Source organism: Bos indicus, chromosome 11 (genome assembly GCF_029378745.1).
Source record: "Bos indicus isolate NIAB-ARS_2022 breed Sahiwal x Tharparkar chromosome 11, NIAB-ARS_B.indTharparkar_mat_pri_1.0, whole genome shotgun sequence".
Taxonomy (NCBI): domain Eukaryota; kingdom Metazoa; phylum Chordata; class Mammalia; order Artiodactyla; family Bovidae; genus Bos; species Bos indicus.
The window spans coordinates 91,994,341-92,134,298 of record NC_091770.1 but is presented as its reverse complement, the minus strand read 5'-3'; the positions used below and the strand labels follow the sequence as shown (position 1 = coordinate 92,134,298).

At 46.3% G+C, this 139,958-nt stretch overlaps 1 protein-coding gene across 4 annotated transcripts; it reads left to right on the top strand.

Annotated features, from left to right (window-relative positions):
* Positions 1–55,591: 55,591 nt before the first annotated feature.
* Positions 55,592–134,452, top strand: GGTA1 (glycoprotein alpha-galactosyltransferase 1 (inactive)). 4 transcript variants are annotated; one of them, XM_019970740.2, is made up of 9 exons: positions 55,595–55,911; positions 65,849–65,943; positions 99,879–99,994; positions 110,681–110,769; positions 117,269–117,304; positions 118,937–119,002; positions 119,562–119,654; positions 127,455–127,592; positions 131,919–134,452. In XM_019970740.2, the coding sequence occupies exons 4-9, from the start codon at positions 110,690–110,692 to the stop codon at positions 132,610–132,612; spliced, it is 1,107 nt and encodes a 368-aa protein (XP_019826299.2). In that variant the 5' UTR covers positions 55,595–55,911; positions 65,849–65,943; positions 99,879–99,994; positions 110,681–110,689; the 3' UTR covers positions 132,613–134,452. The 4 variants fall into 4 exon arrangements, with proteins under 4 accessions (XP_070655285.1, XP_019826299.2, XP_019826301.1 ...); XM_019970742.2 differs by lacking the exon at positions 65,849–65,943 and having other exon boundaries at positions 55,619–55,911; XM_070799184.1 differs by lacking the exons at positions 65,849–65,943; positions 99,879–99,994 and having other exon boundaries at positions 55,592–55,911.
* The last annotated feature ends 5,506 nt before the right edge of the window (positions 134,453–139,958 follow it).

Genomic DNA, 139,958 nt, shown 5'->3' with positions numbered 1-139,958 from the left:
TTTATGTCTCAAACTGTCATGCAAAGAGAAAAAAAGAATGGGGGAAAAATTAAGGAAACAGAATATTCAAAACTAGGAATTCCTTGGTGATCCAGTGGTTAAGACTTGGTATTTTCACTGCCATGGGCCCGTGTTTGATTCCTGGTTGGTGGGGGCTAAGATTCCACAAGCCATGTGGCTCAAAAAAAGAAAAGAAAAGAAAAAACCCAGAAACTGTGGGACAATTACAAAAGGTCAAACACATGTGTAATGAAAATCCCAAAAGGGAAGAAAGAGGCAAAGGAGGAGGAGAGATTTTGGAAGAAAGAATGACTGAGAATTTTCCAAAATTAATGACGGACTCTGTCTGCCACCTGCTTCCAAATTGTGAGCACCTTGAGGACAGGAGTCTGTCAGTTTGCAAATGGTAATAACCAAAAATGTTTAGGATGACATTTATGAAGTGTTTTTTAAAAGTTACGTGTATACACACAGCCTTTCATTTCCAACTTCAACGCATGAAGATCTCAGGAGGTATCATTTCCAGCCTTGCAGGAAGACCAAGCTGAAGAAACTGCAAATCTTAGATCCACCAGAGAACTGAGTTCACAGGGCAAACCCTTCCTGAAAAACTGAACTCCGGGAAAACACAGAATCACAACCTGATAAGCCTCCCCAGGGGAGCCTCCGGAGCCATAATGGGCAGGAACACTTCTGATGGTAACTGATAGATTGCTGGAGGCTCAGTGTGGACCACGTTGAGAGTTAAAAATTCCTAGATAAAATATATGTGGGTTTACCTTCAGGTTTTATTTCTAGGTTCTCACAAAGAAGGCTAGAGAGAAATTCTCTCTCACTTTGAGAAGAAGCAGAGGAAGGGTCATTGCTGTTTAGTCGCTAAGTCCTGTCTGACTTTTTTGGGACCTCATGGACTGTAGCCTGCCAGACTCCTCTGTCCATGGAATTTCCCAGGTAAGAATACTGGAGTGTGTTGCCATTTCCTTCTTCAGGGGATCTTCCCAATCCAAGGATCAAACCCAAGTCTCCTGCATTGCAGGTGGATTCTTTACCAATGAGCAACAAGGGAAGGAACTGACCATTTTTCAAACACACCTAGATCTTTGTCTGTAAGGAAGCCATGTGGTGCCAATGATAAAGATGCCACTGCATCTGCCACTGCATCTCACTGCCACTGTGGGTTCAATCCCAGGGTCAGGAAGATCCCCCAGAGAAGGACATGGCAACCCATTCCAGTGTTCTTGCCTGGAGAATTCCATGGACAGAGGATCTTGGCGGGCTATAGTCCCATGGGGTCTCAAAGAGTCAGACCCGACTGAGCACAGAAGCACAACACATTTGTCTGTAACGAAGGTCTGCCTCCAAGGAAAACTGATTTAGCAGAGTCTTATCTGATCTGGGTAAAGGGCAGACATCCTGCCTCAAATGGGAGTGAGGGAGGGGCTAAGAAGCTCACAGTCCAGGAACTTAGGCAGTGCACGTGTGCTCAGCCATGTCCAACTCTTTGCGATCCCATGGACTGTAGCCCTCCAGGCTCCTCTGTCCATGGGGTTTTCCATGCAAGAATATTGGAGTGGGTTGCCATTTCTTCCTCCAAGGGATCTTCCTGACCCTGGGATCAAAGCTGAGTCTCTTGTGTTTCTTGCATTGGCAGGCAGAATAAAGTCACAGCCCAGCCACTCAGGCACACTACAAAAATGAAACAAACAATTGGGATTTAATTGTAAGGCTACAGAATGCTTCCCTCCCCAGTGCCATAGCACACGTCAACAGGTCAACTATAGTTTAGAGAGCTGCAAGACAAAGATGCTATTTAAGATAGACTTCTTAGGGAGACTCAAAGACAATAGGAGAGAAAACAGCAAGGAACTAGAAGAAACTGAAGCCTCTGGCACCTATGGCTGCAGCAAACCTGAACGACAGCCCTGCTTTTAGCTAGGTTAACATAAAACTTTGCACTAAAAGCCTGGTTACCTCAGTTCCTAGTACTGGATACCTCATGGCCAGCTTTCAACAAAAAATTACAAGTCTTGCCAAAGGACACGAAAAAGCCTGATATGAAGAGACAAAGCAAGCATCACACCAAGACTCAAATATGATCCAAGATTCGGACTTGTCAGATAAAGTATTTAAAGCTATGATTAACATGTTAAGGGGATTCATATGGAAAGAGTAGGCAGCATTTAAGAACAGATAAATAATGTAAGCAGAGGTAGAGATTCTAAGAATCATAAGGAAATGCTAGAAATCGAAATCACTGGAACAAAAATGAAGAATGCCTTTGATAGGCACATCAGTAGACTAGACACAGCCGAAGAAAGCATCAGTGAGTTTCAAAGTATGCCCATAAAAGCATTCCAAATTGAAATGCAAACAGAAAAAATTCTGTCACTTGTATTCAACTTAGTATTAGAAATCCTAGTCACCACAATCAGACAAGAAAAAGAAACAAAAGGAATTCAAATAGGAAGGAAAGAAATAAAACTGCCACTATTTGCAGATGGCATGATACTACACAAAGGATATCCTAAAGATGGGATCAAAATACTGCTAGAGCTCGTCAATGAATTCAGTGAAGTCACGGGATACAGAATTAATATACAGAAATCTATTGCACTTATATATTTATAACAAATGATCAGGAAGAAATTAAGAAAGCAATCCCATTCACAACTGCTTCAAAAAGAGTAAAATACATAGGAATAAATCTAACTAAGGAGGTAAAAGTCAATACACGTATTCAAGGCAATCCCTATCGTAATGGCAAAGGCATTTTTTCACAGAACTAGAACACATAATTCTAAAACTTTAGTATGGAATTACAAAAGGCCCTGAATAGCCAAAATAATCTTGAGGGAAAAGAACAAAGTTGAAAGTATCACATTCCCTGGTTTCAAGCTACACTGTAAACTCACCGTGATCAAAACAGTACCGTATTGGCACAAAAATAGACACATAGGTTGACGGAATAGAATAGAGTCCAGAACTGAACCCATATTTACATGAGCAATTAATCTTTGACAAAGAAGGCAGGAATATACAACGAGGAAAGACAGCCACTTCAATAAGTGGTGTTGGCCAAACTGGACAGCTACACGCCAAAGAATCATCCTACACCATGCACAAAAATAAGTTCATAATGAATTAAAGACTTAAATGTAAGACCTGAAACCATAAAACTTCTAGAAGAAAACAAAGTCAGTGCACTTTTTGACATTGGTCTTAGTAGTATTTTTATATATACATGTGTCGTCAGGCAAGGCAAACACAAGCAAAAATAAACAGATGGGGTTCAGTTCAGTTCAGTCTCTCAGTCATGTCTGACTCTTTGCGACCCCACGAATTGCAGCACGCCAGGCCTCCCTGTCCATCACCAACTCCCAGAGTTCACTCAGACTCACGTCCATCGAGTCAGTGATGCCATCCAGCCATCTCATCCTCTGTCGTCCCCTTCTCCTCCTGCCCCCAAATGCCTCCCAGCATCAGAGTCTTTTCCAATGAGTCAACTCTTCGCATGAGGTGGCCAAAGTACTGGAGTTTCAGCTTTAGCATCATTCCTTCCAAGGAAATCCCAGGGCTGATCTCCTTCAGAATGGACTGGTTGGATCTCCTTGCAGTCCAAGGGACTCTCAAGAGTCTTCTCCAACACCACAGTTCAAAAGCATCAATTCTTTGGCATTCAGCTTTCTTCACAGTCCAACTCTCACATCCATACATGACCACAGGAAAAACCATAGCCTTGACTAGACAGATCTTTGTTGGCAAAGTAATGTCTCTGCTTTTGAATATGCTATCTAGGTTAGTCATAACTTTTCTTCCAAGGAGTAAGCATCTTTTAATTTCATGGCTACAGTCACCATCTGCAGGGGTTTTGGAGCCCCCAAAATAAAGTCTGACACTGTTTCCACTGTTTCCTCATCTATTTCCCATGAAGTGACGAGACCAGATGTCATGGTCTTCGTTTTCTGAATGTTGAGCTTTAAGCCAACTTTTTCACTCTACTTTCACTTTCATCAAGAGGCTTTTGAGTTCCTCTTCACTTTCTGCCATAAGGGTGGTGTCATCTGCATATCTGGGGTTATTGATATTTCTCCCAGCAATCTTGATTCCAGCTTGTGCTTCCTCCAGCCCAGCGTTTCTCACGATGTACTCTGTATATAAGTTAAATAAGCAGGGTGACAATATACAGCCTTGATGTACTCCTTTTCCTATTTGGAACCAGTCTGTTATTCCATGTCCAGTTCTAACTGTTTCTTTTGCATCAAACTAAAAACCTTTTGTACAGCGAAGAGTTTCCCAGATGGTAAAGGATCTGCCTGCCTATGCAGGTAACACAGGAGATGCAAGCTCAATCCCTGGGTTGGGAAGATCCCCTGGAGGAGGAAATGGCATCTGCTCCAGTATTCTCACCTGGAAAATCCCATGGCCAGAGGAGCCTGGCAGGCTACAGTCCATGGGGTCACAAAGAATCAGACACGGCTGAGCAATTGAGCTCATAGGAAAGGAAACTATCAACAAAACAACACCTACTGAATTGGAGAAGATATTTGCAAATGATATATCTGATAAGGGTTTAGTATCTAAAAATACAAAAGTCTCATACAACTCAACATCAAAAAACAAACAACCCAATTAAAAAATGGGCAGATGATCTGAAAAGACATTTTTCCAAAGAAGACATACAGATGGCCAACAGGTACGTGAGAAGATGCTCAGCATCACTAATCATTAGGGAAATGAAGATCAAAACCAAAATGAGATATCACTTCACATTTGTCAGAATGGCTATTACCAAAAAAAGGAAAAAAAAAAGGTGGTGAGGTTGTAGAGAAAAGGGAAATCTGTATGCAGGTCAAGAAGCAACAATTAGAACTGGACATGGAATAACAGACTGGTTCCAAATCGGGAAAGGAGTACGTCTAGGCTGTATATTGTGACCCTGCTTATTTATCTTATATGCAGAGTACGTCAAGCGAAATGCCAGCCTGGACAAAGTACAAGCTGGAATCAAGATTGCCAGGAGAGATATCAATAACCTCACATACACAGATGACACCACCCTTATGGCAGAAAGTGAAGAACTAAAGAGCATCTTGATGAAAGTGAAAGAGGAGAGTGAAAAAGTTGGCTTAAAACTCAGCATTCAGAAAACTAAGATCATGGCATCCAGCCATCACTTCATGTCAAATAGATGGGAAAACAATGGAAACAGTGAGAGACTTTATTTTGTGGGGGCTCCAAAATCACTGCAGATGGTGACTGCAGTCATTAAATTAAAAGACATTTGTTCCTTGGAATAAAAGCTATAACCAACCTAGACAGCATATTAAAAAGTAGAGACATTACTTTGCCAACAAAGGTCCACCTAGTCAAAGCTATGGTTTTTCCAGGAGTCATGTATGGATGTGAGAGTGGGACTATAAAGAAAGCTGAGCACCAAAGAATTGATGCTTTTAAACTGCGGTGTTGGAGAAGACTCGAGAGTCGCTTCAGCTGCAAGGAGATTGACCCACTCCATCCTAAAGGAAATCAGTCCTGAATATTCATTGGAAAGACTGATGCTGAAGCGGAAACTCCAGTACTTTGGCCACCTGATGCATAGAACTGACTCACTGGAAAAGGCCCTGATGCTGGGAAAAGATTGAAGGCAGGAGCAGAAGGGGACAACAGAGGATGAGATGGTTGGATGGCATCACTGACTCAATAGACATGAGTTTGAGCAAGCTCTGGGAGTTGGTGATGGACAGGGAAGCCTGGCGTGCTGCAGTCCATGGGGTCTCAAAGAGTCAGACACGACTCAGCGACTGAACTGAACTGAGAGAAAAGGGAACCTCTGTGCACTATTGGTGGGAATGTAAATGTCTATATCCAGTCAAACTGTTTCCCAAAGTTGCTTTTAGCAACTTCAGCTTTTTTTTCTTCCCCATTGCCTTCTGTGGGGTGATGTTATTTCATTTGTCATACAATTGAGTTCATCTCTTACTGTTGGAAATACTTTGGGGGTTGTCCTTGCACCTAGTTGCTTGTATTAATTAGCTTTAGAGTATGTGGAACGTTGTCAAGTTTCTGTGAGTCAGAGCTACACAAAAAGACAAAGAAATCCCATTGGTCTTTCTCTTCACCACCGTGTGTGTGCTTCCACTTCTTTCTACCTTGTTTGCACCTAACGGCTGTAGACAGCCAATCCCATTAGCCTCTGGTTTATCCTTACCGTATTTCTCCTGCTCAAATGAGTAGACATGTATATTTTCTTATGTCCCTTTAAAAAATATATTTATCTTGAAAACACTTGGTAAACATTTCTATAATGTAGATTCCAAGCCTGAGATTTCTGTGTGTACCGTGTGTGTCTCTTGAATTGCAGATGCTTCTGCCGAGCAGAGCAGGTGCTCAGTGAAATGATGAAGAATGAATGAATTTTTGACTGCAGACTAATGCACTGGGTGACTTAGCGAAAGCCTCTTTGTGTTTCTGCACTTCAGTTATTCCAACTTTGTAGTCCAGGGAATGCTCTTCCAGCTCTGATGCAATAGTGCACTGTGATGAATGCAGCAAAACATACAGATCCACCTTGTGTTATTGCACTTCACAGATAACTGTTTTTTTTTTTTGCACATTGAATGTTTGTCGCAAGCCCACATCCACCAATCTATCAGTGCCATTTTTTTCTAACAGCATTTGCTTGTTTTGTGTCTTTGTGTCACATTTTGGTGATTCTCTCAACTTTTCAGATATTTCCATGATTTTTACATTTGTTATAGTAACCTATGATCAGTGATCTTTTTACTGTATTTGTTCATTTATTTTTGGCTGTGCTGCGTCTTCATTGCCGTGTGGGATTTTCTCTAGTTGCAGCGAGCAGGGACCACTCTCTAGTTGTGGTGTGTGGGCTTCTTGTTGCAGCGGCTTCTCTTGTTGTGGAGCACAAGCTCTAGAACCCTTGGGCTTCACTAGTTGCAGCCCAGGGGCTTGTTGTGGCTTGCAGGCTCTAGAGCTCGGGCTCAGCTGAGGTTGTGACATAGTAGGGGCTTGGTTGCTCTGTAGCCCATGGGATGTCCCCAGACCAGGGATCCAATCCTGTCTCCTGCACTGGCAGGGGATTCTTTACCACTGAGCCACCTGGGAAACCCCTAAACGGCTACTCAACGCACGGGTAAGTCAAAGACTTTCTCCATCACGTCTTCTCAGCTCTGAACTAGGCTCTGACTTTCCACAGAGGCTGCCAAATTGCCTGAGCTTATGTCAGCATGCAACTGTTTTTTTTTTTTTTTTTCTTACAACATTCACTGACATCCTATGTATTAATTCTTTGGACTATTCCTTAACTTATGTCACTCTTGGGTTTTCAGAGGCAGTGTGACCCAAGAGGATCTTTCTTCCTGGGGGCAAAGAGGCTTGCAGCCTGGAGACCACCCATTGACTAAAAGGGTGACTGACAGCGAGGACTTCCAGCCCTGAAATTGCTGTCAGAATTGCAGGTTGGGGCGGCAGGACCTGCCTGGCCTGCTGTGTGTCACACTCGGTCAGTGTTGCTTCCTGTGGCTGGTTTGAGAGCTAAGACCGTCTCCTTCCCCTTTCCACGTGGGCTGAGGGAATTGGTCTTCACTGCCTTTCGTTTGGCTCAAGAGGCCAGTGCTAAAAATGGTTTCGCTTGTGCCTACTATCAGCAAATGTCCCGGGGCTGCAGTACAGGAAATATACAAAGGCCGCAGCACTAAGGAGGCTCTCTCAGGACACATTCTTTTTGATGATGTGCTCCCCGGGCTGCTACCTTAAATGACTCCTGAGGCTCTGTTCATACTGAAAGAACACAAAGCACTAAGGATGCTAGTCTGCTGGTCTCTGTGCTGGTAGAGTTCCCTGAAACCCTGCAGTGCGGGGGCCCTGGTGCTGCCTCCATCCATTTCCTGAGTCAAAAACCCAAGGCTTAGTTCCATTGAAAATGAGGGAAAGGGAGAACTTGAAGAAATCCTGTGCTTTCAAATTCAGGCAGTTCCAACATTTTTCAGAAGGTTTGCGGGAAACTTTGCTGTTGTTCAGTCGCTAAGTCATGGCCAGCTCTTTGTGACCCCATGAACTGCAGCACACCAGGCTTCCCTGTCCTTCACCATCTCCTGGAGTTTGTTCAAACTTATGTCCATTGAGTCGGTGATGCCATACAACCATCTCATCCTCCATTGTCCCCTTCTCCTCCTGCCTTCAGTCTTTCCCAGTATCAGAGTCTTTTCCAATGAATCAGTTCTTCGCACCAGGTAGCCAAAGTAGTGGAGCTTCAACTTTAGCATTAGTCCTTCCAATGAACATTCAGGGTTTATTTCCTTTAGGATTGACAGGTTTGATCTCCTTGCATGAAAGTTAGTTCCAAAAAAATTATTTGAAAAAAAGAGAGAGAGAAATGTCCCAATCAGGTCTTTTCAGAAAATCCCAGGTTTAGTAAAATGCAAGAGTCCTTTGCTACAGGACTTGTCAGAGCCTTTCATATACTGAAGACTCTGTAAATCCAAGAGGAAGAGGTGGACTGTGGCATTTCTTAAATTTATTTCACTATAGAATTTCCTTTCCCTGCCTTTTTTTTGGAAAGTAACGTTTCAGAAAGCATCCTAGGAAACTTCCATGCAAGAATATGTTATTCCCCCCAAGTCAGCTTTCCTCAAGGACAATGCATTAATGAATTGTGAAGTTGCTACAGCACCAGGAACCCATTCTAATCCCTGAGGAACTCTGTGTATGTGGCAGCAATTCTTATGGCTGACAGCCATTCATCCCACAGACATGTTGAGCAGCAAACTCTAGGCCAGATTTCAAGTTTAGGCTGGGGATACCTATCAAGAACTAGGAAAAGTATGAGACTGTGTCCTACTTGTGAGCCAATGTTTCCTGCAGGAAACGCAAGAGTCCTGGGTCAGAGACAAACGACTTTATTACTCAGCATGGCTAGTGAGTATATTAGTATATTTGTATACTGATGAAATGTATGTTTGTATACAAACATACATTTGTATGTTTACATACACAAACATCAGTATATTTGTCTCAGTGAGTCCCACGGGGGTAGGATGCTTGGTTTAGAAAATAAATACAGAGGGCACCTGGTTAAATTTGAATTTTAGATAAATGATAAATGCCTTTCTTTAGTATGTCTCAAATATTGCATGAGACGTATCTATACTAAAAAAGTAGTGACTGGAACTTCCCTGGAAGTCCAGTGGTTAAGACTCTGTGCTTCCACTGCAGGGGGGCGTGGGTTCCATCCCCAACCAAGGAACTGAGATCCTGCATGCCTTCCCATGTAGCAAATAAATACATAAGCAGTCGTTGCTTATTTGAAACTCAACATTACGTGGGCATCCTATAGTTCAATAGGCAAGTCTACACAGGGTTGACACACACAGATCCAGTTGGATACCTCACATGCGGTGGGTTGCAATACAAAAGATGAGCCCTGAGCTTTGAGAACCCCAAACCTTTTCTTTTTTAAAATATTTATTACATTATTTTTGTCTGTGTTGGGTCTTAGTGGTGGCTCATTGGAGTTCTCGGGCTTACTTATCCCCAAGGCACGAGGGATCTTAGTTCCTGACCAGGGCCCCGTTCCCTGCATTGGAAGGCAAATTCCCAAACACCGGACCACCAGGGAAGTCCCAGAGAACCCCAAACTTTAATAGTGGGCAGGAAGCATGCCTGCCTTTTGATTCAGAGAGAAAGACTCTCCATCATCCAAGGCTATTCACCGTGCAAAGGTTCTTGAAAAGATAGTCTGTAACAAACAGCTGTCAGTGTCTCCACTTGCAAGATCTGAGACACCCATGGAGATCTGACTTCCAAAATATCCCAGGTATGGGGAAGAGGGGATGGCTGAGGTCTCTCTCCTCTGGAGTCAGTATAAGTGCTCGTCATTGGGTCTGCATTCTACCCATTTCTCTTACTAACCTCCCTCCCCCACCTCTAGTAACAGTCTGTCTCCTTTGCAGGAGGAAAGGGGATTATATGATAATTCAAGTTCAGTTCTAACGAAATCACAGATGGCTGCAGGAGCTCCCTGGTGGTCCAGTGGTTAGGACTCAGCACTCTCACTGCCAGGGCCAGGGTTCAGTCCCTGATGGGGGAACTAAGATCCCTGCAAGTCACATGGCACTGCCAAAAAAAAAAAGAGAGAGAGTGAAAGATGGATGAGAGTACACGCATGCATGCTGAGTCACTTTAGTCTTGTCTGGCTTTTTGTGCCCCCATGGACTGTAGCCCTCCAGGCTCCTCTGTCCATGGGATTCTCATCAAGAATACTGGAGTGGGTTGCCACCAGTGGATATTCCCAACCCAGGGATTAAAGTCACATCTCTTATGTCTCCTGCATTGGCAGTTGGGTTCTTTACCACTAGTTCCACCTGGGAAGCCCATGCAAGTCCATATTCTCCCCCTTTCAGTTCATCCAGCAAATGTTTGCCCCGTGCCTACCGTGCATGGTCCGTGTGAGCGTGGACACTGGAGCTGCAGTAGGGCAGGAGACTGACCTGATCCCTGCCCACAGGGAGCTCACAGTCTGATGCACTTGTAAAGGGGAGCAAGAGGAAAAATGACCTCTCCTTTCTGTAAGAAAACAGCTCCAGTGGCAAAGACCCTGCTCAGTTCTCTGCCTGGAGGCCTCACTGCAGCCACGTGGGCTACTGTTTGCTGTCCGCCACCTCGAGTGTCTCTATTTCCTCGACTTTGCTTCCACTGCAGCTGCTGCCTGGCAATGCCTCCCCTCCACCCCTTTCCTCCTGCTAATATCCTGTTTCTGTTTGGAAAATTTCAGCTCAAATCCTGCCACCTCCAAGAACCTTCCTCAGAATGATGCTCCTCTCTCTCTTTTTTTTTAATTTAAATTTATTTATTTATTTTTGTGTGTTCCAATAAAACTTTATTTACAAAAGCCCGAGGGTAAGCTGAACTTGGAGGGGCAGGCCATAATTTGCCAGTGGCTGTCCTAAACACTGGAGAGATTTACATAGCCATCTGGAAATAGTGACATATACAGCTTGTGATATATACAACTCAAGACTTGTTGATTTGTTCATTCCATTAATCTTATTTTTTTTTTTATTGAAAGATAATTGTTTTACAGGATTTTTTTGTTTTCTGTAAAACCTCAACATGAATCAGCCATAGGTATACATATATCCCCTCCCTTTTGAAACTCCTTCCCATCTCCCTCATTCTAGGTTGATACAGAGCCCCTGTTTGAGTTTCCTGAGCCATATAGTAGTAAATTCCCTTTGGCTATCTATTTTACATATGGTAATGTAAGTTTCCATGTTACTCTTTCCAATCATCTCACCCTCTCCTCCCCTCACCCCGTGTCCATAAGTCTATTCTCTATGTCTGTTTCTTCATTGCTGCCCTGCAAATTCTTCAGTACTATTTTTTAAGATTCTGTATATATGAGTTAGAATACAATCTTTATCTTTTTGACTTACTTCACTCTGTATAACAGGTTCTAGGTTCATCCACCTCATTAGAACTGACTCAAATGCATTCCTTTTTATGGCTGAGTAATATTCCATTGTGTGTATATACCACAACTTCTTTATCCATTCATCTGTTGATGGACATCCAGGTTGCTTCCATGTTCTAGCTACTGCAAATAGTGCTACAATGAACAATGGGATACATGTGTCTTATTCAGTTTTGGTTTCCTCAGGGTATATGCCTAGGAGTGGGATTGCTGGGTCATATGGTGGTTTTATTCCTAGTTTTTTTTTTTAAATCTCCATACCGTCTTCCATAGTGGCTATATAAATTTACATTCCCACCAACAGTGCAAGAACATTCCCTTTTCTCCACACCCTCTCCAACATTGTTTGTAGACTTTTTGATAAGGGCCATTCTGACAGGTGTGAAGTGATATCTCATTTTAGTTTGCATTTCTCTAATAATGAGTGATGTTGAGCATCTTTTCAATGTGTTTGTTAGAGATCTGTATGTTTTCTTTGGAGAAGTGTCTGTTTAGGTCTTTTCCCTCCTTTTTGATTGGGTTATCTGTTTTTCTGGTATTGAAAAATACCAGAAAAAATACATGAGCTGCTTGTACATTTTGGAAATTAATCCTTTTATATTTTGGAAATATATTATTTTATATTTTGGAAATCCTTGTATATTTTGGAAGTATTTTGGATATTAATATTTCCAAATATTTTGGAAAATAATCCTTTTTCAGTTGTTTCGTTTGCTATTATTTTCTCACCTTCTGAGTGTTGTCTTTTCACCTTGCTTAGAATTTCCTTTGCTGTGCAAAAGCTTTTAGGTTTAATCAGGTCCCACTTCTTTACTTTTGTTTTTATTTCCATTCCTCTATGAGGTAGGTCATAGAGGATCTTGCTTTGATTTTTGTCATTGAGTTTTCTGTCTATGTTTTCCTCTAAAAGTTATATAGTTTCTGGTCTTACATTTAGGTCTTTAGTCCATTGTGAGTTTATCTTTGTGTATGGTATGGGAAGTATTCTAATTCCATTCTTTTACATGTAGCTGCCCAGTTTTCTGAGCACCATTTATTTAAGTGGCTGTCTTTGCCTCATTGTATATTCTTACCTCCTTTGTAAAAAATAGGGTACGCATAGGTGCATGGGTTTATTTCTGGGCTTTCTATCTTGTTCCATTGGTCTATATTTCTGTTTTTGTGCCAGTACCAAACTGTCTTGATGACTGTAGCTTTGTGGTATAATCTGAAGTTAGGAAGATTGATTACTCCAGCTCTGTTCTTTCTCAAAATGACTTTGGTTTCTCAGGGTCTTTTGTGTTTCCATATGATATTTATTTTTAATTGAAGGATAATTAAAAGACACTTACTCCTTGGAAGGAAAGTTATGACCAACCTAGATAGCATATTCAAAAGCAGAGACATTACTTTGCCAACAAAGATCTGTCTAGTCAAGGCTATGGTTTTTCCAGGGTCATGTATGGATGTGAGAGTTGGACTATAAAGAAAGCTAAGTGCTGAAGAATTGATGCTCTTGAACTGTGGTGTTGGAAAAGACTCTTGAGAGTCCCTTGGACTGCAAGGAGATCCAACCAGTCCATCCTAAAGGAGATCAGTCCTGGGTGTTCACTGGAAGGACTGATATTGAAGCTGAAGTGCCAATACTTTGGCCACCTGATGTGAAGAACTGACTCATTGGAAAAGACCCTGATGCTGGGAAAGATTGAGGGCAGGTGGAGAAGGGGACGACAGAGGATGAGATGGTTGGATGGCATCATCAACTCGATGGACATGGGTTTGGGTGGACTTGGGGAGTTGGTGATGGACAGGGAGGCCTGGCATGCTGCATTTCATGGGGTCACAAAGAGTTGGACACGACTGAGTGACTGAACTGAACTGAATTACCATATTGTTGTTTTCTGCCATACATCAACATGAATCAGCCATAAGTATACTTATGTCCACTCCTTCTTGAACCTCCTTCCCACCTCCCACCCCTCTAGGTTGTCACGGAGCACCAGATTTGAGGTCCCTGCTTCATACAGTGAATTTCCACTGGCTATCTAATTGTTGTTGTTCAGTCATGCAGTCATGTCTGACTATTTTCAATCCCATGGACTGCAGCACACCAAGCTTCCCTGTCTCTCTCCATCTCCTGGAGCTTACTCAAACTCACATCCATTGAGTCAGTGATGCCATCCAACCATCTCATCCTCAGTCATCCCCTTCTCCTCCTACCTTCAATCTTTCCCAGCATCAGGGCCTTTTCCAATGAGTCAGTTCCTCGCATCAGGTGGCCAAAGTATTGGCACTTCAGCTTCAGCATCAGTCCTTCCAATGAATATTCAGGACTGATTTCCTTTAGGATGGACTGGTTGGATCTCCTTGCAGTCCAAGGGACTCTCAAGAGTCTTCTCCAACACCACCATTCAAAAGCATAAATTCTTTGGCTCTCAGCCTTCTTTATGGTCCAACTCTCACATCCATACATGACTACTGGAAAAACCATAACTTTGACTATACAGACCTTTGTTGGTAAAGTACTGTCTCTGCTTTTGAATATGCTATCTAGGTTTGTCATAGCTTTTCTTCCAAGGAGGAAGCATCTTTTAATTTCATGGCTGCAGTCACCATCTGCAATGATTTTGGAGCCCAAGAAAATAAAGTCTGTCACTGTTTGCATTGTGTCCCCATCTATTTGCCACAAAGTGATGGGACCAGATGGTATGATCTTCATTTTTCAAATGTTGAGTTTTAAGTCAACTTTTTCACATCCCTCTTTCACTTTCATCAAAAGGCTCTTTAGTTCCTCTTTTTTTTCTGCCAAAAGAGTGGTGTCATCTGCATATGTGAAGTTATTGATATTTCTTCCGGCATTCTTGATTCCAGCTTATATTCATCCAACCTGGCATTTCACATGATGTACTCTGCATTTAAGTTAAATAAGCAAGGTGACAATATACAGCCTTGATATACTCCTTTCCCAATTTGGAACCAGTCCGTTGTTCCATATCTGGTTCTAACTGTTGCTTCTTGACCTGCATACAGGTTTCGCAGGAGGCAGGTAAGGTGGTCTGGTATTGACATCTCTTTAAGAATGTTCCACAGTTTGCTGTGATCCACACAGTCAAAGGCTTTAGCGTAATACATATGTTTCAATGCTACTCTCTCAGTTTATCCGACCCTGTCCTTCCCCCACTGTGTACGTGAGTCTGTTCTCTGTGTCTGCATCTCCATGGCTGCCCTGCAGATAGGTTCATCAATACCATCTTTCCAGATTCCATATTTATGTGGGTTAATATGCAATATCTCTTTTTCTCTTTCTGACTTACTTCACTCTGTATAATAGGCTCAGGGTGCATCCACCTCTTTAGAACTAAGTCAGAATGATGCTCCCTTGCTTCACGCTCCCACCTGGGTTTCAGCCTCTTTTTGAGCACTGTGGATACATAACCTCCTCTGAATCAGAAATACAGGGAGGGGCCCTGAGCCTGGACTCTGAGGTCAGACCTTCTGGGTTCCAGGACAGGCTTGGCCACCTTAAAGCTGAGCCATCCTGTGAAAATCACCCTGGCTCTTTGTCTCTGCTTCTCTCATCTGTCGAGAGGGGTCTCAGTGAGGATTAAATGAGAAAAGTCAGGACAAAGACCCAGCATAGAGCAGATGCTCAGTCATCAAGTGTGAAACTGAAAGCTGGTGAGAAGTTGCTATATAACACAGGGAATTCAGCCTGGCACTCTGTGGTGACCTCGGGGGTGGGGTGGGGGGAGGGGAGGGGGGCTCAAGACCAAGGGGATATACATATAATTATGGCTGATTCACCCTGTGGTATGGCAGAAACCAACACAACATTGTAAAGCAATTTTCCTCCAATTAAAAAATCAATTCAAAAAATAACATTATTTTTTTTTAAATGTCACAGTGAAGATGATTATGACAAACTGCTTTACTTTCAGTTTCTGTTGGTGCCTCACAACAGCCTTAGCTGGCAAGTATTACAACCCCCACTCTACAGATGGGGAAACTGAGGCTTGGAGACCTGAAGTGATTTGCCCAAGCTGTGCTAGTGAGTGCTGGAGCTGGGTCTCAAACCCTGGCTGGCCTGACTCCAGAGTTCATGTTCTTCCAGAAACAGAAAACCTATGGGGCCTGGGGGCCAAGGTGGCCGAGGATAGTGGCCATGGCTTCTGGAAGGTGAGGAACCGTGAACCCAAAAGGTGACGAGTTTCCATCCTAAGCGGCTCCATACGGAACTCTGGTTGGCTCCGTCTAACATCTTTTCTTGCTGTTCTGCAGGCCCAACATGAAAGAAATGGGCCATCTGCAAGATGAGTAGACTCTGTGGACAGCTGAACCTCTGGTTGTCTTGGAAATGCTGTTCCCGACCTCCCACCTCCACCCCTGCCAAGATCTTCCCATAATAAGTCGTTCTGAGCCTTCACAGAACACAGGCAGCTGATTTCCTTTCACTCTGGCTCCGCCTCCCCATCCCGCCCGCTCCTGTGTCCTTGCTCTGGAGCCCCTGGATGAGTGTTGGAGCTGAGCCCTGCTCCAAGGCCTCCTGCTTGCCTGGGACTGGTCTGTTCACTGGAAAGTCAGGACTCTGAGTGTCCTGATGCCAAAGGGCACTGACAGCCATGCTTGGAGCAGTGGTGGGCAGAGGAAAGCGTTTGACTTGGGCTGGTGGATACAGCCTGCCCCTGATCCCCTCAAGGCGTCCCCAGGGACCAATAGCCTCTCTCCTTCTCAGTTCTGCTGACAAATATGACTCCTCAACTCTCTCTGGCAGCAAACCCTATCCCATCTCCCCTCTGCCAGTTCAGTTAACAGCAGCTGCATCCCTTCTCACCCCTCATTGACAGGAAGTCCTGAATCACACTTTTGGGTTTCCAGGGAACTCTAAGGATGCTGTGGGTGTATTGTTGCTGCAGCCAACACACGGCCTCATGGCGCTGCTCAGTCTGTCTGCTTGGGCTGCCCCATGAGGCCTGGTTCTTGTTCAGGCCACCGTGACCCACCCAAGGTGAGGCGCTCCACTGGCAACTTCACCCCAGTGTGGTGAGCTCATCCACTAGGGCATGAGGCCCCAACCCTCGGTGCCACACCCCCAAAGCCCTCTGGGGCAGGCAGAGGGGGACCCAGGCTTCTGCACTTCTTGGCACCCTGTCCCCCAGCCTTCTCTCCAGTCCCAGAAACCCACCCAGAGGGTTGACACCTTCCTTTTCTCCCTTTACAAAGATTAAGGGTGTGTTCTGTCCTGTTTCTCTTCAGGAGACTTATCGCATGGACCAGGGACTTCGAAATGCGCCCAACTTTCAAACTCTCCCTGGACAGGAGGGTGCTCAGGCCTGGCTGAGGGTGCAGCCTCCCCTCATTCCTTCCTGAGCCAAATAACCTCTCCTCCCAGCACTCACAGCCACTCATATCAGATTGGCGAAGGAGGCCTCTGTCCGCCTGCCCCCCTCCTCCCGGCATGGAGAAAACAAAGCTCAAGTTAAGCTCTCCCTATGGACCAGCTCTCCATGCTAATGACAGCATCCACAGCCAGTGACCAGCCCCCACAATCCCCCTAAGAGGTGGGGTTCATGAATCTACTTTAGGGATAGACCAGCCCTTCTGTAATGGACTTCATCATAATCAGAGAGGCTGTCATTTGCAAAGTGCCTATGAAACAGCTCACGTGTGTGATGAATGTCTCAGATGGCACTGACCATGCTGGAGATCTGCTAAAATCAGTCCAATGCTCTCTGCTCTGATTCTTTTTGCTTTATGGCCATGCTGGGTCTTCATTTTTGTGGGGGCTTTCTCTAGCGGCAAGTGGGGGGCTGCTCTTCATTGTGGTGCATGGGCTTCTCATTGCGGCAGCTTCTCTTGTTGTGGAGCACAGACTCTAGGCGCATGGGCTCAGTAGTTGTGGCACATGAGCTTAGTTACTCCTTGGCAGGGTGTTTCTTCCCAGACCAGGAATCGAACCCATGTCCCCTGCATTGGCAGGCCGATTTCTATCTACTGCACTCTCAGGGAAGTCCATACCCCAGCTTTTCACCCTTATTTTATAGTACCTGGAGGTGGAAAGCTTCTGCAAGCTTACTGCTTTGTGTAAGCTAAACTTCTTTAACAATTGACCCAGAATGTAATGACCTCACACAATGGAAGTTTATTTTTCTCTCATGATAAGATCTAAGAGTTTGGTTCCAAGTTGGTAGGGTAGACGTGGGGTGCAGGCTGATGATGGATCTGCCATTGTCAACATAGGGCCCCCAGGGTCATCCCACACACAGAAAGGGGACCAGAAGGGTGGGAGTTTTGGGGGCAGGCCTGGAATGGCACTCATCACATCTTATCATCTGCAACTCCATCATTTGGCCAAACTAACCTCAAGGAGGCTGGGGAATGTAGGAAGCTGTGAGCCCAGGAAGGAGAAGCATGGATGTCACGGACTCAGTGGTCTCTGCCAAACCAAGCTTTCTCAGATCCTTAGCTTTTTCTTCCTTCCTTGTGATCTCTGTTTCGTATTGCCTTGCCTTAAACAGGAAACTTAGTTCTCTCTGACTTACACAAATACACACACCTACACGTACAATCTGTATCAAGCACTGGTGGGACTGGCACATGTTACTGATAATTTGGAGGTAGAGAGGGGATGGTGTTACAAATAGCTTCTGGGAAGAGTGGAAAAGCTTCATTATCCTAAAGCTCTCCTTTGCCCAACCCTGCTTGTCTGGAAGTGGGGCTGGTCCCCCTCCCCATGCTGGCTTTCTCCATTTTGCTGGCTTTCTTCCCTGCTTCTTCCTCTCCCTCCACCTCACTTCTTATTCTTCCTTCAAGAAATCCCAGCCCCAAACAAAGCCTTCCTGCGTCTTATCATACCCAGCCTCTTAAGTCTCTCCAAGAAGTTTATCAAGATGTTTTCCCCAAAGACAGTTCCTAGCCCTTAAGATAAGAGTTTTGTTCACATTCTCAGTAACCCCAGGAGTAGGCATTGTTACCTCAGTTGACACTTTGGACATCAAGAGAAGCAAAGAACTTGCTTAATTAAAGATCCAATATATAATAAACTCCCCACTTGGCCAATAGACTTGAGTCGGGGGCCGCAGGCTGTGGGCTAAGTGTGGCTAAAGAAAGACCCTGACATTTCTTAGGAGCTCTGCATGGTCCTAGGGCTTGATATGTCTTATTTGAGCTGGAATTCCCCCCACCTTCACCCCCACCCCGACTCCTGCCCCCTTTTCACAAAGAAAGTGAGTATCAGAGACAGAGAAGCAACTTGCTTGAAGTCAGCAGCAGGCCGGACCACCCTTCCCTGTTCCAGGTAGTCTCCCCACGTGGGGGCAGAAGCCTGGAGACCTGGGTGTTAGCTCCAGATCTGCTTCTGTTTGCTCTGGGGCCTTGGTTCCATCCCTTCCCAGAGTTAAGCCAATGGGATTGGATGGGGCAGTTTCTCCCAGTGTGGATGCTTAGAAGGCCAGGATTCCACCTCTGTCAACTGTGCTCAAGCTTCTCTAGCCAAGAGAATGTCCTGCCTTTGCAGGCTCTGCAACTCTCAGTTTTGACCCCAGGTTGCAGGCTCATGATGGACTTTGTAGGAAAGGAGTTTGTATTCCCTGTCACCCCCTGGCCCCACATCTCCTCCCACCAGAGTTCCTCGTGTAACCAGCAACCTGAGAACTCTGCTGGCCCCAGAATGCTTTCCAAATAACCCAGAGGGCCAAGTTCCTGAGGAAGGAAGGGACTAGACAAACAAAAAGCCAATCTAAAAACTTTCTTCTTGTTCTGATCTTGGGGAGTACCACACGTTCAGTGCGTCAGGATATCCCCTCTCTAGCTTCCCAGTGCCTCTGCCATCTTCAAACAGCCAGAGCAGGGACTTCCCTGGCAGTCCAGTGGTTAAGACTCTGTATTCCCAATGTAGGGGACCTGGGTTAGATCCCTGCTCAGGGAACTATATCCCACATACTGCAACTAAGACTCAGCACAGCCAAATAAAGAAATAATTTAAAAAAGTAAAACAACCAGAGCACTTTGTCAAGGGTGACCAATTTGTCTCAGTTTACCTGGGACTTGTCTCATTTTTCAATCAGAAAAACTAGCATTCCAAGAACACCTGCTCACTCCTAGGCAAACTGGGAGGTCATTTGCTCTTACCTTTAATATTTTCTTGCTTAAGAATAATATACAATTATTTAAAGTACATATGGACTAAAAAGAAATGTTTTAGAATAGAAAGGTGTATTTTGTCTTTGTTTTTCATATATGCCTTTATTTTATTAGGTTGAAAATGTGCCGTTCAAAACTTATTTAACTTGAGATAGGACTTTTGTGTTTATCCTTTTGATAGTTCATAGGAACTGAACCAGAGTTTTTTTTATTTTTACTCAAACAACTGTAAATCATACAGGATTTCTTTCACATCTGTTGCAAATTTGAAAACTATTCCCAAGCCTACATGCTTACTATTGCATTCAACTTTCCTGATAACTATTGCACAATTATCTTTTTTATATAAAATATTATTATAACAAAGTTGTTTGGATTTTAAAAGCAAATTACCATATAGCCAGAGTTAGGTTTTTTTTTTTTTTTGGTAATGAACTAAATAAATTTAAAAAAAGAAGAAGAAGAATGGTTTGGGCTTCCCTGGTTGTCCAGTAGTTAAGAATCTGCCTGCCAATGTAGGAGTCATGGGATCGATCCCTAATCTGGGAAGATCCCACATGCAGCAGAGCAACTAAGCCCATGCACCAGCTACTGAGCCTGCACTCTGGAGCCCATGACCCAGGAACCCATGTGCAGCAGCTACTGGAGCCCAGGTGCCCTGGAGCCTGTGCTCTGCAACAGGAGAAGGCACCGCAGTGAGAAGTCCACGCACCACAACTAGAATGTGGTCCTGCTCACCACAGCCAGAGAAAGCTGGGGTAGCAACCTGGCCAAAAAAAAAAAAAGATTTTTTTTTAATTATAAAGAAAGAATTGCTTAGTGATTGAGAATGATTAAGAATTCAGTGTCTGGAATCAGATGTACAAGGACTGAGTCTTGCCTCTGCCCCTTATGGGCTGTGCATCACTGGACAAGTCATCACTCCCCCTGGAGTCTTAGTTTCCTCGGCTGTAAAATGGAGATAATACAAGCATTTTGCTTCAAGGGTTGGTGTGAAGATGTACTGAGCTAGTGTTTAGTAATATATAGTCTCCAGGGTCACAGAGATGATACAGATCTAGCCTCACCCGTGAGCATCCAATAGACTGATATGGGTGAAGGAGGCTGGTACTGAGTGTCCCTGGAGCACAAGGAGGGGCTGGTGAAGTTGGCCCAGGGATGACAGGAGACTCTTGAGGGATGGAGAGACATTTGAGTGGGGCTTTAATGATAGACAAATAGGAGTTATTCAAGAGGAGAATGGAGAACATTCCTGGCAAAGGAAACAGGCTGGGGAAGTGCGTGTCTGTTCAGATTCAGCTGAGTTGAAACTAAGTTTCTGGAATCTCCTCTGGGTTGAGGTTGGCCATAAGAAAACTTTGCATGAGGTTTGGGAAGTGGAAGTGAATGTAGCTGTGTTTGTGGTCAGGTGATGAGGAGAGAAACTGTTGCAGCTCATGAAGGCTGGCCAACATCTACTGGCTCTCTCTGTGGGTTTTTTTTTTTTTTTTTTTTTTAATGGTATGATGTAGCAGGCAGGCCCACACCTACTACAGCTCTTTTTCTTCTTCTTTTTTGAGTTCTCATTTATTTTCTTATAAAGTCCTTGAAAGGAAGGTATCAGTCACTTTTGTGATTTTGTTAAGAAACTACTACAAGAGCGTAGAGTGAAATTTTTCTTTTCTTTTCTTTTCTTTTTTTAAACTGAATTATAGTTGTTTACAATGTTGTGTTAATTACTTCTGTACAGCAAAGTGGCTCAGTTATACATATATACACATTCTTTTTTTATTATTTTCCATGATGGTTTATCATGGGTTTGAATATAGTTCTCTGTGTTATACAGAAGGACCTTGTTTTCCTTCAGTTTCTTCTGTATCTTTTGGGTCAGTTTCTTCAATGAAGACTCCACTTCTGCAAGTCAACCATGTGATGGAAGCTAGAGGTGGGGACGCGAGGAGAGACCACGTGGGTTTGTTTGTTCCTGTGAGAACCAGCTTCCCCTCGCTCTCCTCAATTCCTCATCATTTTCCCTCTCTATTGCCTGCCCTGCTGGCCTCTGACGCAGCAGTGACCCTAGCTATGTGTAAACGATTTGTGCACTGTTCCCCTCTCATCAGTGCATCAAGTCAGCTCCCTGGAAGACACGGCCGTTCTCTCTCATGCCTAGTGGTTTTGCTTCTCCCAACGAAACCTGACTGATACCCCGAGTCCTGTGTGGCTGGGAGTTGGAGAACTGGCAACATGGGCAAGGGATGGGAAGGGGGTGATGTAAAATGAGGATAGAGAGGTAGGCTGGGGTCCAGGGACTTGAAAGGTGTGAATGTCTGGGCAGGGGGCTTGCAGTTTATCCTGCTGTTATTGAGGAACCATGGGAAGTTTTTGAGCAGGAAAGTGATGTGGCCAGATGGGCACTCTCTCTATAACATGCTTGATTTCTTTGATTATGTGTTTTTTATGAGCTAAGCCCTGGGTTGCGTCCTGGGAGAGAAAAAGAGAGGGTCAGACATGGGTCTCGCCCCCCTCCCACCCCTCCCACCACATACACCACCCCTCCCCCCCCCCATCCCAGGGGCTTGTAGGCACATATGAGTTCATTCTCTTATGTGCAGAAGGAACTTTAAGGCAGAGAGTGGTCAAAACCACAAGAAGAGTACTGGTAAGTCAGTGTATTTCCTCAGTTAGAATATGACTTTCTTAAACCATATTTCTTTTGTACTTCCCCTTCCAGGGTTGAGTATATAGCCATTGCTTCTTGGATTGACTTGAAAAATGCTAGTTCTCACTTCGTCAGAAGGAGATAAAAAACAAACCCCCCCCCCCAAACTTAGGGATTTACACTAAGCAAACAGAGGTTTCAAAAATTGTCTTCTCTCCCCTTGTCTTCATTTACCTAAAAGTGGAGGTGAATCTGGTTATTAATGAGAGGGTGGGACAAGGAGACCATCAACCCTGTGTCCAGGGGTCCTGGACGGTCAGAGTTGGGATTCAGATGCCTTAGTACATGTGTCCAGTTAGGCGATGTCCTCCACCCAGCCACAGGCTATTGTACCCACTGATTCACGGAGGGCTGAGGCGCTGTCTGGGAGGGACACCCATGTTCAGACATATGTCAAGGTTCAGACACATGCAGGGATGTGTGGCAGAATGTGGTGAAGGAGGGAGGGACTGACTGTCAAGGAAGGGGCAAGGGACTTGGGGACTTCCCTGGTGGTCCAGTGGTTAAGAATCCTCCTACCAATGTAGGGGATAGGGGTTCAATCCCTGGTCTAGGAACCATGATTCCACATGCTGTGGAGAAACTAAGCCTGTACGCAACGACTACTGAGCCTGCGTGCCGAGGGCACATGCTCTGCAACAAGGGAAGTCACTGCAAAGAGAAGCCCACACGCTGCAAACAGAGAGCGGTCCCTTGCACTGCAACTAGGGAAAAGCCGGCACAGCAATGAAGACCCTGCACAGCCAAAAATAAATCAGTAAACATTTAAAGGCCAAGAGACCTGGAGTGGCATAGCAGACTCAGCCCCAAGGCCAAGGAGGGGGACACCAGGGATTAGTGGCCATTGTGGAAAACTGCCATCATCTTCCTGGTCCTCCTGGGAATGCAGGAGCTGTGTCTCTAAACTCCATAACATGTAAGGGTCCAAGAAGCCCTGCTATGGGGTTCCAAGACAGTGTGCAGCCCAGAGAGGAAAGAGCTTTCTCCTTTGCAGCCATAGGACAAACCATGGTGGCACTGTGAGGCCAGAAGTGTGGGTGGCAGTGTTATAGGCTGGATCGTGGTGGCCTTGGAGCCTTGGAGAGGATGGGGGCTTGCCGTATCAGATGATGTCTCCTGCTCAGCTAGCAGCAATGTCACCTTCGACGTTAGTCACTTTCTACTTCTGAGAGCCTTGGCCGTGGCAGTGAACATATATTGGCAGCCAGGACTGACTCCTCAGGGACCACATCACACTCCTTGGAACTGGAGATCCTGTGTTAGCAGGTAGGTTTCCAACTTGCAGAACTGAAAGTCAACTGTTAGTGGGACGTTGGCAAGATCTGGGAAGGTTAGATGATACCAAAATAAGGATGGAGTGGGTAGAAGGATGGTAATCAGATGGGTAGAGAACTGGAAATCTCTTAGGGAGGACGAGAGTGGTAGGATTTTGTGGAGCCTGGCGAGGAAATATAATATGTGGCTCAGATGGTAAAGAGTCTGCCTACAATGCAGGAGACCCAGGTTCAATCTCTGGGTTGGGAAGATCCTCTAGAGAAGGGAATGACTACCCACTCCAGTATTCTTGCCTGGAGAATCCCACGGACAGTGAAGCCTGGAGGGCTACAGTTCGTGGGGCTGCAAAGATTCGGACACACCGATCCACTAACACTTTCCCTTCACTTCAGGGGTGGGGGTGGGCCACAACTCCTTTCAGAGCTCAGGTGGTGGGAGGAGCTGGAACCAATGGGAGAAAGCCACGCAGATGCAGATTCTCCTTCAGCTCAAGGAAGAACTTTCGAGAGCCAGATCCCTTCAGGTAATAGTGAGTACTTGGCCCCACAGGATTCTGGCAGAGGTCGGATGATTCAATGAGGAGGATGCTGAGAACCTGCAGACTCTAAGCTCTGGGTCTCATAAAATAAAAGTCAAATACCAGTTCAACTTTTATTTGAACCAGTCAAATAAAAGTTTAAAAATTATTTTTGGTATCAACACCAGAAAAGGGAGGAAGAACATACACATATGCCTTCCCAAGAGAGGATTTATTTATCATATACCAAGAAAAAATGGAAGAAAATATCATTCATGTATCCAGTTTCTGTTGCCGCAACAGAGTAACATAAAGCAGTGAATATGAAGAAATTACAACTGGAAACCACAGCCCCGATGTGCCTTAGAAACATAATATCAAAGGGGAAAGAAGACTCACAAAAGACCTGCAACATGATACCATGTATATAAAAGTTTCAAAATGAAGCTAAACCAAAGAATATGTTCTTTAGGGGTGGATACATCAGTGAGAAAACTATTTTTGAAAAGTAAAGGCATCAGAAACAGGGCTTTAAGTAGTGGTTACAGGGGGTGGGGAGGAAGCCCCGGGCTGGAGCAGGGAAGCACACAGATGGCCTTGACAGTATCAGCGACTGCTAGCGTCTAATGCACGTGCTTGAAGGACACACACTGGCTTCATTGCAATGCTTTGTGACCTCATAGTGTAACATATATTGGGCTTTCCTGGTGATCCAGTGGTTGAGAATCTGCCTTGCAATGCAGGCGACACAAGCTCCATCCCCTGGTCCAGGAAGATCCCACATGCCTCAGGACAACTAAGCCTGTGTGCCACAATTACTGAGCCTGTGCTCTTAGGCCTGGGAACCACAGCTACTGAGCCCATGTGCAGCAACTACTGAAGTCCAAGTGCCCTAGGACCCATGCTCCACAAGAGAAGCCACTGCAGTGAGAAGCCCGCACACCACCGCTAGAGAGTAGCTCCCACTCTCTGCAACTACAGAAAGCCCCCTAGCAGCAATGAAGACCCAGCACAGTCCAAAATAAATAAATAAATATTTTTTAAAAACAAAAATGTGACATCTATTTTTGTCTGTTTAATATTTGCAAAAAACAAACAAACAAAAAACCCATGGGCTATATTCAGAATTACACAAAATTGTATGTACATGTATATATATATATATTTAAACTTTTTTTTTTTTTTGGTCCTTTCATATTTGGCAGGTTTTTGTAGCAGCGATTGAAAAAAAATGTTTTAGACAGAATTCTTTCCAACTGGGCATCAACGTTGACAGTGACACAGAAACAAAGTTGAATGTCGGACTTGTTCTAGAACTTGAGCTTCAGTCAGTCCTTTTCAGCCATCCAGTGTCATCTGAGTATGTGGAAACCCTTTTGCTCACTTGTGCAAATGCAGGAAATTGAGGAACTGTACCTCTGGCTGGCAGAGCTTGCAGCAGGCAGGCTACAGGGCTGGCTGGGGATGCTGTGCAAGGGGAAAATGGGGACACAATTTGGAATTTGGAAAGAGTGGTGGGGAAAGGGGTGAGGGGAAGGATTGCTGTAAATGAACTTCAGGAAGGTGAGAGTGTGTATCTTTCCTGCTCTTAGGATGGGGGTAGAGTCCCCCCTGTGCTCTGGTTCCCCTCTGACCATACCCTCTTTGTGGGGTGAGGAGTCTCCAGGGCCAAGGGGACATGCTTTCTCAGAGCTTCCATCATCCCTTTCTTGGAACCACATCCCTGGTACCTGGCATTCTCTACCCAGAGGTCCTGGGGCCTGCTTCCTGAGGGCAGACCACACTAGCCCACACTAGACAGCGTGCACAGGCCTAGGACCATGAAGGCCGTGCAGCGAGCAGATGTGGACACAGTTTAGAGCAACTGAGGATGCTTGTGCAGATAGGTGAGGCCCCTGTGGTGGTTGATATGGAGCTGTGAGTGGGGCCAGGAGGAGAGGAAAGGGCTGGGAACCTTCACTGGTATTCTTGTGCAGCTCCACAACTTTTAGGGAGTGGGGAGCTGTCCAAGGCTACTTTCATGTCTAAGATTGTCCCCATGTCTGTGTGCCAGTCCCAATAATGTGAAGACAGGATGTGGGATTGAGAGACCACTCTGGCCAATGTGCCCATGTCAGAGGTTTCAGGGGACAGGGGCAGGGATACTCCACGTGCCTGTGTTATCTCCTGACCACAACATAGGACACTTAGGCATGAACTGCTCTGCAGGTCCCGGCTAGACATGGGTTAAGGGTCCTAAGCTCTAGGCTCTCCCTGGCTTTGCCACCAACCAGCTTGGACAAATCAGCTCCCTTCTCTACATATTGAAGGTGGAAGATACCAGGAGCCTTGGCGGGTATCAAGGCAAGGAGTGTCTCAGTGGAGGAACCACCGTCCACCCAAGTGTTCAGCCCCCTGGAGTCACCTCTCTGTGACTCCGGTCTGCCCTGTCTCTTACCAAGATGACTGCCCCCAGCAAGCTGAGCTTGTTGCCCTCTTCATACCCCATCTCAGCTCCATCCTGAAGAAATATCCCAGCAGCTGCGATATGATAGCTGTGGTAGGCAACCTCTAAGATGAACCCCCCTAGAATTCCCACTTCTAATATCCATTTCCTCACAGAGTCCTCCCTCTGAGTGTGAGCTGAAACTGGGAGCTTGATTCTAACGAGCAGAATATAGAAAAAGTAAAAAGTGATGGATGTCTTGTCCAAGATTAGAGTACAAAACCCCTGTGGCTTCTATCATTCTCTCGGTCTCTCACTTCCTACTCAGAGGGAAATCGGCTGCCGTGTTGTGAGCTGCTCTGTGGAGAGGCCCACGAGACAAGGAGCTGAGGGAGGTGTCCAGTCAACAGGAAGGGAAGAAACAAGACCCTCAGTCCCGTGGCCCATGAGCAATCGAATCCTGCCCGCAAACACTTGGAGGAGCTTAGAAATGGATCTAACAGGCCATCCCCCAGTAGAGATGGCAGCCCCAGATGACATCAAGAGTCCAGCCTTCAGAGAGATCTGGGCCAGAGGCAGCTGGTTAAACTGCTCCTGGCTTTCTCACCCCAGAAACTGTGAGACAATGAATGCTTGTGGTTTTAAGCCACTAAATGCTGGGATGCTTTTATTTAATTTTTTTTTTTTTAACTTTACAATATTGTATTGGTTTTGCCATATATCAACATGAATCTGCCACAGGTATACACGTGTTCCTCATCCTGAACCCTCCTCCCTCCCTGTACCATCCCTCTAGGTCATCCCAGTGCACCAGCCCCAAGCATCAAGTATCGCGCATCGAACCTGGACTGGCGACTCGTTTCATATATGATATTTTACATGTTTCAGTGCCATTCTCCCAAATCATCCCACCCTCTCCCTCTCCCAGAGTCCAAAAGACTGTTCTATGCATCAGTGTCTCTTTTGCTGTCTCGTATACAGGGTTATTGTTACCATCTTTCTAAATTCCATATACATGCATTAGTATACTGTATTTGTGTTTTTATTTCTGGCTTACTTCACTCTGTATAATAGGCTCCAGTTTCATCCACCTCATTAGAACTGACTCAAATGTATTCTTTTTAATGGCTGAGTAATACTCCATTGTGTATATGTACCACAGTTTTCTTATCCATTCATCTGCTGATGGACATCTAGGTTGCTTCCATGTCCTGGCTATTATAAACTGTGCTGCGATGAACATTGGGGTACACGTGTCTCTTTCAATTCTGGTTTCCTCAGTGTGTATGCCCAGCAATGGGATTGCTGGATCATAAGGCAGTTCTATTTCCAGTTTTTTAAGGAATCTCCACACTGTTCTCCATAGTGGCTGTACTAGTTTGCATTCCCACCAACAGTGTAAGAGGGTTCCCTTTTCTCCACACCCTCTCCAGCATTTATTGCTTGTAGACTTTTGGATCACAGCCATTGTGACTGGCATGAAATGGTACCTCATAGTGGTTTTGATTTGCATTTCCTTCCCTTCCCAAACCTGACGGTCTCTGGTCTTCTACGTGCTTTTTTTTTGGCTCCATCCAGTCTTAGTTGCAGTGCATGGGATATTCATTGTGTCATGAGGGATCTTTCCTTGCACTGTGGGCTTCTCTCTGGTTGTGGCACACGGGCTCCAGAGAACACAGGCTCAGTAGTTGCAGTGAGAGGGCCTAGTTGCCCTGCGGCACATGGGATCTTAGTTCCCTGACCAGGGATCTGTTTCTCCTGCCTAGAATCTCTGCAAAAATGGGGCTGTTGCTTCTCCACCACTGCATCTCTGAAAATTCAGGGCAATACCGTGATCAGTATCTACCAGCATTAACAAGCAGTAATGCTGAAGAAGAAGCTGAATGGTTCTATGAACACCTATAAGACCTTCTAGAACTAATACCCCAAAAAGATGTCCTTTTCATTATAGGGAATGGAATGCAAAAGTAAGTCAAGAGATAACTGGAGTAACAGGCAAATTTGGCCCTGGAGTACAAAACAAAGCAGGTCAAAGGCCAACAAAGTTTTGCCAAGAGAATGCACTGGTCATAGCAAACACCCTCTTCCAACAACACAAGAGAAGACTCTACACATGGACATCACCAGATGGTCAATACTGAAATCAGATTGATTGTATTCTTTGCAGCCAAAGATGGAGAAGCTCTAGAGTCAGCAAAAACAAGACTGGGAGCTGACTGTGGCTCAGATTATGAACACCTTATTGTTAAATTCAGACTTAAATTGAAGAAAGTAGGGAAAACCACCAGACCATTCGAGTATGGCCTAAATCAAATCCCTTACGATTATACAATGAAAGTGAGAAATAAATTCAAGGGATTAGATCTGATAGACAGAGTGCCTGAAGAACTATGGATGGAGGTTTGTGACATTGTACAGGAGACAGGGATCAAGACCATCCCCAAGAAAACGAAATGCAAAAAGGCAAAATGGTTGTTTGAGTAGGCCTTACAAATAGCTGAGAAAAGAGGAGAAGTGAAAGGCAAAGAAGAAAAGGAAAGATATACCCATTTGAATTCAGAGTTCCAAAGAATAGCAAGGAGAGATAAGAAAGACTTCCTCAGCTATCAATGCAAAGAAATATAGGGAAACAACAGAATGGGAAAGACTAAAGATCTCTTCAAGAAAATTAGAGATACCAAGGTAACATTTCATGTAAAGATGGGCACCATAAAGGACAGAAATGGTATGGACTTAACAGAAGCAGACAATATTAAGAAGAGGTGGCAAGAATACACAGAAGAACTATACAAAAAAGATGTTCATGACCCAAATAACCACAATGGTGTGATCACGCACCTAGAGCCAGACATCCTGGAATGCAAAGTCAAGTGGACCTTAGGAAGCATCACTACGAACAAAGCTAGAGGAGGAGATGGAATTCTGGTTGAGCTATTTCAAATCCTAAAAGATGATTGCTGTTAAAGTGCTGCCCTCAATATGTCAGCAAATTTGGAAAACTCAGCTACAGGACTGGAAAAGGTCAGTTTTCATTCCAATCCCAAAGAAAGGCAATGCCAAAGAATGCTCAAACTATCACACAATTGCACTCCTTTCACATGCTAGCAAAGTAATGCTCAAAATTCTCCAAGCCAGGCTTCAGTAGTATGTGAACTGTGAACTTCCAGATGTTCAAGCTGGATTTAGAAAAGGCAGAGGAACCAGAGACCATATTGCCAACATCCATTGGATCATCAAAAAAACAAGAGAGTTGCAGAAAAACATCTATTTCTGCTTTATTGACTATGCCTAAGCCTTTTACTGTGTGGATCACAACAAACTGGAAAATTCTTCAAGAAATGGGAATACCGGACCACCTGGCCTGCTTCCTGAGAAATCGGCATGCAGGTCAAGAAACAACAGTTAGAACCGAACATGGAACAGCAGACTGGTTCCAAATTGGGAAAGGAATACATCAAGGCCATATATTGTCACCTTGCTTATTTAACTTATATTCAGGGTACATCTTGCAAAATGCTGGGCTGGATGAAGCACAAGCTGGAATCAAGATTGCCGGGAGATGACAGGCAGATGACACCATCCTTATGTTAGAAAATGAAGAGGAACTAAAGAACCTCTTGAAAGTGAAAGAGAAGAGTGAAAAAGTTGTCTTAAAACTCAGCATTCAGAAAACTAAGATCTTGGCATATGGTCCCATCACTTCATGGCAAATAGATGGGGAAACAATGGAAACAGTGACAGACTTTATGTTTTGAGGCTCCAAAATCACTGCAAATGATGACTTCAGCCATGAAATTAAAAGACGCTTGCTCCTGGAAGAAAAGCTATCACCAACCTAGACAGCGTATTAAAAAGCAGAGACATTACTTTGCCAACAAAGGTACATCTAGTCAAAGCTATGGCTTTTCCAGTAGTCATGTGTGGATGTGAGAGTTGGACTATAAAGAAAGCTGAGTGCCGAAGAATTGATGCTTTTGAACTGTAGTGCTGGAGAAGACTCTTGAGAGTCCCGTGGACTGCAAAGAGATCCAACCAGTCCATCCTAAAGGAAATCAGTCCTGAATATTCATTAGAAGGACTGATGCTGAAGTTGAAACTACAATACTTTGGCCACCTGATGCATAGAACTGAGACTCATTGGAAAAGACTCCAATGTTGGGAAAGATGGAAGGCAGGAGGAGAAGGGGACGACAGAGGATGAGATGGTTGGATGGCATCACCAACTCAATGGACATGAGTTGGTGTAAGCTCCGGGAGTTGGTGATGGACAGGGAAGCTTGGTGTGCTGCAGTTCATGGGTCACAAAGAGTCAGACAGGACTGAGAGACTGAACTGAACCGGTGGGGGACACGGCCCTTATAGGATGCAAGTACTCCTGGGATAGATATATGTCCATTCAGGGACCCTGGAGCAGTGTCTCTTCAAAACCAGAGGCCTCTTTACCCAGTCCTGCCCATGCCTGGGCTGGAGACATAAATTGCCATTGCCTAGCTGGGCTGGACACTGCACAAGCTTACCCAGACCCTTGTGGGTTCATTTCTTTTTTTTGAGATTGTTTTGATATGGATCATTTTCTAAACTCAATTGAATTTTTTTTTTAAGGTTTAGCTATTTTTCTTAAAGTATTCTGAGGCATTTGAGGGAACTAGCAGTTACTTTGAATCTTCCACTAGTCAGAATAAACTTGTATCAGAATAATGAGATGTTAGTCTATTACCTAAATCTCAGAAGCTCTTTGTAGCTTCTTTCCCAACAAAACTCTTTATTGAATTTGTTACAAATTTGCTCCTGTTTTATGTTTTGGTGTTTTGGCCACAAGGCATGTGGGCCCCGACCAGGAATTGAACCCACACTCCCTGTAATTGGAAGGTTAACTGCTGGACCTCCAGGGAAACCCCTGGAGGCTTGTTTGTTACAATCACCAAACACATACTGACTTCAAACACAGACACATGTATTATCCTATGGTTCTGATGTCCGCAGTCTGACACGAGTCTCAGTGGATTAAGTTCATGGCATTGGCAAGGCTATACTGCTTTCCTGAAGCTCTCGGGGACAATCTATCTCCTTGACTTTCCAGCTCCAGAGGCTGTCAGCATCCCTCGACTTACGGCTTCTTCTACCCTCAGAGCAGAGATGAGGGTTTGAATACTTGCACTGCATCACCCCAACCTCTCCTTCATTCCTAGACATCTTCTGCCTCCACCTCCCACTTTTAAATATTCTTGTCTTGGGCTCACCCAGATAATCTAGAATTTTTACATTTGATTTTTAAGATCAGCTAATTAGCAACTTTAATTCCATCCACTGCCTCCACTCCCTTTGCCACATAATGTAACACATTCACAGTTTCTGGGATTCCGACCTGGATGTGCTCAGGCACTGGTATTACTGCTTTCTGTTCTTAGTAATTTGGAGAAGGCAATGGCACCCCACTCGAGTACACTTGCTTGGAAAATCCCACGGATGGAGGAGCCTGGTAGGCTGCAGTCCATGGGGTCGCTAAGAGTCGGACACGACTGAGGGACTTCACTTATTCTTAGTAATTAATTAATTAGGCTGCATCGGGTCTTAGCTGTGGCACACAGGATCTTCATTATGGCATGCAGGACCTTGCGTTTCAGTGCATAGGCTTAGCTGCTCCGAGGCATGTGGGATGTTTGTTCCCAGACCAAGGATCGAACCCACGTCCCCTGCAGTGCAAGGTGGATTCTTAACCACTGTGCCCACCAGGGAGGTCCCAAGAAGGCCAGTATCCTGCTTCCACATCTTGTTGTACTGCAGACTCCAGGGCCCCTGCAGCAGACAGGGGTGCCGTCAGGGGCTCTGGAGTCTGTGTTTTACCCTGGGGCAGTGAGAAGGTAGGAGGTGGGGGCTGGGGGAAAGCAGAGCAGGTGGGGCTGATGGGGAGGGGGGAGATTTCCTGGTTCCTTTTGTCTCCTAAGAGCCTCCTTCCCCTGCGGCCTCAACAGCTGTGTCCTCCTCCCGCCAGCTTCAGGCCTGGGGGGACCGAAAGGTGGGTGAATTAAAACCCAGGCCTTGGGTGTGTCTCTGTTAAGAAGAGAACTCCAGACTTCCCAGGTGTGTTCTCCTGACTCCCGAAAACTTGCTTTTCCGTTTCAAGGTCCCCGTGTCACCCTGGTCGCCTTCAGGCTGTTGAAGAGACCCTGGTCTTTGTTGCAACTTGTGGTGGCAAAAGCCATTCCTATGTGTATCTCTTTGCGATCCTGAAATGCCTGCATTCTGAGTCACAGACAGGTGGTGAGGAGAGCCTGCAGGGGGCTTGTTGGAGCCTGTGGATGAATTCCAGTGGGAGCAGGGATGTCGCAACCAGATAGAAAGGAGCCATTTTGTCAAGAGAAGAACTGGAGGAGATGATTGATGATCTGAATGGGAAGTTGTTGTTCAGTCACTAAGCTTTGTGCAACTCTTTTTGATCCTGTCGACTAAAAAGATGCAAGTCAAGTTTTAGTTGCGGCAAAACGAGACCTGCAGCCTGGGAGATCGCTCTGAGAGACTGCTCCAAAGAGGCAGTGGGGGAAAATCAATATATAAGATTTTGGTGAAAAGGCAGTTCAACACCATTAAGCACTCCAACACCATTAAGCACTCCTTTTACAATTGACTATGCCAAAGCCTTTGACTGTGTGGATCACAATAAACTGTGGAAAATTCTGAAAGAGATGGGAATACCAGACCACCTGACCTGCCTCTTGAGAAATTTGTATGCAGGTCAGGAAGCAACAGTTAGAACTGGACATGGAACAACAGAATGGTTCCAATAGGAAAAGGAGTACGTCAAGGCTGTGTATTGTCACCCTGCTTATTTAACTTATATGCAGAGTACATCATGAGAAATGCTGGGCTGGAAGAAGCACAAGCTGGAATCAAGATTGCCGGGAAAAATATCAATAACCTCAGATATGCAGATGACACCACCCTTATGGCAGAAAGTGAAGAGGAACTCAAAAGCCTCTTGATGAAGGTGAAAGAGGAGAGTGAAAAAGTTGGATTAAAACTCAACATTCAGAAAACGAAGATCATGGTATCTGGTCCTATCACTTCATGGGAAATAGATGAGGAAACAGTGGAAACAGTGTCAGACTTTCTTTTTTTGGATTCCAAAATCACTGCAGATGGTGACTGTAGCCATGAAATTAAAAGACGCTTACTCCTTGGAGGGAAAGTTATGACCAACCTAGATAGCATATTCAAAAGCAGAGACATTACTTTGCCAACAAAGGTCCGTCTAGTCAAGGCTATGGTTTTTCCAGTGTGAGAGTTGGACTATGAAGAAAGCTGAGCACTGAAGAATTGATGCTTTTGAACTGTGTTGTTGGAGAAGACTCTTGAGAGTCCCTTGGACTGCAAGGAGATCCAACTAGTCCATTCTGAAGGAGACCAGCCCTGGGATTTCTTTGGAAGGAATGATGCTAAAGCTGAAACTCCAGTACTTTGGCCACCTCATGGGAAGAGTTGACTCATTGGAAAAGACTCTGATGCTGGGAGGGATTGGGGGCAAGAGGAGAAGGGGACAACAGAGGATGAGATGGTTGCATGGCATCACTGACTCAATGGATGTGAGTCTGAGTGAACTCTAGGAGTTGGTGATGGACAAGGAGGCCTGGCGTGCTTCGATTCACGGGGTTGCAAAGAGTCGGACACGACTGAGGGACTTAACTGAACTGAACTTACAAAAGGTTTTCTGCTAGTTAGGAAGATGTGATGTCACCGTGAAGGGATTTAGTGCCTCTTAGACATGAGGAAATACAAGGATTGAAATAATAAAGTCTGTTCCTAAAAACATCCAACTATCTAAAGACCTGCCCCACCAGATTCCCCGGAACATAGAGCATCTCACTACACTCCCTCAGGGGCTGTTGAAGGTCAACAGCTACAGCAGCATGGGATTCAATCTCCCTAAAGGCAGATGGCAAATGCCCTTGTTGTTCAGTCATTGGCAATGCTCTCAGCAAGTGCCAATTTGTAGCTGACAAGTGCTTTTCTGGATATGAAGAGATGCAAGGATTGTGATCATGAAATCAGTTCCTGAGAATGTCTAACTATCGAAAGACCTGTTCCACCAGTTTCCCTGGAGCACAGAAACAGGCAGATGGCAAATGCCCTTGTCGTTGTTCAGTCACTAGCAAATGCTCTTGACAAGCGCCAGTTTGTAGTTGACAATCCCATGGACTGTAGCACACCAGGCTCCCCTGTCCTCCACTATCTCCCGGAGATTGCTTAAATCCATATCCTTTGAGTCGGTGATGCTATCTAACTGTCTCATCCTCCACCGCCTCCTTCTCCTTTTGCCTTCAATCTTTCCCATCATCAGGGTCTTTTCCAATGAGCCAGCTCTTTGCATCAGGCAGCCAAACTATTGGAGCTTCTGCTTCATGATTCCCTTCATGAATCACAGCCTTGTCTTGGCGAAGGGGCTTGTGTAACTCAATGAAGCTATGTGCCATGCTGCGCAGGGCCACCGAAGATGAATGGGTCATAGTGAAGAGTTCTGACAAAACGTGGTCCACTGGAGAAGGAAATGGCAACCTGCTCCAGTATTCTTGCCTGAAGAACCCTATGAATGAGGAGTGAAAGAAAGTTAGTTGCTTAGTCGTGTCTAACTCTTTGTGACCCCATGGACTATAGCCTGTTAGGCTCCTCTGTCCATGGAATTCTCCAGGCAAGAATACTGGAGTGGGTAGAAGTTCCTTCTGTAGGGGATCTTCCTGACCTAGGAATTGAATCCATGTCTCCTGCATTACAGGCAGACTCTTTACCATCAGAACCACCAGGGATGGCTGTGCCCAACCCCACTAGGCCTCCTCTGCTCTAGAGGCCACAGCCCACCCCCATCTTCTGGCTCCCTTTCAGGCCACATGTGTGCTGTTCTTCTTGTCAACTCAGCCTTTGATTACGCTGTTCCTTCCTTCTTTAACACTCTTCCCTCTCTCATCCCTCTGTTACTTTCTACTCATCCTTCAGAAGCCAGCTTGTTGCAGAGAAGTCAATTCTGACTCCATGCTACAATTGTTTCTTTGATTCACTTTTCGTTGTTTTTGTTATTTCAATCACACATAGCTGACTCAGAGCACCCTGCCACTCTGCCTTACTGTTAAACTAAAGTGCCTTTGTCCAGCTCATACAGAGATAATCCGATCCTGCTCACCTGTGATTGGCTACAAAAAAGAAGAGATGAACACACTCCTTTCCAAAGGCTGGCCCTTCCCAGAGATGTTTTGCAAGACGAAAAACCCTTTTTACTTTACTTCCTCACTGCCTTTCCCTCTCTATTCTGCCTTTCGACTTTAGAGAAGCAATGAGAAACTTCTCTCTCTGGCTCTATAAAAGAACCTGATGTCCAGACCCAGAGGAGATGGTTACTTTGACAAATTAGTCTGCCATCTTCTTGGTCAACTGGCTTTCCGAATAAAGTCATATTCCTAGCCTCTATGCTTCCTCTCGGATTATTTGGCCTGTCCTGCAGCAAGCAGAGCAAGCTTGGATTCATAACAAGCTGGGTCATCACACCTTCAGGAAAGTGTTCCCTGTCCTGCTGACACACATCCGGATTTCCCCATCAGAAGCCCTCAAGGGCACCCCGGACCCTTCTCACATCCTGCACCTCTGTTCCAGCATCTTTTAGGCTTTTTTTTTCTGCAGTTGTTTCTCCTTGGTTTTCTCTCCCACCAGTTCATAAGCTCCACGAGGGCAGGAAGTGAGCTGCCCTCATGGCAGCTTTCACTCAGTCACTGCATCCTTGGTTCTTCATGTAGAGCCCGGCACACACTAGGTGCTTAAAGAGTATTTGCTGAATGAAGGAAAGGGGATCAAGACTTGTGCCCTCTAAAAATAGATGATGCTTCTTTGGAGAGAGTGAGGCCTCCATCATCAGGAGCATTCAAGTACAACTGGATGTTTGTCTGGAGGGTACATATGTGTAGAGAGGAGTCAAGCAAGAGATGCATGTACCAGACGAGCTTTCAGGTCACCTTTGATCCCAAGAAGCCTGAGACCTGGGGAACCCATGATGAAGTGGCTGGCTGGCTATTGTCTGAGAGACCCACATTGACATCTGGCTCAAATCTAATTCACTTTTTAATCTCCCTTTATAGTTGCAATATTTAAGTCTAAGCATTTATTTTATGATTGGTGTAGTGCTGTGCTCAGTCAAGACTCTTTTCGACCCTGTGGACTGTAGCCCAGAAAGCTCCGTCCATGCAACTTTCCAGGCAAGAATACTGGAATGGGTTGCCATTTCCTTCTCCAGGGTGGTCTTCCCGATCCAGGGACTGAACCCGCGTCTTTTGCATCTCCTACATTGGCAGGTGGATTCTTTACCACTGTGCCACCTGGGAAGCCCTTCTAATTCACTTTTTAAACTATGAATGTTTATCTCATTTTCCTCTCCACTATTCATTTTCTCATCTTAAAAACGGGATGATAATAATTACGCCCCAACCCACGGGATTACAGTGTATAAAAATGCTGTCCTACTCTCCTCAGCTGGGTTTCCTAGAAGCAGAGCCTGGGAGGGGCTTCTTGAAAACTTGATTTATTAGAGGCATGTTCTCAGGAAAAGCGCAGGTGGAAGGGCGGGGTTGTGTTGAAGAACACAGTTGGGGCAGAGAAAGAAAGTCATAAAAGGATGTGGTCTTGGCTGCTGATTTAACCTGTTCCCTTGGGGATCTCTGAAGCATGAACTGTATCATCTTCCAACAAGAGGGCTGACTTTCTGTAACCCAGACCAATCAGGAGTCATTGGTTGCTGGGTGTTCTGAGAGGTACCTGACCTCCCAAGCAAACAACTTCCATTTGGCCAAGGATAAGAAGAGGGCAGCTAGACTTTAGAAGCCAATCCTGGGATTTTCCCAGTGGTCAGTAGTTAAGACTCTGTGTTGTCAATGCAGGGAGCCTGGGTTGGATCTCTGGTTAGGGAAATAAGATCCCACATGCTGTTTGGTGTGGCCAAAATATACAGTTTTTTAAACAAAAGGGAAAAGAATAATGGGTGACATACACTTAAATATGATTTTTAAAATAAATTTTTAAAAAAGCCAAGGGCACCAGTGGGCGTGAAGGAGACCTGGGTGGGCTCTGGAAACCTCCACTGTACATGTTCACGGTCACTGGAATGGAAAGGGCTTGACCTTGGTATCCTATCATGTTGTCTAGGAAGTGGAACCTTCCAAAGTTTCAGCAACTTGTCCAAAGCCTAGTTCATCCAAGAGTGGGAGCAGACCTTGAAACTAGGATGTCTGCCTCCAAATCTCTTGTCCTTCAAACAATCCTCCTCCTAAGGCTGAGGCTCCCCTGGCTGGGGGAGGGTCTGCCCAGTGGAGGATCTGGGAGCCCCCCAGAACCTGGAAGGAAAGGAGCTCCCACCCCAAATACTCAGCATCAGGGTGTCAACCAGTCTCACTAGGGCTCTTGCAAACTCACTCCTTCTGGTTCCCACAAAGGAAGTCAATATAGTCTGGTGAGTGAGAGCTGCTACTAATAAAAGCCTGCCTGAGCCCCCACTGAAGTGCAAAGGGGACTGACTGTGTGAACCACAGGCATTTCTTGACTGCAGGGAGAGAAATCAAGCCTGGGGCTACCAGGCTTCCTGCACACATGGACACCTAGGTGCACACCCACCCACAGCACACAAGCATGCACACACCACACACAGTTGAACACCAAGATGCCATTTCAGGCACCTCCCTTGTGGGTAGGCTCACAGCCACCCACAAGCACCCACTCCCTCACATTCAGCCCTGCAGCCGCACACACTGAAACACACACTCACATACTTACATGTGCAGACACAGTTACAACACACATCCAGATACCAATATGCCTCCCCAGCTCAGCCCCATCACAGGTGCACATTCAGAAAAACATAGGAATGTACACACAGCCACACACACATGTGACTATCAGGGTCACTCAAGGAGTCACACATACTCTAGAGCATATTCCTTCAGTGATCAGATATTCATTGTGCAGTGGATATCAGTGGTAAATAATCCATCTGCCCATATGCAAGATGCCAGAGATGCACGTTCCATCCTTGGGCAGGGAAGATCCCTTGGAGGAGGAAATGGCAACCCACTCCAGTATTCTTGCCTGGGAAATCCCATGAACAGAGGAGCCTGGCAGGCTATAATGATGGAGTAGCAAAGAGTCAGACATGGCTAAACGACTGAGCATCCACCCACATGGCTAAAGTACTGAGTGTGCACACACACACACAAACATACACACACACATCGATTTGTCCAGACATGCAGGTATGTGGACACACAGATACACGTTCAAGTATCTCCACACACACACACACACACACACACTGATTTGTCTAGACATGCAGGTATGTGGACACACAGATACATGTTCAAGTATCTCCACACAAACACACACACTCAAGCACACACACAGACACAAAGACAGACACACACATGTACACACCATACATAACAAATACACACAACCATTTTCCCCCCCCAGCTTTACTGAGATATAATTGACCACACACAGTCCGATTTCTCAGTGAGTGAAAATGACAAGCGATGTAGTTTCTTGAAACATCTTGCCTCGGTGTTCTCTCCCTGCCTCCTCCTCTCTCCTCCTTTCTCCCACTCCTGCTCTCCTTTCCCCTTTCATCTCTCCCCTCCTTCTCTCTTCTCCCAAAGTCTGTGTGTAAGCTCAGACGCTCAGTAGTGTCCAATTCTTTGTGACCACATGGACTGGAGCCCACCAGTCTCCTCTGTCCAAGGGATTCCTTAGGCAAGAATACTGGCGTGGGGTGCCATTTCCTCCTCCAAGGGCTCTTTCCTGTCCAAGGATCGAACTCAAGTCTCCCGAGTCTCCTGCATTGGCAGGTAGATTCTTTACCACTAACGCCACCTAGGAAGTCCCCTTCCCAAAATCTATCTCCTATTTTTCCGATTGATTATATTCTTTGCAGCCAAAGATGGAGAAGCTCTATACAGTCAGCAAAAACAAGACCAGGAGCTGACTGTGGCTCAGATCATGAACTCCTTATTGCCAAATTCAGACTGAAATTGAAGAAAGTAGGGAAAACCACTAGACCATTCAGGTATGACCTAAACCAAATCCCTTATGATTATACAGTGGAAGTGAGAAATAGATTTAAGGGCCTAGATCTGATAGATAGAGTGCCTGATGAACTATGGAATGAGGTTCATGACACTGTACAGGAGACAGGGATCAAGACCATCCCCATGGAAAAGAAATGCAAAAAAGCAAAATGGCTGTCTGAGGAGGCCTTACAAATAGCTGTGAAAAGAAGAGAAGCAAAAAGCAAAGGAGAAAAGAAAAGATATAAACATCTGAATGCAGAGTTCCAAAGAATAGCAAGAAGAGATAAGAACGCCTTCTTCAGCGATCAATGCAAAGAAATAGAGGAAAACAACAGAATGGGAAAGACAAGAGATCTCTTCAAGAAAATCAGAGATACCACAGGAACATTTCATGCAAAGATGGGCTCGATAAAGGACAAAATGGTATGGACCTAACAGAAGCAGAAGATATTAAGAAGAGATGGCAAGAATACACAGAAGAACTGTACAAAAAAGATCTTCACGACCCTGATAATCACGATGGTGTGATCACTCACTTAGAGCCAGACATCCAGGAATGTGAAGTCAAGTGGGCCTTAGAAAGCATCACTATGAACAAAGCTAGTGGAGGTGATGGAATTCCAGTTGAGCTATTCCAAATCCTAAAAGATGATGCTGTGAAAGTGCTGCACTCAATATGCCAGCAAATTTGGAAAACTCACCAGTGGCCACAGGACTGGAAAAGGTCAGTTTTCATTCCAATCCCAAAGAAAGCCAATGCCAAAGAATGCTCAAACTACTGCACAATTGCACTCATCTCACATGCTAGTAAAGTAATGCTCAAAATTCTCCAAGCCAGGCTTCGGCAATATGTGAACTGTGAACTTCCTGTTGTTCAAGCTGGTTTTAGAAAAGGCAGAGGAACCAGAGATCAAATTGCCAGTTTCCGCTGGATCATGGAAAAAGCAAGAGAGTTCCAGAGAAACATCTATTTCTGCTTTATTGACTATGTCAAAGCCTTTGACTGAGTGGATCACAATCAACTGTGGAAAATTCTGAAAGAGATGGGAATACCAGACCACCTGACCTGCCTCTTGAGAAATTTGTATGCAGGTCAGGAAGCAACAGTTAGAACTGGACATGGAGCAACAGAATGGTTCCAAATAGGAAAAGGAGTACGTCAAGGCTGTATATTGTCACCCTGCTTATTTAACTTATATGCAGAGTACATCATGAGAAACGCTGGACTGGAAGAAACACAAGCTGGAATCAAGATTGCTGGGAGAAATATCAATAACCTCAGATATGCAGATGACACCACCCTTATGGCAGAAAGTGAAGAGGAACTCAAAAGCCTCTTGATGAAGGTGAAAGAGGAGAGTTAAAAAGTTGGCTTAAAGCTCAACATTCAGAAAACGAAGATCATGGCATCTGGTCCCATCACTTCATGGGAAATAGATGGGGAAACAGTGGAAACAGTGTCAGACTTTATTTTTCTGGGCTCCAAAATCACTGCAGATGGTGACTGCAGCCATGAAATTAAAAGATGCTTACTCCTTGGAAGGAAAGTTATGACCAACCTAGATAGCATATTCAAAAGCAGAGGCATTACTTTGCCAACAAAGGTTCGTCTAGTCAAGGCTATGGTTTTTCCTGTGGTCATGTATGGATGTGAGAGTTGGACTCTGAAGATAGCTGAGCACTGAAGAATTGATGCTTTTGAACTGTGGTGTTGGAGAAGACTCTTGAGAGTCCCTTGGACTGCAAGGAGATCCAACCTGTCCATTCTGAAGGAGATCAGCCCTGGGATTTCTTTGGAAGGAATGATGCTAAAGCTGAAACTCTAGTACTTTGGCCACCTCATGGGAAGAGTTGACTCATTGGAGAAGACTCTGATGCTGGGAGGGATTGGGGGCAGGAGGAGAAGAGGATGACAGAGGATGAGATGGCTGGATGGCATCATGGATTCGATGGACATGAGTCTGAGTGAACTCCGGGAGTTGGTGATGGACAGGGAGGCCTGGCATGCTGCAATTCATGGGGTTGCAAAGAGTCGGATACGACTGAGCGACTGATCTGATCTGATTTTTCTCAGGAGATGGGTGGCTACAACCCTGTTTCAGTTGTAAGAAATTCAACCTGAAAATCTTGTGGGCCTGGATTTCTTTCTTCCCTTGTGCTGCTCCAATGCCTTTTCTTTCTTTCTCTCTTTCTTAAATTGAAGTACAGTTAATTTACAATATTGTGCTAGTTTCACGTGCATAGCAAAGTGACTCAGTTATATATATATATATATATATATTTTTTTTTTTTCAGATTCCTTTCCATTATACAATGGTTATTGCAAGATAATGAATAGTACAGTTCCCTGTGCTATACAGTACATCCTTATGGTTTATCTATTTTATATATAGCAGTATGTATCTGTTAATCCTGTACTCCTAATTTTTCCCTTCCCACCCTCTTTTCCTCTTTGGCAATCATAAGTTTGTTTTCTATGTCTCTAAGTCTGTTTCTGTTTTGTAAGTGAATTCATTAGCATAGTTTTTTAGATCCCACATCTAAGTAATATGATACAATATTTGTCTTTCTATGTCTGACTTACTTCACTTAGTTTGATCATCTGTGAAAGAAAGTGTTAGTCACTCAGTCGTGTCTGACTCTTTGCAACCCCATGGACTATAGCCCTCCAGACTCCTCCATCCATGGCATTTTCCAGGCAAGAACACTGGAGTGCACTGTCATTTCCTTCTCCAGGGGATCTTCCCAACCCAGGGATTGAACCCAGGTCTCCCACATTGCGGTCAGACTCTTTACCATCTGAGCCACCAGGGAAGCCTTGATCATCTTTAGGTCTATCCATGTTACTGCAAATAGAATTATTTCATTCTTTTTTGTGGCTACATAATATTCCATTTTATATATTTACATCTTCTTTATCCATTCCTCTGTTTATGGACACTTAATCCACCCTTTTTCTTTTGCTCAGATCAACCTGACTGCCTTTAGCTGAGGTAGGGCCAGATGCTGATGATCTCAGAGGAGGCGGGTGCCGAGTGGGAAGGAAGAGTAAAAATCTGTCCTGGAACCCAGAACTTGAAGAATTTGGTTGGAAAGCTAGAGGGACAAGGAAAGGATGTAGTCTTTGGCCACAGGCTGCACCCTTTACCCCAACTATCAGACTCAACCCCCTCTCCTTAGGAAGAAAGGCTTGAGGTTAGGGAAGAGATAGAAACTTGCTTAAGCACGGACTTGTACCCAGGTTTCTGTATCCTGTTCTGAGCAATTTTCCTCACACCAGCCGCATCTACTCCCAGTCGAATGGCTGGATGATACAGATGATGGTGGTGGTGATGGTGGTGGTGGCGGCAATGATGACGATGGTTGTGATAATGGTGGTATTGATAGTGATGGTGATGGTGATGACAGTGATGGGTGATGATTATGATGGAATTACTGGCCATCATGAGGGTATCGACTCACACACAGTACCTACTCTTGCCAGGCTCTGTTCTACACTCTTAAGTAAATTATTACTTTCACTTTGTCCATGAGGCAGCTAAGGCACAGAAAGGTGACACCACTTGCTCAAGATCACACAGTAACGATGCCTGGCAAGTTCAGAGAAGACATTGCCTTGACTCAAATGCCGCACAGGCGGATGCCAGAGCAAAGAGAGCCTGGGGAGACCCATCCACTCTCTGGAGTCACTGTACAGATGGGGCATCTGGAGCCCAGGGGAGGGGCCCTCCCCAGGTCACACAGCAAGAGTCTCCTTCAGGGAGAATTCCAATGCTGATGCTCAACCAAGCCAGAACTCTCTGAAATGGAGAGTCTCATTACAGAGAGAAAAAAGCCATAGTTACAGTCAACCGCAGGCGGTCTTTGAGTATTGACAGCCTCTAGAAATGATCCATGGTCAGTTTGTTCAGGACCCCAGCATGTGCAGTGTGCAGTGTGGGGAGAGACCCGCTGCCATAGTAAGTATTAAAAATGAGGGACTTTCCAGGCAGTCCAGGATTAAGAGTCCATGCTTTCACTGCAGGGGCATGGGTTTGATCTCTGGTTGGGGAATTAGGATCCCACATGCCATGTGGCATGGCCAAAAAGAAAGAAAATGGAGGTCATCTCCTCCTCACTCCACCTTCTGCTTTCTGTACAAAAAGAGACACAGGACTGGACATTTGGGTAGCTTGGTTTTACCTATGGCAATGATTTGAGATGACTCAAGATGCCCATCCCCCTGCCCCTGTTTCCTCCCAATCACCCTTTCAGTTTCTGACATTCCACCATCTGAGGTTCATTCCTGTGTCCTGATAACCATCACAACTGTCTTACATGGACAGGTGCCTCACATATCTCATCTCATTGGCTCCTGGGAGGGAGGCTTCCTCCTTACCCAGATATGGAGACTGATCCTGGGAAGGGCTTCCTCCTCCTGATCAAAGATCCCAGCTAGTAATGGTCAAGCCACGATGGCCACCTAGATTTTTTAGAGTTCAGGACCTTCTCTCTTTACTGGGGCAGCCACTGGTAACTTGGAGTCCTCCTGGCTGTGACTTCTGCCTCTAAAAATAGGGTGGAATGGACTTTTCATGTGGGGTGCCTCCAGGCCTGTGAGCCTGGGGGCATGAAGCTGAAGCATTGGAGGAACTATGAAGCTGCCTGATGAGGCAGTCAGAGCCAGGCAGGAGCCAGGGGCCTCCTGACAGTGCTGCAAAGCAAAAAAACAGACCAGGCTCCCAGCACCTGGTTTGACAGCCCACAAGTCAAAAGCCAGGACCAATGGAGACAGATCTGAATCAACTTTCTTATCTAAAGAAGGGTTTTGGTTTGGTTTTTAATTTAAAAAAATCTAAAAACAACATTGATGCTTTTGAATTGTGGTGTTGGAGAAGACTCTTGAGAGTCCCTTGGACTGCAAGGAGATCAAACCAGTCCATCTTAAAGGAAAATCAATCCTAAATATTCATTGGAAGGACTGATGCTGAAGCAGAAGCTCCAATACTTTGGCCATATGATGCAAAGAACTTACTCACTGGAAAAGATCCTGATGCTGGGAAAGATTAAAGGCAAGAGGAGAAGGGGATGACAGAGGATGAGATGGTTGGATGGCATCACTGACTCAATAGACAAGAGTGTGAGCAAACTCTGGGAGATAGTGAAGGACAGGGAAGCCTGGCATGCTGTAGTCCATGGGGTCACAAAGAGCCAGACATGACTGAGCGAGTGAGAAAGTATGTGCTTACAATAAGCACTGGGTCGGGAAGATCTGAGGCAGAGGGAACAGCAGGTACAAATGCCCAGATGTGGATTATAGGCAACCTGTTTGAGGGACAGCACAGAGGAGACGGTGGCTGGAGGCTTAGGGGGCCCAGGAAGATTGGTGAGGGACCAGGCAGCCAGGTTGTGCCTGAGCTGAGATCTGCAGGGTGAGGAGGGGAGCAGAGGGAATTAGCATGACTTAGTAGGGGGGACCTCATGTGCACTGGGTTTAGTGACTCAAAAATTCAAAGAAAAACTTTATATAATTGACCATAGGAGCTCACATTTATTCGGTGCCTTACTATATTTAGAACCTCTTTTATATGAACATATGTCATTTTTTATTCTAACATACCCCTGGGAGGTAGAGATAATTATCTCCATTTTATAGATAACTATCTATAAAAGAATAGATAAGTATAGGACAGAAAATTTAAGTGATTCTTTTTCCTCTCAAGGTCACCTGGCTTGTGGAATTTCAGGAACAAAAACTGAACCAGAGCTGATCCCAGGCTGGTTCTATTACACATTTTTTTTCTAATGCCCAGAACATAACATTCATTCAAACTCTTGAGAAGACCGAGGACATTAGTGTTTTTAAGTTGCGTCTTTATTTTATTTATGTGCTTAATTTGAAAAATAGAGAAGATATTCTCAGGGAATAACAATCTTGAAATACACAAGGGTTTAAGTGGATTATTTCTTTGACCTTTTTTGAAAGTTGAGAGGAACACACTTTTAACACGGTGGAATGTAGCTTTATTAGTTTTGGTTGCGAATATAAAATTTTATTTCAACTGGTAGAATTCTTTGGCCCTGGAAGCACGGACAGTTTTCAAAAATGAACCCAAGAGCCTTAAAAAACTTGGCCTTCTCCCTGTTTCTGCCTTTTGAAATTAGATATATGTAAATGCCAGAGGTAGAATTTAACATCATTAGAAAACAAATGACTTCCAAGTACCAAACCAAGTAAAAAAGGATATTTCCTTGCCTGGAGATGATGATTTTAATAGCATTTCCCTGGTTCAATAAAGGATGGAGAAAATGATGGGCCTTTAAGGAGCCAAGTCAGCCTCTGGTCTCCTGGGCTTGTCAATTCCTCCCATCTTATTTATTGTCCAACTGGAAGGAAAGCAATTATCTGATGCCAGTCTCAAGTCAGAAAGCCTTTTCTTCTTCCTTCTCTCCCTCCCTCTCCCCACTTCCTTGCCTCAGTAGGGGAGGAAAGCACTGTTCCTTTACCCTCTTCTGTTCTGTTAATGCAACCTGCAAATTAAACCGACAAAGACAGATTAACTGGAGAAAAAGGCATGTGTTCCTTTATTGATGCTAATATTTTTATATATGTGGGGGCTTCACAGGAGAAATAAAAGTGAAAACCCAAAGAAGGGATTAGACCTAAGGTCTTATCCACCACTTTAACAAAGGATAATAAATGGTGGAGAAGTGACTAGACAAAAGTAAAGGAGTTGGGGCTACTAGGGGTGGTACGTTTTGGGAAGGAATATATCTGGAGGAAGCTAATGGAAGATAAGTGTTATTTGAGTCAGGTTGTTTTGCTTATGCAGACTCACCTGATCGCTGGTAATAAAGGTCGCCCTCCTCCTCCTGGTATGAGTGGGGGTTGGAGTTGGGGAAGTGGACCTTCACAAGGAGAATTTATGTCACCATTAGGAAGGGAAATTTATGCCCTGCTTTTAGGCAGAATGGTAAGGGGGGGAAAGTGGTAGCAGAGAGTTGTTCCTGTGTCTGCTGCTTCCCAATTACCTTCAGCTCCAAATAGTCTTCATGCCAAAGTGACATATTTTGGAGGTGGTGTATTTTGTTAATTGTTGTGTTTGATAAGAGGAGAACTTTGTTTACATAAATGCTCCATCATTTTATTTTATTTTATTGGCCATGCCACGCAGCAGGGATCTAAAGCTTCTCCACCCAGGGATCAAACTCCTGCCCCTGCACTTGGGAGCACAGAGACTTAACCACTGGACGCTGGGGGTGGGGAGGCTGGAGTGGGGGTGGGGGTGGGTGGCAAGTTCTGTTTCCCTTAATTCCTCCTTCCCTCCCTTCCTTCCTTCTTTCTTTCCTTCCCTCCTTCCTTTTTGACTCCTCTCTCTTTCCTTCCCGTGTGACTTTACTTTTCAGGGACAGTGATAGTAAGGGTAGGACTAATCCCTCCAAGGCAAACTCCTTCCTGCTTTCTCCATCCCCAGGGATGATGACTCTAGAGGCTCCCTTCTGTGGACAGGATAAAAGGCAAATTCTTGGTCTCCGCCTTCCAAGCCTCTCCACCATGGCCCCTCAGCCTCCGGCCGGTGGCCCCATGGCTCAGGGGGAGGACTTTGCCTGTCCTATCTGTCCTTTGCACAAGCTCCTCTGCTTCCTGTTCTCATCCTCCCAGCTGCCCTCCTGCACCCCCACTTCTCCAGGACTCAGTACTCAGCCTCACCTGCTTCAACTAACTTGACTATTTCTGGCAGCTGCTGTAGAACACTTTCCCCTTCTGGCCCTGAGAGTTTCCCCTCCTATCTGGGGCCTGAGGAGCACGTGAGAGAAGAAGGAATGAAACCCAGCTCTGAAAAGTTCGAGTAGGTGATTTTGAGGAAGTCACTCCCCCGTAGTCCGAAACTCATTTCCTCGTCTGTAAATTGAAGGGCACGGCTGGCCATCTCCTGGGGCTCCAGAGCCCTGTGTGTCTCTGGTTCTGGGGAAGTTTCCCATTTCCTTGAGGTGGGATTTCTGTGGGTCGGGCTCATCAAACTCTGCAGACCCTGGTCTTCTCGCCGCCCCCTCCCGCTCACTCCCAGCACGCCCCTGCTGATAAGCTCTTCCCCACAAAAGCCTAGAACAATTTTCCATCCACTGAAATGGACTGATGGGGCTTGTAGCAACACAGAAAGTTTTGTTCCTACAGTTATGATAAGTGCTACGAAGGGGACACCTGTGAACTCTGACCCAGTGACATTTCACGCAGGCCCTTAGCCAGATGTAAAAATAGAAGAAGATGCGTTTTCTTCCTGTTTATCTGCAGGCGTTCCTGCAGACTCAGGATACCAGTCCTTTTTTGTTTTCTACCTTGCAAACATCTCACAGTTTCTGGTTTGCCCATTAATTCATTGTGGCATCTTTCCAGTATGTGTTGTATTTGTATTTTGATGTAGTCAAATTTATTTATATTTTTCTTTAAGGTCAGTACTCTGTGTATGTGTGTTTAAATAAACACTTACCTATTGTGAAGTAATAATGATATTTTCCTCTGAAGGTTTTAGTTTCTCTTTTCCTTTAGGTCAGTTACCCATGTGTTCTGTGGCATGTGTGTGTGCGTTGTGTGTGTTAGGAATCTAATTTTACTTCTCATATGGATTGCTCAGAAACACTTTTTAAAGTTGTGATAAAAGTCATAACATAAAATTCACATTCAAAATGGGTGAGCCGTGCTCAAGTGCACAGTTCAGGGCATTTAAGGTCTTCACGGTGCTGTGGAATCCTCAGCAGTGTCTATTTCCATACTGTTCTTCATCAGCCCAAGAGGAAACCAAGTACCCACTTGGCAGTCGCTCCCGTGCTCCCTCCCCCAGCCCCTGGTAACCATTTGTCTGCTTTCTGTCTCTATGAATTTGCCTATTTTGGATATTTCCATAAAGTTGAGTTATACAATACGTGACCTTTTGCGTCTGGTTTCTTTCACTTAGCACGTTTTCAAGGTTCATCCACACGGTAACATGAATCAGTATTTCATTCCTTTTTATGCCAAATAATATTCCTTTGTATGGATGTACCATGTTTTCTTTATCCGGTCATTGCTTGAAGGACACCTGGGTTGTTTCCGCTTTTCTGCTGTTATAAATAGCGATGCTATGAACATGCCTGTGCAAGTTTTTGTTTGCCCACCTGCTTCCAATTCTTTTGGGCTCAGCAATACTCTCTGAAGTCTATTCTTTCTCCGCTGATCTGTAGCCCCATTTCTGGCCTACACTGAGTTTCCACATGCTTGTGGGTCTCTTTCTAGGCTCCTTATTTCATTCCCTTAGTCCAGTAATCCATCCTGGTACTAACCCTATGCTGTTAGAGTTTCATGGTGTGTCTTGATATCTGGCTGAACAACAGCCCATCTCTCACCTCGCTGCTCAGTCAAGACTGTCTTGGTTACACCTGGCCCTTTGCTCTTCCATTCAGGTTTTAAGAGCAGCTTGCCAAGTTCCACAAAACTCTGCTGGGATTTGTTTTGATCGAATAGGTTGATTTGCAGAAAATGGCTATCTTTGTGATGCTGAAGCTTTCTAGCACACACTCATGGCTCTTTCTCCTCCTCCCTAAAGACTTTGGCTCTGCTTGGGTCAAAGAGAGCTTTGGCTCTCCCCTAAGCCTTCACCTGGTGAATTTCTCCTTCTTTTGGTCTCAGGGTCCCCTGCAACCTGTAGTTATCCCTCAGAGCCCTGATCACAATGGTCCCAAAATTATTCATTGGGTGGGTCTTGGTTTAATGTCTGGGCTGCAGCCATCCCCCAGGGCTATGATGCTACATGCTTACCTTGATATCCTCAGCTTGAAGATCAGGGGCTGACAGATACCGAGGTCCCAGTAAGTATTTGTTAAAAGAGTGAGAAAGGCCTTCTGGATTCAGAGCATTTTCGTCAGACCTAGAGAGATGGGGAACAAAAGTTACCTAACTTGCCTCTGCCTCGGCTTTCTTTTCTGGAAATCGGGGGATGTGATTAGCATGCACGAAGGATGACATGAGCTGAAGTATGTGAGAGGCACCTGGAGCAATGCCTGGCAAGTCATCAGAGCTACCTGTGCTTACCTGCCTCATCCTTGCCCTCTGTCAATATTCAGCCTCACACTCCTGTGATTCCAAAGCCCTTTCCCCAACATTATCCCATGAACTAGTCACCTTATTCCCTTTCAGCATATGACACAAAGTAGTCTCAGACAGGAAGAATGACTCATCTAAGACCTTAAACCTAGAAGTCTTGACCCAAAGCTGATGTATGTAATCTTGAAGGTGTTTTACAGCTCAGCCATTCAGTCAGTAGAATTTCCAGTTAGATTTTGAGAGCTATATGTGTGTGCATACATGCTCAGTTGCCTTAGTCGTGTCTGACTCTTTGCGACCTTATGGACCATAGCCCACCAGGTGCCTCTGTTCACGGGATTCTCCAGGCAAGAATACTGGAGTGGGTTGCCATGCCCTCCTCCAAGGGATCTTCCTGACCCTGGGATCAAACCTGAGTCTCCAGGATTGCAGGCAGATTACTGCTGAGCCACCAGGGAAGAAGCCCTGAGAACTATATCAGTACAGTTCAGTTCAGTAGCTCAGTCGTGTCTGACTCTTTGCGACCCCATGAATTGCAGCACCCTGGGCCTCCCTGTCCATCACCAGCACCCAGAGTTCACTCAGACTCATATCCATCGAGTCAGTGATGCCATCCAGCCATCTCATCCTCTGTCGTCCCCTTCTCCTTTTGCCTCCAATCTCTCCCAGCATCAAAGATTTTTCCAATGAGTCAACTCTTTGCATGAGGTGACCAAAGTACTGGAGTTTCAGCTTTAGCATCGTTCCTTCCAAAGAAATCCCAGGGCTGATCTCCTTCAGAATGGACAGGTTGGATCTCCTTGCAGTCCAAGGGACTCTCAAGAGTCTTCTCCAACAACACAGTTCAAAAGTATCAATTCTTCGGCACTCAGCCTTCTTCACACTCCAACTCTCACATCCATACACGACCATAGGAAAAACCATAGCCTTGACTAGACAGACCTTTGTTGGCAAAGTAATGTCTCTGCTTTTGAATATGCTATCTAGGTTGGTCATAACTTTTCTTCCAAAGAGTAAGTGTCTTTTAATTTCATGGCTGCAGTCACCATCTGTAGTGATTTTGGAGCCCCAAACAATAAAGTCTGACACTGTTTCCACTGTTTCCCCATCTATTTCCCATGAAGTGATGGGACCAGATGCCATGATCTTCATTTTCTGAATGTTGAGTTTTAAGCCAACTTTTTCACTCTCCTCTTTCACCTGCATCAAGGGGCTTTTGAGTTCCTCTTCACTTTCTGCCATAAGGGTGGTGTCATCTGCATATCTGAGGTTATTGATATTTCTCCCAGCAATCTTGATTCCAGCTTGTGCTTCTTCCAACCCAGCATTTCTCATATAAGCAGGGTGACAATATACAGCCTTGACGTACTCCTTTTCCTATTTGGAACCAGTCTGTTGTTCCATGGCCATTCTAACTGTTGCTTCCTGACCTGCATATAGGTTTCTCAAGAAGCAGGTCAGGTGGTCTGGTATTCCCATCTCTTTCAGAATTTTCCACAGTTTATTGTAATCCACACAGTCAAAGGCTTTGGCAGAGTCAATAAAACAGAAATAGATGTTTTTCTGCAACCCTCTTGCTTTTTCCATGATCCAGCAGACGTTGGCAATTTGATCTCTGGTTCCTCTGCCTTTTCTAAAACCAGCTTGAACAACAGGAAGTTCATGATTCACATATTGCTGAAGCCTGGCTTGAAGAATTTTGAGCATTACTTTACTAGTGTGTGAGATGTGTGCAATTGTGCAGTAGTTTGAGCATTCTTTGGCATTGCCTTTCTTTGGGATTGGAATGAAAACTGACCTTTTCCAGTCCTGTGGCCACTGCTGAGTTCTCCAAATTTGCTGGCACAGTGAGTGCAGGACTTTCACAGCACCATCTTTCAGGATTTGAAATAGCTCAACTGGAATTCCATCACCTCCACTAGCTTTGTTCGTAGTGATGCTTTCTAAGGCCCACTTGACTTCACATTCCAGGATGTCTGGCTCTAAGTGAGTGATCACACCATCGTGATTATCTGGGTCATGAAGATCTTTTTTGTACAGTTCTTCTGTGTATTCTTTCCACTTCTTCTTAATATCTTCTGCTTCTGTTAAGTCCATACCATTTCTGTCCTTTATCGAGCCCATCTTTGCATGAAATGTTCCCTTGGTATCTCTCATTTTCTTGAAGAGATCTCTAGTCTTTCCCATTCTGTTGTTTTCCTCTATTTCTTTGCATTGATTGCTGAAGAAGGCTTTCTTATCTCTTCTTGCTATTCTTTGGAATGCTGCATTCAGATTTTTATATATTTCCTTTTCTCCTTTGCTTTTTGCTTCTCTTCTTTTCACAGCTATTTGTAAGGCCTCCTCAGACAGCCATTTTGCTTTTTTGCATTTCTTTTCCATGGGGATGGTCTTGATCCCTGTCTCCTGTACAATGTCATGAACCTCTGTCCATAGTTCATCAGGCACTCTATCTATCAGATCTAGGCCCTTAAATCTATTTCTCACTTCCACTGTATAATCATAAGGGATTTGATTTAGGTCATACCTGAATGGTCTAGTGGTTTTCCCTACTTTCTTCAATTTCAGTCTGAATTTGGCAATAAGGAGTTCATGATCTGAGCCACAGTCAGCTCCTGGTCTTGTTTTTGCTGACTGTATAGAGCTTCTCCATCTTTGGTTGCAAAGAATATAATCAATCTGATTTTGGTGTTGACCATCTGGTGATGTCCATGTGTAGAGTCTTCTCTTGTGTTGTTGCAAGAGGGTGTTTGCTATGACCAGTGCATTTTCTTGACAAAACTCTGTTAGTCTTTGCGCTGCTTCATTCCATATTCCAAGGCCAAATTTGCCTGTTACTCCAGGTGTTTCTTGACCAGTCCCCTATAATGAAAAGGACATCTTTTTTGGGTGTTAGTTCTAAAAGGTCTTGTAGGTCTTCATAGAACTGTTCAACTTCAGCTTCTTCAGCGTTACTGGTTGGGGCATAGACTTGAATTACTGTGATATTGAATGGTTTGCCTTGGAAATGAACAGAGATCATTCTGTTGTTTTTGAGATTGCATCCATGTACTGCATTTCGCACTCTTTTGTTGACCATGATGGCCACTCCATTTCTTCTGAGGGATTCCTGCCCGCAGTAGTAGATATAATAGTCATCTGAGTTAAATTCACCCATTCCAGTCCATTTTAGTTCGCTGATTCCTAGAATGTCGACGTTCACTCTTGCCATCTCCTGTTTGACCACTTCCAATTTGCCTTGATTCATGGACCTGACATTCCAGGTTCCTATGCAATATTGCTTTTTACCGCATCAGACCTTGCTTCTATCACCAGTCACATCCACAACTGGGTATTGTTTTTGCTTTGGCTCCATCCCTTCATTCTTTCTGGAGTTATTTCTCCACTGATCTCCAGTAGCATATTGGGCACCTACTGACCTGGGGAGTTTCTCTTTCAGTATCTTATCATCTTGCCTTTTCATACTGTTCATGGGGTTCTCAAGGCAAGAATACTGAAGTGGTTTGCCATTCCCTTCTCCAGTGGACCACATTCTGTCAGATCTCTCCACCATGACCCGCCCGTCTTGGGTGGCACCACAGGGCATGGCTTATTTTCATTGAGTTAGACAAGGCTGTGGTCCTAGTGTGATTAGATTGACTAGTTTTCTGTGAGTATAGTTTCAGTGTGTCTGCCCTCTGATGCCCTCTTGCAACACCTACCGTCTTACTTGGGTTTCTCTTACCTTGGACGTGAGAACTATATAGGTCTTCCCAAAACAAACAAATAAAAAAGTCCAGATCCATAGTATTGACTTAAATTATTTTTATTTTATTGTTACTGAAATAGGTATAAACCTAAAATTAACCAGGAAGCTGTCATGCTCACACTCTATAAAACAACTGTAAAACCAAAACAAAATTTCTAAGATACAAACGCAACCTCAAAACCAACAAAATCCAGAATAACAACATTAAATTAATGTGACTGGTGATGCGTTGCTGAAATCAAACCTCTTGCATTGAGTTTAATAGTAGCGGAGTGATGTTTTTACACGTTCTATTTCCTGTGTCCTTGTCTTTTGATTTTAATCACGATGAGCTATCATTTGAGCCACTTGAATTACTGTCATAGTTTTCTTAAAAAAAAAAAACTCATTTATTGTCCAGTTTGATGGACTGAACAATTGAAACAATGCATCCTTAGATGCAATAATGAAAACATGGGGAATGATGAACTTGGTATTACATCATTCGTATATTTACTGTGATACTCACCACTAATGAACTATTGCAAGTGAGTTCACCCAAGACAATAATGGAGCAGTTTGTACTTTTGCAAAGGATGTACTGTGCTGATTGTCATGGAATACCTCCTTCCTGAGCAACCATGTGGGGTTGATGATTCAATTCTCCCACCCGTTTATTCCACTGGAACTGTAACAGGAGGGAAAGGGGCAGGGCACAACTTTTGAAAGAATGACATAGCCCAAGGATACAAAGCAGACAAGATGAGACCTTAATCCTTAATCAACAAGTGAAATGACACGCCCAGAAGTGCCCTGAGGAGTGGGCACGATGGCCCAGATCCTGGAAATCTCCACCCCTTCCCAAAAATAGTTGGAATAATCCTCTCACTTATTAGCATATGAAATTATCCAGCCTATAAAAATGAACCACACCAGATTTCGTGGCCCAGTTTGCCCTCTGCAACGGCCCACAGTCTGGAGTGTGCAGCTTTCCATATCTGAATAAATCCACCTCTTACCTATGACTTTGTCTCTCACTGAATTCTTTCTGCGATGAGACATCAAGAACCTGAGCTTCATTAGGTCCTGAAACCAGGTACTGGGTGTTTTGGCTGGGTTTGAGTCCCAGCCATGTGGGTTCAAGTCCCAAGCAGGGTTTTGGCTGGGTTTGAGTCCCAATCTGAGGTAAAAGGTTTCAGAATCATCAGGAAACTCCATCCTTCCAAGTTTTCAGAAGTCACTTGGCCTCCTGCAGCCTCTTATATCCTTCAAATATTTGATCAGGGCTCTGTTCTTTTCTCATTAGCATGAAACAATTAAAATGATACATTATACTCAGGCTCTGTGCCATTTTCATGGTGTCAAATTACAGTTTCAACGCGTTAAAATATTTAAGAAGCTAATTTCTTAGCCCCTGAAGTTGAAGTTCAAAGGCAAATGATCCCCGCCAAATAAAATTCTGAGTTTTGCAGCAGCAAAATATATGGTCTGGAAACCAAGAAGTGAGATGATTGTTGTGGCCACCAGCACAGAACTAAGTCAGCCGGATGTGCCTACATCAACTCACCAGAAGTGAAAGGTAGTCACGCCCGGGCTCAGAAGCACAAACTTTGAAATAGATTTTTTTTTTTTTAATTTGTTTTCTAGTTCTGTTCTAAAATAATTCTAGTGGTGAACCACAGGGCCTGTGCAGAATTCTGTTTGAGGAACTCTGGGCCCGAAGACTACTAAGTCTGCGAACAAACCCTGGCAGGGCCGGCGCTAGGTGCTCAGTGGCCAGCCCCTCCCATTCGGAGCTCCGGATGTGGGGGGCTCCGGCGAGAGTGGCTCCTGCCTGCCGGCCTGTCGCTGTCATCTGCACCCTTCCTTCCCCAGGAAACAAACAGTGGATCAGACCTCCCAGGCTCTCCTCTTCCCTCGTGTCTGGCGGGGCGCCAGGGCTTCGGGGCCCCTCCCCGCGGTCCTGGGTGACAGACCCAACCCCACCGTCCGAAGCTCCGGGTCCCCCACCACCCCCCCCCAGCCCCCGCCCCACGGCCACCCCCACCACGCGCAGGCCCAAGAAGGCAAAGAGGCCCAGCCACCCTCACCAGGGATTGTCTTTTCTTTTTTTGCTGGTTTCAGGCTTTTTTCTGCCTGAGTGAAAATGAAACAAACACTCCCCTGCGCCGCCCTGCCACCAGACACACACGCGCACCGGCACTCGCGCACTAGCGCGCCGGGCCTCCCAGCGGCCGAGTCCGGGGCGGGACCCGCTCTGCACAAACACCGGGGGCCGGGCCGAGCTGGGAGCGTGCAGCCCGCTGCCCAGCGCCCGCCGGCTCCCTCGCGCCCCTGCCCGCCGCCCCGGAGGAGCGCCCGGCGGCCGGCCGACGGGAGCGCAGGCGGCACACCCCGCCCCGGCACGCCCCGCGGGGCTCGGGAGGAGGCAGCGCGCCGACTGTTCCGGCAGCCGAGGACGCCGCCGGGGAGCCGAGGCGCCGGCCAGCCCCCAGCGCGCCCAGCTTCTGCGGATCAGGTGGGTCCCGCGAGGCGCCACCCCACGCCCCTGAGCCCGCGAGCCCCCGGGGGGCTGGAGCCGGGTGCGGGCGGCGCGACGAGAGGACGGGCCGCCGCGCCGGCCCTGCCCTGTTGCTGCCCTGCCCGTGTCCCCGCTTTTGTTCTGATCGCTCCCGCGGTGCCCAACTCTGACCCGGTCTCTGTCCCATCCCGTCCCCGTCTCAGCCTCTGCCCAGCTTTCCGGACTCGGGCCTCTTGAAGGGCTGCGGGCAGGGCTTCCCACGGGGTCCGGGGGAGTGGAGGAGGGAGAAGGCAGGTTCAGGGGGCGCAGGGCGGGACCACCGAGGAAGTCTCGGAAGGAGGGAAGGCTCTGCCTCATCTACGGGGCAGGAGGTGGGAAGGGGCGCCCTCGCCCTGGACAGGGTTGGGAAGAGGATCCCTCCAGGAAGGGGGCTCCTGGGAGGGTAAGGGAGGGGCGCAGGAACCCCTCAGAGCCGGGGCGCCGAGAGGGAGAGGTCGAGGAGCTCAGAAAGCCGAGAACCAAGCCCAACACCCAGCACGGGGAAAGTTTCAAACGTAGTAACTTTGGCAGCTACGAGGCCGGAGGCGGCGGGGTGATGGGACGCGATCCGGGCCCTTCAAGTCTTCAGACCACCACGTTCCCACTCCAAAGGGACACCACCCTGCGTTTGAAAATGGCAGAAAAGCAGCTAAACAGAATGATTGCACAAACTCTTGAAAGGCGTCCAAGAAACAGTAAAGTGGAAAAAAATGTCAGCACGCAAAGAGAGCAAGCAGAGCGACTTGAGATTCCCATTCTTCCCGCGGGCCGGGGAGGGGAGGGACGAATACGCGGAGGTTTGTCAGCCAGCGCGCTCCTCTCTGCGGAGGCGAGACCCGAGCCCCTGCGGCGGCGTTGGTGGCTTTGCTTGTCGTTTGCGCTCCTCCTCAGCAGGCCTCGTGGCCTCCTCCGTTTACTTAGAAATGGGTGGGTCTCAAGGGGCCGGAGGTGGGGCGGGGAGCATCTGGCCTCGCTGCTTCCTAGGCGGGAAACCCTTTCCCAGGGAGAGCCTCCGTTTCTGCGACCACGAAATAGAGACAGCTGTGAGTGAGGAAATGCCAAGGGCAGAGGGGCTGGGGTGGGTGGGGGGTCGCGTGTACCTGGGGGAAGGTTGTGGGTGTTCTATCGTCCTTCTGCACCTCTTGGGCTGCACGAAGTTCTTTCTTCCTTCCTGGGAATCATTTCTGGGTCTTCCTTGCCTTCCCTACCACATTGAGGGGGGAGGGGGCAGGTGCAGATTCTTAGTTATTGTTACATGGAACAGGTGCACAATGACTGAACAAGCTAGCTGAAGACGTCCCTCGGGTTCATCTGGTTAGGGGGATTTCAAACTTTGCCCCTGAGAGGCCTAGAGTCCTGGCTCAAGGGACACCATGGTGGTGGTGGTGGGGGGAGGCTGGGCAGCAGGGCGCTGATCTTTCCCTTCCATCTTTCAGACAGAACCAGTTCAGGTCTGATTTTGCCTCCTCTAGATACTGGGAAACCCTGGAGGCTGTTTTCAGTATCAGATTCTTCAGATCCAGTGTGATCTGGGCCCTTTTGGTGTAGCAACTGAATCTAGAGGTGTGCAAAGTGATTTGGGCAAGACCCACCAGTGGCCAAGCCTTGCCAGGAAACCTGTGACCTTAGTCATTGGTCAGGAACACCTTTTCCTGGCCCTGGTGGCTCTGAGCTTTTAGCATTGGCCCACCCAGACCCTAACTCCAGGACCCCCAGGGCCACCTCTCTACCTTCAGGGGAGAAACAGCCCAGGAGTCTCCTTGCTAAGCTTTTCCAGTCCTTCAGCGAGTCTTTCACATATAGTTTGGTTTCACAGGCTGAGGTCAAAAGAATTAGGTTCTCCAGAAACTAATCAGCACACTGCAGCTTGCTTAGCCCAGCCCAACGGGTATCAACCGACTTTATCATTGAGGCAGTGTAGGCTGAGAGACCAAGTAACTTGCTGGTGGGCACTCAGTTCCTAAATTGCAGCTGGGATTTGAAAGCAGCTCTGTCTCTAAGGCTTCTGCTCTTTGCATTGCATCATCTCTTAGGATGGCTAGAAACTGATTAACGGGCAATTGTCATGGAGATTGGGGCAAGAGTGAGGGGAGAAAGACTGAAAGGGGGACTAGGTTAAGGTGGGGGGGACTGACATTTATATAGGTGTATCCATAGCATAAATATACTTGTATTTTAACTGAATGTTTTCTGCCCTGTGCATTTGTGGGCACTCAATCACTAAGTCGAATTGGACTCTTTTGCGACCCCATGGACTGCATCCTGCCAGGCTCCCCTGTCCATGGGATTCTCCAGGCAAAAATACTGGAATGGGTTGCCATTTCCTCCTCCAGGGGATCTTCCTGACCCAGTGATCGAACTTCTTTACCATTGAGCCACCTTTTCTGCCCTGTATATTCTCATTATTTTAGTTTTTATTTTCTAGATACTTTACAATTTTTTTGTTTTGCTAAGTTTTAACTAAACTATAATTTTCGTACAATAAAATTCACAGATTGTAAGTGCTAGGTTTACCATGGTTTGACAGTTGTTTGCACTCATGTAACCACCACCCAAAATGAGATATGAGATATGAATTGCCCAGGGATGGCGGAGCCTGGTGGACTGCTGTCTATGGGGTCGCACAGAGTTGGACATGACTGAAGTGACTTAGCAGCAGCAGCAGCAGCAGCAGCAGCAGAAGGTTCCCATTTGTAGTGAATTTTCCTTCCACCCTTCCAAGCAACCAGTTGGTGATTTTCTTCATCACTGATTAATTTTGCCTGCTCTGGAACATCACATAAATGGAATTGTATTGTATGTCTTTTTCACGTCTGGCTTATTTCACTTGGTGTAGTGTTTGTTAAATTCACCCATGTTGTTGTGTATATGAGTAGTTTGTTCCTTTTTAGTGCTGAGTAGTATTCCATTTTATGGATATACCATCATTGCATATTTATTCTCCTGTTGATGGATATTTGAGTTATTTCCAGTTTGGGCTATTATTTCTTCAGTTCAGTTCAGTTTAGTTCAGTCACTCAGTCATGTCCGACTCTTTGTGACCCCATGAATTGAAGCACGCCAGGCCTCCCTGTCCATCACCAACTCCCAGAGTTCACTCAGACTCATATCCATCGAGTCAGTGATGCCATCCAGCCATCTCATCCTCTGTCATCCCCTTCTCCTCCTGCTCCCACTCCCTCCCAGCATCAGAGTCTTTTCCAATGAGTCAACTCTTCACATGAGGTGGCCAAAGTACTGGAGTTTCAGCTTCAGCATCGTTCCTTCCAAAGAAATCCCAGGGCTGATCTCCTTCAGAATTGACAGGTTGGATCTCCTTGCAGTCCAAGGGACTCTCAAGAGTCTTCTCCAACAACACAGTTCAAAAGCATCAATTCTTCGGCGCTCAGCCTTCTTCACAGTCCAACTCTCACATCCATACATGACCACTGGAAAAACCATAGCCTTGACTAGACGGACCTTTGTTGGCAAAGTGATGTCTCTGCTTTTGAATATGCTATCTAGGTTGGTCATAACTTTCCTTCCAAGGAGTAACCGTCTTTTAATTTCATGGCTACAGTCACCATCTGCAGTGATTTTGGAGCCCCCCAAAATAAAGTCTGACACTGTTTCCACTGTTTCCCCATCTATTTCCCATGAACTGATGGGACCAGATGCCATGATCTTCGTTTTCTGAACGTTGAGTTTTAAGCCAACTTTTTTTATTATTTCTTAGAGAAGTCTTTTGTGGTCATTTGTTATCACTTAGTAGTGAAATTGTGGGATCATAGAGGGTACCATTTTACATTCCCACAGCAAAGCATAAGACATAATTATTCCACATCCTTGTCAAGATTTGGTATTGTCCATCTTTTTTGTTTTAGCCTTTTTTAGTGCCTGGGTAGTAGTATTTTATACCTTCTATTTTTATGATAGAATTTTAAGAGTTCTTGGAGAACACAACATGATCACGGTGAAGAATATGAAATAAGATGCAAAGAGCCAACTCACTGGAAAAGACCCTGATGTTAAGAAAGACTGAAGGCAAAAGGAAAAGGGGCCAGCAGAGGATGAGATGGTTGGTTAGCATCACTGACTCAATGGCCATGAATCTGAGCAAACTTGGGGAGATAGTGAAGGACAGAGGAGCCTGGCGAGCTACAGTCCCTGGAATTGCGAAGAGTCCGACATGGCTTAGCGACTGAACAGCAGCAACAACAGTGGAGGCCATTGTGAGGCATGACTCCTGAGGAAAGGGACCAAATGGTGGCTGGAATTGTGATTTTAGGAATAGGAATTTATGGGCTCAGGAAAGAGCTCTCTCATGTGAGAATGGAGATTTAAAGATCTGGTCCTTGTACTCTGTAAATAGGCAAGTTGACTCATGCTACCTCTATAACAATCATCTTTATCTCCAGTTCAGATCTCTATTGTAAGCCCCCAGTTCACATGTTTAACTGCCCTTTGGGTATCTCTCCTTGGATGTCCCAAAGGCAATGCAGACTGGACAAATCCAGAACAGAATTCATTATCTCCTTTTGGCTTTCTGTCAGGGATCACTGAATGAATAATTGTGCCACTAGCTAAGAGAATACAGAAAGAGGAATGTCTGAGGTTGAGCAACGAGATACTGAATTTAGTTCAAAGCTAACTGTTGTGGAACAATCTAGGAAGATAAGGACTGGATCAGTTCAGTTCAGTCGCTCAGTCATGTCTGACTCTTTGCGACCTCATGAACCGCAGCATGCCAGGCCTCCCTGTCTATCACCAACTCCGGGAGTCCACCCAAACCCATGTCCATTGAGTCAGTGATGCCATCCAACCATCTCATCTTCTGTCATCCCCTTCTCCTCCTGCCCTCAATCTTTCCCAACATCAGGGTCTTTTCAAATGAGTCAGCTCTTCACATCAGGTGGCCAAAGTATTGGAGTTTCAGCTTCAGCATCAGTCCTTCCAATGAACACCCAGGACTGATCTCCTTTAGAGTGGACTGGTTGGATCTCCTTGCAGTCCAAGGGACTCTCAAGAGTCTTCTCCAACAACACAGTTTAAAAGCATCAATTCTTCTGCGCTCAGCTTTCTTCACAGTCCAACTCTCACGTCCATACACGACCACTGGAAGAACCATAGCCTTGACTAGACAGACCTTTGTTGGCAAACTAATGATGTCTCTGCTTTTGAATATGCTGTCTTGTTTGGTCATAACTTTTCTTCCAAGGAGTAAGTGTCTTTTAACTTCATGGCTGCAGTCACCATCTGCAGTGATTTTGGAGCCCAGAAAAATAAAGTCAGTCACTGTTTCCACTGTTTCCCCATCTGTTTGCCATGAAGTGATGGGACTGGATGCCATGAAGTGATGGGATTGGATGCTATGATCTTAGTTTTCTGAATGTTGAGCTTTAAGCCAAATTTTTCACTCTCCTTTTTCACTTTCATCAGGAAGCTCTTTAGTTCTTCTTCACTTTCTGCCATAAGGGTGGTGTCATCTGCATATCTGAGGTTATTGATATTTCTCCCTGCAACCTTGATTCTAGCTTGTGCTTCCTCCAGTCCAGTGTTTCTCATGATGAACTCTGCATATAAGTTAAATAAGCGGGGTGAAAATATATAGCCTTGACATACTCCTTTTCCTATTTGAAACCAGTCTGTTGTTCCTGTCCAGTTCTAACTGTTGCTTCCTGACCTGCATACAGGTTTCTCAAGAGGCAGGTCAGGTGGTCTGGTATTCCCATCTCTTTCAGAATTTTCCACAGTTTATTGTGATCCACACAGTCAAAGGCTTTGGCATAGTCAATAAAGCAGAAATAGATGCTTTTCTGGAACTCTCTTGCTTTTTTGATGATCCAGTGGATGTTGGCAATTTGATCTCTGGATGGCATTGAGCAATTAAGAGATTACTGGAATATACTGTGAGTAGTTTTGGTGGAGTGGAGGGCAGGTAAGCTAGATTGCTGGTAGGTGATAGAGAAAGAAGTGGAGATGGTGAGTAGAATCAACTCTTTGAGGAAGTTTGTTTGAGAAAGTCAGGGGAGCGATTGAGCTATAGTTGAAGGAAGAGAGGGTGAAGAAAAGGATTTTAGATGGAAAAGACAAGTGAAATATAAGCTCAGGGGAAGGATTCAGTCCAGGAGAGGGCAGGGATGGCTGATAGAGTGAGGTACTGGGAGGAGTAGGAAGGAATGAGGAGGGTTGGCTTTGAAAAAGATGGAGAAGTTTCATCACCTACAAAATTCTGTTGACCCTCCATGTGCACAACTCCTAATCATGACATGTGAGGTTCTTCACCATCTGTTCCCTTCTTGTCTCATATATATAGCATATATCAGCTTTGGCTGCAGTTAATGCTGCATAACAAACATCCCCCCATCACTGACTCTTAGTTTATGACCACAAAGGTTTCTTTACTACTCATGCTACATGTCAGCTGGAGGGCAGTCAAGACTACATGGTTTTGTAGACTTGCATTGGGTTCCAGCCAGGCAGACTGTCTGCTCTGTGTATCCTCTCCTCCCAGAACCCAGGCTGAAGTTGCTGCTTCTACCTGATATGTGTTATTTTATGGTGAGAGCTGGAGGGAGAAAGAGATGATGTGATGTTTCTTAAAGTGGCTGCACTGGCATGTGATCACTTCTATCCATATTCCATTCATCAAAGACAGTCATGTGACCAAGTCTAGAGTCAATGGGATGGAGATACATGCTCTGCCTATTGGTCCAGAATGGATGCTTAGGACCAGCAATCCACCTGACCACATATATTTATTAGAAACCCCTTCAAACAGATCTGCACCTGTCTTTAACTCTCCAAACTAATCTTCAGTGCACCACTGCTCTTTGGCTCCATTGTTCCCCTTTTTTCAAGCATGGCAATGGCCTTTCAAGTCTTTATATCCCTCTATCTGGACACCATCATTCTCTTGCAGCCCCCACAATCTAATATAGTTCAGGTAATTCCACCTCTTTACCAGTTCTGCAGAGAGTTCCTTTACTTCCAACCCAACTGCCCCTGCTGAGTTGGCATGCAACCCTCCTTAACTGAGAGCCCTGCTGCCGGGCACTCCCTGTTCTCTGCTCTAAACTAGCACCCTCCTCATATCCTGTCCCAGCAACCCAAGTCCTCTTTCTAGACACTAGATGATTGGCATTGTCCATCTTTCCAAGGCTCCCCTCTGCTCTCCAGATACAGCACATATTCCTCTAGGTGATATGCAAGGTCTTGCATGAGCTACTCTCTGAAGCTCTCATCACCCTCACCACCCCACCTCTTGGAACTTCTGCTCCAGCCTCAGGGAACTACTGTAATTCCTGAAACCCTCTCCTGGTTTGGTACCTCTGGGCTTTTCCCCATCTGCTTCCTTTGCTTAGAACACCATTCCCTCCTCCCCTAAAAAGCTACTCACAGACTCCTACTCATCCTTCAAGACCCAGCTTAATCATCTCTAAGCTGCCAGTCTCTTCATTCTGCCTCTTGCTCCCCGCCATGAATTAGGCACTTCCCCACATGGATCTCTGGGCATCTTGCAATGCACACTCTGACACATTATGTCACGTGTCATATCTCTCCCGTCCTTGACCATGAACTGCTGGAACCCACTGTGCACGTGACCACAGTACTCTTTGCCTGGCTCACCCTGCTGGCTGAGAGTGGCCTCCACTGACTGAGTTTGCGCCTCTACTGCCTGTCAGACCTAGAACAAAATACCTCCCCTCTGAGCCTGGGCTGAAAAGCTCTGCTGATAAAAAGCTTCATGCTCGCTCCTGCAAGAGAGAGGCCAGGTAGGTCAGACTGGGAAATCAAAGAGTAATGTACATTTGGACCATGGAGGCAAGGGGGTCATCATTTAGTGTACTGAACGCAGAATTATTTATAAAATTCCTTGCAGTTCTAAAAAGAGGAAGTAAAAGTATGTCATAGAAATCTCCAGACAAAGAGCTGGTCTGCTCAGCTTGTCGCAATGGGGGGTGGAGGCGCCAGACCCTCGGCTACCTCTGGTCAGACCTGGCTGGGGCTCTTGCTGGCACTGTGCTCCAGCTTTATCGCCAGATAGAGTTTCCTAAAGGAGAGGTGGCGAGGGCAGCAGGGTGGGGACCTGAGGTTGCGTGTTTACATGTCGTGTCCGTGGGGAAACTGCATGCTGGGTTTCTCCAGGGATCTGGGTGTAAGGGCATCAGCTTCCTGCAGGGTGTGTTTCAGGCCATGTGTGGTAGGCAGATGTGAACGGCAGGAAAAAGCATGGAGTTGCTCCCCAGACCGGATCCTAACTGGAGAGTGAGTGATCTGAGAGAGGGGGCACATGTGGGAAGGCAGAGGGAGAGAGGATGTCTAGAAGGATATGGTCAAGAGGGTTGCATGGCGGAGAGGCTGAGTAGAGGATTGGGCCCTGGAAGGGGTCAGCTGGTTGTGGGTTGACTGCAGGACCCTGGTGGGAATGGAAAAATACTATAGTGTTGTTCTTCCTAGAGTTCTCTACACGAATGGCCAGTTAGATAAGTGAGATCGTATATCCACCTCGCTTGAGGCTCACGAAAGCCCTGTGAAGCTGGCAAAGTGGGAATTATCCCCCCATTTTACGTGTGGGGAAACTGAGGCTTAGAGTGTTGATCTTTTGGCCAAAGGTTCTCAAGAACTAAGTGAAAGAACTGAGGCATGAGAGCCCAGTCCTCACTCCAAACACAGTTTGACTTGGAGATCCTGGTGGGCTGCGGGTAGGGGGAGTGAAGGTGATTCTAAAGGAAGGGGAGGGCACGGGCTGTGGAGCAGATCCATGCCCAGCCCAAGAGAGGGCTCCTGCCTGGCACTGTGCAGCCTGGAATTAGCCAGAGTGCAAAGTAGCTGCTGAAAGAGGGTGGTGGGAGAGGCCAGGTCTTGTGATTAGTTCTTAAAGAAAGTTTCCAACTCCATCCCAGTCTAGGTGTCTTATCTTTCAGAGCCTTACTTTAACATGCCCTGGTCTTAGCCACACGGGGCAGGGGTTTGTACCATCAGGACAAGTGATCAGGAAGGGCTTCCTGGAGGAAGTGACCTTCCAGCTGGTGGGTGGCCAAGGTGAGTCGGGGTGGGGTCACTGAAAAGAGTGCTGGGCTGAAAGTGAGCTGGTCTTTCCCCCACAGGACGTGGAGACTGTCGGAGCCTCAGTTTCCTTGTTAACAAAATGTTTTGAGGCTGTGATCCAGGAAACTTCTCTTTGAGCACTATCTGCTGTTAAACAAAAGGCAGACAAGTCCAAACCCACAGGAAATGAACATTCAAATTAAAAATGTGCCAGGGAGAAGTAGCTGCTGAAGTGTACAGAGAGATCCCAAGCTTTGAGCTTCCCACCTGTGAATTTGGGTACCAGGAACTGTGGTTCTGAAAGATGCACCTCTTGCCAAATTCGTGCTTTGAATCAGATCTTACCCAACATTCATCGGGCTGCCAGATCTTCATTTACTGCTGGTCAAAGCATCCAGAATGTACTCAGCATCTCTGCTAGACACACCTGAGATTAGCAGTAAACAGAGAGGTACAATCCCTCCCCTGCTTCCCTGCTGAGATGGAAGTCAGTTTGGGAGACAGTCATTAAATAGCCAATTGCCCAGAGGGAGCCATGAAGGAGAAGCATGGGAGGCAAGGTAGGGGGTGGGCGGGGGGCAGGGGGTCTGTACCTGTCAGGGCAAGTGATCAGGAAGGGCTTCCTGGAGGAAGTGACCTTCCAACTGTGGCCTGCAGGATTTGGAGGCTGAAGAGGGAAGAGTGTTTTGGGCAAAGGTAGGAGGCCCTGAGAAACAGTCATCCACATCTTCTCCAGGGCTGTTCCCGAATCCAGATGGCCCTGGTGTCTGGAGGGGCACTGAGGGGGGTCAGCTGCCCAGCGGGGTGACGTTGTATTTGGCAGCATCTACGTGCAGAAGTGCAGCTGTCCTTTCTCCTCTGTCAGGGAAACCACGTGTCCTCAAGTGGCCAGCCAGCTGTCCCCAAGAGGAACTTGCCTGGCATTTGCACGGAAAGACGAGACACTTCACAAAATCAACGGTGAGGTTTACTTTAAGGGGAACATGGCCCCCAGAGAGCAGGGACAGGGGTCTGGATGCTCTAGGTTGATCTATGGTTGTCTGTACATTGGTGTTTTGTATGGCAAACTATTTTCACATGTTAGCCAGAGCTGTGCAGAGGGGGTGTGTGTGCAAATTAATTGAGTGCTTAGGAATTCATTCCCTGGCATGAAAAAGCTCCCTGAATGTTTGAGGCTGATGTGTTGAGAAACGCAGGAGAATCCGTGGCTGCAAGCAAGGGATGAAGCTTCTAGCTCACTGAGGCAGAGGAGGCGTGCATTGGAAGGATTTTTTTGCTGTTGCTCATGGTATCCCTGGGGAAGCTGGAAAAGCAAGCTGCCCAGAACTAGTAGAGGTTGGGCAACAGACAGCACACTCAGGGTCTCCCAACAGGAGCTAATTGTAGTTTCTGCTGCCACTGGAGCCGCTGTAACATTTCAGTGGCATCTGAGCCTTGGTGCTGCTTCTTTAGGACACAGAGCTACTAAGTGACCACACTGAGGTCACTTTTCTGCATTCCAAGTGCAGATGAATGGCCAGGGGCAGGGTCTAGGTCATTCCATTCTGGTGGAGAAAGAAGGGTCCTGACGATAAGCTGAGAAATCACAAAATGCTCCCAAGCTGCCAGAGATGGGCTTCCAGTAGTGCCATGGAATCCTACATGTGTAAGCAGAGTCACGGGGCCATAGCTACTGGAGGGAAACGTGTTCTGGGGAGCTTTCAGAGGGACAGCTTGGCCTTGGTCAAGTTATGCAGCCCCTGAGCCTCAATGTTCCCATGTGTAAAATGGGTCGATGTGGATTTGAAAGATAATCTATGTGTCTAGTGCCTGACATGGGGCTAGTGAGTGTAAACTACTGTTACCATTATTATTAGTAGAAGTGATAGTAACTTCATTCTGCTATTAACCAGTACAGTTATATTCCTGAAGGAAGAAACTCAACATATGAAAATCTAGAGGAATTAAGAAGTGACCACACACATTTATACAAACAGGTTCTCTGCAGGGTGTTCCTTTAAATTTTTACCTTCACAATAGACTTACGATAAGATTTAATGTGTCAAATAAATAAACAAACAAAGGAAGGAATGAATCACCATCTTACGGACCCTCCTTAAATACTACTGTTGAAGAGAACAATTTTTTTCCCTGGGACTGACAGATCTGTTTGAAGATCTTGGACTAGCTTCGTCACTGTGGAAGCCTTAAAAAAGGAAGAGGGAAGTTGACTGCCTCAGGACTGGGGCACCGCCCCCACATACAGCCCCGGGAGAATTGGACTACACTGCCACACTCTCTCCCTGGAAAAACAGACTCCCACAAATACGGAAGGCCTGGATTAGAGCTGGAGGTCATGGTGTGCCCTTAAATATTTCATGACCAGCTGAAGAATGAAAGCTCAGGGACTTCCCTGGCAGGCCAGTGGTTAGGACTCTGCACTCCCGCTGTAGGGGCACGCGTTTGATCCCTGGTTGGGGAGCCAAGATCCTGCAAGCCATATGACGGGCCAAAGAACAACAACAAAGACCCTGGTATGTTGTGTTTGTCAGTTTCCATAGTGGAAATATTTCCACCGTGAGTGGGGAGCATGCTGCTATAGAGTATTCTCCACTACATCTAGCTACAATAGATGTAAATAACCTTGAGTATAGCATGTAGTAAAACAATTAGGAAGTGATGAGTTTTGATGACTGTCTTTGATCTGGCTACATTTTATTTAGTCTTGAGTTTATAGAATTTAATTTTTTCATAGTGACTTTGTTTAACAACTTGCTCGCCAAGTTCCTGAAGATTTAACAACTGGCTCTTGCATGAGCCAGCTCCAGCGTGCTGCTGGCTGGGGAGGTCCTTGGGGACCCTAGAGGACCCAGTGAAAATGGATCATCCCCACAAACATGTTTCCCCTGCCCCGAGGCAGTCTCCAACATGCCAGCCTTCTATTTGCTTTATTACCCTTGTCCCCACCTGAAATTATGTCTTTAATGACTTGTTAATTGTTATTGATTTGTTTATTTGTTTACCAACTAGAATGTGAGCTCTGTGAGAACAAAGGCCTTCTTGGGTGCTTCATCTCTGAATCCCCAGTGCTGAGAACAACGCATGCGTGCAGCTGCCCCTCAATAGCCATGGATCGAATGCACGAGCAGAGACAGGGCTAGAAGCCTTCAAGGGTTCAAATCTTGCCTCTGGTACAAAGTGCATCTTTAAAAAAACTGGAGTGTAGTTTTACAGTGCTGGGTTAGTTTCAGCTGTACAGCAAATAGATTCAGTATATTTTATATATATATATATATTCAAATTCTTTTCCCTTATAGGTTATTAAAAGATACTGCATAGAGTTCCCTGTGCTATTCAGTAGGTTCTTATTGGTTATTTCAAATGTGTGTGTGTGTTAGTTGCTCAATTGTGTCTGACTCTTTGCAACTCCATGGACTGTAGCCTGCCAGGTTCCTCTTATCCATGAAATTCTCCAGGCAGGAATACTGTAGTGGGTTGCCATTCCCTTCTCCAGGGGGGTCTTCCCAACCCAAGGATTGAATCCAGGTCTCCTGCATTGCAGGCAGATTCTTCACTATCTGAGCCACCAGGGATCAGATCAGATCAGATCAGTTGCTCAGTCGTGTCCGACTCTTTGCGACCCCATGAATCGCAGCACGCCAGGCCTCCCTGTCCATCACCAACTCCCGGAGTTCACTCAGACTCACGTCCATTGAGTAGGTGATGCCATCCAGCCATCTCATCCTCTGTCTTCCCCTTCTCCTCTTGCCCCCAATCCCTCCCAGCATCAGAGTCTTTTCCAATGAGTCAACTCTTCACATGAGGTGGCCAAAGTACTGGAGTTTCAGCTTTAGCATCATTCCTTCCAAAGAAATCTCAGGGCTGATCTCCTTCAGAATGGACTGGTTGGATCTCCTTGCAGTCCAAGGGACTCTCAAGAGTCTTCTCCAACAACACAGTTCAAAAGCATCAATTCTTCGGCGCTCAGCCTTCTTCACAGTCCAGCTCTCACATCCATACATGACCACAGGAAAAACCATAGCCTTGACTAGACGGACCTTTGTTGGCAAAGTAATGTCTCTGCTTTTGAATATGCTATCTAGGTTGGTCATAACTTTCCTTCCAAGGAGTAAGCGTCTTTTAATTTCATGGCTGCAGTCACCATCTGCAGTGATTTTGGATAGTGTGTATATGTTGATCCCCTAAGGGTGCATCTTTCCTTGAGCCTCTTTATCTATAAAAGAGTTGGAGCAGAGACCCCCAGGGTTTCCGTAAGCTCTAAAAGGTCTATACCTGATAAAGGCATCCCTTACCCACAGTGCAGCCCAACAGGGATTCTTAGCTGAGCATCCTCAAGGGTGAAAGCCCGTGCACTGGTTCTTAGGACCGTCGGTTTTATTCTTCTCTTCTGAGGACAGCTTTTCGCACTGAGTGCAGCGTGGCTTCTCTTGAGCGGCCATGACTGGCCCCAGCCCAACCTCCTGGGCTGTGCAGACAGAGAGCGCGAGCCAGGACCTGCCAGTTCAGGGGCAGCAGAGAGTTTGAGGCCGGTTGCATCCATTTGTAGCCACACTTCGACACTCTCAGCGGCTGGTGGAAACAGGTATTTGAGTCTCCTCCTTTTGCTGGTGGATTCTTTACCAACTGAGCTATCAGGAAAATACACCTGCAGGAGATCCCGGTTTGATTCCTGGGTTGGGAAGATGCCCTGGAGAAGGGATAGGCTACCCACTCCAGTATTCTTGGGCTTCTCTTGTGGCTCAGTGGGTAAAGAATCCGCCTGCAATGCGGGAGACCCGGCTTCAATCCCTGGGTTGGGAAGATCCCCAGGAGAAGGGAAAGGCTACCCATTCCAGTATTCTGGCCTAGAGAATTCCACAGACTGTATAGTCCATGGGGTTGCAAAGAGTCGGACACGACCGAGTGACTTTCACTTTCACTTTTCCTTTTGCAGGTGAGGCTGGACAGGGTTTGGGACTCTCCCTGTGAGGAGCACACGTCCCTGTCCCCAGGGAAGAGGCCACCCATTGCTGTCTAGGGAGTCTGCCTGTCTCTTCTCTGTTGTCTGTTTCCCTGGGGGCTGATCTGACTGAATTCAGCCTCCTCTTCCCTGGAAGGTTCTGGGCAGAAGGAACAGAGATAAACCAAGGCCATATCTTCTGCTGCATCTTACCGCCAACTCCCACTTCCCTCAGGTTGTCCCCCATCCCCCAGGGCAAGCTGGGAATGGGCCCACCCCTCGACTACTGACTCTGGGTGCAGCCTCCTTGGGCACCAGCAACCCCAGGGAGCAGCTGATCTCCCAGTTCATCTGCTTTGGGGCAGCATCGTAGGGTGTTGTTGTTGTTGTTTACACAGTTCTGTGTTTCTACCACGCTTGGCTCACACTGAGATTCGGACTTGCTTTTCCTGAGGGCCAGGACTTGGGCACGCACCGCAGGGCCAGTGGGGCTCTCAGGGCTCAGCTTGCTCCTTCTCCAGATGGCAAACCGGGATGAGGAGCAATTCAGAAACCAGAGACATCACCAAACAGTAACAGCTCACGTTTACTGAACACTCACTCCGGATGCTGGTCTTGGAGCTTTACAGGAGCCCTGCCTTTTCATCACCCAGAAACCCAGTTTATAAGTGAGGAAATGAAGCACAGAAAGATTCAGCGATTCCCCAGGGCCACATGGTAAGGGAGAGATTTGAGACTCAGATACGGGCAAGATGACGGTACCCTTCCTCAAAGCTGCACACTGTCTTCAGAAAGAAGACTGCAGAGCGAGCCGGGAGCTGGCAGAGCCCCCAGCCCAGGCTTCTTGCTCAACAGGTGGAGAGACCCAGGCCCAGAGAGGGGTGGAGGCTTCTCTGGGGTCACACAGGGCCTGGGAGGTCCAGGCAGATCCCAGCAGTGCCCCTCCACCTACACTGCTTGAGGGAGGTCCTGGGTACAGAGTCCAGGATTTAGCTGGAAAAGTTCAGAAACTCTTGGCTCCCTTGCTGGCCCCTCCAGGCTGTAGAGAAACAAGTGGCCCAACCGTGCCTGGATGTCACATTTCCTGTTTGTGAGCCTGGGTTGTGGTAGAGCCCTGAGGAAGGGCAAGGGGAGGAAGGCCCTTCCTTTCGGGAATTTGAATTGTTGGACGGGGTAATTGCTGCAACGTTGTCCCTAAGTGTTTCATTCTTGTAGACAGGGGCACCAAGGCCCACCAAGTGTAAGAACCTGGCCGAAGTCACAGAGGGCTCTGGGATCACCCAGGGTTTTGGTTTTGCTTTTAGGGTTGGGTTGGTTTAGTTTTTTTTTTGTTCTTTTTGAGATGATACAATCATAGAATGTGTGAGCTGGCAGAGATCTAATCAGTGCTTCGGTTCACCTCCCTCGGTTGCTCAGTTGAGAAGCTGAGGCTGGGGTGGATGTGGGCAGGAATGGGAGAGCACTCTTTTTTTTTTTTTTTAAATTCTGTAATGCTTTATTGTATTTGTTGTTGTTCACTCCCTAAGTGTGTCCAACTCTTTGCAACCCCATGGACTGCAGCACACCAGGCTTCCCTGTCCTTCACTAACTCCTGGAGTTTGCTCAAATTCATTTCTACTCAGTCGGTGATGCCATCCAGCCATCTCATCCTCTGTCACCCCCTTCTCTTACTCAGTCTTTCTCAGCATCAGGGTCTCTTCCAATGAGTCAGCTCTTCGCATCGGTGGCCAAAGTATTGGAGCTTCAGCATCAGTCCTTTTAATGAATATTCAGGGTTGATTTCCTTTAGGATTGACTGGTTTGAGCTCTTTGCAGTTCAAGGGACTCTCAAGAGTCTTGTCCAACACCACAGTTCAAAAACGTCAATTCCTGAGCACTCAGCCTTCTTTTTGGTCCAACTCTCACATCTATACATGACTACTGGAAAAACATAGCTTTGGCTAAACGGACCTTTGTCATCAAAGTGACATCTCTGCTTTTTAATATGCTGTCTAGGTTGGTCATAGCTTTCCTTCCAAGGAGCAAGCATCTTTTAACTTTATGGCTGCAGTTATTGTCCAAAGTGATTTTGGAGACCAAGAAAATAAAATCTGCTTCTGTTTTCATTTTTTCCCCTTCTATTTGCCATGAAGTGATGGGACCGGATGCCATAATCTTAGTTTTTTGAATGTTGAGTTTTAAGCCAGCTTTCTCACTCTCCTCTTTCACCTTCATCATGAGACTCTAGTTCCTCTTCGCTTTTTGCCATTAGGGTGGTATCATCTGCATATCTGAGGTTGTTGATATTTCAGCCAGCGATCTTGATTCCAACTTGTGATTCATCCAGTCTGGAGTTTTGCATGATGTTCTCTGCATAGAAGTTAAATAAGCAGGGTGACAGCCTTGGTGTACTTCCTTTCCTAATTTGGAACCAGTCCGTTGTTCCATGTCTGGTTCTAACTGTTGCTTCTTGACCTGCATACAGGTTTCTCAGGAGGCAGGTAAGGTGGTCTGGTATTCTCATCTCTTTAAGAATTTTCCAGTTTGTTGTGATCCACACAGTCAAAGGCATTAGCGTAGTCAGTGGAGCAGAAGTAGATGTTTTTCTGGGATAAAATGGATGTTGGCAATTTGATCTAAATGTTTCATAGTATATTTAACAATTACTTTATTGTTGAAAACTTGGGCCACTTAAGAAAATATTTTTTAAAATTAATTTTTATTGGATTATAGTTGATTTACAGTGTTGTGTTAGTTTCTGCTGTATAGCAAAGTGAATCAGTTATACACATAGTCACTCTTTTTAAAAAAGAATTTTTTATGGCCGTGTCAGGTCTTAGTTTCAGCTCTCTAGTTATGGGGCGCAGGCTCCAGAGCCCATAGACTCTGTAGTATGCAGCACATGGACTTAGTTGCCCCAAGGTAGGTAAGATCTTGGGGGCTTCTCAGGTGGCTCAGTGGTAAAGAATACGCCTGCCAGTGCAGGAGACACAGGTTTGATCCTTGGGTCAGAAAGATCCCCTGGAGAAGCAAATAGGAAGCTGCTCCAGTATTTTTGCCTGGAAAATTCCATGGACAGGGGAGCCTGGTGGGCTACAGTCCATGGGGTTGCAAAGAGTTGGACACAAAGTAGTGACTAAACAACATACGGGATCTTAGTTCCCTAACCAGGGATCAAGCCTGCATCCCTTGCATTGGAAGGCAGATTGTTAACCACTGGGCCACCAGGGAGGTCCCTATATCCACTCTTCCCCCCACCCCCAAATCTTTTTAGAATCTTTCTTAAGATTCTAGAGTTGGCTGCTGGCAGAACCCTGAGGAGAACTCATTTTTTGAATCAACATACAACAAATACCATTGAATGCCACCTCTTACCCGATGCTGATTAACAAGGAACTTTCCATCTGGTGGGGAGGCAGATATTAATCCAATAATTATGCATATGTGTCCAAAGAGGGGTCACTGCCCTCAAGAAAAGAAAAAAAAAAACAGGAAGCTATATGAAGAATAAGACTCTTCCCTTAGAAAGTATGTTTGTAGCTGAGACCTAAAGGACAAGTAGTGAGGGGGTGAATGGGTGTGAGCAGCAGGGAAAGGTGTCCCAGGCATAGGAAAGAGCATGTGCAAAGGCCCCGAGGCAGGAAGCCCCTCATTTTGTACATGAAAAAGCCGAAGCCCAGAGACTGGAAACCGATCCAGCTAAGCAACCCCAAGAATCTTTGTCTCCCCTCCACGCCTCCAAATTCTCTCTAACTTTTTTGAGGGAAAGAGGCAGAAGATAAACAACTAGCTAAACAAATGAGGTAGTGGCAGAGCTGAAATGACAAGGACCCACCCCTTCATGATGATGGAATTTTAGAAAACCTTCAAACGGGCAGTTTCTGAACCATGGGACCTTGACTATGACAGTTAGCCCCTCAGAGCCCCTGTTTCTTCACCTGTAAAATGATGAAGCCCTTCCCGTGAAAGGACTCCATGCTGGCTGGTCAATGTGGGAAACAGCCAGGAACTGCCAGCTCCCGTCCTGTGCCTCTTCCTAGGTCAGCCCTGGGCCCAGGGTCTGAAGGGGCCTCTCTCCACCCCGTTGTTTGACTGTAATCCTATAACCCACCAGTCAGCATTAACTGTATGTGGTACCAGTGTCCCATCAAGACAAAATGAATCTTGGACAGTGAACTTCCAGGAGATAAAGAGGAGGCTTGGGAGCCTATTAATACTATACATCCATCATCTCAATAGACACTTCAACAGGCAGTGCCCTTTACTCCTCCCAGCAGCCTTGCAAGGGGGTAGCTCTTCTGCCCCTGGGCTAGGGAAGGACACCGAATCTCTCAGAAGGATCCTGCCTGAGCTCACATGGCTGGGGAGGGGCCACTCCGGGGCGGGGGAGGCGGGGTGCAGCCCCAGCCTGCTCACCTTGGCAGCTACCTTCTGGTCTGTCTGCCCTTGAGACAGCCCTAAGCAGAGGGTCCAGGCACCAGGAAAGTGGACCCATGTGGCCCAGGGCAGAGGGCAACCCTGGCAGGCAGATACACTGGCTGCCCTTCTAAACCAATAGTCTTTAAATCTTTGTTCAACATTTATCTGGGGTGGAGGGGGTTCGTGCTGGAGGAAGTGGATTTGCAGTGAATCCAAATGGTGAACCTCTTCTCAATTCTGAATTCATTCTACACAAGAATGTTTTGCAGAACAGAAGGGATAGAAATTCACTGACAAAGTCACTTTCCCAGCTGCAGTGAGTTAATGTCCTAAAAAAACACTGGCTGTTCCCCATTTTTCTTTCTCTCTCCAGTGTGCGTTTGAGCTTTTCCAAGCCAGACAGCTTCTTGGGAGGCTCGTTAGAAGATTTGTTTTGGTTCTGTTTTTATTTGAAATTTATTTAAATACAGATGAGAACAACTAGTCTCAGAAAGGTGGACCACTCTGTCCGTCATTTATTTTGACTGAACAGCTTGGGGTATTCTTTGGATGACATATTTGAACTTGGCTCCTTTTATTAATTAAGCACAGAAAATATTGCTTGCATTTACATAAAAGACAGCAATGCATTTTCGGAAAGTATCAAAGAACCACTAGATTTATTTAAATACCTTTTGGTCTGGCTTTAAGAGTAATGTATTCTCATTGTAGAGCATTTGAAAAATGTAGAGAAGTGGAAAGAATAAAGGGATCACACTACCACAATCTCATCGCACAGAATTCACCGCTATGACCACGTGACACTAGGCGTTGTTTTGTTCTTGCTGTAAAAGATAACACAAACTGTTTTAACATGATTTGAGTGTGCAATTCAGTAGCACTAAGTACATTTGCTTCACCAGTTTCTAGAACTTTCCCATCATCCCAAACAGAAGCCCTGTACCAACTGAGCAAATAATTTCCCATTTCTAACTCCTTGCAGGTTTCCCTGGTGGCTCAGGGGTAAAGAATCCGCCTGCAATGCAGGAGAAGTGGGTTCGATTCCTGGGTTGGGGAGATCCCCTGGAGAAGGAAATGGCAACCCACTCCAGGAAACTAAACTACCACCACCAACTCCTTGCAGCATGTAAACGTGAAAGTCATTCAGTCATATCCAACCCTTTACAACCCCATGGACTGTATCCTGCCAGGCTCCTGTCTCTATGGAAGTCTCCGGGCCAGAATACTGGAGTGGGTAGCCATTCCCTTCTGCAGGGGATCTTCCCAACCCAGGGATCGAACCCAGGTCTCCCGCCTTGCAGGCAGATTCTTTACGGACTGAGCCATCAGAGAAGCCCTTGCAGCGCATGGTAATCGCTAGTCTACTTTCTGTATCTATGAATTCAACTACTCTAGGTACCTCAGCTAAGTAAAATTATACAATATGTGTCCTTTGGTGTCTGGCTTATTTCACTTAGCATAATGTTTTCAAGGTTTATCCAGGTTGAAGCATGTGTCAGAATTTCATTCCTTTTTCAGGCCAAATAGCATTCCACTGTGTGTCTGGACCGCATTTCTTCGTCCATTCACTCGTGGATGGATGTCTGAGTTGTCTTCACCTTTTTAGCTTTTGTGAATAATTGCTGCTTGAACATCAGTGTACCAATATCTCTCTGAGTCCCTGCTTTCAGTTCTTCTGTGTCTATCGCCAGAAGTAGGATAGCTGAATCATATTGTAATTCTGTGTTTTATTTTTTGATGAAATGTCCTACATGTCCGGTAACTCTGATGTATAAGATCCCAAATATAAATCATGGTCTATGCAATTTTTAAAACTAATTTTATTTATTTACTTTTGGGCTGTGCTGGGTCTCTGTGGCTGCACGGTTTTTTCTCTAGCTGCAGCAAGTGGGGGCTACACTCTAGTTGGGGTACTCGGGCTTCTCACTGAGGTGGCCTCTCTCGTTGTGGAGCACAGGCTTCTAGGGCACTTGGGCTTCAGTATTTGCCGCACGCAAAGCACAGCTGTGGTTCCCAGGCTCTAGAGCACAGGCTCAATGGTTTTAGCACATGCTCTTAGTTGCTCCACTACAAGTGGGATCTTCCCAGCTCAGGGATGGAACCGGTGTCTCCTGCATTGGCAGGTGGATTTTTTTTTTTTTTTTTTTTGCCACTGAGCCACCTGGGAAGCCCTATGTGTAATTTTGTGCCTGACTTTCTCACTTAATTTTCCGTTTTATTAACTATTCCTTAAAAACATTTTCGAAAGTTTGCATTGTTATACCACATTTCCTTTCTCCCCACTCATTGATTTCTGGGCCACAGCAAAAGATTTTGAACTATGATGATAAAATAAATACCTTGCTTCTGGTAAACAGCCTTGTGTTTTGTTCGTACTTGTTCGAGAAATACTCACCAAAGATAAGTGGCTGCCCTCAAGAAATTTTTAAATTTCTCCTTGAGGATTCTTGGGGATCATCCAGTTCAGTGTTTTCAAAAGTTCTTTGTCGCCAAGAAACCTTTACTACAAACAAAATAGCAAAGAGATAAAAGGAGAGCTGATCTAGAGAAAGGTGGATGGGACTCAGAGTCCTGCTCTCTCAGTCTCCCCAGCTCTTCTCTGTCTTTGAGGGACTTTGGTGGGGATATTCTGTTTTTTTTTTTTCTGGAACTCAGTTTAAAAACCACCATGCTGATCCAGCATTTTAATTTTAACAAAGAGTGGACATCTTGAGAGAAGAAGGGACTTGCTTGAGGTCAAGTTCATTTTTTAAAGTTCATTCATTCACTTATACTTTTTCTCGGCCCATAACACCTACTGCGCGCATGGCAAGCATCACTTAGGGAGCTTGTTAAAAGTACAGGTTCCCAGGACTCTTGCGTCTGGACTGCAAAGCACAGGCGCGTGGTGAGACCGGGACAGGAAGCAGCTCCACAGTCCACACGGGGCTGTCCACGGGCGGTTTCCCATTGCAGCCCCTGTGTTTGCATATTCAGCCTTTTGACCCGAATGCCCTTCCCCACCCACCGCACTCCTACTCACCCTCTGAGGCCCAGTTCAAACGTAGCCCCTTCCTCTATGAAGCCTGGCTGCAATGGCTTCCTTCCTCTGAGGCCCCCAAAACACAACAGGGGGGCTTCATTCTCACTCAGCCACTCACATTTTTTTCTTTCTATCGTATGTAATTGCTTCCAGGCCTGGCTCCCTGACTACAATGTAAGCTCCTTAGGGAGTTTTTATAATCTCTGCGTGCCCCACGGTACCAGGCATAGATGGGGATGCTTCGTGATTGTTTATTGGCTGGACTTGGATCTAGTACAGCCCCATATTTAGAGGATAAAAAAAAAAAAAATTGCAGCCCAGATAAAGCCTGCAATTTGTGAAAGGTCATACAGCCCATCAGGTGTGTCCTGGGCTCAGCTTGGCACTGGCCAGCTGCCCGGGAAGGCAATTATTTGTCTGGCCTGAGCAGAGAGCATCGGCTCCTCTGCCTTACTGCTGCCTCCCATGATAGCCCATGTTTTCTGAAATCTAGAAAGCTCCACCTTGCTAGTGATTCAGTGTGCATGTCTGGATGCCTGGCATTGCAAATAAAATTGAGTTTCATCAAGTTTCACAAAGTATAAAACTTCAGCAGATATTATGTGACCGCCACTTGGACCAAGCCAGTGCTCAGAAGCTAAGAAGCAAGACTAACAGCGACTGTCTGGGGGCGGGGCCAGCCAGCCTGCTATCCAGAGGTGGTTGCTCCAAGCACTCCTGTTATCCTAAGTTGTGATCAACAACTGATGCTTTTCTAATTAGCACGCTGGATGCTAAAATAGTTTTTTAAATTGGGAAAACAGGTGCATTGCTTATTCTGAGAAATGTTATACACGTGCTTACAGCGCTGAAATCAAATGAGTTGTGATGTTTATGTATTTACGCTGTGTGGATGGGATAGCAGTTTCTGTTCACTCCCCACTGTTGCGTGAAGATGGTATTCCGGTCCTTTACCCCATCCTACCCAGGAACTCTGGGTTCTGTGGCATAAGGTGGGACAGAACCCAGCCTCTGGAAACCTGGCTTTTGCCTCTGCAGGGGTTGTTAGCCATTATTGTGCTCTTTCATGGACTCCTTTGGCATCTGTTAAAATATTAATGTTAGGGGTTGAATTTCAGTTCAACCAAACTAAGATGCTTCCTCATCGGTAATTGGGGGTAATTCCAGTACCTGCCTCTCAGACAGCTTAGCAAGAATTGAATAATGAGTATAAAGTGCTGAGAACCCAGCCCAGCATTCAATAAATAGTAGCATTTGCTGCTGCTCCTGCTTTGTTATTGTTTTATTATATAAACAGGCTCCTACTATTCAGTACCTCACACTCTGGACTGGGATATATATAATTATATATAAGTAATTAAAGGTAGAAGTAAAGGTGCAGAAGAGAAGCCTGAGAAGGGGCCAAGGTGGACGCAGAGAGAATGAGATGGTTTCTGGGTGAAAGAACACCAGGTTTTGGGTCAGCCAGACCTGGATGAGTTCTGGTTCTGATCCTTAGCTGACTGAGCTTGAGCAAGAGATAGCACCTTCCTAAGCCTTAGTTTCCCTCCCTGTACAATGGGAGTACCAGTAGAATCCATAAGGATGCTGTGGACGTCACCTCCTTCCCTCCCAGGATCAGCCAGTTAAATCACACATCTTTGTTGCCTTGAACCGTATGCCCCTCCTTGTCTTTCTAGCCAGCTCTCCCCACCCCTGGTCTGGAACAGTCTGTGCCTAACTGGGGAGGGATCAGGCAAGTTGCCATCCCTCCCATTGTCCCTGGGCTGGTGTGGCTGGCTCGGTTACAACCCTAGCAGGGTTGCAGAGCTGCTTGGCACCCTGTGTCCTCGTTCCTGGCCAGTGTCCTCTCTTGGTGCCCAAGGCATCTGCTCCTAACCTGGGTGGCTGTCATGCTGCAAGCCTGACATGTTCATAGGAGTGATGTAGCTTCCTATTCCATAACAAAGGGAAGCCATAGAAGACAACGCTCTGAACTTCTTTCTCATTCTTTTCAAATTTAGCCGAATCTGCACCCTTCTTTGAGACCTAAGGAGGAAAAAATTTCTACAGGACACTGAGGAACACTCTTATCTCTGCTTCATTTTCCTTTGGTCATGCAAGGCTCTCATTGATGAGGAGGGTAAAGATTTTATAGGGAAGAGTAGAAGATATCCTACTCTGTGTGAGATGGGGAGTGTATCAGTCAGGATGGAGTACGTTATGCTGCAGTAACAAACAACCCCTGAATCTTAGGGACTAAATCCATAAAGGTAGGGTTTTTTTTTTTTTGGCTATACCTCTAAGTTTGTGGGATCTTAGTTCCCCAAACTGGAGATTGAACCCAGGCCTTCAGCAGTGAGAGCATGGAGTCCTAACCTCTGGACTGCCAGGGAATTCCCTAAAGCTTTCTTTCTTACTCTAGTTATTGTGAACATCTTGAGTCAGCTAGGGGCTGCGCTCCTCATTCAAGGAACCAGGCTGATGGAGCAGTTACCTCTTTGAATGTACTTCATGGCACACAGAAAGAGAGCCCTTGAGGGTCTTCCACTGGCAATAAATATTTGGGCCAGCTCACGTCTTACTGGTCAGACTAGTCACGTGGCCCTACTCAGCCACAAGGGGACCAGGAAATGAAAGCCTACCACGAAGATGGAGAGTAGGAAATATTTCGTAGAACAGAATTAATGAGTACCCTAGGCACGTTACTCCTTTCTTTACCTAGGGTGCTAAATCAACTCTCCAAGCTGAGATAACCAGGCTGGTGGTACCGATAGAGCAGGCTGTCAGCTTTCCTCTGTGAGTGCTAGGAAACCACAACCAGAGAGGAAAAACCCCAAGGCACTTCTCAGGCTCAAGTGTGAAGCAGAGGATCAAGAAGTCACGTGCAACCGCCAGCCTCTCTAGGGTGGGAAAAAAAGCAGCTCCTCATGAAGAATAGCAGCCACGAAGAGGCAGGTGATGCTTGCTGGGAGTTCCAGGTGCTCAATGTGTAGGCAAGGCAGAGGCAATACGTGCTGAACCAGGGTTTGCAAACCACGTTCTTCATCTCAGAACTACGTGGTGTTCTACAAGTGGAGTGCACATTTAGGTGTTTTTGCTCCATTTCTGAGCTATTTGATGTTTAGGAGAGGGATGTTCTTTCTGAATTGGATGCCTCACTTATCTCCAGGGCACCCCCGATGCTTACCTTCTTCCAGTGGCATTTCTTTGTTTGTTTATTTGTCTTTTGGCTGTGTCAGGTCTTAGTTGAACCGATATATCGTGTGGGACAGTAGTTGTAGCACGTGGTCTCCAGTGCTCATGGGCTTCAGTCGTTGCGGCACGTGGGATCTTAGTTCCCCAACCAGAGATCGAACCTGTGTCCCCTGCATTGCAAGGCACATTCTTAAACACTGGACCACCAGGGAAGTCCTGCCAGTGACATTTCTATGTCCCATTGTGGCATCCAAAATCGTTCAAGAGCAGTGCGGGTAGAAGGGGGAAGGAAGGACAGAGATGTGGCCATCCCTGGAAGAAGATTTGGGGTTTTTCTTGGACATAAATAAGGAAACTCTAGAAGAAGACCTTTGACTAAAGCCCTCAGCCCCTTCCCTGAGCGCTTGATTTCCTGTGCTACCGTTAAGAGGCATCTCCTCCTGGAGAGATGCCAGATACTTGTGTACCAGCTGCAGCTCTCCCACTTCGTTGCTGAGTGGGCCCTGAATAGTTATTTCCCTGCCTTGCTGCCTCAGGTTTCTCATCTGTAAATTGAAGTGGTTCAGAAGCCTCAGGCCAGACTTGAGAGGAGAGTGGTGCTGGGGGGTGAGGGTGTTCCCTCACCATGCAGTGGTAGTACATGGACAAGGAGGCAGGTAAGACTCCTCTCTGAATCCTCCCAATGTCCATGGAGCCCAGAGGAAGGGAGTGACTCATTGCTGCCATGGGACACTCACCTTGGTTGCAGGATGTATGTGGCTGCAGGAGAGTTGGACTTCCCACTACACTGAGCTCTATGAGAGAGGGTCCTTATTGGCTAACCCTTGTCAATCTTGTAGCCTGGACAGTGCCTGGCACTTGGTAGGTGCCAGGATTGTGTGTTAGTTGCTCAGTTGTGTCTGACTCTTTGAGACCCCATGGACTGTAGCCCACCAGGCTTCCCTGTCCTTCACTGTCTCCCAGAGTTTGCTCAGACTCATGTTCACGGAGTCAGTGATGTGATGTACACTATCTCATTTATTATGGTCTAAAAAAGAGACCATTTCATGAAAGGACGGGCACGATAAAGGACAGAAATGGTAAGGACCTAACAGAAGCAGAAGAGATTAAGAAGTGGTTGCAAGAATACACAGAAGAACTGTACAAGAAAGGTCTTAATGACCAGGATAACCACAGTGGTGTGGTCACTCACCTAGAGCCAGACATCCAGGATTGTGAAGTCAAGTAAGGAAGCATTACTATGAACAAAGCTAGTGGAGGTAATGGAATTCCAGCTGAGCTATTTAAAGTCCTAAAAGATGATGCTGTTAAATTGCTGCGCTCTATATGCCTGCAAATTTGGAAAACTCAGCATTGGCCACAGGACTGAAAATGTCAGTTTTCATTCCAGTCCAAAAGAAAGGCAATGCCATATAGTTGTGCTCATTTCACATGCTAGCAAGGTAATGCTCAAAATCCTTCAAGCTAGGCCTCAACAATACATGAGCCGAGAACGAGCAGGATTTAGAAAAGGCAGAGGAACTGGAGATCAAATTGCCAACATTCACTGGATCATAGGAAAAACAAGAGAATTCCAGAAAAACATCCACTTCTGCTTCATTAACTATGCTAAAGTCTTTGACTGTGTGGATCACAACAAACAGTGGAAAATTCTTAAAGAGATGGGAATTCCAGACCACCTTATCTGTCTCCTGAGAAACTTGTATGCAAGTCAAGAAGCAACAGTTAGAACCGAACATGGAACAATGGACTGGTTCAAAATTGGGAAAGGAGTATGTCAAGGCTGTATATTGTCACCCTGCTTTTTTAACTTCTATGAACTATAACTTCTAAGAACTACACAAAAAAGATCTTCATGACCCAGATAACCACAATGGTGTCAACACCAACCTACAGCCAGACATCCTGGAATTCAAAGTCAAGTGGGCCTTAGGAAGCGTCATGATGAACAAAGCTAATGGACGTGATGGAATTCCAGTTGAGCTATTTCGAATCCTAAAAGATGATGCTGTGAAAGTGCTGCCCTCAATATGCCAGCAAATATGGAAAACTCAGCAGTGGCCACAGGACTGGAAAAGGTCAGTTTGCATTCTAATCCCAAAGAAAGGCAATGCCAAAGAAAGAGCCTCTTAATGAGGGTGAAAGAGTGATAAAGCTGGCTTAAAACTCGACGTTTAAAAAACTAAGATCATGGCATCTGGTCCCGTCACTTCATGGCAAATAGAAGAGGAAAGAGTGGAAACAGTGACAGATTTTATTTTCTTGGGCTCCAAAATCACTGAGGACAGTGACCGCAGCCACGAAATTAAAAGATACTTGCTCCTTGAAAAGAAAGGTATGACAAACCTAGATGGCGCATTAAAAAGCAGAGATATCACTTTGCCAGCAAAGGTCCATATAGTCAAAACTTTTTTTTCCAGTAGTCATGTATGGATGTGAAAGTTGGAAGGCTTTCCAATAAAGAAGTCTGGCTGAGCTCTGAAGAACTGATGCTTTTGAACTGTGGTACTGCAAACTCTTGAGAGTCCCTTGTGTCGACTAAAAAAGATGGATGCACAACTTGCAAGTTAAGTTTTATTTGGGGCAAAATGAGGACTGCAGCCCAGGGAACAGCACCTCAGATAGCTCTGAGAGACTGCTCCAAAGCGGCAGTGGGGGAAGGTCAATATATAAGGTTTTGATGAAGGGGGAGTTCAATACCATTAAGCACTCATTTTACAAAAGGTTTTTTGCTAGTCATGAGGATCTGATGTCACCATGAATGGATTTAGTGCTTCTCTAGATATGAGGAGATGCAAGGACTGAGATCATAAAATCTGTTCCTAAAAACATACAAGTACCTAGAGACCTATCCCACCAGATTCCCTGGAACAAAGAGCACCTCACTCCACCCTGAACCCCCTCAGGGGCTGTTGCAGGTCAACAGCTATAGCCGCAGGGGGTTCCATTTCCCTAGAGGCAGATGGCAAATGCCTTTGTTGCTCAGTTCAGTTCAGTTCAGTCACTCAGTCATGTCCGACTCTTTGCGGCCCCATGAATCGCAGCATGCCAGGCCTCCCTGTCCATCACCAACTCCCGGAGTTCACTCTGACTCACGTCCATCCAGCCATCTCATCCTCTGTCATCCCTTTCTGCTCCTGCCCCCACTCCCTCCCAGCATCAGAGTCTTTTCCAATGAGTCATCTCTTCGCATGAGGTGGCCAAAGTACTGGAGTTGCAGTTTTAGCATCATTCCTTCCAAAGAAATCCCAGGGCTGATCTCCTTCAGAATGGACTGGTCGGATCTCCTTGCAGTCCAGGGGACCCTCAAGAGTCTTCTCCAACACCACAGTTCAAAAGCATCAATTCTTCAGTGCTCAGCTTTCTTCACACTCCAACTCTCACATCCATACACGACCACTGGAAAAACCATAGCCTTGACTAGACGAACCTTTGTTGGCAAAGTAATGTCTCTGCTTTTCAATAGGCTATTTAGATTGGTTATAACTTTCCTTCCAAGGAGGAAGCGTCTTTTAATTTCATGGCTGCAGTCACCATCTGCAGTGATTTTGGAGCCCCCCAAAATAAAGTCAGTCACTGTTTCCACTGTTTGCCCATCTATTTCCCATAAAGTGATGGGACCAGATGCCATGATCTTCGTTTTCTGAATGTTGAGCTTTAAGCCAACTTTTTCACTCTCCACTTTCACTTTCATCAAGAGGCTTTTGAGTTCCTCTTCACTTTCTGCCATAAGGGTGGTGTCACCTGCATATCTGAGGTTATTGATATTTCTCCCGGCAATCTTGATTCCAGCTTGTGCTTTTTCCAGTCCAGTGTTTTTCATGATGTACTCTGCATATAAGTTAAATAAACAGGGTGACAATATACAGCCTTGACGTACTCCTTTTCCTGTTTGGAACCAGTCTGTTGTTCCATGTCCAGTTCTAACTGTTGCTTCCTGACCCGCATATAGGTTTCTCAAGAGGCAGGTCAGGTGGTCTGGTATTCCCATCTCTTTCAGAATTTTCCACAGTTTATTGTGATCCACACAGTCAAAGGCTTTGGCATAGTCAATAAAGCAGAAATAGATGTTTTTCTGGAACTCTCTTGCTTTTTCCATGATCCAGTGGATGTTGGCAATTTGATCTCTGGTTCCTCTGCCTTTTCTAAAGCCAGCTTGAACATCTGGAAGTTCACGGTTCATGTATTGCTGAAGCCTGGCTTGGAGAATTTTGAGCATTACTTTACCAGCGTGTGAGATGAGTGCAATTGTGCGGTAGTTTGAGCATTCTTTGGCATTGCCTTTCTTTGGGATTGGAATGAAAACTGACCTTTTCCAGTCCTGTGGCCACTGCTGAGTTTTCCAAATTTGCTGGCATATTGAGTGCAGCACTTTCACAGCATCATCTTTCAGGATTTTAAATAGCTCAACTGGAATGCCATCACCTCCACTAGCTTTGTTCTTTGTTCGTAGTGATGCTTTCTAAGGCCCACTTGACTTCACATTCCAGGATGTCTGGCTCTAGGTGAGTGATCACACCATCGGGATTATCTTGGTTGTGAAGATCTTTTTTGTATAGTTCTTCTGTGTATTCCTGCCACCTCTTCTTAATATCTTCTGCTTCTGTTAGGTCCATACCATTTCTGTCCTTTATCGAGCCGATCTTTGCATGAAATATTCCCTTGGTATCTCTAATTTTCTTGAAGAGATCTCCAGTCTTTCCTATTCTGTTGTTTTCCTCTATTTCTTTGCATTGATCGCTGAGGAAGGCTTTCTTATCTCTTCATGCTATTCTTTGGAACTCTGCATTCAGATGCTTTTTTCTTTCCTTTTCTCCTTTGCTTTTTGCTTCTCTTCTTTTCACAGGTATTTGTAAGGCCTCCTCAGACAGCCATTTTGCTTTTTTGCATTTCTTTTCCATGGGGATGGTCTTGATCCCTGTCTCCTGTCTCCTGGCAATGCTCTTGGTAAGTGCCAATTTGTAGTTGACACTTGGATTGCAAGGAGATAAATCAGTCAATCCTAAAGGAAATCAACCCTGAATATTCACTGGAAGGACTGATACTGAAGCTGTAGCTCCAGTACTTTGGTCACCTGATGCAAAGAGCCGAGTCATTGGAAAAGACCCTGATGCTGGGAAAGATTGAAGGCGAAAGAATAGGCCAGCAGATAATAAGATGGTTAGATAGCATCACTGAGTCAATGAACATGAGTTTGAACAAACTCCGGGAGATAGTGAAAGACAGGGAAGCCTGGTGTGCTGCAGTCCATGGGGTCACTAAGAAGTTGGACACAAGTTAGCAACTAAACAGTAACAACAAAAAGAGAGACATTTCATTTAAGAGAGACATTTCATTTACAGAGGAGAGAAACCAAGTCCCAGGAGGTCAACTGACTTGCCCAGGGTGAGGTATTCAGTCAACGCTCAGACCAGGCTCGTGCAAGTGCAGGCTCTAACCACTATGCTATACTGCCTCCCGCTACTGTGATGAGATGGAAACAGTGCTTGTCCGTGATATTAATAATAATACAAGTTGCCTTTTTCTAAGTACCTACGAGGTACCAGGAACTTTACAGATGTTATTCTTCACCTTTTAACAACTTAAGGAGTAGTAAATTATTATCCCTATTTTTATAGACGAGCAAATTGAGGCTCAGAAAGTGATGTGACTTATTCAGGGCCACACAGCAAGAAAGTTGGAGGGTGAGGGGCAGCTGGAATTTGAGCTCAGGCCTGGCTCATTCCAAGAACAGGCAGAAAAAAAATCATCTCTGCTATGGGCTCCGTTAAGAGATTTTCTTGATTTTGTAGTTGTTTAACTTCTCACTAGGGTTCCTGGAACCTCATCACTACAGATTAATTCTTGGACAGGCTTTTATGCTCAAGTCAACTTACAGTAAGAAAAAAAAAATCTAGCGTGTGTGGGGGAAGCCCAAGACAAAGCAACCTCAGGATTTTCTGGTAAATTCTTAGAGTCTTAATACTTCCTGGCCTACATAGGGTAAGCAGGGCAAGCTGAGATGATTCTAGCCCCAGGTGCTAAGAGGGGCTTGTACCACCTCCTGGATTGTAAATGGCCACAGGAAAGAGCCTGGCTGCTGGAGAGGCTAACCTAAGGCATGGGTTGATAGTCAACACAAGCCTGGAGTCCTAAAGGGTCCAAGGGGACTTCATTGAACGCTTTTTCTTTTATTGAGCTGTTTTTACATAAAACGACCCTGTGATTTATCCTCCAACCTGCACATCTTTGAGAGTGAATGGGGCATGAAAACGGTGACCTGTTACTTGATCACAACACAGATCAGAACTGTGGTAGGGAAAGCATCTTGATCTTACAGGCTCTGGGAAACTACCCACACCAGGTTGGGGGGTGGGTGGCTGTGAAAAGGTAAAGACCAGGTGGCAAGAATAGGAGGGTGGTAAAATAGAACAGGAGACCAGGAGATGGGGCAGGTGGAGCAGTGACTTCCCCTCTGGGACACCTCTGCAACTCTGGTCCTGTGCCAGCCCCCCCTTGGTTAACACAACGGCAGTAGCTGAGGTCTGCAGAGAGCACTGGGCATTAGTGGGCACACGTGTCCCTCTGACCAGACTTGCACTTAACAAGTGCAGGGACTGGATGCCGTTTAGTCTGTGCATAGCCCAGTCCCAACAGTCTCAGGACTGAGTACTTGCCTTTCGAGCATTTGCTGATGATGCTATAAATGCTAGTGGGCATGGCTTTCCTGAAGTGTGCCAGGGGGGAGATGATGTTTGGCTTGCAGAGGGAAGAGTCAGGGGCCCTATTTGTGAGGAGCTGTTAGGTTCAGTGGGAAAGGCGAGGCAGGCAGAACTTACTGATTCTACGATCTTGCCATATTAGTTGATTCTGAGCTTTGGATTCCCTGTCTAGGAAACAGAGGGCTCTTTACTGATTGCGGGGCTTCCCTGATGGCTCAGACAGTAAAGAGTTTACCTGCAATGTGGGAGACCCAGGTTTGATCCCAAGGTCAGGAAGATCCCCTGGAGAAGGGCATGGCAACCCACTCTAGTATTCTTGCCTGGAGAATCCCATGACAGAGGAGCCTGGCAGGCTACAGCCCATGGGGCTGCAAAGAGTCGGACACGACTGAGCAACTAACACTTATGAGAATAGGATTCAATGAGATAGTATGTGTAAATGAAAGGCAGTTTTGATTACTAATAATAAGATTCTGGGAAGGAGAACTCAGCTCTCCTGAAAAGATGTGTCTTACAATCAATCAGAACAGTCCAGAGATGAACCAGACTACCCGGGTTGGTGATGAAGCCTTCTCATCACTGGAAGTCTTTCTTCAAGCAGAGGTGTTCGGGCATGGATGCTATAAATGGTGTGGCCACCTTTGGGAGAGAGGCTGGGTTAGCAGGACCTGGGGGAGAGGAAGCTGAGAAGAGTGACTTGTTTACATCCCTGTCCATGTCACCTGGAAGACTGTGCTGTCAGCCAGCGAGGGGAGCACACGGGACCAGCAGCCCGGGACTGAAGTGGACTAGCCCTTTGAGAAGGGACATCTGCTCCTAGGAGGGAGAACAGGAAATAGGCAGAGGTCCCTGACGATTTTCTCTTTTTCCCATGCATCAGCCCCTTGCTGGTTCCAGGGCCTCCCATCTTGGCTGAGAGAGAGGAGGCGGCTTCTTTGGACCTTGAGCGCTCAGCTGTTCCAATGGGAGCCTGGTAGAGCTTGGGGTTCGGCACACTTGTTGGCCCCCGGGCACACTCCCTCCATCCAAGGCTGTGCCCTCCCCTCTGGCCCTGGTCTCTGGAGCCTCATCACATGCTCTGGATGCACCAGCTGCACCCGTGAGGAGGTTCTTCGCCCAGAGTCTGTGGCTGGACACGAGGGTGCCATGAGCCCCCGGAGCTGGCAGGCAATGCAGAGTCAGGAAGACACAGCTCCTATCTTTTCATCTAATGGGGCGGGTTAGAGGGCAGGGGGATACTGAGGCACACCCAAGGAGTTGCTTAGAATTGGACCCCTGTCTGTCTATTGCCACTGTTCCATTTGCCCCACTCCGTGGGATTCTGAGACAGCAGCACCCTTGCCAGGGGAACACGACCTTCCCTCTTCCGGGGGCACATGTGGCAAGAGGCAGTCACAGGAGTGTCAGCGGGTGGCGCTGAACCGAGAATTCAAATGTGGCTTCTCTCAGCATTCCCCACAACTTTGGTGCCTGGCTGTCCTGCCTCTTGGCTCTGCCCCTCAGGTTTCAGGGGTGTGTCCGTTCACGTGCCCATTCAGGACTCCCTGCTGTCTCTCAGCGCACCCTTCCCTTGGTGCACAACAGATCTGCCAGCTCTTGCCTGCACGCTGGCAGCTCCCAAATCGGGCTCTGCCCAGGCTTTCTCTCTAGAACAGTGTTACTGAGCTGGCTTTGGCAGGTTCTTCAAACTCAGCACTTCCAGAACCAAGCACCAACGCCCCCTCCTTCCAACCCCTCCTCTCCATTTTTCAATCAACCGTCTGATCTCCTATACCAGCCAGAAACCTGGGGACCAGCTGGGTTTCCGGATCACCTGCAGACAGATTCCTGGGCCCCACCCTGGGCATCCTGCTTGGTTAGAGCTGAGTGGACCTGATGCTCCACATCTCTAACAAGCTCCCAGGTGATGCCGAGGCTGCTGCTTGTTCATCCACATTGAGTCTCACTGAACTAGACTCCTCTCTCTCCCTTCATCCCATGGCTCACTGTTAATCTTGTTACTGGGGCTTCCCTGGTGGCTCAGACAGTAAAGAATCTGCCTGCAATGCAGGAGACCCAGGTTCTATCCCTTGGTTTGGGAAGATCCCCTGGAGAAAGGCATGGTAACTCACTCTAGTATTCTTGCCTACAGAATTTCATGGACAGAGGAGGTTTGTGGGCTACAGTCCATAGGGTTGCAAAGCGTCTGACAAGACTGAGCAACTAACATATACACACATTCTTGTTATTATTACCATAGTTAATACGTATTGAACATTTAGGGGCCAAGCCCTATACCAGGCATGCATTTCAGCCTACAAAGATGTACTGAGTACCAGGTGCTGTAATAGGCATTTCCATATTGGTATAAAACACAGATGTATTTGCCAGTAGAGTTGACGTTCTGGTCAAGGAAGAAAGAAACTTAAAGGAAAAATAAGTTACCTACAAAAGGAAGGTAATCTAAAATGCAGGACCATCTCGTCTCTCCAAGAACGTGACACTGAAACAAATTTTGAAAGAGAATTCAGTTCTTATAACCTAAGGTCTCAAGATGCCACTTCTTTCTCGTCTCCCCATGGCATTAGGTCTCCACATTCCCCCTGGACATTGGCCAGCCACCTCCTGGCTGAGCTCCCTGCCTGGAGATTTAACTTCTCCCACTGACCCTCATCCTTCAGCCAAAAAAGTCTTCTAAAAAGCAAATCGTTGTAGCTCTCTTTGCCTAACAGCATTCAAGGATTCCCTAGTACCTTCAGGAGGAAATGCAGATTCCTCAGGTTTGAGGCTGGTAGTGATGAGATTCAGCTTGGCCCTCCAGTTTCTCTGACCCCACCCCACCCCGCTTCTGCCTCCTTCATCCTCCACACTTCAGCTGTTCTGGATTGGGGCTTCTTAACTTCCCACGTTGCTACCCATCCTGCACCCCACCACCCACCCCTGCCCCGGATCACCAACCCACCCAGTCTGTCTCTTCACTTTTTGCACAAGGGGAAGCACCTTCTGCCTGTCTTGGTGCCCCCGCCCCCTACACTGCTGATCCTCCTTGCAGAGCTGATCTTTGGTACCCGTCCTTTCTCTCCTATGAATCTTCAAACTCTTCTCCCCTTGTCTCTGTCCCATCATGAGTTTTCCAGGGGCAGCAGTGAACTCATGAGTATTTCCCTTTTTCTCCACGGCCTTTCTAATTGGACCCTCTCTCCAGCCCTTCCCAAGGCAAGCTGCTGGCGCGAGGTCCTTGCACTCACTGACATCACTTCCTCACCTGAGGTTCATTCCTTGAGCCACTGCAATTTGGTGCCCAGCTCCAAGCATCCATGTGTTCTTGATGCCAGCTGCCCCGGGAAGCTCTTCTTTCACATCCTTCCCCTCTGAGGGTGATCTTATCCATTCACATCTCAGTGATCCCCAGAGCTGAGTCTGAGAGACCTGTAGCATCTTTCTGGGGCATCCCACAAAGCCTGTCCCAGGGTGGTATTTCTCTTCTTCCTACAATCCTGGTCAAACAGAGATGCTCTAAGGATTCCATCTACTTTCCTCTTTCTAAAGAGCACCTCCACCTCCCCGCCCACCTCCAACTGTTGCTTTCAACTCTGTAATTATGTACGGGGTTTCTGCCTCCATGGGTGGTTCTGCTAGTGTTTACAGGCTCCCAACCAATAACTATTTAGGTAACTGTCTCTAGTGGATAGAGTCAAGTCTTCCAAAAAGATGTGTTCAAGTCCTAACCCCAAGTGCCTATGGCTGTTTTTGGAAATAGATTCTTTGTAAATGACTCAAATTCAGATGAGGTCATCCTGGATTTGGGATGACCAGTGTCATCCAATCCAATGACCAGTGTCATTTCCTTCTTATAAGAAGGAAACTTGGACACGACACAGACACACATGGAGAACACTACATAGACCGTGCTGGAATGGACACAATGTACACACAAGGGCACTTTCAGACTGGTGCTGGAGAAGACTCTTGAAAGTCCCATGGACTGCAAGGAGATCCAACTAGCCAGTCCTAAAGGAAATCAGCCCCGAATATTCATTGGAAGGATTGTTGCTGAGGTTGAAGCTCCGTATCTTTGCCACCTGATGTGAAGAGCTGATTCACTGGAAAAGACCCTGATCCTGGGAAAGACTGAAGTGCAATAGGAGAAGGGGTGACAGAGGATGAGATGAGATGAGATAGCATCACTGACTCAGTGGACATGAATTTGAGCAAACTCTGGGAGACAGTGGAGGACAGAAGAGCCTGGTGTACTGCAGTCCATGGGGTCACAAAGAGTTGGACACGACTTAGCAGCTGAACAAGAAGACACAAGAAATGCCAGTGACTGCTGGCAACCACCAGAAGCTGCGAGTTAGGCGCGATGGACTCTCCCTCATGACCTTCAGAAAGAACCAACTCTGCTGACACCTTGACTTTGGACTTCTGGCCTCTAAAACTGTGAGAGAATAAACTTCTGTTGTGTTAAGCCACCCAGTCTGTGGTACGGTCTTACGGAAGCCCTAGGAAGCCCATATGCTGACCATCTGTCCATCCGTCCACCAGCCCACCCATCATCAGGCCCTCCTCTGTACCAGACCCTGTGTGAGGACCAGCAGGGACCTTGGGTCAAAGCAGAGCTCCCTGCTGCCCTTGGGAACTTGCGTATGGAAGCTAAGATGGACACATGGACACACACACACACAGCAACCTGGGCTCCAAGCAGGCCACGCAAGGGCAGAGGGAATTCGGGAGAGAGAGTCAGCCTTGGCCAGGAAGCGGATCCCAGAGGAGGTGGCATTGAGCTCTCAGCTCTGAAGGCTGCACATTCATCAGCCAGCTTTGCAGAGCAAGTGAGAACAGGCCTTCCACAGCCACCAAGCCCACGTGGGTCCCCGCCAAGGAGCCACAGGATCCTGGGAAAGTTCCGCCTCAGTTTCGTCAGCGCCCACACGGGGTGTGAGGCCCAGATGGGGACAAAGAATGTGCCTGGGGCTACATGGCCTGTGGAACCATGTCACTGGATTTATAAAGCACTTTCTTGGGCTTTCTTTTCTCTGCTTGTATTATTGGTGTTGACCTCAGTTTTTAAATAAACTCTCTTCACTGCAAACCACCCCCTTGCACAGGCTTTTGGGAAAGAAATGTTTCCAGGGCGGGGCCGGGTAGGGGCAGGCCTGCGCGTCCTCCTTATCTTCACGACTGCTTTAGTTCTCACCTGGCCTTGCAGTGAGCCAGGGTGAGAGAGACTTCTCTGGGGCCCTACCAGATTCCAAGTCTCCTCTCTCAAAAGTTGTTTCCCTCACTTCTGCTTTTCCCTCTTCTCTGTTTTTTCTTTCACTGGTTTGTTTGGGCCCCCGCCTTGGGAGGGTTCAGTGGGGCTCCTGAGTGGGCTGGCAATCCTGTGGCATCCTAACCACCTTCCCCCCGACCCCCCGCCTCCTCCAAAAGCCGGAGCTAGTCTTTCGTAAGATGACCCCAGGACCCTGGGGGGACAGGGCTTGAGTAGAAGAGGATTTACACATCCTGAAGGGTTGGGCTGCCCGCCTCCCCCTGCAGCTTGGTTTTCCAGCCTCTCTTTAGTGACAAGAAAGAGAGGAGTGCACAAGAAAGAGCCTGTGCATATTGACTCACCAGGTCCCTAGGAGGCAGGAGATGTCCGTCTGAAAAGGGCCAGTCACATCACCTCCTCCATGAAGCCTTCTGGGATTGCCCCGGTCAGATTTCTATAGGAGCCCAATTCACAGCTGTACCCCAGACTCAGGCCCAGGCAGGGCAGAGTCGGACTGGGAGGAACTGCACTCCACAGATGAGAAAACAGAGGCACAGAGAAGGAAGCCGGACATGTCTATGTCACACAGTCTGGTGATGGCAGAGCAAGGGATCAGACAGTACTTTTAGCTTCTGGTACAAAATGATTTTCCTTAAAAAAGGAGTCCTCATGGCCAGGATATCACATTCCGGACTCAGAAGTTCTGTTTAGATGCAGGGTTTGTTTTTTCTGTTTTTATTTATTTTTTATTTTCGGCCACACTCGGCAGCTTGCAGGAGCTTAGTTCCCCAGCCAGGCGTCGGACCCAGGCCCCCTGCAGTGGAAGTGTGGAGTTCTAACCCCTGGACCACCAGGGAAGTCCCATTATTTTTTCTCTCTTTTGAAAATTTGATTTTGATCTGATTCGGGCAGAAGGTCCCCAGTTTTCTGCGGACCCCACTGCTTCCTATTGCATTATACTTGGTCAGAGTCACACACTTCTGTCACCCGGGCTTCCACTCAGCATTCATTCAGCAAATATCTTTTGAGCCTCTAATAGGTGCCAGGTACTGGGTGATAGGTACCAGGTACTGATCCAGGTACTGGGAAAACCCAGAAGTGACCAAGATGGAAGACAAGCCACCCCCGCACCCCAGTAGTTCTTGGGTTCCAGTGGCATTAGGTTCACAGCCCCTGCCTCATTCTAATGGGGATCCATTAACATCCCCAGCTTGGTCTGGCTTCACCACCACCAGGGATATAAGAATTTGAGGTACGATGAAATTATGGAGAAACCCCAAGCTTGTCTTCCATTTTAGGGTTGATGACTCAGACCATACAATTCTGTGAGGTTCTTATTTTACCCTTAGTTTCCTTCCTTACAACTTGGGACTGTGATCTTTACCCTACTTTCCTCTAGGGTTGTGTGAAAGCTATCTGGGTGTTTGTAGAGCTCTACAGGGAGCTCTAAATGGGGCGTGACTTTTTGACCTTGAGGGATGCTGAAGTCTTCACCTGTTCAGGAAGCGGTTGGGCTCTGAGGAATGGTGCTGACCTACTTGGCTTCAAGACTCTCTGCTCAGGGAGGGCTGAGAATTTCTCTGGGGGGTGCGGGGAGGGGGAGGGCACCCCCTCGCACCCATTGCCAGATTGTGATAAGAATGATCAGGTGTTGCTTTTTCACCTCCGTCTGGGGTCCTCAGCCTGAGGAAGTGGTGAGAACTGAGGGAGGGTGGAGGGGGAGGGGATTTCCTCTTTGCTGGAAGCTCAAACCCAGGCTGCCTTCAGTACGTGGACCTTGCCCCTCGGTGGGAGCTCCTCCCATCTTCCAAGCTGTCAACAAAGCCGGCATCTCCCTTCTCTAGAAAGTGTCTGACCTACAGCATGAAGAACTGAGGTTAGCTTCACAGAGGGACTTCCTGGTGCAAAGGGATAAGGCTGAGGCTCATGATGGAAGCCTGTAGAGGAAGAGGGAGGGCTGTAGCATGGGTTCAGTGGCATCTGTCCTGGAGTTAGGTGGGATGGCAGATCTCAAGAAGGTTGGCTAGGTGTTGCTTGGAAAGAGTCGTCATGATTTCATTTTTCCCACCTCTTCTCAGGTAGACTTGCAGGTACAAACACTCCTGATTGCAGTCATTTATTGTGTGGGCTTTTGCCAGGACCATTTCAGCACTGACGCTCACAGGTGTATGGCAATACTTAATGATAATGGGACCTTGGGCCAGAACCTCTCCTTCCCTACCTTTCTCTCACCCACCAGGCTACATGGCCAATATTTTTATCTGATGTAAAGCTGTGGGAGCAGCAACCTTGGATTAATTGAACATTAGAGTCTATGGTGCGAAAAGAACATTAGAGTCTATAGCTGTGAAAGAACATTAGAGTCTATAGCTGTGAAAAGAAGAGAAGCGAAAAGCAAAGGAGAAAAGGAAAGATATAAACATCTGAATGCAGAGTTCCAAAGAATGGCAAGAAGAGATAAGAAAGCCTTCTTCAGCGATTAATGCAAAGAAATAGAGGAAAACAACAGAATGGGAAAGACTAGAGATCTCTTCAAGAAAATCAGAGATACCAAAGGAACATTTCATGCAAAGATGGGCTCGATAAAGGACAGAAATGGTATGGACCTAACAGAAGCAGAAGATATTAAGAAGAGATGGCAAGAATACACAGAAGAACTGTACAAAAAAGATCTTCATGACCCAGATAATCATGATGGTGTGATCACTCACCTAGAGCCAGACATCCTGGAATGTGAAGTCAAGTAGGCCTTAGAAAGCATCACTACGAACAAAGCTAGTGGAGGTGATAGAATTCCAGTTGAGCTATTCCAAATCCTGAAAGATGATGCTGTGAAAGTGCTGCACTCAATATGCCATCAAATTTGGAAAACTCAGCAGTGGCCACAGGACTGGAAAATGTCAGTTTTCATTCCAATCCCAAAGAAAGGCAATGCCAAAGAATGCTCAAAGTACCGCACAATTGTACTCATCTCACACACTAGTAAAGTAATGCTCAAAATTCTCCAAGCCAGACTTGGAGAATATGTGAACCATGAACTTCCTGATGTTCAAGCTGGTTTTAGAAAGGCAGAGGAACCAGAGATCAAATTGCCAACATCCATTGGATCATGGAAAAAGCAAGAGAGTTCCAGAAAAACATCTATTTCTGCTTTATTGACTATGCCAAAGCCTTTGACTGTGTGGATCACAATAAACTGTGGAAAATTCTGAAAGAGATGGGAATACCAGACCACCTGATCTGCCTCTTGAGAAATTTGTATGCAGGTCAGGAAGCAACAATTAGAACTGAACATGGAACAACAGACTGATTCCAAATAGGAAAAGGAGTACGTCAAGGCTGTATATTGTCACCCTGTTTATTTAACTTATATGCAGAGTACATCATGAGAAACGCTGGACTGGAAGAAGCACAAGCTGGAATCAAGATTGCTGGGAGAAATATCAATAACCTCAGATATGCAGATGACACCACCCTTATGGCAGAAAGTGAAGAGGAACTCAAAAGCCTCTTGATGAAAGTGAAAGTGGAGAGTGAAAAAGTTGGCTTAAAGCTCAACATTCAGAAAATGAAGATCATGGCATCTGGTCCCATCACTTCATGGGAAATAGATGGGCAAACAGTGGAAACAGTGTCAGACTTTATTTTTCTGGGCTCCAAAATCACTGCAGATGGTGACTGCAGCCACGAAATTAAAAGACGCTTACTCCTTGGAAGGAAAGTTATGACCAACCTAGATAGCATATTCAAAAGCAGAGACAATACTTGGCCAACAAAGGTTCATCTAGTCAAGGCTATGGTTTTTCAGTGGTCATGTATGGATTCGAGAATTGGACTGTGAAGAAGGCTGAGTGCCAAAGAATTGATGCTTTTGAACTGTGTTGTTGGAGAAGACTCTTGAGAGTCCCTTGGACTGCAAGGAGATCCAACCAGTCCATTCTGAAGGAGATCAGCCCTGGGATTTCTTTGGAAGGAATGATGCTAAAGCTGAAACTTCAGTACTTTGGCCACCTCATGTGAAGAGTTGACTCATTGGAAAAGACTCTGATGCTGGGAAGGATTGGGGGCAGGAGGAGAAGGGGACGACAGAGGGTGAGATGGCTGGATGGCATCACTGACTCGATGGACGTGAGTCTGAGTGAACTCCGGGAGTTGGTGATGGACAGGGAGGCCTGGCGTGCTGCAATTCATGGGGTCGCAAAGAGTCGGACACGACTGAGCGACTGATCTGATCTGATCTGATCTGAGAGTCTATGGGCAGTTGAGAACCTCAAGCACTTTCCAAGGAGTAGTTCCTTAATTCTTGCAATAATGGGTAACATGCATGTCTATACCTTTATACGTGCCGCCTACCACCCAACTGCTATTATCCCCTCTTACAGCTGTAGAAACACAGAAGTTAAGTAAATTGCCCAGGATTGCACAGCATACAGGGCAGAGCTGGGACTCAAACCCAGGCGGCTTGGACCCAGAGTCCACATTCAGAACCACCACGCTGTAAGCTCCTCATCCACCTTGAAAGGTGGGGACTGTGATTATCTCCAACACACAGAAGAGGAAACCAACCAGCTTGTTCCATCAGTCACAAGCATCACCAAGAATGTCTTTTATAACTGCCCGGAACACATTTAGGTTTAAACAAACAGCAATAGCCTGCGACCTTTGTGTCTGTAGCAAGCTTTTCTGGGAACACTTAATCCTCATGCCCACAGAGGTAAGCAGGGTGGGGATCTGGACTTTTGTGTTTCCCAGCTGAAAGGGGTCTGGTATGTGAAGCTAGGGCACCCCACGCCTGGGCTGCACCTTTTTATGTTGGCTGCAACTCTGAGGCCCTGTGATCCTTTGACTATGGGTGTGGCCAAGAGATAGTCACTCAATGCTGGCGGTCATCTGACCGTCCCTGGACTATCATTGTTGAAAGGGGCCTTAGTGATTTATTGAATGATGAGATTAGTCAGCCTGGCTGGGAATGGTTCCAGGCTCTTACCTGGAGAAGGAAATGGCAACCCACTCCAGTACTCTTGCCTGGAAAATCCCATGGACGGAGAAGCCTGGTAGGCTATAGTCCATAGGGTCTCGAAGAGTCAGACACAACTGTTCGACTTCACTTTCACTCACTTACCTGGACAGCCTCTGGCCTCCTTTGATCAGTGGAGCGACATGGCCTGAGGCTTACTTGCTCCAGTTCCCTGCCTCCCAATTAAAGAATGACCACAGGTATGCGTTCCATTGTTTTGAGAGTCCTTAGCCTCAGGTTGCTTTAGGGAAAAACAAAGATCCTGTTGGATCTCCTGGAAGATGAATCTTCTGCCTTCCAGTTTTACATGGTCTGTTGAGCTGTAGATAACCCACCTGGAGCCTCTGATTCCATAACCTGGAGAGAGTCCTCCTGGAGGCAGGAGGAAGGGCAGCAAAGACCCACCGGCTGGTGACCTCGAGTAAGTCATGGAGGTCTCAGAGCCTCTCTCACTTTCCTGACCACGGGGTGGGTGAGCCTGAGGACCCACCGAGATAAAGGGAGAGGCTGTTTTGTAAACAGTAAAGGGGGAGACCTGTGTGATTGGGGGCTGCTTGTCGGCAGGACCAATCTGTCTTGGCCTAGCTCCTTAGCTTCTAAACGCTGTTCCCCTTTCCTTTGTCCGCTGACCACAGTCCAGATGCCTGGATCATTTACAACCGCAAATTTTCTCTGAACCTGTAGAGAGATGCTCCGTGGTGCTCAGAATTGGGGTGTTGAACCCCAGAGAAGGAAACTGCAGGTCTACCCAGGACCCTATGTCCTGCGAGCCAAAGTCAGGGGAAGCCAGAACGCCCAAGCGAAGGCAGTTTCCAGCAGGAAGTTTTCTGTTCATATTTGCTCTTCATATATACACAGAAAAGGCGTGTTTGTGATTAATTTTACAAAGTGGACACACACCTGTGTCACCACTACCCGGCTCAAGAAATGACATGACCAGCCCCCTGGGAACTCCCTCGGGGCCCCTTCCTAGTCTCGCCCACCCCGACTCTGACTTCTAGCACCAAGGGTTGATTTCACCTCTGAATGTTAAATACGTGGAATCCGTCCAGAGCTCCTTTCGCTCAGCGCCGTGTGTGTGGGAGCTTCATCCTGGTGATGTCAGTGGCTGTAGCCGGTTCCTTCTCCCTGATGTACGTGGATGCCTACACTTGGTCACACCTGATCTGTCTGATGGTGGGCAGTGGGGTCATTTCCAGTTTTCCATGCGCTATGAATGTTCTAGTCCACGTGTCTGGGTGAGCTGATGTGCACTTTCGTTGGGAGTACAGACCTGGGGTGGAATGATAGGCTCGTAAGAGGTGGTTGGTTTGGTTGTAGTAGATGCCAGCAGGAAGGATTTAAACAAGCAGTTAAGCAGGACTTCCAGACCCTGCAGACTGTTGGTGGGCTAGCTCTTGTCACACCTCTTGAAATTTCCTCTGGAAAACAGGAGGAAGAGGCTGAAGGAGGCAGGCCTGCGTTGGAGGCTGGGGTGGGTAGTCCTTGGCCCCTCTCTGTCTGGTTTTGTTCCCCTTTCCATAGTCTGTCTGGGTGCCCAGTCTGTACTCCCAAGGAGGTATCTGGGGCCACTTGGAAGGGATGGGTAGGAGGGTTTTAAGCTTCATTTCCCTGCATCAACCAAAGCCCCCTGTGTCCTCTGTTTTACATAGTAGGATTTTGAGAATGACAGCATGTGATTATTGTTTTGTTTTTCTTAAAAAAAAAAAAAAAAAGCTTTAGCTATGGAACATTTGAAAATTGTTGAAGGGACCGCTGTGAGGTCCCTTCCATCTGGATAATTCTATTTTGGGATCAGGAGGAGGGTGTGGGAAGGGTTAAGCATTATTCAGTCCAAGAGCAGGGCTCGTCCTCATTGACCTTTTTAAAGTTCTTAAAGCTCAGCTCATGATGCGGGAGATCTCAGTACTTTCTATTAAAATAGTGTTCAAACAAAACGGAAAGCCTACAGGATGTGGGGGAGAGGCTCCATGTGGAGGGACGTTTGGGTAGCCTTTCAGCAGGAGTCTCGAGGACTCGCTCCTTCAGCCACCCCTCTGCATTTTTGTTTTTTTTTCTTTTTTAATTCTCCACCAGCTGTTCCTGGTGGTTGTCACTTGGGGTGTTCAGGTTCAGAATGGTTCTTGTTTTCGCCAGGAGTGGGTGACGCTGCTGTCTGTCCTGAGGGTGGTGGCTTTCCTTCCACCAACGCCAGGCCGAGTTTGGACCTGTAGTTTCGCTTGGTGAGGGAGGCTGGGCCCTTCCTCGGCACCGGCACCGAGAGAGGAACGTCTCTGCCTTTGGCATGCAGCTCTGAGTCAACAGGCCTGATAAACAGCCCACTTCCCAGGACCAGCAAGGAACAAAGCCCCTGACGGCTGCGGGATCCGCCCACCCCCTCTTCCTGAAACAGCTGCTTATTCTTTTGACAGGAGTCAGAAGGCTGCACCTTCGCTTCCTCCCAGCCCTGCCTCCTTCTGCAGAACGGAGCTCAATAGAACTTGGTACTTTTGCCTTTTACTCTAGGAGGAGAGAAGCAGACGATGAGGTATGTGACACAGTGGAATGATCTACCTCTGCTGGGTCAGGGTCCCTGGGGGTATCGTGAGTCAGCTGCAGTGTGGACACTCCTGGGGGAGGAAGCCCACTCTCCCCCTGGCTTCTTGCTGGAATCCTCCAGTCGTTCTGGAAGACAACAAAGTCCTCTTCTCCCAGCGCTGGATCTAGAAGTGGGTGCTGGCGGGGTGCTGGCTCCGTCCCTGGAAGCTCTGCTGGAGTTTGCTGCCCCTGGCAGGACCTCACAGGGCGGGGCTGCAGCCTGGGGTTTTTCTGGGACTCAAAGTGCCAATGCAGGGGTAGGAGGGCTTGTGCATGCAGAGCCCTCTTGGGGTAGCACTGACCCTTCATTTACCTCGCCTTATTTCTCCTGGGAAAACTCTTGCGCAATGATTCCTGGATCAGGCAGCAAGGAAAAGCTGGCTGGACCCAGGCTTCAGATTTCCTGAAGGGGATTCTAGAAAGGGCATTGTGAGAATCCCTCCAAAAACAGGTTATTCCATCTGTGGTGACTGGAGCAACAGCTAGTCGTATATTTAGTCTGAGGCTTGTCTCTTAGTTTCCTCTATCTGTGTTTACTTTGACCCTTATAATGAAAAACATAACTGGAAACACGTCCATGTACCTTTTTCCCCCCACAAATTATACCATGTTTCTTCTAACAGGGAGCATCTCTCCCTAATGCCCACCAGTTTAGAGAGATTTCAGGGTAAAAGCAGAACTTTCTCTCCTCACCCCCAGCACCACCTCCCTGCCAGGAGCTGGGCCAGGAGGGCAGAGGGTCTGCTTTTCAAACACAGCATCCCCCCATCACCACCTTGAGGGTAAGCCCAGTGATCTCAGCCTTTGTGAAAGCTCAGTTTCCTCAGCTATAAAGCTGCTGTGCTGCCCAGGATGAGGGACGAACAGGATAGAGTAAGGAAGGCTCAAATGCCAGGTACACAGGAGGCACCTGGAAATGGCAGAGGCGCTGAACCGAGTAGGCGCACCAGCTGGTCCAAGGAAGCCTGTGATTGGCTAGCTTTGGGCCAGTTGCTTAGTGATAACCGTGAAAGGCAGGCTTCCCAGGTGGTATTAGTGGTAAAGAACCCACCTGCCAATGCAGGAGACGTAAGAGAGGCAGGAGCCATCTTCCTGGGTCAGGAAGATCCCATGGAGGAGGGCACAGCTTCCCACTCCAGTATTCTTGTCTGGAGAATCCCATGGACAGAGGAGCCTGGTGGGCTACAGTCCAAAGGTCACAAAACAGTCGGACACTGAAGCAACTTAGCAAGCACGTACCCACTCATGCAACCAGGAAAGGCAAAACGAAAGGATGGGCCTCAGAGCTGGCTGATGAACCTGCGGGTGAGCCTGCATGTCTGCTGAGGACACAAGAGATACAAGGGTGAGCACTGGAGGCCAGATCTCTGGACCTGAATCCTGGCCCCACTGCTTTATGCTGTGTGACACTGGGCAAGTCACTTAACCTTTCTGAGCCTCCATTTTCATGTCTGTAAAATGAGGATAATATTAGAGTGCCTTCACAGGGTCATTATGAGGCTTACCCGAGAGACTGCTGGGAAAGCGTTTAGCCCAGGCCGTGGCCTGGTTCAGTTGAGGGGCATCCAAGTGTTGCAGGGCCAGAAGTTTATTCCATTTCCAGGCTCCCTTTAGGAAAAAGAATGCAAAGTGGAAGTAAATGCCATCATCCCTTGGTATCCACTGGGGATTGGTTCCGAGACCCTCGCAGATACCAAAATCCAGGGACACTCAAGTCCCTTACATAAAATGGTATGGTATTTACATACTACCCACATACATCTTCCCATTTACTTTTAATCACCTCAAGATTACTTAGAATACCTGCTGCTGCTGCTGCTAAGTCGCTTCAGTTGTATCCGACTCTGTGCGACCCCATAGACGGCAGCCCATCAGGCTCCACTGTCCCTGGGATTTTCCAGGCAAGAACACTGGAGTGGGTTGCCATTTCCTTCTCCAATGCATGAAAGGAAAAGTGAAAGTGAAGTCACTCAGCCATGTCCAACTCTTAGCGACCCCATGGACTGCAGCCCACCAGGCTCCTCCGTCCATGGGATTTTCCAGGCAAGAGTACTGGAGTGGGGTGCCATTGCCTTCTCCGACTTAGAATACCTAGTACAGGGTAAATGCTATGTAAATAGTTACCTGCACGCAGCAAATTCGAGTTTTGCTTTTTGAGGCTTTCCTGGAATTTTTTGTTTTTTAAAGTTTTTGATCTGTGGTTGGTTGAATCTGCAGATGAAACCCATGGGTACAGAAGACTGACCGTATTTAGGAAAGGAGGAGACATCCAAACATATAACAAAAACAGACAAATGCTCTCCATAGGAAAAAATCCAGAAAATAACATTGTAATAAAGTGTGAAGATAATATAAAAATGATTAGTATTACTCAGCTGTCGGATGCACCTGTTATATTTTGGCTGCAAACTCTTGGACTGCCTCTTTGCTGACTTTGTAATAACATTTTAAATTGAGACAAAAAGAAGACAAATCAGTTTTTGCCTGTGCTGCTGCTGCTGCTAAGTCACTTCAGTGTGTCCGACTCTGCAACCCCATAGACGGCAGCCCACCAGGCTCCCCCATCCCTGGGATTCTCCAGGCAAGAACCCTGGAGTGGGTTGCCATTTCCTTCTCCAATGCATGAAAGTGAAGAGTGAAAGTGAAGCTGCTGAGTCGTGCCAACTCTTAGAGACCCCATGGACTGCAGCCTACCAGGCTCCTCCGTCCATGGGATTTTCCAGGCAAGAGTACTGGAGTTTTGCCTCTAGCTTGGTTAAATCAAAGGTTGCATTTTATTACCTCGAGTTTAGAAGAGTTTCTTTCAGCTTCACAGCTTGTTATTGGTGATGCCATGGCTGTGAATCGCTTGGCAGTTTCCTGCTCAGGTGACTCCAGCCAGAGCTCCAGGGAACTCAGCTCTTCCATCCTGGATGGGGTGGTAGGGGTGTGTTGGGGGAATATGGGCACCAGGTAGCTGTGAAGTCTGGATTACGGTGACCCCTGAGACCCCCAAGTGGGGAGCAGAACAGCAGTTAGTTCAGCTCCTTCTCTGAATCACAGTGAGGGGCTCCTGGGAGCTCAGCAAGGCCCACCTGTGGGGAGTGGGGTCAGGACCCAGGCCCCACCTGCAGCCCCAGGACTGGTATGATTCCCCCAGACAGGGCTGCATCTCATCTCCGGGAAGCATTTGAGCCTTAACCAGTCCCCACCCCAAAGGGAGAGCAGGCCCAGTTTGCTAAGGGGCCTGACATGGAGGTTGCATAAGCTTCCAGGTCAGTTGACCTGTGGACTCAACATGACTTGGTTGGCAGTCTTCTCTCATGATCATCACTTCCAAGAAACTGGGGCTGTTGCAGAAAGATGAGCTTGGTGTGGCTGAGTGAACCTGTCCTCTCGGCAATGAGATTTCCAGCCTTCTGGCTGATTTATTGCCAGGTCCCGGGTCAATCAAGAAAGACTGTGGTGGAAAGTTAAGTTCACAGGACTTGTTTCAAGGACGGGGAGACTGAGGTCAGAGAAACCATGACTCAGTTCACAAAGCCACTTCATGTGGCCGCTGGGGGTGCCATTTGAGCCTCCTCTTCTTCCCCTCCCCATCGTGGGCCATGGGGTCAAACGTGATGTCCGCGGGACCCTGAGCTGGGGGCAGTGGGGAGTGGAGCTGACTATCACATCAGTCCGCAGGCGGGGAGGGCCCGCCTGTGACCCTTCTGGGTCCTGCAGTCTCCGATGGAGCCACGTGCTTCTGAATCTTTCCCCTAAAAAAAGCAGCGTCCTCATTTCGACTGCGGTTTGTGGAGCATTTACTGCCCACCAGGACAAAGTGCTGCGTAAACACGGTCTCCTTTTGTCCTTTCAAGAACCCTAAATGGGGGCGTATTTGAAGCTCCATTTTGTCTGTGTAAACAGAGGCTCAGAGCCAGAGAACTTGCCTGGGGTGTGCGTCTAGGGCTGCACAGCCTTAGCTGCCAGACTCATTTCTGCCCGGAACGCTGGAACTAAATGTTACAATGGAGGATGTGGAAGATGAATGATAGGAAGTTTCCCGAAGGGTGACTAATAGTCAGTTCCTGGCCCTCTCTCCTGCCCCACCACCCGCACCCTCACCTGCTTTGTTTCCTTTGCAACACTTGTCACTGTCTGATGCGAATCGTTTTGAGTCTCTCGACCCCATGCAGTGGTCCAGAAGTGACTGCGGCTCGAGGTTGCAGGACGGGATGTGTTCCAGGGACAGGGGACGATGAATCACAGGCAGAGAGGAGGATATAGCCTGCGGGAAGGCGCTACTTTCCCCCTGCTCTGTCCCAGATAATGGCTTTTCCAGGGCTTCTGAGTGCCCAGTGATTCAGCTGAGAAGCTCACCTCTCCCCCTGATGTGAGATGGGGAAAACAAGGGCCACTAGACTTCCCTTCAGAGAGGAGTTTTGCTGGGAAGGAATACCTGGGCTTATACCAGATGGGGTGAAATGATGAGATTCTCTCAAGCCGTGGGTGTGTGTATCGTCTGTGTGGAAGAATTAATTTATGGGCCTCATGGAAAAGTCTGACGCTCCAGGGAAACAGAAGCAGAAAAGGAGGCAGGGGAAGGGGGTAAGGAAGGTGGAGAAATGACAGTGTGACCCAGCCTTGCGAAATGCACTGGGGTTGTTAGCACCATCTGTACATGTTTCAGGAGTGGGGGTGGTTTTATTTGGAAGCCATGGTAAGGGCTGAGTCCTGGGAGTGGCCCAGGAGCGGCCCGTGTGGGTGGTAGGTTGGATTCAGAGAGAAATTGCCAACGCCGTTGACAAGAGGGCTGAGAGATGCTGGGAGGGCTCAGGTGGAACTGGGCCTGGCTGGGCTCACCTGATCCTCTGAGGGGTGGGGCCAGGTGACTCAGATAGTCACACTCTCCCATATAAGACAGGATGTTTGTACCCTGTAGGGCCTAATTGAGGGGCTTCCTGGGTGGCTCAGTGGTAAAGAATCTGCCTACAATGCAGGGGAGGTTTGTGTTAGTCGCTCAGTCGTGTCCGACTGTATGTTACTCCACTGACTGTAGCCCACCAGGCTTTTCTGTCCATGGGATTCTCCAGGCAAGAATACTGGAGTGGGTTGCCATGCTCTCCTCCAGGGGATCTTCCCTACCCACGGATTGAACCCTGGTCTCCTGCATTGCAGGTGGACTCTTTACCATCTGAGCAACAAGGAAAGGGTGCAGTGCAGGGGTCGCGGGTTCAGGCCCTGGGTTGAGAAGATCCCCTGGATCTTCTGAGCACACACAGGGCCTAATTCTATGCTCTACTCCTTAAATGGGCTATTTAGAAGCAAGCCCACATTTCCTACTTGGTGGGTAAGATAGTCAACTACCAGTCTTCAGAAAGATGCAGTTTTGAAAATTCTGAGAGACAAACACATCAGTGAAGGGATTTTAGACCACATTGCCTGCCAAATGCCTCATCATATCCAGAGAGAAAAATGAAAATGTTTTCAAAGACCCACTGGCCTCCCTGCCAACCCTTCTGTAGCCAGTGCTTTGCTGAAGGACTCGAGATTGACTCATTTGGCCAGCTTCCAACTGTGAGTCTTTTAACAAGAGTGACACCTGACCACAGCAAAAAGTCAGCAGATTCAAGTCATTTATAGGATCCAGAAAGAAATGGGCTCCAAGGGACTTCCCTGGTGGTCTGGTGGTTAAGAATCTGCAGGTTAAGAATCCCTTCTAATGCAGGGGTTGGTGGTTGATCCCTGGTCCAGGACCTAAGGCCCCACGAGCTGCTGGACAACTAAGCCTGCGCTCTACAAGGAAGACCCAGAGCAGCCAAAATTTAAAAAATAAGAAAAACATTAGAGGGTTCAGGATGGGGAACACGTGTATACCTGTGGCGGATTCATGTTGATCTATGGCAAAACCAATACAATATTGTAAAGCTAAAAAATAAAATATAAAAAAAAGAAGAAAAATATTAAAAATGGGCTTCAAGAGTTGTCTCTGGGGCTAATTTCTGAGATTAAAAAAAATCAAACACCTGCATTTGGAGAGGAGATGAGGGGTGTCCCTGATGTACGTGTCAGTGTTCTCTACCACGAGAGTTGTGTGTTTAATGTTTCTTACACTGGGAGAAAATTTGTGTTTGATCCTCAGCAGGTGGGGTTGATAAAGCTTCAGATGGCTGGGGCTTGATCAAAGAAAATCAAAGTTGCCTGGCCTTTCCAAAGAGCTCTTAACCAGGCTGCAGCACAGAACAGATGGATAGACCTTCAGCGTCCCTAATTTGCGTCGATTTGCACTTTATTGTCTAGCAAAACCCGATTCTTTTCTCTCAAATATGTTCTGAGCTTTTGCTGAGTACCAGGCTCTTTGCTTTCTTCATTGGATCCTCCCAACAGCCCGTTTGATGGACACCAGTAAGAAGAACTGGCAATTTTTGAGCATTTACAGGGTGCCAGGCACAATGCTAAGCATTTTACAGATGCCATCTCTTGCAACCATCCCCATTTTTCCCCCATTTTAAAGATGAGGAAACCTATCTAATATGGTCCATTACAAGTCCAGCGTCCCTTTTCTGAATCCCTAGGCCAAATATGTTGGAATTCAGAATTTTTTTTTTTTTTTGTATGCAGAGTATTTATCATATATTATGTAATGTCCCAATGCAGCAGCAGCAGCACATAACAAAATACATCAATATTTATACAAAGAAACATTTAAACAGCCTCACCAAGAGGGATAAAGATTATAAATAGCCTCACATCAGTTAGGGCCTGGATGTCAATTGAATTATAAACAGGCTTTCAGTTTTCAGAGCTTGCTGGAGTCAGATGAGGGTCTGAGAAGCTGCTTTGTGTTTGGAGGTAGCCAGTTTTGTATGTCTCAAATCCCTACTTCACTCCCAGACTCCTGTGTTCTAATCACCGTCCACATTTCTCTGGGAGGGACCATAGCAGTAGAGTGGGGTGGCCACAGTTTCAGTCCAGACCTGTTTGTTTCCAAACCCTGGCCTTTCCTTGCACGCAATGCTCATGGTATTGATGTAGAAATCAAGTGGCTTTTCCTAGCAGCCAGGATGAGTTGCAAGCATTCGTCTGCATTTTGTAACTTTGCCTTGGGTCCTGGGCTCTGTGTACCAGCTCATGAGGTATTCACAGGGAAGAAGCTCAAACTGAGGTGTCCCTGTGGCCTAGCAGGTCAATCTTCTCATGGTCTCTGGAACACCACTGGTCACAGTTGTATCTGAAAGCGGGAGGGTGAGTTATGACCTGGAGTTCAGCCCTGGCTTTTCCATTGCCAAACAGAGCTCACTTTCTAAGCAAGAAATGTCATGGCTGGTAATCCCACACTTCCTCTTTTTTAACTGCATTTAATAATAAAAGTGATGAAGGGACTATCCCTGGCAGTCCAGTGATTAAGACTCCGCTCTTCCAATGCAGGAGGTGGGTGCAGGTTCTATCACTGGTCAGGGAACTAAGATCCCACATACCACTCGGTGAGGCCAAAAAGTTGTTTAAAAAGTAGGGAGGAAAAAGAAAATAATAAAGGTGATGGAGCACAGGAGATCCAAGCCAGGAATCATTTCAGAACCCTCTTTGAAAAGAGTTAGAGAATAACCTGTCCCACGAAGGACTGTCCTGGTGCCTTCTCATTTTATTTCACACACTCACTAGGTGACGGCCTCCTCTGGCTCTTTGAAGGTACAGGGGATTCAGGGTTGAATAAGAAGATCAGAGGAGATGGAGCCAAATGTGGATGTTGCCATGTGAGCTGCCACCCAAGGTGATATGTGCAGCAACGTGAACACAATGATGGGGGAGCCGGAGGAGGGAAAGGGGGCTACGCTGGTGGTTGGGGGTAGGGAGTGATGTCTTGCCACTCACACGGTTCACTGGACCCAGGGTAGCTAAGACACAACTAGGGAAGCTGGAAGAAGACTCAAGGAGCCGGAGGGACTGCAGACATGTTTATTCTCTCCCAGCAGCAGCAGCAGCAAGTTTTCAAAGACTACTGATATACTAAGACAGATATAAGTGGCCCATGGCCAGGTAGGTGCGAAGGCCCAGTGCTACAAAGGTCAGCAATATTGTTGTTTACAGAACACAAGGTGTGAGGCTGTGAGAGAATGGGACAGGAGAGCCTGACTGGCTTCATGTTGTCAGTCAGTTTCTGCACAAGTGGTCTCTCCAAGGTGATGATGTTGGCTCCCTGATGTCTACTCTCACGTTTCCTCCACCTGCTGGCCCTCTCCTTCTTGCCCCCTTCTCTGTCCTACCTTCGAGTGTCGGCATTTTTAAGCTTCAGCCCAGGGCCCTCCTTCCCTTTTGTCTCTCTCCATTATCTCCTTGGTAATTGAGTTTATTCCCTTCATGTTAAATATCATCCTTGGTCTATGGACACTCCCCCAATTGCACAGCCTGCCCACAGTTCTCTGATGAACTTCAGACTTGAGTTCCGCTTGCCTGTGAGTCTCCATTCAGGTGTTCACACACTCTTTGAAATTCACATATCCAAGAGGGAACTCATCTTATTTTCCTTCAAGCCTATTCCTCCTCTAACCAATCTGACTAAATGCTACGACCTACCTGCTTAAGCAGAAACCTTATTTCTTCCTTCATCCCTAATGACTAAGTTACCAGCCAAATCCTATCAATTCTCTCTCCAAAGTATGTTTTGAATGAAACCAACCATTGAGCCAGCCCATCTCCTCTTTTTTAAAAAATTTTATTGATTTAATTTTGGTTGCCTTGGGTCTTTGTTACTATGCAAGGGCTTTCTCTAGTTGTGGTGGGCAGGGACTACTCTTTAGTTGTCGTGCACAGACTTCTCGTTGCAATGGCTTCTTTTGTTGCGGATCACAGGCTCTGAGCGTGTTGGGCTTCAGTAGTTGTAGCACATAGGCTTAGTAGTTGTGGCTCGAGGGCTTTAGAGTGCCCGGTATGTGGGATCTTCCCAGACTAGGGATCGAACCCTTGTCCTCTGCATCGGCAGGCAGATTCTTTGGACCACCAGGGAAGTCTCCAGCCCATCTTCCCTGTTGCAATTAGAATAGTCTAGCTTGTCATTTTATCCGTTCCCCACACCCAGTGCCCAGATGGGTTTCTCTGAATGAAGATGGGTGGGGTGACTCTCCAGCTTCAGATGCTTTTGTGGGCGCCACCCTCTTTCCATGCCCTTTCAGCCTCTGACTGCCCCTGCCCACCCTCTGCCGACCGGCCATCACCACCACCACCCTGCCTCTTTCACTCAGGTGGGACAACTGCACTATTTTTATCTTGTCCACGTTTTTGGCTTTTGTTTTCCCAAACACAGGAAGCTTTTTCTCTAGTCAGCCTGGTATGGATGCTGTTTCTGAAATATTCTCATCCCTTCTCATGGGACTTTCTTTTCCATCCTTTTCCATCCTATCTTCACCCCATGGGAAGCTTTAAAATCATCTCCCCAAGTGAGCCCTTCCCCAACCACCCAAATCAAAGTACTTCCCAAGCTGTAATTCTCTACCCAGTACCCCTTCCCCCTTTGATCACAATTTCATGCAGCAATTAAGAAATATTTATGTACCTACTGTGCACCAGCTGTGTGGGTGTGGTAGGGAAATGGTTGAGTCTCAATGGTAAAAGACCAGCATGCTTTCCCCTGGGAAATGGTTGAGTCTCAATGGTAAAAGACCAGCATGCTTTCCCCTCTGAATGAGGGAGCGCGTAGTTAGGATATCAGGGGCAGCAGAGCCATGGAATTGATGATTCCCCAAAGTCACATGCCAAGAGGTAATGCTATTAAGTCAGAGGAGGCCAGCATCTGTGGGAACCATTAGCTCAACCCTCACTCTAGAAAAATGGTACAGATGAACTTGTTTGCAAAGTAGAAATAGTCACAGATATAGAGAACAAATTTAAGGTTATCAAGTCAGGGAGGGGCGAGATGGGATGAATTGAGAGATTGGTGTTCACGTACTGATCCTGCTGTGTATTAAGTAGATAACTAATGAGAACCTACTGTGTAGCACGAGGAACTGTACTCAGTGCTCTGTGGTGACCTAACTGGGAAGGAAATCTAAAAATGAGGGGATATGTGTATGTGTATAGCTGATTTACTTTACTGTACAGTGAAAACTAATACAACAGTTTAGAGTAACTGTACTCCAATAAAAATCAATAAACCCTCTCCCACATCCATGGTGGACCTTGTGATCAGTCAGGACACTTTCCCTCTGAGCCTCAAAGTGGCCTTAGCATCTTTCACAACTCAGGCAGCCCCATCTGCTCATTGAATTGGCTAATTTGCCATTGCAGACCCATGCAATTTAAGGTAGAGCCTGCTCCTTGCACGTGTGTGTGCCCAGTTGCTTCAGTCGTGTCCAGCTGTTTGTGACACTATGGACTATAGCCCACCAGACACTTCTGTCCATGGGATTCTCCAGGCAAGAGTACTGGAGTGGGTTGCCATGCCCTCCTTCAGGGGATCTTCCCCATCCAGGGATTGAACTTGTGTCTCCTGCATTGCAGGCAGATTCTTCACTGCTGAGCCACTGGGGAAGCCCAGAACATGCCCCTCAGTGCTTATTAAATGTTCATCACCTTTTCCTTTTAGAAAGGATATGGGTAGAAATATTTCTTAAAAAAAATCATATCCCACTCTTGCTATATTTAATCTATTTCCCCCCCTCTTCTTTTCTTTTCCCAGGAGAAAATAATGAATGTCAAAGGAAAAGTGATTCTGTCAATGCTGGTTGTCTCAACTGTCATTGTTGTGTTTTGGGAATATATCCACAGGTAATTATGGAACATGATAAAGTGATGTTAATGAACGTCTCCATCAGCCAAGTCACCATGTTGAATTAAAATTAGGATTTCTTCCTTCCTGTTTCCCTGAGCCCTAGACTTTAACGACTGTCTTTAAAATCATTAGATCTTCAAGCACTTTCTAAGGAATTAATTATCTTTCTTCCTGCCATGTTCCTAATGTCTCAATTTTTATATAGCTTTGCAGTTCTGGGAAGACTAGAGCCAGAAACAGTAAGGTCCTATTAAGACCAAAATGTCATATTAAAATATGACCAGATATGGAAATTGCATTAAGAAATTTCAGACAGGAATTCCACGAGAAATTCACCCTGATTTTTGCAGTCCTAAAATATTTGCAAAGTTCAAAGGAACAACTCAAAGTTGTTGACTTTTGCTGCAAAAATACACTTAGAGTCCCTGGTGATTTATTTGTGCCTGGCTAAACTTTTGAGTGTTTTGTCTGTGTTTTTTTTTTTTAAACTCTGGAAAACACAATGAATGAAATATTTCTGAGTTTTCAAATTCATCAGTGGATTCACCTCAAATTTTTGAGCTGCTTTGTGTGTTTTGAGAAACTATAATGCCTCGGAGGTTCCAGCTGGAGAGGCTTCTGACAGAAAGAAGTCTCCCCAAGCAGCTACAAAAATGCACAATGGTTTTGACTTTAAAAGGCATCAGTATAGTTCAGCCTTTCTTTCAAAAAGGCCACCTTACACCTAGAGGTGGATGAACCTAGAGCCTATTAGACATAGTGAAATAAGTCAGAAAGAGATAAACAAGTGTTGTATATTAATGCATTCATATGGAATCTAAAAAGATGGTACAGATGAAAGTATTTGCAGAGCAGCACAGGAGATGCAGACATAAAGAACAGACTTGTGGACACAGTGAGGGAAGGAGAGGGTGGGATGAACTGAGAGAACAGCATTGAAAAATATATATTGCCATATGTAAAATAGGTAGCCAGTGGGAATTTGCTGGATGCTGCAGGGAGATCAAATCCAATGCTCTGTGACAATTTAGAGGGGTGTGATGGGATGGGTGGTGGGAGGGAGGTTCAAGAGGGAGGGGACATATGTATACCTATGACTGATTCATGTTTATGTGTTGTGGAAACCAACACAATATTGTAATTGTCCTCCAATTAAAAATACATAAATTCAAATAAATAAATAAGGCCACCATACAACTCTGGGCCAGGAGCACTGTCTTGTCACCATTGATATCTTCATGGTCTTAGTAGCTTCCCAAGTTCAAGATGATGGCCTGGATAAACATTAGAATGTCGCTTTCAATTCTTAGATTCTAAGGTTTGATGAGCTGGGAGGACTGTCCTGGCTACTTATAAAGGGACTGCCCATTCAGGTGCATCAGTGGAAGGAGGAATCTCTAGACTCTGTAGCTGGTTTTCCCCAGGGTGACCTAACCATTTCTGGAGTATTATTGTTTCATTCTGAACAACTCATTTTAAAAGAAAGAGGACAAGCTAGAGAGTGACCATGTTAAAGGGGTCTACAAACCAGGTCTTTCGAATTGAAGGAAACTGTGGGTACTTAGTCCGAAGAAAAGATGACTCAGTGTTGGATGCAGGGACCCTGGGGCTCCCTTTTCTTGAGGGCTGAGGAAGTATCCTGGCTGGAGTCTGGAACTAGGCTGCCTGGGGCTGGTCCTGTGCCATGACTTACCTCCTCTGTTTTGGGCAAGTTACTTCGCGACTCTGTTCTTTGGTTTTCAGTAAGTTTCCCTGTTGTTTAAAATGGGCATAATGGTAGTACCTGCGTCATAGGGTTGTTGGATTAAATAAGTTATTGTGTATAAAGCACATAGGGCAGTGCACTCGGTAAATGTTTGCTGCCATCACCATCACCATCATCACCGCCATTCTCATCACCTGCTCAGAGGTAAGATTTGGCAAATAGAAGGAAGAGCTCCAGCAGGTGGAAGAATCCAACAGAAGAGCGAGCGTCCTCTGGGGTGCTGCCCTGAGCTGAGATACTTGTGTAGGTAACCTTGACAGCATTCGAGCTCTGAATGCTTGATTGGATAACCTTGGCGTTTTGAATTGCAGCCAGAGTCACACTTCCAAATTTTGGGTACTTCACAAAATTAAAATATGGGAGCCAAAGGCCCAAATGTGCATATTGGCACTGGCCTCCATAAAGAGGGTTATTTTGCCGTGCTGGGTACACTCTCCCACACAGTAACTAGAGCAGCTTCTGGCTGCTCTTCAGGGCCATAGTCTGGCATCCAGACTGCAGCCACATCATTCTTCAATGTGGGGAATCTATTTGAATGTCTGCAAGAGGTTTAAAAGGCAGCAAATTCTTTGCCACCCTGAGAACTGGCCTTGTGATGGTGTGAGGTGAGCTGAGGGCACCAACCTTAGACAGGTGGGCAGCACTTTAGCTAAAAGAGATTTAAAAGTAGCTCAATCAAACATGTCAACTGATAAGTAAAGAGAGACTATTACCAATAGAGCATCCTGAAAGAATGTCATCCAGGACAGGGTTTGATTTGAGGTTGGATGAAAAGAAAAAACCTTAGAATTTTAGAGATGGAAGAAAATTTAAACGTTTATGATAAAGTAATGATGGTGAGGGTGGTTTTGATGATAGTACCTACTAGTTATTGAGCATTCGAATGTGCCAGGAACTGCACTAGGCACTCCCTCCAGTTCTTAAAATAGCCCTGCAAGCTAAGTATTAGTCTGCATAGTCTATGTATCTGGATGAGGCACACTGAGTCTCCACAGTGTTAAACGTGAAGGTTCAAGGTCACATTTTCAGGAAGATTTAGGTCTGAGGCTATCAGAATACAGCTTATTCTCTGACCCACGATACAACCCTTCCTTCAGTTGAGGGTTCTCATTTTTCAAGTGACAAAATGGAGACCAAATAGGTGAAATGACTTAGCAGTGAATTTATGTCCAAGTTCTAATTGGAACTCAGATCTGATTCATTGTCCGGGGCTCCTTCTTCAGCTGGTTGTTCATGCTATGAGGGATACAGTATGAGGCTCAGGGAATTCCTACCCTCAGGAGGTTAAACTTTAGATGGAGCAAGCAGATGTGTACATCAATATCAACAATGCAAAGTGAAGGAAGGATATCAGAGGGAGAGAAAAGGAACCGTGAGAGTTCAAGGAGGCGAAGATTATGTTCGACTTAGACAGCGATCTGTCTTTTTTTGGGGGGAGGGGAGAGGCATTCATTTACAAATATTTATTGAGCAGCTACTATGTGCCAGACACTGTACTCAGATTGTACCACAGGAGAGGGGGCATTTGAATTGTGCCTTGAAGGATGAATATGTGTTAAATGTCGTGCTCTGCAAGGTGGGTGTTGCTGGGACCTGAAATGTCACAGGCCTCTGGGAGCGGAGGGTGAAAAGGGAAAGATAACAAATTTGAAAGATGGAACAAGATGGCAAGTCTGACTCTACAAAATGATGTCCTGAGCACCTGGTGGGGGTCTGAGTGCTAGGTTGCAGAGGGCCCTCTCCCTCCTCTTTCCCTTCTTCCTAACCCCCTCTTGTCGGGTCTGGAGTCAGATTCCCCAGGTTCAAGTACTGTTTCTTCTAGCAATCCAATCTTAGACAAAACCACTTAATGCCTAGGTGCCTCCGAGGAAGCATAGAACCTCCTTCGTTGATTGTTGTGAGGATTTAATGAGCTAATACATATCAATTGCTTAGAACAGTCCCAGGCCAAGTATTAGCTGTTATGAATATTGTCAGATCAATAAACAGATTTAGAAACAAGAGATATTAGAACTTGGTCCACAAGTGTTGAGCTCAGAGGGGTAACCGTAGGAGGAAAGAGGGCATACATTTCACTCTGGTTAGGTGATATGGACTCCCAGCAGGGGCAGAAGGCAGAGTCTGAAACAAGTATTAGTCATTTATATTTTTTTTCAGTGATGAGGGCAGCTAGGGCCAGACAGGTGCAGAGCCAGGGCAGGTGCCTGAGCCCAGGTCCAGAACTCTTTCTACCAGGCTCTATCCCTTTTATTCACAGGGAGAAGGAAGCAAGAAAGATTTAACCATTGGGCACAGCTTCCGTGCACAGAACGGTGGAAGAATCCAGTACGACAAGTCCTATCCCTTTGCCCCCAAAATATCTCTCAAGTCAGCGCACTCCGCTCTCTCCATCTCTTTGGCTGCCTTGACCTGGGCCTGGACCACTGCCAACACCTCCTGACTAGTCACCCCGTTTACTCTCTTGCTGCCTACAGAGACGACCCGGTCCCACTCCTGCCTAAAACTCTTCAAGGGCAAAATCCACAGCAGGCTACAGCGAGGGGACCTCCAGTTACTTCTTCGTTTATTTCCTTGCACATTTAAATGCCTCCTTCCTTTTTCAGGGCCTTTGCATATATATTTTTGGTCTCCAAGAGACACTCTTTCTAATTTCTCTTCCCCTGGACTTGTAGTCATCCTTGAGAACTCAGCTAAAACATTATCCCCTCCTCTGGGAGGCCTTCCAGGTCTTCCTGTTAAGTGCTCCTAGTTACTTTTGCTTCTTCTTCTTTTTTTTTTAACAGCTCTTCTTGGAGTTTGGAGTCCCGTAGCTGTGTGATATAGGGTCTGACCTCCGCACTAGCTTGTCTGTACCACAGGATGCATAGGGACTCTGTCTCAGACAGCACTGTATCCCCAGCGCCAGGCCACGTGGCACATGCTCAGAAAGTATTTGTGGAATGGAGGGAGGTGGTCTGCTAGAGGAGTCAGATGGTCACTGGTCCAGTCTTGTAGATGCCTTCAGATGGTTTCACTGCCTTCGTTAGCTTCAGAAATGCCCTTTGAGGCTGCTCCCCCTTTGAGGAGGCTCTGAGGTGGTAGGGTGCCAGCTCGGCAGTCATTGGTTTTCTGGGGGAAGATAAATCCTGGGCAAGGGATGGGCCATGGTGTTCCCCACTAGGAGTCAAGAGGGGAGCCATCTGGGAGCCCCTCTCCCTCAGTGAAGCCACTGTGGACAATGGAGAGCTGCCATCTTTTATTTTTAAACTAAGATTTGAGATTCTCCAGAGATCTTCTGACCACTGCTTGTTCTGGGTAATCCAGAAGTGATTAAAGTCCCTTGGTGTCATTGGTTTTATCTCAAAGGAAGGTAGGAATCTCGTTCTTGTTCAGTTGCTCAGTTGTGTCTGACTCTTTGCAATTCCATGGACTGCAGCACTCCAGGCTTCCTTATCACTATCTCCCAGAGTTTGCTCAAACTCATGTCCTTTGAGTCGGTGATGCCGTCCAACCATCTTATCCTCAGTCATCCCCTTCTCCTCCTGCCTTCAATCTTTCCCAGTATCAGGGTCTTTTTCAGTGAGTCAGTTTTTTGCATCAGGTGGCCAAAGTATTGGAGCTTCAGTTTCAGCATCAGTCCTTCCAATGAATATTCAGGATTGATTTCCTTTAGGATGGACTAATTGAGTCTCTTTGCAGTCCAAGGGACTCTCAAGAGTCTTCTCCAACACCATAGTTCAAAAGCATCAATTCTTTGGCGCTCAGCATTCTTTATGGTCCAAGTCTCACATCCATACATGACTACTGGAAAACCCATAGCCTTGACTAGATGGACCTTTGTTGGCAAAGTAATGTCTCTGCTTTTTAATACATTGTCTAGGTTTGTTATACCTTTTCTTCCAAGGAGTAGGCTGTGGTCACCATCTGCAGTGATTTTGGAGCCCAAGAAAATAAAGTCTCACTATTTCCATTGTTTCTCCATCTATTTGCCATGAAGTGATGGGACCAGATGCCATGATCTTAGTTTTTGAATGTTGAGTTTTAAACCAGCTTTTTCACTGTCCTCCTTCACCTTCATCAAGAGGCTTTTGAGTTCCTCTTCACTTTCTGCCATAAGGGTGGTGTCATCTGCATATCTGAGGTTATTGATACTTCTCCCAGCAATCTTGATTCCAGCTTGTGTTTCATCCAGCCCAGCATTTCTCTTGATGTACTCTGCATTTAAGTTAAATAAGCAGGGTGACAATATACAGTCTTGCCATAATCCTTTACCAATTTTGAGCCAGTCTGTTCCATGTCTGGTTCTAACTGTTGCTTCTTGACCTGCATACAGATTTCTCAGGAGGCAGGTCAGGTGGTCTGGTATTTGTATCTCTTTCAGAATTTTCCACAGTTTGTTGTGATCCACACAGTCAAAGGCTTTAGCATAGTCAGGGAAGCAGAAGTAGCTGTTTTTCTGGAACTCAGTTGCTTTTTCGATGATCCAACAGATGTTGGCAATTTGATCTCTGATTCCTCTGCCTTTTCTAAATCCAGCTTGAACATCTGGAAGTTCTCAGTTCACGTACTGTTGAAGCCTAGTTTGGAGAATTTTCTGCATTACTTTGCTAGCATGTGAAATGAATGGAAACCTGGAAGTAGCCAAAACCCAAGCTCTCAATTTGGCCCGGGGCTTCAGTGATAATGGCTGCAAAATAGCTTTTCTGAATTAAAAGTAATATGATACATTTTTATGTCTCATTTGCTTTTAGCCCAGAAGGCTCTTTGTTCTGGATAAACCCATCAAGGTAAGTGCTTTTAATTCTGGGTTTCTATGGGATTCTCCCCCTGCCTGCCTGCTCTGGCTCCCCTGCAGTCCATTCTTAACTTGGCAGGTGGTGACACAGCTCTGGTCACAGGTGGAGGGGAAGGGTCTCAGGAGTCTGGACTGTATTCCTCCAGCCCCTTAGTCTTGTCTCTCTAGAGCCATGACTCATGTTTTGTCCTTGCTTTTTATCAAGTATTTATCTCTTCAGATAGTCTTGTTTGGAGAACATTCCTGCCTTGCTTATAAAAAAAATCAGGGTAGATATTGTCCATTATGCTACCCACCACATGTTGTATAAAGACCCTTGCAAGAAATTTCATTGCGATAAAGGATCAGGAAAAAAGTTTGGGTCTCCTGATGAACTAGTGTGTGGTGTGGTAGTATTGTTATTATTGGTCTTGAGGACTCTGCAAGCCTTGGTTTTCAATCTTTGGCTTGGTTGCCAGGAAGCTCAGAGCAAAGTGTTATGTTCAACTGCTTGAACTTTCCTTGACCTTCATTTTTGAAACAATTTCTCCCCTGGTATTAAATCTTGGCTTTTATGCTTACATGTCATATGACTTTGGCAATTTGCTCAAACCCACTCAACCAGTATCTCAGTCAGAAAAATAAAGGTAAAATTTTTATTCTCCCAGAGTGGCTCAGATGATCAAGGTCATGTGAACATGCCTACTGAGTGACTAAAATGTTTATTTCTTCTTGCTTCATTTTTATTCTTGTATTTTTTTTCTTATTTATTGTAACCATACTTTCTTAATCATAAACTACTTCAAGCACTTTTTGAAGAGATGGGTTTTAAAGCATGTTTCTTTTTTATCATGCTGTTCATACCTCACCACCTTATTTGTTCAACTGAAGTGTATTGTTTCCTGGATTCCCCTTTTCCCTCTTCTGGAAGGTCCCCACCCTGGAGAGGCTCTCACAGGGAGTGTGGACGCGTCAGTATGTGCGTGGTGAAAGTGGCTTCTAATTACAGTTGGTTGAGCTTCTTACTGATTTACAGACCCTCGGATTTCCTGCGTCTGTCACTGCTGACCTTTGTAGCAACTCAGATTCTCCTCATTTAGCCAAAGAGATCATTCCTGGAAATGTGAACCGTTTTGTTTAAAGACTACGACTTGCTACAGTAATTTTCATCTTAGAAAGCTCTTTTGTGTATGCTACGTATATTTAGGCTTCAAAGCCACCCTCATGGTAGGTTTCTTATTGTTGTTGTTGTTATTATCTCTGACTTTTCAGAGGAGAAAACTCAAGATTCAGAGAGGGGAAATGTCCTCTCACAGTCACCCAGCTAGTAAGCGGCAGACCCAGGATGCAGATTTATGGCTTAGCATCAACCCCACTTTGTCGCTCCATTTTTCTCCTTCTCTCCCTGTGAGGGACCCTTGGATGGGCTGAGTGCAGGGGGCTGCCCATGGGAGGGGAGATCTAGGTGGCGTCAGGCGCATCCCCTCCTGTTCAGCTACAGCAGCGTCACTTGCATTCATTTTACAAATGAGCGATTTTTTTAAACAAAATTTTAAACGACATACCAGAAAAAGAGTTTGGAAATCCCCCCGTTTGGGACTGCCTCCTTTTCTAAAAATGTTTGTCATTTTTTCTCATTTCTTAGAAACCCAGAAGTTGGTGGCAGCAGCATTCAGAAGGGCTGGTGGCTTCCGAGATGGTTTAACAATGGGTAAGGTGGTTGTGTAGTGATCTGTTTATCCACCCAATGCTATAGAGTCCAGATAGAATGGTTTCACAGCCATGACCTCAGTCATTTGTATTTCTGGCTTATTGGAAACACACGAGGCCTCTATTTCATGGTTGGGACTGGGCCATTAAGTTTGGCGGTCATGTTTTTATTTTTTCCCCATTTAACTTGAGGGTGAATGAAGTTCAGGCTAAAGTTGGGACTGCAGGAAAGCCTATCATAAACTAAAATGTTTTTATGAGGACTGTTTTATTAGTTTTCCCTCCTCTTGAAATAACCTGATGGTTATTGGGTCGTTAAATTGCTAACTGTGCTGACCTGGAAGGATAATAAGCAAGCTGAGTCCTGCACCATTTCAACAAAAGTAGGTCTTTATGAATAAACGTTTAGCATCATGAACCTTTCTCCAGACATTCACTTAGTGCAGGTGTTCTCTGCCGTGGAACCATTTTTATAAGGTCCTCAGCCACCATCCTGATACCATAGGCCAGCCTTCTTGCCTTCCTCAGCTTATTTTTCCCTTTGTATGTGTGACCCGCAGTTACCATGAAGAAGATGGAGACATAAACGAAGAAAAGGAACAAAGAAACGAAGACGAAAGCAAGCTTAAGCTATCGGACTGGTTCAACCCATTGTAAGAAAAGAAGTGTCGCCCTGTTTCCAGTAAATCCATAGCTCAGCATAAAGGGGCGGGGGCTATGGAGGCAACAGTGCCATGGAGAACAGCCCTGACTAGGGGGACAGAGACTTAGCATCTATTAGACCTTTACACCAGAGAAGGCAATGGCACCCCACTCCAGTACTCTTGCCTGGAAAATCCCATGGACGGAGGAGCCTGTTAGGCTGCAGTCCATGGGGTCGCTAAGAGTCGGACACGACTGAGCGACTTCATTTTCACTTTTCACTTTCATGCATTGGAGAAGGAAATGGCAACCCACTCCAGTGTTCTTGCCTGGAGAATCCCAGGGATGGTGGAGCCTGATGGGCTGCTGTCTATGGGGTCGCACAGAGTCGGACACGACTGAAGCAACTTAGCAGCAGCTGCAGCAGCAGCAGCAGACCTTTACACCAGATTAGATGAGAAACTTGAGAGGCTGGTTGTCTTATTTGTTTGAGCAATAACTACAATGATTCTGACAGCAGTCAGCCAATGGCAGTGGAAGAATCATAATATACTGGGGCTGGAAGGGGGTCTCATAGGCCACGGGGTATTATGGAAAGCTACAAAGCTAGAGTCAGAGCAAGAAAATTCTGAGATTCAGTTAACTCGTCTGTAAAATGGCAGTGATGTTACAGAAGCTCATAGGGCCATGCGTACATCCTTTAAACAAGTGTACAACAAATGTTTGTCAAACACCCATGATATGCTAGCTGGTGTTTTACAAACTACTGGCCACTATCCATTAATGTGTTCAGAAACTAGCTGAATGGGTTTAAAGCAGCCTTTTAAAAATTGAAATCAATAGAAAATCAGGGCATCACCTGAGGAAGGATAGGTATTGTTAAGTGGATTTTTGCCTCTATGTATATATGTGTATGTCCATGTGTTTTTGACATGAGATGTATTTCTTACTGTGAATCATGGTAAAAACTTCTGTACTAGGCGTTGTGTTAGGTATAGGAGACAGGAAAAAGCAATCAGCATGGTTCATCAAGAAGTTCATGGTCCTGTAGGGGCTCTAGATGTGTAAGTAGTGTTTGCCAAGATTGATTAAGGAGCTGTGAGCAACCTGACTTAGAAGGCTGTGGTGTGGGGAGCAGGGAGGTGGGAGCTGTCCAGGATGACCATGAGTCCTGAGAGACCAGTGGGTGGTGGTGCCACTGACCAGGAAAGTGTCTAGGAGTGGTGAAGGGGAGGGGTGATGAGCTCAACTAGGGATGCGTATGGATTCAGCAACTTGTGGGGCAACTGGACAGAGATTCATAGGGTGCCTATCTCAGTCGTTCAGGCTGCTATAACAAAATACCATAGACTGGATGGCTTATAAACAACAAATATGTATTTCCTACAGTTCTGGAGGCTGGGGAGTCCAAGATCAAGGCCCCAGACGGGGTGGTGTCTGATGAGGACCCACTTCCTAGTATATTCATGACGGTGTTCTCACCTTGCTCTCACGTGCTAGAAGGGGAGAGGGAGCTCTCAGGGGTCTCTTTTCTAAGGGCACTAATCCCATTCATGAGGGCTCCACCCTCATGTCCTAATCCTCTCCCTAAGGCTCCACCCCTTAGGTTTCAACACATGAATTTTGGGGGACACAACAGTCAGTCTGTAGCAGTGCCCCTAAGTGTGGCAGAAGATAGGTGGTGGAGATGTGGGAAGAGGAGCCTTCAGCGTACAGGTGGCAATGGGATCTGCAGGCCTGGATGAGGCACCAGGCCGATGTCTGACATCAGCATTGAAAGGGCCAGTGCGGGGAGAGAAGTCTGAAAAGCAGCAGGGGTGGCCATAGAGGTAGGAGGAGGATCAGGGGAGAACAGCAGCTATCACAGCATGAGGGATCTTGGTTCTGCAAAGACTGAATGTGTTCTGGCAAGTTCTTTTATTTTGGGACGAAGGATCCATGCCAGTGTCAAAGGATGGGAATTTTGCTCCCTCCCCCCAAGGTATCATTTAAGGAGCTGGACAACAGGGTAGCCCTCTATGGGATGCTAAACCATTCCTGGAAATGGAAGAATATGGAAGCACTGTGGTTTGATAAGCCCCTTAGGTATATGTGTGTGTGTGTGTGTGTGTGTGTGTGTGTGAGGTGGGTGAGAGCCCCCCAGTGGCCAGTTGGATGAGCTAGCAATATAGTCGCCATGCTTACTTCAAAGGAGGGTGGTACACTTTCACTGTGGTACTTCTGCTTTGCTGAGTGGGACCTGGAGGCGGGGGCTGGGGCTGGGTTACTCCGGTCAGAGAAGAGAAGCAGATTACAACCAGCAGTGGTCACTCTCTCCACCGCCCTCCAAATGAATGACGAGCAGATATTTAAAGAATATTGATTTGTAGTGACGCCAAATCTAAGCCTTCTAAGGGCACTAAAGTATATTTCTTGCATAAATGAATGAAAAATGAACAACTGGATTCACAGATGACATATTTATAGAAATGTATCCTTTTCTATAAACTACCAGAAGCATGGTAAGTATATTGTAGATACATTTTTTATATCAATATCTCTTCTATATATATATATATCAATATCAATATCTCTTAGCCTCATATCATCACATTCTCTTAATTTTCCTCCTACTTTCTCAGTCTCTTTAATGGGGCCTCTTCCCAAGCCTCAAATATTAGCTTCTGGAGGTTGAGTCCAGTATCCTCATCTCTTTTCTTTATACTATCTTCCAATGTGCTCTCATCCATTTCCATGGCATTAGACACCATCCATGGGAGAATGACTCCCACATTTACATCTTAAGTCCAAAGGTTTTCTCTGAGCCCCCGCTTATGTCTAACTGTCTGTGTGTCTCACAGAGTTTTTGATTCACCCCACTCCCGTTCTTCTCATTCCTATTTAAGTCAGAATCCAGGAGACCTCTCCAATTCATCCTTCACTCTTTCCTTCATCCATCCTACAGTCTAATCCATTAGCACGTTCTGTTAATTCTTCCTCCAAAATTCTTCCTACATCATCTCTTTCTTGCCACCCCACAGCTCTTGTCTTTGTCCTGCTGCCTGGAAGGAGTCCAGTAAAGAACATGCTGTACGCATGCTACATCTTTCGTGAACTGCTGCCTGATTCATAGAATTTTAATACTTCCTCTGCCCAGCCCCTGGGGACCACAGTGTTCCCATTAAGTATATGCACATGCTCAGTCAAGTCTGACTCTGTGACCCCATGGACTATAGCCTGCCAGGCTCTTCTGTCCATGGAGTTTTCCAGGTTAGAATACTGGAATGGGTTGCCATTTTCTACTCTAGGGGGTCTTCCCATCCCAGGGATCTAATCTGCATTTCCTGCATGGCAGGCAGATTCTTTACCAAGGAAGGCACCTGGGAAGCCCATAAATAAGTACGTATGATGTTCAGTTCAGTTCAGTTCAGTCGCTCAGTTGTGTCTGACTCTTTTCGACCCCATGAATCGCAGCACGCCAGGCCTCCCTGTCCATCACCAACTCCCAGAGTTCATTCAGACTCATGTCCATCGAGTCAGGGATGCCATCTAGCCATCTCATTCTCTGTTGTCCCCTTCTCCTCCTGCCCCCAATCCCTCCCAGCATCAGAGTCTTTTCCAGTGAGTCAACTCTTCGCATTGGATAGACTTTGGTGTTTTGTTTTGTTTTGGTTAAATTTCATAAGCAAAACTAAGGTATTGTAGATACAGTTTTAAGCAAAGCTGAGGTACCATAGATACAATTTTGCCTTTTGTCTGTTGAGAAGTTTGAGTGAGGTTGGTGTAAATTATAAAATTATGTCTACATTCATTTGACTGTATATGGCTTCCAATTATTTGTATAATTGGTTTTGGAGATGTCAGGAGAAGTCAGTTTCCCCAAGGGAAACTGGGCGGGTTCCGTGAAACATGAACTCTCTTCGATCCCTGGGAATCGCTTTCTGCTTCTTCTGGCTTTGGATTTGACTTGTTTGGATATCTCATACTAGTGGAATCACAGAATGTTTCTCCTTTTTTGGTCTGGTTTATTTCACTTAATATAATGACCATAAGGTTCGTCCACATTGTAGCATTGTCAGAATTACCGACTTTGAAGGGCCGAATCAGATTCCATTGTGTGTCTACCACAGTTCGTTTATGGAATTGGCTGTCCATGGACACTTAGATTGCTTCTGTTTGTTGGCCAGTGTGAATCATGCTGTTGTGACTGTGACTGCAGAAATATGCATTTTTTGAGCCCCCTTTTCCAAACCTTTTGGGTACACAGCATGAATTAGAATTGAAATATCTGTTAATTCCACGTATTAGTTTTGGAGTAATTTCTGTAATGTCTTGTGCAGTGTCAGAACCATTTCAGTTTATCTTTTTGTATGGTAGAATACTGTTCAAGCTTTAGAATATACCCTGTGTTGCATATTCATTCACCCACCGATGGACACTTGAATGGGTTCTACCTTTGGGCTATTGTGAATAAGGTCCCTATGAATATTTGTGTACCAGTTTTTGTTTGAATTATTAACAACTACATAGTACTATATATGAAAGAAACGTAAGATGTAAATGCTACCAGATACCTAGGTAGGTGTATGTTTGGGTTATGGAGGCCCGTCTGTGTTGTGGGGAACCTTTGGCCTGTACTTGGGGGACGCGACAAGCGGAGCTAACGCAGCAGCTGTGCTGCTTGGAAAGAAGGCATCTGGGCAGTTTTCCGTCTTCCCTGGTACTTTTCCCTCCTTCTAGAGCCCCATCTTGGTGACCTTGGACATCTTGTGGTCTTACACACGTGTCGCTTGCCTGCTGTCACTTCTTTTTTTTTTTTTTCTGGGGTGGGGTGGGAGAGGTTCATCCAGGAAGCTGATCTCAAGCATCCTCCCACCCCCTCGTCCTCCCCTTGGCCTGCCTTTTCAGCCTGTCATCTGGCTTCCTAGTCAGGGTCGCTGATGTGTGGGAATGGCCAGTGGAATTTAATAATTAACAGCTGGGAAATAGAAAATTTTAATTTTTAATGAAACATTAATTTTTAATATTACTACATTTTTTTTTCCCTTGCTCAGAGCAATCTTCCCCATCAAGTAACCAAACTGGACATTGGTGTCCTGACTCAGTCCTTTCTAGAAGGTGTGGAACTGAGTGGTCGTGCAGTGGAAGAGTGGCAGGCGGCAGGCTGGCCACTTTCAGGACTTTGAGACCCTCAAGGGGTAGGCAGGTCTCATTCCCCTGATCTCGGAGCTCAGCGAGGGGCCTGGCAGGGAGTAGGGACTTAGCAGAAGTGCCTGGAGGAGTTTAGTGCCTTGGTCTGACCCCTCCTGTTGATTAAGTGGTAGTTCCCTTCTCCTGCTCTCCAACCCCCTACTTTCTTTATTTGTGAAATGAGGGTCATGACAGCACCCACTCTAGAAGGTAGCTGTGAGTATTCAATGAAAGAATGAAAGTCAAGGATTGAGCCCCGATGCCTGGAAGTGTTAAATAAGAATACCATCCTTTTCTCCTTTTCTTCCTCCCCTTTCTCTTCTCTTTCTTAAAAATATTACCTTCTCCCCACATGTTCAGCTCACACGCAGCTGGATGGCTTAGCTAATGGGTTGGGTCAGCACAGCTAAGAGATCCCTGACAGGCTTCACTAAGAACGGCAATGGATGGGATGACAGTATATGGGAGGGTTTACATTCAGAAATAGTGGTTATAGGATGATAAGCCTGTGTGTGTGTGTGTGTGTGCGTGTGGTTTTTCTGGTTTGAAACCTAGTCATTTAACAAAGCTGGGGGTTTTATGTGACTAAAAGCATCCCATAAGCTTCTAAAAACAAAATACAAAAGCTCATTTCTCATCTGTACTGATAAAAATGCTGAAGTATCTAAGTTGAATGGAAATGATGACAAACCTGGTTTTTAACCCCAGTTCGTCAGCCTAGCAAGTAAATATCCAACACAATGAGCAATAGATGTAGTGGTTCAGAGCATGGACTTACTGAGTCAGACTGTCTGGGTTCAGATTCCAGCCTGACTCCATAGCTGCTGTGTGACCTCCAATGAGTTATTTAACTGTTCTGTGCTGCAGTTTCTGCTTTGATAAAATGGGAATCAAAATAGCAGCTTCCTCTGAAGGGTGAAGCCCTGGGTACTGTGTTGTTCCATAGGAAGTATCCAGGGTACATTAGTTACCCCCATTAGCTGTTTGGCCTCGGACAAGTTAACAGGCTTTTTTGAGCCTTGGTTTTCTTATCTGTACAAAGAACGTAATACATGACAGGGCTTTTGCAAAGACTGCCTGAGAAAGTGTGTGTGTGTGTGTGTGAAAGTGTCTCGTGCAGGTTGGTGCAGAGTCCAAAATAGCTGCTTTCACGATTGAAGGGAAACCTAGAGCAGCTGTCCAGGGCAGCCATGCCGCTGACATACCCGGGCGTGCAGGTAGAGCTGGGCTGTGGGGTTTGAGACGAGACCTGGCGGGGAGGGCCGGCCCGGCAGTGTCCCTCCCCATCTCTGGAGGAGACTCCTTGTGTGTGGAGGAGGGAAGCAGGCCTGCCACAGGGCACCGGGACGGGGTGGGAGGGCCTGGTTGGTTCTAGAACAGGAGGACCGCAGAGCTTGGTGACGGAAGGACAGGAGGTGTGGACGAGTGTCTATTGGGGGCTGGGGTGAGGAGGGGGTGACCTGGCCTGGCCCAGCCTCCCTGGAAAAAGCTATCTTCACCCATGGCGGAGGGGCAGTGTTGTGAAAACCCACTCTTCACCCATGTGTGAGGGAGAGAGGAAGTTCTCAGTGGGCCAATCTATTTGCCAACGTCTCCTCAATAGCCTCACCAAGGCCATCTGTGCACAGTCAGCAGGGGCCCGATGGGGCCACCAGGACTCTGCCCCAGTCACTGGCCCTCCCCCTGCAGTGGCTGAAGTGCAAGCACACGGCGGGGCCCCTGTGTGATACGGGCTAATCTAAATGACTGTTCAGTCTCCACTTCCCGCCAGGGAAGGGCAGTCACTTGTAAACCCAAATGGGGTTGGAGCTGAGTCCCCACCCCATTCCTGCCTTAGCCTGGGCCCCAGCCACTGCTCAGCCTTTCTGCATTTACTCTTTACAGTTCGTTGGTTTGTCTTCGCTCTTCCATTGCTTCCTGTGTTTGTGTTGGCTTTGCCAAGTCCCTTTCAAGTGTGCTGAGTGCACAGAACACCCCCCTCCCCCACCTCCAGCTTTGTAAAGAGGAAACGTGATCTGAGAGAGGTGACAGCTAGGGTCCCTGTGTTTCATCCCTGGCTACTGTGAGCCTGCAGGATCCTTTCTTAGTGACTGTCTGCTCCTCGTGTGTCAAATAAACGATAAAACCAGAAGCACCATAGTCCTATACCCAGGTTACAACCAGAAATTCCTTTCTGGCAAAAGGCAGATTGAAACAGTTTCTTCCTCTTTCAGCTCTAATGTCACTGTCTTGTCCCCCTGCGTCAAGCATCAGGGCTTTCTCTGGGTCAGATGGCACCCATTGGGATAAATAACGTCAGATGCCACTGGCAGCTTAGGAAGGGGCTGGGGAGATGGGAGTGGGATATTGAAGGAAGATGAGGATAGGGGAAGCAGGAAAGGGGGACAGAGGGCATGAGCTGTACAGGTAAGACCCCCCTAGGGCCCCTGCTAAGGCAGCCCCCTGGCACCTGGGCCACCGTCTCCTGTCCCTCACCCAGAATATGCCCCAGATGTCACACCGCCAGCCGACTGTTCGGGGTTAAACTCCCGTCAGGATTCAAGGGTGGTCACCACCAGCCACGGTTGAGCCGTTTTCCATCAGATGTCTCTGCCCCACCTTAGCAAGGCCATCCTGACTCATGGACTCTGTTTTGTCACCAGTAAACGCCCCGAGGTTGTGACCATGACGAAGTGGAAGGCTCCAGTGGTGTGGGAAGGCACTTACAACAGAGCCGTCTTAGACAATTATTATGCCAAGCAGAAAATTACCGTCGGCCTGACGGTTTTCGCCGTCGGAAGGTAGGTGTTGCTAATAAAAGTAACCTTGACTTTTCCTTTGTCCCACTGTCAGAAGGTTGGTGAGGGGCTCCCTGGGCTCATGGAGGCTGTTCATGGACGTGTCTGATTCATTAGACAGGAGAATGGAGTAATAGGACTGTTTGAGGCTCCTTTTTGCTGAGGCCCCAGGAGGCTGAGAGCAAGGCAGTGGATGGGGAGTGGACAGCTTCCCACCTGAGCGAGGCCTCGGTTGCAGGTTAGAGTGTCTGCCGTACTCACTGAGCCCTGGAGTTTCCAGCACACCCAGAGCCGCCTCCACCCTGACCTCCACGGCCCTCTCTGGGAATTCCAAAAATGCCAGCTATTAGACAGCCCGAACGTGTGTCATTGTTTCTCCCACACGCTCAAGACCCCAGACTGAGAACCAAGGACAGAAGTGACTAAGCGCGGAGCTTCCCCACGTCAGCCTGGCTGACCGCTCCTCCCGGGCTTCCTCAGCTGCCTCTGCCCTCCTCCTCCTAGAGGCTTTGGCCCCCGGAGATCTGGCCAGCCAGAACTTCCTCTTCCAGAGGTTGGATGGGTTCCTGTTTCTGCTTCCATTTCCTTGTTTAGAACGACATTTCTCCCCAAATTGCAATCATTCTTACTTAAAAGTCGGAGCTGTGATATTAGTTTAAAATATAACCCATTTTGTTCTTTTGGAGAATTTTTTTTTTTTTTCTTTATCAAAACGAAAGCAAAAGTTCCCTTTTCCTATTAGCCTCCTCCCCGCAGCCCCCCTCCATGGGCCTTCCCATCTGTATCTTTTCCGAGCGCCACATGGGAAGTTGTCTGCTCGCTTGTACAGACAGAGGTGAAGGCCCAGGTTGATCTGAGTGAGGATCTGCGTGTCTTCACTCCCAAGATCGTCCCCAGCCCAGAGCCCAGAAGCCATCGCCCTCACCATACTGGTCAAGTCCTGATGTCACCACCTGTGCCTGTCCCAGGGGCATCTCTGATGGAGAAGGGTGACTCTGGAGTTTTGACATTTTTACTGAAAGAATCTGTACTGTTATGAGTCTGGAGCAGATGCTTAGCTCACCTCATGCTTTGGTATGAGAGGCTACAAGCCAGCTACCCTGTAGACTGATTTACTCCTGATGTTTCCACGAAGAACAGAATGTGGCCTGCGGCTCCACAATGGCTTCAGCCTTGTATCCGCAGCTTCACAGAACTAAGCAGTAAATTGTACACCGAGGTGAAAACCCTGAGCTCTCCTCTTGGAGGCAGGAGGGGATTGCTTGTACTCTGCAGCAGTAAATCCTCCCAAGAGTGGATTTGGACTTTAAGGAGGTGTGATGTTTGGTTTGTTTTCAAATAACAATGCCTGGAGCCAATTGCAATGCTTTCATCTCTAAATAATGTTAAACCTCACAAGGGCCCCCTCCCCTCCCCCTAGGATTGTCTCCCAAGCTTCAGGGCACAATAGACTTTTTTCAGAGCCATGGCAAAGTCCCTCTTTCTATTGCTCAGATATATTCTCTCCGTTTAAAGAATCAATACTGTAAACCCCGGGGTTTTTCCAGAGACCAGTATTAAAACCACAGTTTATTTTTGTAGAAGTGAACAGGAATCCAAACTACGACTAAGGAGCAAAAACAAATGCCAGTTATTATTACTCACAAAATGTCATAACTGGCCGTGAGTACGATCAGCAAATTAAACTTAGTCCGCATTCGCTGAGCGTGAGTCTGGGGGTGATGCAGTTGTGTTAAGCCAACTCCTCTCCTTCTCTATCATCCCCACGTTGTCACGTGATAGTGTGTAGCTTGGCTCGCAAAAGACATGAACGTGTTTTTTGAATGAATAAGTAAATAGCTAAAATACCACATCTATTAGAAGGCCCCAAGTCCAAAACACTGACCACACAAACTGCTGGCAAAAATATTGAGCAAGAAGAGCTCTGATTCACTGCTGGCGAGAAGGCAAGATGGTTCCGCTGCTTTGGGAGACAGTTCAGCGGGTTCTTATAAAGCTAAACATATTCTTATCATACAGTCTAGCAATTGCATCCTTGGTGTTCACCAAAAAAAGGTGAAACTCCAGATCCACACAAAACTTGCATACAGATGTTTATAGCAGCTTTATTCATAGTTTCTAAAACTTAGAAATAACTAAGATGTCCTTTAGTAGGTGAATGGATTAATAAACTGTGGCACATCTAGGTGGTAGAATATATTACCAGTGCAAAAAACACAAAATCTATCAAGCCATGGAAGAGATAGAGGAAACTTAAATGCATATTACTAAGTAAAAGAAACCCATCTGAAAAGACTACCTGCTGTCAGATTCCAACCTTGTAACATTCTGGAAAAGGCAAAACTATGGAGACAGTAAAAAGATCAGTAGTTGCCAAGGGTCGGCAAAGGGGAGTGGATGAATAGTCAGAACACGGAATTTTCAGGGTAGTGAAAATACTCGGTATGATATCATATACAGTGAAAAATACTTGTCATTATATATTTGTTGAAACCCATAGAATATACGCAACCAGGAGTGAACTTTAATGTAAATGGTGGGTTTGGTGTGATAATGATGGTCTGGGTTCATAAACTGCAGTGGGTGCTGGACACTGATAGAGGGGGAAGCTGTGGGAAGGAGTAGGAAGCATGCGGGTATATGAGAACTCTGCAGTTTCAGCTCCATATTGCTGTAAGCCTAAAAATGTTCTAATAATTAAAACCTATTAGAAAAGGAAATGAGATAGTTAAAATAAGTTTAAATCAGAGGTTATTTGCTCTGGTATTTGGATGGGTCTGACAATGGTTGTAGCTGGATAATGTATTGGTGTTTGGGGTAACCACTGGAAAACTCTTAAAGTGAATGTGTAATGTGGAAGGATATCCATGTCCCATAACCCATTTTCTGGGTCCCAGAGAAGGAGAAGAGAATGGCGATGGTTAGTCTTAGGGCATCCCCAGTGGACCTAAGGGGCATGTCACCCTTTCATCTGGTAGGGCAGGATACTGTTGGAGTGGATGTTGGGGTTTCTGAGAGATGCCTGAGAACTAGCGCCCCCTGATGTTGATCGAAGGGTATGACCTTCCAGTTATAAAATGAGCAAGTTCTGAGGATCTGACGTAAAACATTGTGATTATTGTTAATAATATTGTTTTATATACTTATAAAGTTATTCAGATAATAAATCTCAAATCTTCTCCCCCAAAAAGAAATGATGATTATGTGATGAGATGAAGGTGTTAACCAATGCTACAGTGGTGGTAATTTTGTGATATATGTGTGCTGTGTGCTCAGCCACTTCAGTCATGTCTGACTCTTTGTGATTCTATGGACTGTAGCCCACCAGGCTCCTCTGTCCATGGTATTCTCCAGGCAGGAATACTGGGGTGGATTGCCATGCCCTCCTCCAGGGGATCTTCCTGACCCAGGCATTGAACCCACATCTCCTGTGTCTCTTGCATCGCAGGCAGATTCTGTACCCACTGAGCCATCTGGGAAGCCCTTTTGTAATATATGAATATACCAAATCAACACTTGGCACACCTTAAGCTTAAACTGTGCTATATGTCAATTATATCTCAATAAAACAGTATGAAAAAAGGACTAACACACTTCCGCCTACCCAGAGTCTGGAACCAACTGATAAATAAGACAAAAGGATAAGTAAGGTAGATGGTAGTGATGATCATCTTCAGTACAGTTAAAGCCGATATTGAAGAATATGGGTTATAAAACTGAAGGCCCTGAGCCTCCTGATGTTGAACCACAGAATTAGAAAGACTTAGGCATCCCTCATCCATAGCACGAGAAACTGCAGGTGTCTGGATGTTGGAGAAGGGCCTGTATCATTTAGCTACACTGCAGGGCCCAGAGCAGTTGAGAATACATGTCCTCTCCACCTGACTGGCTTCCAAGAGTGAGAGAGGAGAGGCTGGCCTGCCCAGTCACCTTCCAGAATCATCAGGTAAGTCACTTTACCTCCTCAAAGTTGAGTGACTGTATGGTGGAGAGTGGCCAGAAATAATAGTACAGCAATGGACTTGCCTTGATGAGAACAGCATGTCGTCTCCTGCAGAAATCCCAGGGTGTGTGTTCAGTTGCTCAGTCGTGTCCGACTCTTTGAGACCCCTATGGACTGTAGCCTGCCAGGCTCCTCCGTCCATGGAATTTTCCAGGCAAGAATATTGGAGTAGGTTGCCATTTCCTCCTCCAGGGGATCTTCCCGGGGATCGAACCTGCATCTCCCTTGTCTCCCTCATCTCCTGCATTGCAGGCCAAGTCTTTACCCACTGGAGAAGCCTGCAGAAATCCCAGAGGTTACATTTATCCCATTCTTCTTTGTTTCAGATACATTGAGCATTACTTGGAGGAGTTCTTAACGTCTGCTAATAAGCACTTCATGGTTGGCCACCCAGTCATCTTTTATATCATGGTAGATGATGTCTCCAGGATGCCTTTGATAGAGTTGGGTCCTCTGCGCTCCTTCAAAGTGTTTAAGATCAAGCCTGAGAAGAGGTGGCAGGACATCAGCATGATGCGCATGAAGACTATCGGGGAGCACATTGTGGCCCACATCCAGCATGAGGTTGACTTCCTTTTCTGCATGGACGTGGACCAGGTCTTCCAAGACAAGTTTGGGGTGGAGACCCTGGGCGAGTCGGTGGCCCAGCTACAAGCCTGGTGGTACAAGGCAGATCCCAATGACTTCACCTACGAGAGGCGGAAGGAGTCTGCAGCATACATTCCCTTCGGCGAAGGGGATTTTTATTACCACGCAGCCATTTTTGGGGGAACACCCACTCAGGTCCTTAACATCACCCAGGAATGCTTCAAAGGAATCGTCAAGGACAAGAAAAATGACATAGAAGCCCAATGGCATGATGAAAGCCATCTAAACAAGTATTTCCTTCTCAACAAACCTACTAAAATCTTATCCCCGGAATACTGCTGGGATTATCACATAGGCCTACCTGCGGATATTAAGCTTGTCAAGATGTCTTGGCAGACAAAAGAGTATAATGTGGTTAGAAATAATGTCTGACTTTGTGCCAGTACATTTCTGAATTTGAGAGAGTATTATTCTGGCTACTTCCTCAGAAAAGTAACACTTAATTTTAACTTAAAAAAAAATACTAACAAAAGACCAACACAGCAAATACATATTATTTCTCCTTGTAACTTTGAGCCTTGTAATACGGGAGAATGAACCTGTGGTAATCAGATGTAAATTCCCAGTGATTTCTTACCTATTTTTGGTTGTGGGGGCGGGGAATGGATACACCATCAGTTGAACCAAAAAAAAAAAAAAAATTGTCATAGACAAAGAAAAAGCCAGAAACATTCTATATGTGCCAATTGACTTACTGGAGAGAAGTACGCAAAGGGAAGTGTTTGACAACAAGATAATGATTGTGAGGGGCTGTCCTCTTGATTTCTGTGTCTTCCTATCTCTGCTGGGTCTGAAGCACCACAGAGTTGCTTTTGCAGCAGGAGAACTCTTAGTAGGACACAGTCTACCTTGGCGATCCTCAAATGGATCAATTTCCTTTCCTTATCAGGATATTGGCTTCTGTGCCAAGACCAGTCAAAATTCCCAATGCATATGGTGAAGATGTTGGAAGTCACAGGCAATCTGAGTGAGTCAGTGGGTGCTCAGCACATAATGAAAACAAAGCCTCCAAGTAAGTTGGCCATGAAATAAGCAAAGAGAGAGTTGAAAGACAGGGAGCTGATCCCTATGGGGCATTGCCTTCTCTGAGGGGCACAGGGCATGTGGCTGGCACATAAATACAACACGGATCCAGGCAGTGTGGGTGGTCTCCAGTTTCCTCAGCCATTATGACAGCCAGAGCAGTGTTGTCTTATGAGATGCTTCTTGTTTTGGCCGAGTCATATTCAGTATGCCGGACTCTGGAACTTGAGTCTTCAGATCCTTGGCCAGACGAAGTGGATGGTGTCCGAGGAAACCAAAACCTGCAGGGGACTGAAGAGAATTGCCAGGGGTTACATTTCCCAGACATGGGCTTCATGACAGTCAGTTGTCAGCAAGTCCTGCCACCATCTGCCCTAACCCTCAGCCCATCAAGCCCCACGTTGCAGGGCTGACATCAAGGAACCTCTCATTTCCCCTTGCCCCATCTGCACTACTGAAGTATAACAACCAGATGTGTTTAATAAAATTGTTAGTTGATTTTATGTCAAAAGTAGAGGGGATGGCGATGGGAGATCCAGTCCTTGTGACTGAACACCTTACCATTCAATTCCTTTCTCTAAGAGAAGCTATGAAATTGTGTATATTATTTAAAGTTAAGCAAGTCAGTGTAAAGGAGGCAACATTTACATATGCAGGCATGTTTATGTTTTGCTCGTGTTCCAGTTTATGTCATTGCTTTTCATTTTCAAGCAATTGGCTTAAAGAGCCACCTCACTGGCTTGATGCTCAGCAGTGTGGGCTTCTTTGATAAAATGAAACCTCCGTTTTCTCTACTGTTTTACTGTGCCTCCTACTCTTCCGTTCTTGCCAAATTTTTTTACAACCCAGTAAAACAAAAGAAAACCAACAAAAATTCTGAAGAAGTGGGCTTGTAAAAGAAAAGGGAGATCAAAGGTCAGTTAGGACTCTTGCTTCTGTATAATTCAAGTTTTTGGGGATCCATTCTGGACTAGGGAGAGTTCATGGTTTAAGTCTGAAAGCAAAGAAATGACGTTTCTTCAAAGATCAGAGAAAAGGAATGAAGTTTCCTTTTGAAGGGATCTTGATTTTTTTTTAATTCACTTAAATTTAAAATCCAAATGGACAAACTCAAAAATCAATAGTTCAATGTTAAAAAACTAAAATAAAATTCCTGATTTACAATTAAATAAATTATTTTCTCAATATATTCTGGTCTTTGTCATGGATTGTACATTTTCTCTCAAAGATGTTCAGGACTGTCAGTAACAGAATTTTAAATACTTAGACTTTAAAAAGTCATTGGGTCCTAAAAAATGTGTGCACTGTCACAAAGATAGAAAGAACATGGTTGAGATTTGCTAACTTTTATAACAACAAATGCTCATATAGAACTTTCCAAAGTGATGCACTGAAGTAATTAAGTGCCAGTAGGATTAGGCTTCGGAGAAGGCAATGGTACTCCAGTCCAGTACTCTTGCCTGGAAAATCCCATGGATGGAGGAGCCTGGTGGGTTGCAGTCCATGGGATCGCTAAGAGTCAGACACGACTGAGCGACTTCACTGTCACTTTTCACTTTCCACTTTCATGCATTGGAGAAGGAAATGGCAACCCACTCCAGTGTTCTTGCCTGGAGAATCCCAGGGACGGGGGAGCCTGGTGGGCTGCCGTTTATGGGGTCGCACAGAGTTGGACACACTGAAGTGACTTAGCAGCAGCAGCAGCAGCAGCAGGATTAGGCTTGCCATGAAGGTCAGGGCGGGCAAGAGGGCAAAGGGAGAAAACCATGCCATAACCATTTCTGGTGGTTACTAGTCCTGACCTCTGGGAAATATATCTGGCCAAGGGAGCCCCAAGAGAGACTTGCTGAATTTCTAGCACGACTGGGTGGGTGTATTTGTTATGAATACAAAGTCAAAGTGGAGCAGGCTGATGTAGTGTGGTGCATGGGATATACAAGAGGGCATGATTCCCTCATAGTAGAGACTTATTGCCATTTTGCAGACGAGCAAAATGAAGTTCAGAAAGGTTAAACCACACAGAAAGCATCTGAGCTGTAGCTCGCACCAGAGAAGCTGACAAGGATAAATTTGTTGAGCCACTTCAGGCTCCTCAAGTGGCCCACCCCACACACAGGGCCATGTTTCCTATCAGGGAAAATGCTTTATGGAAGAATCTAATAAAGGGGAATTTGTGCCATAAGAATTAATATTTTAAAAACTAGGTATGCGCCTAGGCTCGTACCACTTCCCACTTTTTCTGCACTAAAGCTGCCCCATGCGTGCATGCGTGTTAAGTTGCTTCAGTTGTGTCCAGCTTTTTGTGACCCTGTGGACTGTAGCCTGCCAGACTCCTCTGTCCATGAGATTCTCCGGACAAAGAATACTGGAGTGAGTTGCCATGCCCTCCTCCAGAGGATTTTCCCAACCCAGAGAATGAACCCACGTCTCTTACATCTCCTTCATTGACAAGCAGGTTCTTTACCACTAGTGCCGCCCAGGACACCGAAACCTGCCCCAAGGGCATGAAATTAGTTTCAATGTATGATGTAAAAATAAATGAAAGACTCTGTGATCATTCTTAACTTTAGGTTGTGCCTGCAGGGCCCCTAGAAGCCCCATGGGCACACAGAAGCTGTTATGCCAAGGCATTTTGCCTTGGAGGGCAAAGCTGGGTGAAGGGGCAGGTGAAAGGGACAGCCATGCCTCCTTTTTCCACTCTGGGGGTCCCATGAAGCTGGAGAGAAAGAAATTTCTGTAAGGCTGGAAGGGGCTGTCATCGCTTGTCTGTCTCGTAATGACTCATTTTTTTCCTCTCAGCCAAAGTCACCATGTAATTTACTGATAGCTATGGCAATATTTACAGTTCTAAGAATTTATTAAATCACCATTTATTAAATGTACCTTATGTACATGAATAACACAGGCATGTAGCATACTCACAAGTGTGAAACCCCATAGAAAGCCTGAATACATAATATATGATGCATACCTTTTAAAGAGAGAAAGCTAGGTTAAGTGGGGATCTACTGGTCAAGTCTCAGGGATTCAAACCCAGGACTGTCTGACTCTAAATCCTTTGTTCTTTCCACAGCTCAAGCCTTTCTCTTTCAAACACACACACACACATACTTTAACCATTTTGTTTTTGAAACTGAGGACAGCAAGGAATCACCACCAAGAACTCTCAATTCTTGTATTAGCATTAAAGAAAGAGAACTTAGTGGACTCAAACTCTTCAGAGATGGAAGGTAGGTCTAAACTCACCCTGGAGCCTGGCTGGAAAGCAGTCAAACAGAACCTGAGCGATACAAGGCTCAGGGAAGTTCAAGGGCTGAGGAGGTACAGAGGAGGGAAGGTCTGAGAGGTGGAAACAGTCTCAGAGGGGCTGCTTCTGAATTGAGCATTGAGAGAAGAGAAAGGGATCACTGAGAAGTGGAAATGGAATGAGGTTTCAGAGGGAGGAACAGCAGGTACGAAGCACGGAGGACTGTTCTGAGGCTTTTAGGGAGACCCTGGATGAAATCTCATAGGAGAGCCTGTGTAAAAAGCAGCAAAGAGCTTGAAAGGGCTTTGGCTGGTGGCGAGCTGCACATTTGCCCAGCATCTGTGCCTTTATTTCTCGCTTTATCTCCTTCACAGAGTCTATGTGGTTTCTATGGCAACTAATGCCATGGTTGGACCTAGTGACCCAGACTAAGCTAATCAACATTTTCCCTCCCCACTTCCCACCCTACCCCTGGTGAGCAGATGATCTAAACTAATCCAATCAAGTTGAATCTCAGGCCTTTTACTGGAAATGTGGATGCATTAGGGAAAGACTAGAGATCTCTTCAAGAAAATCAGAGATACCAAAGGAACATTTCATGCAAAGATGGGCTCGATAAAGGACAGAAATGGTATGGACCTAACAGAAGCAGAAGATATTAAGAAGAGATGGCAAGAATACACAGAAGAACTGTACAAAAAAGATCTTCACGACCCAGATAATCACGATGGTGTGATCACTCACCTAGAGCCAGACATCCTGGAATGTGAAGTCAAGTGGGCCTTAGAAAGCATCACTACGAACAAAGCTAGTGGAGGTGATAGAATTCCAGTTGAGCTATTCCAAATCCTGAAAGATGATGCTGTGAAAGTGCTGCACTCAATATGCCATCAAATTTGGAAAACTCAGCAGTGGCCACAGGACTGGAAAAGGTCAATTTTCATTCCAATCCCAAAGAAAGGCAATGCCAAAGAATGCTCAAACTACTGCATAATTGCACTCATCTCACATGCTAGTAAAGTAATGCTCAAAATTCTCCAAGCCAGGCTTCAGCAATATGTGAACCATGAACTTCCTGATGTTCAAGCTGGTTTTAGAAAAGGCAGAGGAACCAGAGATCAAATTGCCAACATCTGCTGGATCATGGAAAAAGCAAGAGAGTTCCAGAAAAACATCTATTTCTGCTTTATTGACTATGCCAAAGCCTTTGACTCTGTGGATTACAATAAACTGTGGAAAATTCTGAAAGAGATGGGAATACCAGACCACCTGACCTGCCTCTTGAGAAATCTGTATGGAAGTCAGGAAGCAACAGTTAGAACTGGACATGGAACAACAGTTTTGTTCCAAGTAGGAAAAGGAGTACGTCAAGGCTGTATATTGTCACCCTGTTTATTTAACTTATGTGCAGAGTACATCATGAGAAACGCTGGACTGGAAGAAACACAAACTGTAATCAAGATTGCTGGGAGAAATATCAATAACCTCAGATATGCAGATGACACCACCCTTATGGCAGAAAGTGAAGAGGAACTAAAAAGCCTCTTGATGAAAGTGAAAGAGGAGAGTGAAAAAGTTGGCTTAAAGCTCAACATTCAGAAAACGAAGATCATGGCATCCAGTCCCATCACTTCATGGCAAATAGATGGGGAAACAATGGAAACAGTGTCAGACTTTATTTTGGGGGGTTCCAAAATCACTGCAGATGGTGACTGCAGCCATGAAATTAAAAGATGCTTACTCCTTGGAAGGAAAGTTATGACCAACCTAGATAGCATATTCAAAAGCAGAGACATTCCTTTGCCAACAAAGATCCGTCTAGTCAAGGCTATGGTTTTTCCTGTGGTCATGTATGGATGTGAGAGTTGGACTGTGAAGAAGGCTGAGCACTGAAGAACTGATGCGTTTGAACTGTGGTGTTGGAGAAGACCCTTGAGAGTCCTTTGGACTGCAAGGAGATCCAACCAGTCCATTCTGAAGGAGATCAGCCCTGGGATTTCTTTGGAGGGAATGATGCTAAAGCTGAAACTCCAGTACTTTGGCCACCTCATGTGAAGAGTTGACTCATTGGAAAAGACTCTGATGCTGGGAGGGATTAGGGGCAAGAGGAGAAGGGGATGACAGAGGATGAGATGGCTGGATGGCATCACTGACTCAATGGACGTGAGTCTGAGTGAACTCCGGGAGTTGGTGATGGACAGGGAGGCCTGGCATGCTGCAATTCATGGGGTTGCAAAGAGTCGGACACGACTGAGCGACTGATCTGATCTGATCTAGGATGATACTGATGACATTAGAAGCTGCTAACACGTCTGGCTTCCCAGGTGGCGCTAGTGGTAGAGAACCCGCCTGCCAATGCAGGTAAACGTAAGAGACGCGGGTTTGATCCCTGGGTCGGGAAGATCCCCTGGAGGAGGAAATGGCAACCCACCCCAGTATCCTCCCCCGGAGAATCCCAAGGACAGAGGAGCCACCCGGTGGGCTGCAGTCCATAGAGTCATGTAGAGTTGTACACAACTGAAGCAACTTAGCATGCATGCAACACTTTTGGGGACCACAAGGTAGGTCAGCCTTAGGATGAAATTGACAATAGGATCCTAGGAGCCGAGACACTGAAGGAACCGTAGTCCTCGATGACAGCCCTGAGCCAGGGGATCCAGCCTTATCTAAAGTGTGCACGGCCTGTGGGCTCTTGAATGTGTGAGCCAACAAAGTCCCATCATTAAGACACTTGGAATCAGGTTTCTCTTAGAACTAAAAATATCCCCATTGAACCCTTCTAGAACTGTTAGTTCCCTAAAGTCTGGCTTTCCATGAGCTCCAGCACCCATTACATCACCTGGCTCACAGACACTGCTAAGAGTATCTATTAGATGAATGAATAAATGAATCATCACCTCCACTCGCATCATGCCTCATAAGAAGTGCTTTTTTGCAATCAAGAAAAATGTTTTTGATTGTGGACTCTGTGTCCTACTACAAAGTAGATGCTTTTCTACCTGGTCAGAGTGAGAGGTGATAGTCCTCTGTCGTGTCCAACTCTCCAACTCTTTGTGACCCCATGGACTGTAGCCCAGCAGGCTCCTCTGTTCATGGGATTCTCCAGGCAAGAAGTGGAGTGGGTAGCCATTCCTTTTTCCAGGGGATCTTCCTGACTCAGGGATCAAACCCTGGTATCCTGCATTGCAGGAAGATTCTTTACCATCTGAGCCACTGGGGAAGCCCTTTCTATCTGGTACCTGGAATTATTTCTTCTAGAGCTTCAGGCTGTAACTTTCAGCTCTGGGTTCAGTGTGGCTCGAGGTCAGTGATGCAGGGGACAAACTTCCTCCATCAGAGTAGAACAGCCATTCTCAAGCAGGATAATTTTTCACAATCACCACCACTGCTGCACACTCACACCCACTCCTGCACCAACTCCCGGGATATTTTGCAATGTCTTAAGATC

Excerpts from the sequence above, each read along its gene's own strand:
- GGTA1 (XM_070799184.1), top strand. The coding sequence starts at position 110,690 with ATGAATGTCAAAGGAAAAGTGATTCTGTCAATGCTGGTTGTCTCAACT. Across the intron at positions 119,003-119,561 it reads CCGAGATGGTTTAACAATGG|TTACCATGAAGAAGATGGAG; the intron begins GTAAGGTGGTTG and ends TGTGACCCGCAG. Across the intron at positions 127,593-131,918 it reads ACGGTTTTCGCCGTCGGAAG|ATACATTGAGCATTACTTGG; the intron begins GTAGGTGTTGCT and ends TCTTTGTTTCAG.